A 144,179-nucleotide genomic window follows, 5' to 3' on the forward strand; every position below is an offset into this window, starting at 1 on the left:
GCCAGATGTAAGCATTCATAAAAAAAAAACTCAATTCCCCATGTCTTTTATGTATCATTCGCACTGCAAGACAAAGTTTCAAGCGCAGGATAAAAAATAGGATGCTCATCTTATGCATGTAGGCATTGTATTTACCTGAACATGAGACCATCAACCCCCTCTCGGGAAGGAGCTAAGAAAATGACTGCAAAACAGCTGGTTTTATCACATGCACAGTGGAAGAAATGGGTAGCAGGGCGTGATGATTTACTCAAGATGTGATTGCATCCTGCAGCATTTTCTTAAACGCTGGAAGAAAATAGTTTGTCATCAATAGTAGTAAAGACACAGGGAAGAACTGTTATAGAAAGTGCCAAGTTTTGAGTTGTGCTGTATTCTCATCTGCACCTGCTGTACATTAACGTGAGATGTCATATTACAGTTGGCCACCTCGGGATAATGCAAATGCACAAGCTGTGTTAGTGTGCACCTGCACAGAACAACACCCTAACCTCGTTGCATAGAACAGCACCCTTTGCACCCTGCACTATACTGTGGGCAGGGAACCCTGAGGTATGGCAGGGGAGGGGGGAGTTAGACGGCCCCATTGAGACTGACTGAATTCACCTGGAAGGGTGTCTCTGAGCGACCTAAATGGCTGGTAAAGTGAAGCCTGACTTAGTGCTAGGTTATCAGTCACCTGGCACTATGCTAAGAAAAGCCCCAGCCTGGCTGAAGGAATGGTCAGAGAAGCCAGAATCAGGAACTCATTGACCCCTGCTTTCTGCACCATTGTCTCATGTGCTACATTCAAGAATGATCTAATTATTTTTCCTTTCGAAATGCATTTTAATTGTGGATCACCTGAAAACCAATTTTGGTATTTCGTAGCTTGATACCACCAAAACTGGTGGTCACCTAAACCCTTTAAGTTGGTTGGCAGGTCCTTCATAATTTTTGACAGATGCACACTATCACATAAGGGGCACTATGCAGGGCGTCAGCCTATTTTTATCATCACTCATGCTGCTGCACTGCAGTAAATCCTGCCAACGAGTATACAAGTCTAGGGTTCACAGCAGCTACATACCCAGAGAAAGCACCATTATCTTATTCCATAAGTATACCTGAGAATCTCTGAAAACAATATGGCCATAGAGGGTACATGAGGTAAGCGAATAGAGTAAGTGGAAATATTACATGCAATTACAATTAACTTTTTTGACAGGCCACAACAACATGCCCCTCAGACTACAAACTTAAACAGTGTTGGTTGATACATAAGGAAAATGACTACTGTGTTACCGAATACAGTTGTAATTGACTTTTTTTACTCTCGGTGAAGCTATCATAGTGGTCATTAAGGAATCTATCTTTCAATGTAGATGGTATTACCTCTCTGGGCAAACACCAAGACTGGCACTCATACATTGATATATACTTGATATTTATGCAGGAAACCTAAGCATCCCAGCCAGTCCATCAAACGAAGAGGTATCTAGATTTTTAAACTCCAGCAAGACGCTGGACTGCCTCAGTTGAGTAGCATGTGGATGAAGAAAAAAACACTTCCCAAGTAGGAAATGAGATACAGACTTTCCCCTTCGTCTCTGATTGAATATTTAAACCACCTTGTAGTGCTTATCAGATAATACGAATGGCTTAAGAAAACATTTTGAATGTACAGAACAATGAGTTTGCTCAGGATCTTCCCACTGAACTGACTTGTGCGAATCTTCGTAAACCCCTATTGATTATATGATTATTTCCTCCAGCTATTGGTATAGGGCTGCTGATTGCTTTGGTTACTTTTATTGATCAATAGTGACCATGAGCTTTTAGGCTTTATACTTTCATTTCTATTTGGTGAAAAGCATACAGCACCGTGATCTCATAATGTGCATTCAATGGGTATTGTCTTATCAAATTATACAAAATACATAAAATTCTGGTAATTTTGGATTACAGTTCTTTTTGCCACAAGATTTATCACAGAAATCCTGTATTCTTTCAGAAATACTTTAACCAATTCATACTCTTTATTCAATCACTTAAATGTAGATCATAAAAGATACAAATACATTTATATGAAAATACCATGAAAGATCAAGGGTACAGAAACTACCATAATATTTAATAAGAAATTAAACATTAGCAATTCAGACAAACATTATCAATAAATAAAATGATAATCAAATAAGAAAATCATTACATTGTGAAAACATAGTGCAGACTTTAAAAATTCATCCGCAGCTCAACATACTTCAAGTCAATCATGATGCTGGAGATAGAGCAGTTCCACTCTACACTTGTGAAATTTATACTTCCGTAAAAAAGGCATTAAAAAGTGTTGTGCAAAAAGGAGATAAAATTTACAGTAAACGTTGAAGTGCATCAAAGACTGAGTAGAGACCTCGTTGCATTAACAAATACATGTATTAGAGGTCTCAAATTGATCACGAGAAAAACGTAATATCCATCTGATGGAGCCTAACTTAGACTGCTCCCAAGATCCTGGAAGTGGATTGAAGCAGAGCGCCATCCCACCTCTGTATTCTTGATCTTATTTTGACAGTGTTTTTATATATATGTATTTGTAGCTTTTATGATCTCCTTTTAAATGTTTGAATAAAAACCATAAACCTTATTCAAATAACCCTAATAGCCAATCAGTGCTGAACAATATAATACCATGAAAACAATTGTGAGACAATGTCAGTCAGTAAACAAGGAAGTTAGGAAGAATTCTTCACTATCTCACTTTGAAGAATATCACTGAAATGATAAATAAGGTAGACAAGACAAGCAAATGCTTCTTAAAATGTTGGTGTTAAATCCAATGGGTAGTATGGTGCATAATGTAGACAGATCGAGGTATGTGAATAATAAAGAAAAAACACCAATTTGTTGGCAAGAAAGTGAATTATTAATTGCCGCGGATGGTAGTCTAACACAAGGTGGGTGCAAAGTTTCAGTTATTTAACCACAGCTCATCCCTTGGTAGCCATGGCATAGAGCAGACAGGCGTAACTGAAAATGTGAAAAGCATTTAGAAATACAAAAACAGTTAGAAACAAAACACAATGAAAATCCAACTCCAATTTATAAAAACAGAGCAAAATTGAATATACAAAATGACACCAAAATGGAAAAAGTCAAGTAAGGGGAACCTGAAATATCAGTTTTTAAATATTTAAAATGAAATGAGCCAAGAAAAAGTGAAGCACCAAAAATAGGCACTGTTCACAGGTGACCAGGACCTAGGTGTGATTTCAGGCTGCCGGCAATGGAGCGCAGGTTGGATACTCCAAGCAGGTTCATCCAGGTGATAGAGTTTACCCTATGACTTAGGGCCTGATTTAGAACTTGGCGGACGGGTTACTCCATCACAACAGTGACGGATATCCCATCTGCAGAAATACAAATCTCATAGACTATAATGGGATTTAGATTTCAGCAGACAGAAGATCTGTCACCATAGTGATGGAGTAACCCAGCCACCAAGTTCTTAATCAGGCCCTTAGCCTCCAAAATAGAAGCTGAGATCCTCAAGTGGGGCAAGGTTGCAGTTTGTATATGAAAAAATCCCCCTCGCAACTGGATAGCCATTAGACAAGGTACCACTTAGGTTGTTGGTTTTGGCATGAATAGCTCCAATTGGGTTACCAGAGAAGTTCTGTCACCCGTGGAATACTTTTTGCGCCTTTGTCTCAGTCGAGATTTCTAGGATAGAACTTACTCTCTTTATCAGAGATCAAAATCCTCCAACAGCACAAGGCTGCAGGCTTTATCTGACAATGATTTGCATGAGGCCAGACTCCTTCTTGTTTCAGGCTGACTGACAGAATTTTTCAAAGTCCCCCAGCTTTTAAGAGATTGTAGGCAAAGGCAACTTTGAAATGGCCAAGGGTAGCAGGATCTCAGGAACAGCACTTAGTGGTCAGGACTCACTCCAACAGAGGGTTGAATCCAGGTATAGGTGTACCTGGTCAGGTGGTCACAGCAGGGAAAAGGCCTCTGGCAGTTTGTTGTATCAAGGTGTCCACAAAGGAGGTCAGCCAATTGACCACTGCTGCTCACCTCTTTGTCTGGGGCACACGTGGGAGCAGGCTCTGCTCTTTAGCTCATCTCATAGGTCTCAAAAAGTAGGGGAGACCTACTTTATTCTTCCACAGTTCCAGGAAGTGTTCTGAGGAGGGTTCCTATGGGTGCCAAATCTATGGCTGAAAATACTCCTGGCTACCCTAATCAATGGGGCAATGTTCCCAGGGGCAACCATACCCACATTTCCAACATCTCTGGATTGCCCTACTGCAAACAATGTCACAGACACCTTATTCCTAAAACCTAATGTAAGGAAGTCCTTTTTCCCTTGTGTAGAGGCTGTGTGTCTGCCCGGAGATGTGTTTAAGAAACTGAATTTCCCCTTCTTTTGTGGTCTGTTCAGTTTACTTATTTTTTATTTGGCACAGTATGTGGCCATAAAAGGTACATCTAATACAAAATACATTAAAAAACATGCAATCCTCATAGAACTTAGTAACACATTTGTGTACATGGGTACTAAAGTGCTTATGCTAGAATGATATACTGGTTAGCCCAATGGATATGGCCTTGGTGCATTTTGCAAAGATAGTAAAGTGCATTCAGTAGAACAGAGAACCAGAATATTCCAGTAAGTATACCCATAACTCAATACAATAAAAACAACACGAGACAACACATGCATGAAGTAAAACTAAATACATCCCACATAACATCATGGTGAAAGCTAAAATAATAAACCACAGATGACATTGTACACAGAATAATATTCAAACCAATGTGATTCGTGCTTCAAGGCTGCACAAGTGCAAACATGTGAGATGCTCATAACAAGCTTCTACACGCCCCCTTCTTTTGTGATCACTCAAAACTAGTTTTGAGGGGTAGCTTCACCCCCCCCCCCCCCCTTCACCCCCCACCACTGGGTTAGGAGCATGCCATGTTGGAGGAACAAAGTTTTGCCTTCCCCTGGTTTTAACTTACATTTACTTGTCAAAGGGCTGGCTCTTTATAAGTTAATGAAGCCACTTAGTACACCCTAAAGGATCACCCTTCATTGGGGAGAAAAATACCACCCCACACTCAGGCCATTGTTTCTTCTGTGAGTGGTTTTCACACCTCATTTAGGTCAAGCACTGACAGACAGGGCAGCTGCTAGCAGACCAATGGAACATAGCTTCCAGGAGCTTCAGGCAAGGAAATGTTAACTCTCTAAAAGTTATTTTTCCAACATGCTAAGTGCACCATTTAATTGAGTTTTATTAAACATTAAAAACAGTGGTTAAACTGTCTTTCTAGCTTGTCCCAAACTCAATATAGAGAAATTTGCATTTTAATATGTACTCTAATTTTCCCCATAGGACAGCCAGGGCCCTGCACTGTGAAAATAGCTTTTGAGAACTTGTCACTGCAGGGAAATGTTAACATTGCATTTCAGCATTTCAACATGTCTTATTTTTAAATACAATGCACCCTACCTTGTAGGCTACAAGGTTTACATTGTGTGACATTGATATTTAAAAGACAGGTTTTTCTCCTGTCAAAAGATTTCTTCACAGGTTGGGCTGCAGGTTTAAGCTGCAGATATCAATCTACAACGACAGACCTGAAGCCATATTTTCCTTGTCACACTAAGAGATGGCACAGTAAGTGTTGCAGTCCACAGGTGTGCTGAAGCAGATGTCTTAATTAGAAATTATTAATGAGTGTCTTTGTGTTTCAAATAATGAATTATGTAGGAAATGAATAATGTAGAGAAAAATAATGCATGCGTTTAAAAATGTGACCTCGATGAATGGCCACCAGTGTTCACAAAATGTACTAATTAATGATTAATACTTATGAAATATTGAAAATGTATTAGATTAATGTAGTAATATGTCATATTACGGGTTATGAACTATGCTCTAGTTTATTAATTGTAGGCCTTAACTTAGCGAGTGTCTTGGCCTAGTTTTGCCAGGCCTCATGCAGGAAGCTGTATTTCGTAGCGTTTAATAAAAATACTGACAGTGCACTAGCTGTGAAATGTTCATTGTTTTAGTACAATGCTTAGCAGAAGCTTTCCATGAGAACCAACTAACAGGAGACAGTGTCCTAAAAAGTGTAACAATTGTGTGTTATGTGTGCGAGAAGTACTTTCCCAGGACGCGAACAATAAAGACACTGACTGGAGAAGAAGATGCAACAATTCGATACCTGACGAGCCGGATGATGAGAACGTCGTAAAACAGACCAATCAACGTAGTGTGAAAGAAGAAATATTAGAATTCATTGATTTGGTATAGATTTGTATTGGGTAGAGTAATAACGTACAATTAACTGACCAATAGGGAATTAGGGAATTAGGGAATAGTTTGGGTGACTTTGATATAACAACGTGACTGAAGAGAAAGATTCAGACTAGACTTATGCAGATTTGGAGAGAAGAAGAGACTAGAGAAGAGGTTTGAGATTCTGTCATTGGGCTCATTGGGCTCATACGCTCTGACTGAGAGCCTGATGTGTTGCTGATTGTTTGATGACCTGAGGACGAAGATTGATTCTGTTTGCAGACCCATACCTTTGATAGGTAGATATGACAATATGACTGAAATGCATTTTTATGCCTTTTCTTTCTAGGTACCAATTGCACTGTTTTAATAGTTTTCCTTAGCTGGATGTTTTTTTCCTAAATTTGTGTTCTAAATTGTTTTGCATGAGGTCCCACATGCTGATGCTAATCTGGGTTAGTTGAGGCTATGACGACTGACAAATTTACAGGGACAAATGTTCGACGAGCTACCTTGCTGAATTGTATCGCCATTGCAGCTAACTTTGCTATTGATCTGTACCGTTGCTTTAGAATGTACTGTAATACAAGCTTTGGTTAGATTGCATTTCTTTTGTCGATTGGGTCAACCAGTATTGTTCTTATATGTGTTTCATTTGATTTTGAGATTAATCTACATGACTTTAGCATTATTAATATAAGGGAAATAAACATATCAAACTTTTACTATAGGTGTGGTTATTCATGGCTGAAAGGTCATTGTGTGTGATAATGACTGACTCCATTGATTATTAATTTGACTAATGATTGCGGATCATTATGCATTGATTATTGTTTCTATTCTGGAGCTATGATAAGAACATCTTAAACGAGTCAAAAGGTTCATCGACCTAAACGCGTCCCTTTGTGAGTTTACTTATCAAGGTACGACGCGCTGACAGGTGACAATTAACTTTTCATGCCATGGGTGTAGTTTCAATACTGTTAGACCTGACAGCCTTAGGGTGGTCTTCCCCCTAACTTTTTGCCTACCTCCTCCACTTTTCTGACCATGTTTTTGCTGCTATTAGGACTCTGTGCACGTTATCACTGCAACAAGTGCTAATGTGCTTGTGTTCTCTCCCCTAAACATGCTGGCTTATTTTCAATTGGCATATTTAAATTACTTATAAGTCCTTAGCAAAGTGGTACTATTTGTACTGAGTGCCTGTAAACTAAATGCCACTAGGGGGCCCGCAGCACTGATTGTGCCACACACTTTTAACCATGTCTCAGGCCTCCTATCTGAGAACCTGTGTGTGTAGTTTTACACTGCCATGTCGACCTAGCAAAATAATCCTTTTGCCAGGCTGAAACCTTCCCTATTTCTAAATATAAGACACCCCTAAGGTAGACCTGGACAACCCAGAGGACAGGATGCAATGTATTTAAAAGGCAGGGCATGTACTTTTTAGTTTTACACGTTCTGGTAGTGAAAACCTCCCAAGTCATTTTTCACTGCTTCAAGGACTATCTCTCCCATATGATAACATTGGGATTACCTTATTACATTTTATAAGTGTAATCCAAATTGTGAAGTTTGGGTGTTGTTGGAATCACAATTTAAAATCCAAACTTATGGTCAAGTCAGATTTAAAATTGCAATTCTGAAATGGCATCCTTAGAAAGTTGGCATTTTCTAACTTTAGACATTTGGTGCCTGCTTCCTGTCACTGATCACATGTCTGGGGTGGGTGACAGCTGGGCTTTGTGTATTTCGCCTAGAAAGCCACACACAATGTGACATTAGGTGAGAGTTGATGGGCGATCCGGGCAGGATGGGAGGGAGGCGCTGGACTCAGCCACACAGAAAGGGCTCCTTAGCTCCATGTAGTTAGTCTGGAGTCAGGGCGCAAAGGACAGGGCCTCTGTGCACTTCAAAGGCCTGCCTTTGAAGTCTCCCATACTTCAAAGGCAACACTAGGTATAAGAACTGAACCTCAGACACGATCACTTCAGTACACTTCTAGACCTGTGAATACTCTGCCAGGAAGAATTACTGCTGTGTTGCTGAAGAACTGCCACTCTGTTAGACTGCTGCTTTGCTGGACTCCTGCCTTGCTGTCTTGGCCTGCTGGCTGCTGCTCCCTTGCCTTGATGGGAGGGAGTGGACATGCATCACTTGAACCCAGAGTGGCTCCAAGGGCTAGCTGGCTGCTCTCCTGATCTCAAATCTCAGGGAAATAAAATATTTCCAACCATCGCACCTTTGCTCCTGAACTCTGCCATCTGTAAGTCTGCAAAGCCAAGTGGTGCCACCCCAGTCCTGGACCCTTAGAAGTGTGCATAAGGTGTTTTCTCAGTGGAACCGATGCATTCTCTGCTGAGCGACACACCCCTGAGCAGAACCGACCCATGTCCTTGGCTGAGTGGCGCATCCTGGAGCAGAAGTGATAATTCACTGCTATTTCATGGATTGGACCCATCGCAAATGACTCGCATTGCTGCCGCATACCGCATCTTGGGTTCAACATATCACCTTCAGAACCACCACTGCGTGATGTTTTTTTCAGTGCAAGCTCCTCGCTTCTCCTGTCGACAGTAGCCATGCCGGAAATCCGCATTGCAGCTTCACCGCTCATCAAAACCAACACGTCGCCCCGATTGTGCAATTCATCCTCGACACCGGCCTTCAAACTGCCCCCTTGACAGGATCATATAAATCAACGCAACATGACCTTGCATCTCAGCCTGGCCACCTCTTGGAACTGATGCATCACCTAGGGTGCATAACTCATCTTCAATCTTCGACACATATCCATGCAATGCTTAGCAACCAGGATTTACAGTACTTTGGTTCAGTGGGTCTAACTGGGTCCCTGTAGCTGGCCCATGTTCCATAGAGGTCAGCCTGAACACTTGACTTTGTCTGAGTTCGGCGTGACCAGATATACCCACTAGTGATTTTTCCATCTTGGTGCTATTTTTGCTTCAAACTTTGAAATTCTGAATCTCCAGTTCTACTTATTAGGTGTTTGGCCTTTTGGTTTTGTTTTATTTATTAAATTCAGATCTATTTTCCTAACCTGGTGTGGAATTTTTGTGTGTGGTGTTTACACATTGCCTATCACTTAAACCTGACTGTTCTGTGCCAAGCTACAAACGGGTGAACATAGGTTAATTTACAGTTTGCTTGTGTTTTACTCTGCATAGGACTGTGGTTGATGCTTGACCAGGGCTTACACCCCAGTCAATTAACAACCCAATTTCTAACAAACACCAAATATTATTGCCTTACAGTCGAGTTAAATTTCCCATCTTATGAATTCGCCAATTTTTTGATGTTTTCGGGACCAGAACTCATACATGACCCAGTGTGTAGTCTAAAACTTACCAATTAAATTCAGCCAAAAAAAGACCACTCAAAAAGGGGCTTTTTCTCACATTGTCCAAAACTTGGGACTGGATTGTACACTAAAGCAAGGCGACACTGCTAGGTTTTGGGCCTGCACACTTGTACTTCAAAAGCAGGTACCTATAGCTCAGGTTATCTCTGAGGGGGTCCTTGTAAAATGGTTTATGGCATTCCTAAATGTCATGCTTTTTGTCTACCATGTGACAAATGATTTTCCAGTCCTATGTACTGTTCTTACATTTACCACTGATGAGATATCTCAGTCAAATAAGGTAAGTTCCACTTCTCTGTTTTATAGCAGAGATTATTCCTATCTTTACAAAGAGCAACATTTTGCATCTTTTAAATGACCACAATATAACCTTGCTTGATGCAGGAGGCAAACTTTTCGGGAATCGTATTTTTACTGGGATTGAAACCTTGAAACCTATGTATTCAATATTCTGTTCCGCAAAGAAGGTGGGCTGTGTTCAGATTTTGGAACAACAGAAAGATCTTTCAGCACCAGTTTCTTATTAAATACTATGCGACCTGCAAGACTTTCTGGCATTCATTGATTTAAAACGTTGCCTTTAAAGTGGGTCTCTAGCTTTATTGGTTTCCACCTTAACATCCACTGCCCTTGATCAGGACCTTGCTGAAGCAATTGTGCTGATGCACATTGAGAACCCACAGTGGTGAACATGACACTGACAGTCCCATTTACTAAAGAGGTAGGTCGTGAGTATTTTTAGCACCAGTGTTATGGATGACACATTTCTAATTGCATACAGTGAGAAAGGTATTACAAGCGTTCTTTCAGTACTTTTGCTTAATCAAGGAATAAGTTATTCATGATGCAGTGTACAAGATAAGAACCTATGAGCCATGGAAAATGTGTTTCCACTACTTAATCTTAACCACACTACAATGGATACTGTTTTTGTATTTGAGGTCTTATAAGTGAGTTAAACAAAATTGACTCGGTTGGATTGTGCAGACCTAAGGAACAAACTATCTGAACAAAATAAGAACATGGTCAAGAGAATAAAGGCTTCCTATTCGGCAAAACTAGATAACATGACGATAACCACAGCTAATTCAGTATTTCTAACTACTGATTATTTTTCCTATCAATTAATTTGAGTTGGAGGATGCCACCTAGAATAAAATGTACCTGAGCTTTCTAAAGATATTATAGATTACATTTAGGTTAGGTATTCTTTTTTGGTTTTCTGAATTATCCTATGCTAGGTTGCCACTCTACTCATGTTACCATACTTCTGTCAGAATTCATAGTAACATCCATCCTGGTCCTTTTCAGAACTCACACATAAAACAGGGCTAATTGAAGCCAAGTTGGGATGATATTTACTACTTGATCCCAAGAAGTATTTAATACTACAGCTGGTATTTCATGACTTATTATTCTTCTATATTGATAAAGCTTTGAATGATATCACTAATGTTGTTTGAGCATGTAAGATAAGAGAGTTGTGTATTCTTTTTTTATCAAGGAAGCCTGGCTATGAATGATAGGTATAATTTGTGCTTCTTTTTACTTTGCAAAAACCACTTGAAGTGTGGGGTGATCATGTGAGGGTAAAACTGGATTAGTGGACCCTCAATTAATCGCGCTGGCTCAGCGCTGAATACATGTAAGAGGCTGTGTGTGAAGAGTGTCTATGATAGTGGCTGTGTCTTCAAGAGGGAGTTCCTTTTACGGACTAGGTGGTCTCACACACATAATAGTGTCTTGCTTCATAATTTGACCACCTAGCCCCACCCAGGTAAGATAGTACTACATGGGCGGACTCAACCTCGTTGTTAAAGGAACAACGGAGGGAGTGCTGAAATAAATTTGACTGGATATTTCGCAGGGATCCAGATGACGGGTTAATAAAATTACCATACACGTCACCTATTACGATTAGTTAGATATTTTAATAAAGGTGCATGTAAGTAAGGTTAAAAATATGGTTAGGACTCAGTTGAGTTTTATTGGCTCGCAGAGTCTAAAAGCGGGGACCAACATGTTTCTGCCCTCTCTACGTGCTGGAAGGTCAGGGGCATTCGTCAGGGTCAAGGATCCCTAGGGGGTGGATGCTGAGTAGCATGCTGAGTAGGTGAAAAAAGAGTAATAGCCCTACCTGAACTGATTATTCGTATGAGGGTAGGTCTGTTGAGGAAATATAATTATGAAAAAAGGGAAAGTGAATGAGTGTCAAAAACACAGCACACAACACAACACAGGGTGGTGAGAAATAAAACACACATGCAAACATGCAATAGGGGATTTACCCCGAGGAAAAGGGCGGGTTGCCTCTGGTCTGAGAGTTGCCGGAGGGAGGGTACCCCTTGTAGTCACACTTTGTTTAGGAGATTCATAAAATAAAAATAAAAAGAAGGAGGAGAACTAGCGGTATCTAGAAAATACAGAGGTAGAGGGAGCCCCTGATGATAGATAGATGTCTAAGTAAATGCGAGGAAATTAGTGCCTCATAGGATAAACTAGCCTCCGTTGGTTAAAAACAGATAATTAGAACGAAGGCCAGAACATGCCAGAATTGTTAAGCCACTTACCACTCCAAAGGGATTACCATATAGAGTACCTAGTGTCCGGAGCCCAGCCACTTGAGAACCGAGTTGGGTGAGCGCCTGGTGCTTAAGAAGAAATAGTATGCAGATCGCAATGCTCGTTCCCAAGGGTGCGCCAGAAATGCGGCGTTTGTTCATCGTAAGAGGTGTACCCATGTCTCGTATATGAGACGCGCACGCCAGGAAGACATGCCACCGTGACTCGGAACAGAGTTCACGGAAGGGGCATATTGATGACGCGTCGCGGGAACCGCGGCACGTCAGGAGGCTCCCAGGGGAGACGGGAAATGTAGTCTCCCTGGGAGGAAAGCGTGCTGGGGCATAGCGCGTTGCCTCGTACCAAGCGAGTGCGCTTGCGAGACAAGGTTCCTGGACGTAGGGAGCCCAAGGCTGGGCTCAGTATAAGGAACAGGGAAAGGGGCTTGGGGATGGGGGTGGAGAAAGGGGGGGAGAAATTGGAGGGAACGAAAGGAGGAAAAGAAAGGGAAGGGAAAGGAAGAGGTTGGAGAAGGCCAACCATGGGGAGAGGGCAATGAATGGGGGAAGAGAGCAGGGGAAGAGAAGGGGATTAGGAAGGGCTACCCAATGGGAGGGCAAAGAGGGGGGAAGGGGGATGTTAGCAGGGAAGAGAAAAGAGGAAGGAGGGATTTTTTTTAAAAAAGGGGGGAGAAAGGGGCTAAAGCAGCATAGGATGCACAAGTTGTGTTATCAACTCATCAGGTATACTAAGGGTCAAGATGTAGGTACCCTCTGAGCTGATGCAAAAACTGCCTTCCCTTGCTCCACCTGCCACTTCTCCTGCAACTTCCCGCACCATAATTCCACCTCTGCACACAACATACACCTCACACTCACCCACACTTACCTCACCCTTGTCTGTCCCTGCCCCGTGCTGGTCCTTGATCTGTTGGACACCAGGTGGGGTACCACGATAAAGTGCTCTTCCTGAAGATCATGATTTCAGGCTTGTGATGTTCAGTTTCGGGCAGTTGGTACTCCTCAAGTGGATGATTATGGTCATGCAAGCATTGAACTTGATCCAAGTACTGGGCATCTTGTCTATCCGGGAGAGTATGAGTTACATGGTATAGGAGAGGACATTGATGTTCTGAGAGTGAATGATGCTGGCCAGAGGGATCATGTATGCATTGAAGAAGTCCGGGCTCAGGGAGGATCTTTGTGGAACTCTGCAGATATGGTTGCAAGCATCCTAGGTGTATTGTGCAAGGCTGACTGACTGAGTCCTTTGAGTCTGGAAGGAGTAGATCCATTAGATTGTGTGTCCTTGGAGTCTAATGTTGTGACATCATTTAATAAAGACTGGATGAAAATCCATGTCAAAAGCTGTGGGACTGCCCAAAAGGATGAAGAAAGTGGTAGCTTCTCCATATAGAGTCATGTGTTGCTATCCATGGAAGAGATGAAGGCAGCTTCTGTGCTGTGGTTGGGTCTGGCACCAGAATGAGTAGTGTCCAAAAGTTTATGGTCATTAAGGTATTCTGTGAGGAAAACTGTCTCACAGAATATCCCAGTTACCACCATCTCCCCAGCACCTATTGATGATTTTACCCAGGACGTTGGTTGGGAATGGTAGCAGGAAGACCAGTTTGTACTTGGTGATCGTTGAAAGGTCTGCAGATATTTTCTTCAGCAATGGGAGGACATTTGAATATTTCCAAGCATCTGGGAAGGTCACAGAATAGGCGGAGGCATTCAGAATGGGTGTGAACATGGCACTGATTGGTTGCGGTCCTTTCGAGTAGGCATGGTGGGGACAGGGGACTGATGGAGCCCCTGAGTGGACGGGCTTCTTTGTGGGGGTGGTTTCTTTTTGGGTGATGGAGGACAATGAGGTGAGCACTAGTTCTTTGGATAAGATTGGGCAGGGTGTGGTGACGTCCATCGGGTCCTGCTGTGGGTTGAAGTTGCTGTAAATGGTGGTGATTTTGTTGCTGAAGAATTAAGAGAGATTTTTGCAGCGGCCCTCCAAAGGGGTGATCGAGTAGGAGGCAGCTAGTGGTGAGGTGAAATCCTTCACTATGGTGATGATTTTGTTGCTTCTGTTGGTGCAGGTATCAATGTAGTTCACCAGAACTGTGTGTTTGGTGGTCCTGACCATTTAGTGGTAGCATCTCAGGGCACCTGATTTGAACCTGCTCCTGTCTGCATTGTCCCGGCTCATTCTCCATTAATGCTTCAGTTGTTTGCATTAGTGTTTCATCAGAGTTCCTCCATGTACCACCTAGCTTGGGTGTCTAGATGTTGTTGTATTGCTGTGCTTGAGGGGGTCATGGACGTCAGCTCAGGAGTCAATCCAACTGTTGAAATCCTTGATGGATTTGGGGAGGCTGTTACTGTTCCAGTTCCGGCAACTGCTCTAGCAGTGTTGCCTGTGCATTGGACTGGGAAGGGGCTGCTAAACTTGCCGATGATGTGGTCTCTTCGAAAGATTGGTGTGGCTTGTTCGATCAGATGTTGTTGAAGGTGGTGAAAATAGGGCCCTCGAGGTGTTCAGTGACATGGGTAGGTCCTTTTATTCATTGGGTGAGGCCCTGCATTCCAAGGTCTTTGATGTGTGCATTTGAGTTGGGGTCGGCCTGGTTTTCCAGGTGGAAGTTCAGGTGTCCGAGTAGGATGTGACTGCTAACATCATTGGTGAGTGGCACGACAAAATCTGTGATGGTGTTGGTAAAGTTGGTGCATGCTCCTGGTGGTCTGCAGATAAGAGTGCCTCCTAGGGGAAACTTGGCTGTGATGTGGAACTTGAAGGAAAGCAGCCTGGGTGGAGTTTGTGGAGTTCTGCTAAGTGGAACTCCACGAAGTGCCAAAAAACCTCCTTGTGCTAGACAGAGTTCCGCGAGTGGTGGAATTTAGGTAAGTTGCGCTGTGTGCGCTGGTTTTCAGCGCCAGGAGTTTCTCCTGCACTGCCAAATCAGTCCAAACTGCATCACATGGACCGCCAGAGGGCACTAACTTCTTTCCTCAGCTCGAAAAGATTCTCTACTCAAGCTGCAGCTTCCTCAACGCAAGCAGCAGCTTTCTTAATGCTGCGGCACAACCTGCTATGACTGCTCACATTCAGAAATCTGCTTGCTCTAGCCAACATAGCAATTTCTCTCATTGCTTGAGAGAAAAAAACTCTGCTCCACTTCACTTTGTGGAGATTTTCAGACCTGAAGCGTGGAGTGGGTAAAACTCTGTGAACTCCGCCAGCGGAGTGGAATTCTTTGCCCACCCCTACACAGATGTTCCATTTGGAAGATGTCGTCCTTGGAGGTGGTGCAGCTGATGGCATTCATGTGGATGCTGCCAATTCTACCTCCAGGCTTGTCAAGTCTGTTTTGCCTAGCGACCATGAAGCTGGGGTAGGATGGCTGTGGTAATGTCAGGTGCTGAAGCTGGGATTGAAATAACAGCCAAGCAATGGTCAATCTCCCTACTACGCTTCCAAGCAAAAGTCATGGCAAAGATCATGAACAATTATCTAGCTGCCCACCACAACAACAACAACCTCCTCAACGCAACACAATCTGGCTACAGACCCAAATCACACAGCACTGAAACTGCCCTAATAACTTCTGTGGATGGCATCCAACTGATCACAGGCAGATGAGACACCACTGCCCTCAACCAACTGGATCTATCCACTGCCTTCAATAGTGTCTCCAACACATTCCTCAGTCGATGTCTCCACAATTCTGGCGTTCGATGACCAGTATTCCATTGGATCTGCTCTTTTCTCAAAGATCGCACCCAGTCAACCAGCCTGACTCCTTTCACCTCAGCCACCACCAAACACATTTGAGAAACTCCACAGGGATCCCTGCTCAGTCCAATGCTGTTCTACACCTCCATGACACCACTTGCCAGCATCATTCACATCCATGGAATCAACTTAATATCCTATGCAGATGACACTTGCCCAGTCCATCCTCTCCAAAAAACATCGAAAACACAAAACCAACTTCTCCGCCTACATGTCCCAAGTCACCAGATGGCTAAAACCCAACTGCCTCAAGCACAACACGGACAAGATGGAAGTAGTAATTTTTTGGTAAAGACACGTCCCAGTGGTACTCCACGTGGTGGCCTGTTGATCTCAGACCCACACCCAACTCAACTACCCATGTGAAGAACCTCAGAATAATAGGTGACAACCAGCTCACTGTGTAGGAAGTCGGCTCTGTATGTACTATTTAAAAGTAAGAAATAGCATGTACAGAGTCCATGGCTTCCCCTTAGAGGTAAGATAGTGGCAAAAAGAGATAATTCTAATGCTCTATTTTGTGGTAGTGTGGTCGAGCAGTAGGCATATCAGAGGGTAGTGTTAAGCATTTGTTGTACACACACAGGCAATAAATGAGGAACACACACTCAAAGACAATTCCAGGCCAATAGGTTTTTACGTAGAAAAATATATTTTCTTAGTTTATTTTAAGAACCACAGGTTCAAGATTTACAATCAATACTTTAAATGAAAGGCACGTCACTCAGGTATCATAGGAACTTTGATTCAGCAAAATAGCATGTACAGTTTTGGCAAAAATGGCAATAAGCTATTTTAAAACTAGACACTGCAAATTTCAACAGTTCCTGGGGGAGGTAAGTATTTGTTAGTTTTGCAGGTAAGTAAACCACCTACAGGGTTCAAAGTTGGGTCCAAGGTAGCCCACCGTTGGGGGTTCAGGGCAACCCCAAAGTTACCACACCAGCAGCTCAGGGCCGGTGAGGTGCAGAGGTCAAAGTGGTGCCCAAAACCTCATAGGCTTCAATGAAGAAGGGATTGCCCCGGTTCCAGTCTGCCTCAGGTAAGTACCCGTGGCTTCAGAGGGCAGACCAGGGGGGTTTTGTAGGGCACCGGGGGGGACACAAGCCAGCATAAAAAGTACACCCTCAGCGGCACGGGGGCGGCCGGGTACAGAGTGCAAACAGGCGTCGGGTTTGCAATAGGTTTCAATGGGAGACCCAGGGGTCTCTACAGCGAAGCAGGCAGGCAAGGGGGGGGCTCCTCGGGGTAGCCACTACCTGGGCAAGTGAGAGGGCCACCTGGGGGTCACTTCTGCACTGGAGGTCGGATCCTTCAGGTCCTGGGGGCTGCGGGTGCTGTGTCTTTACCAGGCGTCGGGTTCTTTGAAGCAGGCAGTCGCGGTCAGGGGGAGCCTCTGGATTCCCTCTGCAGGCGTCGCTGTGGGGACTCAGGGGGGTCTACTCTGGCTACTCACGGGCTCGCCACCGCAGGGGAGTCCTCCCTGTAGTGTTGTTTCTCCGCAGGTCGAGCCGGGGGCGTCAGGTGCAGAGTGGAAAGTCTCACGCTTCCGGCAGGAAACGTAGAGTCCTTTTAAAGTTGTTTCTTTGTTGCACGTTTTAGTTTGTTTGGAACAGGGGCGCTGTCCTCGGGAGTTCTTGGTCCTTTTAGATGCAGGGTAATCCTCTGAGGCTTCAGAGGTCGCTGGACCCTGGGGAGCGCGTCGCTGTTGCAGTTTCTCTCGAAGTGAGGACACAGGCCGGTAGGGCTGGGGCCAAAGCAGTTGGTGTCTCCGTCTTCTCTGCAGGGCTTCAGGTCAGCAGTCCTTCTTCTTCCTAGGTTGCAGGAATCTATCTTGCTAGGTTCTGGGAGCCCCTAAATACTCAATTTAGGGGTGTGTTTAGGTCTGGGGGTTAGTAGCCAATGATTACTAGCCCTGAGGGTGGCTACACCCTCTTTGTGCCTCCTCCCTGAGGGGAGGGGGACACATCCCTAATCCTATTGGGGGAATCCTCCATCTGCAAGATAGAGGATTTCTAAAAGTCAGAGTCACCTCAGCTAAGGACACCTTAGGGGAAGTCCTGACTGGCCAGTGACTCCTCCTTGTTTTTCTCATTATCTCCTCCGGCCTTGCCGCCAAACGTGGGGCCGTGGCCGGAGGGGGCGGGCATCTCCACTAGCTGGAGTGCCCTGGGGCGCTGTAACAAAGGGGGTGAGCCTTTGAGGCTCACCGCCAGGTGTTACAGTTCCTCAGGGGGAGGTGAGAAGCACCTCCACCCAGTACTGGCTTTGTTACTAGCCACAGAGTGACAAAGGCACTCTCCCCATGTGGCCAGCAACATGTCTGGTGTGTGGCAGGCTGGCAAAACTAGTCAGCCCACACTGGAAGTCGGGTATGTTTTCAGGGGGCATCTCTAAGATGCCCTCTGGGGTGTATTTCACAATAAAATGTACACTGGTATCAGTGTGCATTTATTGTGCTGAGACGTTTGATACCAAACTTCCCAGTTTTTAGTGTAGCCATTATAGTCCTGTGGAGTTCGTGTATGACAGACTCCCAGACCATATACTCTTATGGCTACCCTGCACTTACAATGTCTAAGTTTTTGCTTAGACACTGTAGGGTCATAGTGCTCATGCACCTATGCCCTCACCTATGGTATAGTGCACCCTGCCTTAGGGCTGTAAGGCCTGCTAGAGGGGTGACTTATCTATGCCATAGGCAGTGTGAGGTTGGCATGGCACCCTGAGGGGAGTGCCATGTCGACTTAATCATTTTCTCCCCACCAGCACACACAAGCTGGCAAGCATTGTGTCTGTGCTGAGTGAGGGGTCCCCAGGGTGGCACAAGACATGCTGCAGCCCTTAGGGACCTTCCCTGGCATCAGGGCCCTTGTTACCAGGGGTACCAGTTACAAGGGACTACCTGGATGCCAGGGTGTGCCAATTGTGGAAACAAAGGTACAGGTTAGGGAAAGAACACTGGTGCTGGGGCCAGGTTAGCAGGCCTCAGCACACTTTCAAATCATAAATTGGCATCAGCAAAGGCAAAAAGTCAGGGGGTAACCATGCCAAGGAGGCATTTCCTTACACACTGTTACTGGCCAAATGAATACAATCTCCACCTCCACACATTGAAAATGCTCAAGAAGTATTTCAAGTGGCTTCCAGTCAACATCAGCTGAACTATCACCCTGGCCCTCATACCCAGGCACGCATCACCTAAAAGTGAAAACTAGTGAAACACACTCTGTGTAGGAATGAATGTGCAACTAGCCGGAAGAGTCTGGACCAGTGGTTCCCAACCTTTTGAGTTCTGTGGTCCCCTACTTTTTCATTACTAGAACCCGGGGATCCCCACTGAGTCATTACTGAAAGCTGGGGACCTAATATGTTCATATTGTTTAATTTTCCAAGCAGTCACAGACCCCCAGGGGTCCCGGGACCACAGGTTGGGAACCACTGGTTTAGACCATACAGGACTTTGCTGCCAGATCCAAACTTACATTTTCCCAAGCATTCAAATAACCCCATACCTCAAAGATCTTCACTGTCACCCAATCCACAAATGGGCACTCTTCAAAGTCCTCACGCACACCCATAAAGCCCTCTGCAATATCAGCCCTACCTATCACAACAGTTGCATTAACTTCCATAAACCTACCCAACATCTCCACACAGCTGGACTCCTACTCACACACATCACTTAATACACAAAACCGGATATGGAGACCAGGCCTTTTCGTACCTCATACCTTGCACATTAGAGCCGTTTCCTCAGTTCTTGGATTTTGCATCGTGTGCTCTACAAATACCCATAAAATAACATAATATACTTCAGGAAAGTTTAATTAATTGCAAAAAACTTACATTTGAACTAATGGAAGCAGGGCTTTGGCCACTGGTTAGCAACTTTTTTGAGAATAGGCCCAATGCGTTAGCATGATAAATGCCAATTAGATTGTAGGAGTCTGTTTTGGCAAGCTATTTTAAAACAGCACATGAATGGGCTGCTATTTAAGAATTAGATAAAAAGTTATGCAAAATAGATTAATTCAGTGTTCTGAAAAGGAGGGGGGATCTCGTGATCTGTGGCAAAGCGAACATCTGGTGACACTTTAAGGCATCTGATTTTAAATGTAAGAATGACAAAAAGGTGACTTCTAATGATTGTAGAATGTCTTTTGGAGCGTGCTAGTCCTTTTCATCTAAGAAATGTGTGGACTGGGGTTTCTAGACATGTGTTCGTTTCGTATGTACATCCATCTTAATATTGGTAATACTTGAAAGCCAAACAAAAGAACAACAACATGCGTCGAAAGTATTTCTTGGGAAATCTCCGATTCATTTTACTAAAGCTAGGAATGTTCTACAATTGAAAGTCACAAAATGTCGTTCCATTAACAGCGCATAAAAAAAAAAAATACATTTTAAAATATTTCTCATTTGTTGCATTATAAAATTAGTAGTATTCGGCGGTTAATTGGTTTTTGCTGAAAGTCCTAAATTGAGAGACAGTCAAATGTTTCCGAAAAAGGATAGTTGGGTTAAAAATAGATACATTTTGCATATCCTAAAAGAAAAATATTGTTATTGATTGCCTGATCTCCAAGAGGATAAATTGCATTCATCCACATGTGTTAAGTCGACAGGCGTGTACAATAAACCAAGTGGTAATTCAAGCGGATGAGCAGATGAGTGGCTGTATATCCGCATAGTCAGCACATGACTGCATGATGATGTATGTCTGCAATCAGATAAACGAGAGCAGAGAGATCCCCAAGGAGCCCACGCTCTCTTTAAAAAGGCACTGATGGTATAACAATATGGCAAATCAGTGCTACAAAGAAAGTGTACATTCCTTGATTAGGGCAGATGTACCAGGGTTATCACAGCCATGAGAGGGTCAAATCCACATTAACATCTTTTCATGACTTGCATGGGGGAAACATTAAGAATAGGTTTGGAGGACAATTAAGCTAATTTGTGCATGCTGTCCTGATTATCATTCACAGTAGTTTCACAGGGAGAAACCAAAGCATAACTAAGATTTGAACCAATGATATTAAAATATAGGAAACTAGTGCCTAAGAGTTGTCGAGGCAGTCTGTATGACTCTGGCATGAAAATGTTGACGAGGCGATGGAGTTTTACTTAATGGAGCCTTACCACAGAGCAATATTGGTTCAGTGATATTACATTTCAAATTGAATCAAGTTTTACCATCTCTGCTACAGTTAATCAAAACTCGTCTGACCACATCCATTCATCTTTAGGCAAGATTTCTCACCAGAATTGCCCTCTCGTTCCAGGGCCTTTGTAGCTTTTTAGCACACAAGCTTCCTGACCCCTGCTCCTCGAGCAGGCATCATCCTCAGTAGATTGCATCACCAGAAACCATGTGGACCAAGTAGGAAGGCTATCTCACCCAATTGTGGAAATGTTCTCAGGAAGCTCATAATCAATATGGAGGGAGGAAAACACATCGAATATCCTCGTTCAGGTAGCACAAGCTCTCCTTGGAGCAGACAAATGAATTCTTATTATGGATCAAATATGTTTCTGTAATGTCAGTTGGATCAACAAAATTTATTAAATGGAAACTAGCATGACATGAGGTAAACCAATTGCCGATTTGGTACCTAGACACTGCACTCTACACTATTATGTAGAAAAGCTTTGGAATCACCCCAAACTGGGCATCTAATCTTCTGTGAGCTAAGAAAGCCAAGAAAGCTGGGGATAACTTTGTAGGTAGGGATCGTTCATCCAATCTAATAAAAACATGGGGCACCAGGCACAAGAATTGGAAATGTGCAGACAGCTGAGGTAAATAAAATAACATGCTTTTAAATGCATATTGTGTATGTGGCTCAGAGTGTGATTATGTGTGTGAGATAGAGGGAGAGAGAGAGAGAGAAACCGTGTATGTCTGTGCGTGTCTGTTTTTATTAGCATATGGGTGTTAGTGAACGTCAGTGAGAGAGATGTGAGAGATATGTACAAGTAGTAATGCCACAAGTCATGGGCTCTACTCCCCAAGTCTAGTTAGGTTGGGGTCTTAACTCAGGGTTGCAAGGATTTAGTTCAGTGCACTGTCATTATCGAAGTCCAGTTTTTCTGCACCCCACATCACCTACTGAGCATTCCTGTGAGTGTTTGTGTTTTCTGGGTTTCTAACAGTCCCATGAAGGGCACAGAAACACAGTGATAATTCAAACCTAATTTAATTCTTAGAATAGCACACTGAAGCACAGCTATTAGATCTGACATCCCTGGTGTGGCATTCCCCAAATGTTTTGCCTTCACCCCTCCTGTTTTGCTGTATTTGTTTTTGTTGGCTATAGTACTCTGTACATTTTCCCACAGTGAACCAGTGCTTAAGTGCTTGTGCCCTCTCCTAAAACCTCATAGTGCAGGGTGCATTGTACTGAAAAAGTGGGATGTGTGCGCTTAAGTTTCACATGTCCCGACAGTGAAAAACCTCTACAGTAGTTTTTCACAATTGTAAGGCCTATTTCTCCCGTTGAGTAACACTGTGGTACCTTATTACATTTTATAAGTGATAACTTTGGATTGGGAGCAGATAGAAATATGCTGTTTAGACTCAAATGAATTGTAATTTATATTCCCATTTAATGGTGGAGTCAGATTTGAAGTCACTATTTTGAAAATGCCACTTTTGTTGTTCTAACCATTTGTACCATGTGCCAGTGTCATGGGTTACATAACTGTAAATGGCTTTTCTTTTGGGGATTTGTGTATTGCTTCCAGACTGTAATACACATGAGGCTTAGGTGTGGAGAGGATGAGCTGTTCTCTGTCCCACTTGCACTTCATATGGCTAGCCTCCATCACACATGAAGGAACTTCACACCATCCTTTTGTTACCCCAGACTCATTAGTGTCTTGACAAGGGAAGGAAATATTTTTATAAAACCAGATATGGTGGTAGGATATGGTGTCCCCAAAAACACAATGCCTGACACCAGAATACATATTGAACCCTCAGACCATCTCTTCAGCACTCTTAGACCTGTGGGCATTACAGAAGAAGGACTGCTCTGGTGCTTTAGGACTGTCTTCCTGTCTGAGAATGAAGACTGCACCTGCTTACCTTCATCCCAAAGTAATCTCAGCAACTCCAAGGGTAAGTTGGCAGACTTCCTATTTGAGCTACATGCAACCTCAGATGCCTCCCTGCAACAGCCAAGCTGCCCTGCTGCAACCGAACCTGCCTGGACCTGCCTGAGCCCCGCTGGCCCTCTGCAGGAATGATTTCCTGAATCCGAAGAGGTTCCCCCCAGGTCCTGGGCCCTTGACTGACATCAGTCTTAGCTCCTCCCAAGGAGAAAAGGTGAAAAGGTTTGGGCTCTTTGTGACTGCAAATGGGCCGCTTTGCACTGAGACACTGCCTTCTGTGACAACCGCCAACGCTAAGCTGCAGTAAGACCTGGTCTGCACACTACATTGACCGCCAAAGATATATCAACAACAATCCGCAGTGACTGCCAATGTGAAGCTCCAGCAATGACCGTCCGAGATGCCCAGCCTGCTCTTTGTGCTACAGTGATTATCACCCACAATGCTTTCCCTGCTCCTCCACCACAGACGGAACTCTTCGCACCGTACTTAGAGAAGGTAATTCTTTCAGAAGGACTAACCTAGTAACTGAATCCAACAAGTTCTCCATCACAGTCATCCTGACCTTATGGCTTTGCCCTAGTCTATCCACAACCAGATGACCACGAGTGGTGCTTTGTGCCTTTAGGTGTTATATTTACTTAAACCTTTATAACTTAATATGTCTAGTATCTCTAGATTGCATGTTTGTCATTGTTGTATAATCGTATTAAGTAAACTTTACTATTTTTCTAAATTGATTTGGGATTTTTCTTGTTTTGTGTTTCCACTTACTTACTGTTTGTGCGCTGCATAAATACTTTGCAAATTTCCTCTAAGTTAACCCTAACTGCTTTGTTCCAAGCTACCACAGGGTGAAGCACAGGTTAATGTAGTCATGTTTCTGGTTCATCAGGAAAAGGATTGTGGTTGTTGCCTGAGTGGGACCTCCACTCTCTCAACCAATAACCCAGTTTCTTACAACAACCTACAAATGGCACTGTATATGTTAAAATGTTTATGTCATCAGTTTTATTCTATTGTTTAGTAAATGAATAATAACCACACAGAGTATAATTAAAACAGCACCTGTCTATGTTGCATTCAGCAAAAATAGAACAAACAGTATAACATGTTTTAGAATGGTCCTAGCATCCTACAACCCTAATGCCAATTCTGTGTTCTACAATATGAGAGCATGAAATAGCTAACTTTCCTCTAGAGTTTCTTGGGGCTCTGTACACTACAAACCTGTTCACAGGGATCAGCTGTGTTATCAGACAGGGAGGAGAGTGTGCTTTCAGAATGAAAACACACTACCAGCTGGGCTTAGCTCCTCTCATCACTGCATTAACTCAGTATAAAAGTGGATGTACTAACAGTCTAGCGAGACGCCTCATGATAAATTTATGTAAAGGCCTCTTCTCATCATTGGTCAATTCCAGAGCTTTAATTTAGGATATTAGCAACTGAAGTTTATCCTGCATTGCAAAATCAAATGGGGTTTTGAGAAATCTGAGATGTGCCTGATCTATACCAGTGAGATAAAAATACATCATCTCAGACTACATGTTTACCTCACATGTCTACTGTTAAACCTTGAGATGCAGATAGTGAGGATTTTGTGTACGACCTGTGTCACCTGATGTAATAACAAATCCATGTTTAAATAAAAATTTAACTTTCACAAGTTCTGCAAAAGATAACGACATCCACACTGTGGACCAAAGGCAGATTATCTAAATTAGTATTTTAAAAATGCAGCGTGTCTTCAGGGTTCACAACAGTAGGAGTAAGTGAACTTGAGTCACAATGAGTATCAGTGTGTGAATGAAAGTGATTGAGAGAACGTGACTGGAAATGAGTGTAAGTGAGTGAAAATAAATGAGTAAAAATGAATTTGAGGGAGTGTAAGAATGTATGCGAGGAGAGTGAATGAGAGTGAGTGAATGTAGATGTGAGTGAGAAAGAGTGAGCCAGAATAAGTGAAAATAAGTGAGAATGAGTGGGTGAGAGTAGGTCAGCGCAATTAAGTGTGAAAAGGTATGAGTGAGCCAGAGTAACAGTAAGTGAGAGTAAGTGCAAATGAGTACAAGAGTAAGAGTAAGTGCAAGAGAGTGAATAATTTAGTGTGAGAGAGTATGAGTTTGAGCAACTGAATGTAAATGAACATGAGTGAGAATGTGTTGTTATCATTATTTGTCTGCTTTGGCCCTGGCATACTGAAAGTAATTCTCACTGTATAAAGGCACCCTTGGCAAACTGATGGAGTACAGGAGGCGATTCTTAACATGACAGGTAGCTGTGAGAAAATACTGGCAATGGCATACTAAAGGTAATATTTGACCCATGGTACAACTATGGAAAATTGGTGGCACAGGCATACTGCAGGTATAGGGTGGCCTTGGAAAAATGCCAAACACAAAATGGGTAGGACACATACTGCCTGGCGACCCAGCACACAATTAAACCAGATGCTTTGTGGTAAATGCAGTGCATGATAACACTCAGTTTAGTTGATAGCCTTTAGGTTCACCTATTACGCTCGACTGAAGAATGACAACAAACCTAAAACATGTGTCTAGAGATACACAGCACTGGCAGCACAAGACAGTGTGCTCCCTCATCCTTTTGTGATTGGAAAATACTGACATCATCATAATGGTGGGACTTCTTCGCATAGGGGGTGGCACCAGTGACAAACTGATGGCACAGGCACATTCAAGGTAATTTTTAGCATAAGGGAGGACAACCAGGAAAAATGGGAACAGGCAACCATGAGCAAATGCAGGTAGTTTTGACAAAACAATTACAATCTATATATACACACACTATCTGCAACATTCTAGCACAAGCAATGAGTTGAAATGCTACCCGAGCAATTTCCATTGGTTAGACAAATTATAAGCATTGCTCTCATCACATTTTGTGAGTTTGATTAAAATTCTGGCACTGACATATTGCATGTAATTTTTGATCTAAGGAGGCACCAACTACATATGGGAGATGAGATTCCTATGACAAATTCGGTCCCTGGCCCTATGGAGGTGATTTTTGATATTTGAAAGACATTTTGAAAAAACTGAGGTAAACTCCTGGGGAGAGTCAAATTTCATTTGCTTGGCACACAATCAAAAGACTTGAATATTTAAAGAAGGCCTCTGGATATTTAATACCTATATGTGGAACCTGTTTTTTTACATACACTTTGGCCATATTTTTTAAAGCTTTTATTAGGCAGAGCACTCACCTCTCAACCCCCAAACCCTCTTTAGAAGACGTCCACTCTCTTCATTCTCTACAATTAAGGCCAAGTATTACACTTACCACTTTCAACTATCACAGCTGCCCCTGCAAGAACAGAAAGTAAACAGTGCCTTAATGGGCACTGTTCAATTTCTGCAGCTTCCACTGAGATGGGGACATTATGCTATTTGTTTGTAAAATAAATGAATTAAGCAGTACAACGAGCACTCTTCTAATTAAATAAAAAATAAAAAATGAACTTAAAATCAAAGACATGTAAAAACTAGTTATTAGCAAGTTTCGTTATTGTGACTACATAAACAAATATATGTTTTAATAAAACCTCTGCTTCACATGAGGGACAGTGACTTGCAAACCATCATAAATTAAAATGTATTAACAATGATGAATAATTTAGTCTAGTGACATAGGGCCTGATTGCGACCTTGGTGGAGGGGATTACTCTGTCTCAAATGTGACGGATAACTCGTCCGCCGTATTACAAGTTCCATAGGATATAATAGAACTTGTAATATGGCGGGTGGGATATCCGTCACATTGGGACACAGTAATCCCCTCCACCAAGGTCGTAATCAGGCCCACAATTTGTATTTAGTGTACAGTCAATATCAATTAATACATGTGGACAAGGGTACTATTTTTGTAAATATTTTATTTCCTTGCCTTATGATTTATCAATAGACGTCTCTTGGCGGTATTTACTAGGGGAACAATTAAATCACAAGAGTTTGTAATATAATTAATTTAGGTTCTCTGTGTTGTTCTGTGTTTTTCAGATCTTTATATTTTCAGATGAAAACATAATTTTCCATGTAGCACCATAAAGTAACAAGTAATTTTCGCCAGCCTTATCATATCAACATCCTAGTATAGGCATGTGCCTGTGTTGTATTGTTATGTTAATTATTCAGTTATTATTGAAATTCTGCAATATCAATTATTGTGATGTGATGAGGGTTAGGGTGATGTGACAGCACTTCCTGGGAAGATTCAGAGCCAGAGGCCATATCATGTCACTTCTTTGATGTCATTAAGGTCACACAATGTGTGATACTACTACTGCTACACCTGGAAGTGGTGAATCGACATCCATGACACAATTCCTGTTAATCTTGCACAAGGAAATGATTGTGAAATACTAATGAATTGTCGTTATGGAAGTGACATGAATTTCTCTTTTTGTTTACAACGACTTGGAATCCAGTCATTCAAGGCAACGGATACAAAATTGTAATCATGTATATGTAGGAAAATTAATGAAGACTAGTTGACAACTAGTTTGATGCTATACAAATTTCCTTCTCTATATGAAACATGTGATAAACCAGTTAAATATTTTCTACCAATATGTATAAAGTGGCACAACAAATCATTTTGCTACGCCATTTTAAACACATTGGTAGATCCCTTGAGTCTATACAGCAGATGTAATGGGTTGTATAGTTTGCCAAGGCAAGAATCAGATTAGAAAACACATTTTTCCACACCAGCTGTTGCCAGGTTGTTGCATTCGCTCTCTTGATCCTTGGATTACAAAAATGGACCAGGAGGAAGTAATTGTACACATACCTGGTACCAGCTGGTAAGTACTTAGAGCCTGATTTAGAGCTTGCGGACAGGTTACTCCATCATAACGGTGACAGATATCCCATCCACTGAAATCTAAATCCCATTCTATCCTATGGGATTTAGATTTCGGCAGATGGGATATCCGTCACCGTTGTGATGGAGTAACCTGTCCACCGAGTTGTAAATCAGGCACTTAGTTTCATAGAAGCCATGCTTAATTAAACAAAAAGGATTAACTTGCCATTGGTTTAGGTCCACGTTGTGTCATTCCCTCCTCTTCTGCTATGGTCTACTAAGTATAAATAACAGGTGTTTAATTACACAGACTAAGAAAGGCAGAAGACTGAGTTAGCTATGCTGAACTTTTAATTCATGACCAGGTCACACTATCTTTCTATTATTTGGCATAGTCATGTCAATGGTACACATACTACAAGATGGAGGGATGAAGACGAGAAGAGTGTGCAAAATGTTCTGGAAATGAACTGAAACTAAAGTAGTTTTTTGAAACAATATTATCAGTGGGTGCTGGCCACAATGTGCTCTCTCTTCCTCCAACTTCTCCATCCTGCTAGTCTGTTTACTATGCTCAGGTAAATATGGTTAGGTAGACATAGTAAACAGTTTCGCACAAGGAGGAGGATAGTGCATGCAATGGGAAGACACTGGTTAGTGTTGCAAGTATGTTTTTAATACGTTAGTGTCCTGTAATGGGCCTGCCTTCCTCCGTAGCTTGTCTCATCATCTACCTCAAAAGAGGGAACAATAGTTCTGCAAGGGCCTTCTTTTCCCCTCAAGATTTTGATTTTTCAAAAAAGAAATAAATGTGCTGTATGATTTAAATAGGGAATGAAGGACCTGAAAAGTAGAAAAATGTTTCTTGAATCTCAATCTTGAGATTCTCGAGGTCTTTTGACTCTCCAACTCAAATCTTTATAATTTGGGAGCCGATTTAGAGTTTGGCAGTTGGAGTAGTGTCCGTCAGGTTGGGGGAGGAAATTGCCTCCACCATCCTGAGGGTACTCTGCCCATGCAATTTAGAGTTGTCTGCCAGTACTTCAGATAATTCTGTAGAATGAAAGGAACTGCCAGCATGGCAATTCCTTTCAATGTATTAAAAGTGTGGTTTAAGTCTGCTGTTGGCTTTGATGGATGTACACCAAACTTTAATAATCTTTTGTTTTACAAAACAAAATTACCAAAGAAGTAGTTTGTTTTTTAAAATAAAAATGATAATGACCCCCACATCTGGGAGTTTTTTTCCGAAAAATGTCCCAGGTTGTGGGTGTCATTATTGTTTTTTTTTCCTATCCCTCACCTCCAAGTTTTTTATCACAGTAATGAACAGAAAATGTGAGGCATTACACAGTCCACCTAACCAGGGTGAATGGTGCAATGTCCTTCCTCTGACAGTCCCTACTCTGTTGAGCCATCAGATGACATGTTCCTTTGACATAACGAACTGGGGTCCATCAACAAAATACATACTAAAGGTTTGTCTATCTCTAAATGATGTGGGCGGACCAAAGGGTTGGCAGGCAGGGGACTCCGACACATTTACGATGGAATAGCCTGTCTTCCAAGCTATACGTCAGGCCCTTGGTTACTCTTGAGACTGATGGTTTGAAGGAACCCAATTATTGGAGTAAAGGCATGATTACTGAAATGAAAGAAAAGGTAGGTGTGTCTTATGGCATAAGTCCTATATGGTGTTTGCCTGATAAATAAAGTGCACTTTTGAGTAAGTTTACACTTTTGAGTAACTTTACTAATTTTTAATAACCACTAACTTGTTTAACATTAAGTTATATGTATTTATATTTGTAACTATTTAAAACAATATTTAATTTAAAACTATTTCGTATGGGGTTTTACTTAAAGTCCCTACCTCTAGTATTTTCTGTCAGAGGGGTTGCAGTACCATTGGCTGGCCATGTATAAATCATGAATTAGTACAAAAGTGCAAGTTACTACAAAAGTGTAGGTTACTACAAAAGTGCAGTTTGTGAACACTGAAAGTTAGTAAACTTACACAAAATCTTACTCAAAATTTTCAGTTACCTTTGTGAATGAGGACTTGAATGTGTTAGGGAACCTATCTCACAAATTTTAGCGACCCTGACGATCATGTGCATAAAGTACAGCACGGTGCTGCAACTACTTCGATAAAATTATGTTGGACTTGTGGCAGTGCAGCATCATCTCCGAGGTGTAGTCAGATGTGCATCAATAAAACCATAACTGACTATGCAAACCTCTCATTGCTATTGTGTAGCGAACTAGTGAAGACTTCCTGGTGAAAGTTCTCCATTTTAAGGTTTACATTTGTATCATTAGAAAATGTGGATACAATTAAGGTTTTGTTTGTTCTTTTGAAGTATTAGGCCCGACACATAATAGGACCTACAAAATTTTAAGGCAGCCACGCTCCTGGGGCTGATGGTTCATTTCTATGTGAACATAATTGTTGGAAGAAAAGCTGGTAGTGGGTGATGTTGGAGGAACAACACAATTACAAGTTATTTAAAAACAAACGGACAACTTTACAATGAATTAGTCATTGCAAAGTCCTTCATCGATAGTTCAGAGGCAAATTATTTTGATAACAAGATTTGCTTGGCAGTGCTCCTTTAAGAGGCTACACCTCCCTCGCATCTGATGGGGCAGAGTTCTACAACGCTCTATGATTTACACGCATTTACATTATTGAACCGCCTTAAGAAGCCGATACAGGAGGCAGGTGCAATTTAAGACACAATGGAGCATATTGTGATGCTTCAGCTGGAGATAATGACTCCTGTTGTTTCTGGAGAGTTCTGCAATAACGACCTGGCTGTCATGCTACGTGTTCCCATGACCCTGCGCTTCTATGGTTCGTCGACAAGCTTGCTGACCTTTAAACAGAATTCCAAAACCTCAATTTGTGGTTTCAGTCATTAAAGCAAGGACCGCATTGACTGAAACATCAATAATGAAAATGTCTAACACTGCATGGCATGGATTTTTGAACAATATTTTTACCTTTTAACCCTGCGTTTGTGCCTCATAAATGTTCTGACCACCCCGAAAACATTCGTGGTCCATAGCCAAGGGAATTAATCCACATGTACAACAATCGCTGCTAATTTACTCCAAAAGTGCACTTTAATTCGCAAAGACAAAATAAAACATTTCTGTTTGCTGGATGAGTGGGCGATAATTACGGCATCTCAAAAATGCTGATGCCGCAAAGAGTGGTATTGATCGGATGCGCTAGTTACCAAACGTTGTGCATTTTTTTTCTGGTCATTTTCACCCGGACAATGTTGCTAGGTTTACCCTGTCGAAATGTGGGTGTTGAAATTGTAATGTGTAGTAACAACACTATTAACAGAGGATAAGTGACTGAATAATGGTGGCCCCCCGTAGGGAGCACAAGGTCCTAAACTCTGACGCCTTGGATACACACCTCAAAGCATAACCATCTTCAGGAAACTCCTTAAAACTTAATTTTTAATTAATCAGGACGTCCTTTGACTGAATACTCTTCCCTTGCCATGTGGTTAAAAAAGGTCAGAGAGGGGTTTCTAATGCATCCTTTCCAACTGTAAGGGCAATAATATCCTGCTTTCTGTGTGTTTTTCATTGCTTGCAATATAACACCCAGCACTTTAGAACACACTTAACTAAAACACAAATAACACCCAGTTTGTTGTCTCATCCCTTAATTTGTCCTTTCCTGCCACTTCTTTGCAGTTGTTTACCAGACCTCTCTTTTCTTGTTTGGTTTCTTTATTAGCAGTGCTGCCTTGTTCTCTGTTCAAGTCTGAAATTCTTCTCACTTCCTCTGTCTTACCCCTTTTGTATTTTAGATAATTTTCTTCCGTGCACACTCTTCTTAGATTTCTTCTCGTCTTCCTTTCAAACTCTGTGCTACTGATTTGTTCCCTCTATTTCCATAGCTTGCAATTGCAGTGTTATCTTTGATACTTCTCATTCCGTTTCGGAGCACATCTCTCCACGTACTCTTTTCAAAAGTACAATATGTGCAAAATACACTCTTTCCCTAGCTTCTCAGCGACCAGCATTACATTCATAATCTCATTTTCTCTCATCTTGACTACCGGTCTTGATTCTTGTTGGTCTACGTCCAGTGTAATTGTCTTTCTTCTTCTGCTATTTGATTCATCCTACATTTTCTTCCTTCTGTCCCTATCTTCTCTTTTTCTTCTTCATGGTGGCTACTGTTTTGTGCCTGCATTCTCCTTCACTGTGTAGCACTTTACGTGCATTCCTGGGCTTGCCTCACTATCTTTCTTCCTCTGTTACTGTCCATGTTCTATGTCATATTCTTCTCTTTGCCGCTCAATTAAATCTCTCATCTTCCAGTCCCTTCGGTTCCCCCTTGCTATCAATCATTTTCATTGCTGTCTCTAAACACTAAAATTCTCTCTCTTTCCTTTGTCACCTGACGCAGATTTAAAAATCCCTCTTGTCCGACTTGAGGTACCTGGCACAGCCTTCAGTGCCATCAATGACTCTAGAAGGAGCAACATTTAGCAGGGTAATCTAAAAATATGTAGCATCTGTAGTGCAATGAAGCCCTCTGACTATGACAGCTGATGATAGAGCGGTCCGTAGTAATAATTTACCTACGTTTGGACGCTCTTTAGGCCGATGAATCTTTTGACTTAGTGGGAACTCTCTGTACTCTTATATCGATCAGTCGCATCAAATCAATAATCAATAACGAACATAAGCAACACCTTGAACAACATAACACTTTACAATTAATCCAGAATACATTTCGGCGAACCCTGACCTTTCAGTCAGGAATAACCACACCAGTTTATTGCAAAGTTAGTGAATTTATTTCCCTATATTAACAAAGCTAGCACAATATAAATGTGTCTCAACACCAAATGATAAACATAAATGAACATTAATAGCTGTCCATAACGGCGAAACAAGTGTAATCTATGTAGCATTTGAATCACAAGGCATTCGATAATGGCAATGCAAATCACTAATACGATAATCTGTAATGAACTAATGGCATACATTTAGTCAGCATAACAAGATCTCAAATTGCATCGTGCGACATTTGGAATCCTCATCTAACCTCAAATTAGCATCAGCATGTGGGATTTCATGCAAAAAACAATTTAGCAACATTAATTTAGAAAAACTCCTAACTAGGGCTCTTACCAAAATCAGCAGTTGGTTACCTAAAAGAAACACAATGCAATTTTACAATTTCCTTTCATATTTACCAATTACGATCAGCATACAAGGAAGTCTTCGTCTCACAGGTACCGTTCTTCGGTCATCATGGGTACCGTTTCTCGATCAACATGGGACGGGACAAAGGGGCAGGGGTGAACGGGGAAAATGCCTCACGGCGGCAAGGTAAAACTATTACTTCATGCAAAGGGATCAAATCAAAGTTACAGTCTCTAGGGCAAGAATCATTTAAAGTCTCTTTCTCTCGATTAGAGAAAGAATCCAAGTCTCTCAAAATGGCGTCGCAGCAAAGTGGGCCATAATAGCTACGAAGTCTGCAAAATGGCGGGTATCGAGCTGGTAATGGCTACTTTCTCCTCGTGCACCTGGGTTTTATAGACAACAGTTCAAGTCCTGTAGGGTCTCCATAGGTTCATAGGTTAGCTTCAAATTGACCAATCAAAAACAACAGTTCTCAAGCTTTTACTTAAGCATACATTATCCTTGGAGATGGGTACGCAGGTTGCAACATTGTCTCCCAATTAGCTTACTCTCAGAGCCTCCATTGTCCGCACCTGCAAGTCGACCTTGAATTAAAGAGAAAATATGCCAGGCTGGCACTAACTTTAAGATAAGCATGTGAACAGTTTCTGTGGAAAAGTACAGCTTCAAGCAAGAATACACGTTTAATGGCACAGTGGAAAAATACGAGCATCTAAACCGTGAGACCAGGCAACTAGGCCAAAGCCTCTGCTAAAGTCAGGCTAAGCTAAAGCATTTCGAATAGGCAAACCGTAGCACACGTTTATGATTATGTCGGATTAGTGCAATTCTAATACACCACGTTATATAAAGCACGCATATAAATGATGGCAAACTACTCTGAGGGCACATTTTGTCCCCGTACAATCTTTATTAGTTCGGTTAATGTCACACATGATTATTTCAGCACTACGTTTAAGCGTTAATAAATCAAAACCTTCATTTTCTGCTTCATCAATCCCTCCTCTGATGACTACTTGTCATCACACCAAACCACGCCCACAAATTTTATTCCATTAAAATTCTGTCAGTTCCCTTTTCCTTTTAGTACCCCTAGTTTGCGCTTTGTATTCTTCTGCCATTCTTTTCATAATTTTCTCTTCTTTTCTTCTTTTAATTCTTTCCATAATCATTATTATTCCCCTTTTTATTCCCCAAATTCCAAATACACAAATTATTACTATTAATATTCCTTCTATTATTTTCAATAATATTCCGTTCCAAATTCCCCCAATCCAATGTCCCACTGAAGCAAGTCCCTTTCCAACCTTCTCCCACACTCCTGGTTCTTTCAATTCCTTCAAATCTGCACTTTCCTTTGTTAGATTAGCAAGCATATTTTTAATCTTCACACTATTATCAGGTATATAGGTACAGCAGTGACGTGCACCAATCATTTTACAAACGCCTCCATCCTTTGCTAAAAGAATGTCTAAAGCAAGCCTATTTTGAAGAGTCATAGCTCTTTCCGCTGCAAGCTCAGCATCTATCAGGATTATAGCACCTGAAAACTTTGTCAACATGTTATCCACTATAGTAGACAACTTTCGTATCTTGATGGAATTCAGCACAACTCCCAATGAAGGAATCATGGCTCCAAATATATCACCTACCACAGCAGCTGCGGTCTCTCTTTTCTGGATACAATGGGATCCAGATGTCTTTTGAATCATCAATACGTCATCCAGTTGATAAACCTTTGGGAACACTATACCCAAATAACATCTCCCCCACCATCCCTTTGGAAGACGATAATAAGCATTATGCCCACAAATGTAATATACACCTGGAATGACAGGGTCAAGTCCGTTCATCATGAATGTCCATTTGGCCTTAAAAATAAACGTATGTTTGCATTCACTCGCTCCTACAAAAATATTGTCATAATAAGATTCACCTCGATATATACAAAATTTCCCTACATGCCAAGCATCTAAAGCTAATTTCCCTTGTGTCTTTATAGCAGCAAAATCATAATTTTCTACTGAAGTCCTCTTACTTAGCTCCTTTTCTAATTTCGCATTCATTTGTGCCCTTCTATCATCTGTGCGATCTAAAAAGCTTATTTCTACAGCAGAGACTGAGCAAGTAAGGTTCTCCCTATGAGCATGAGCCGTTTCAAAAGGTTGCATTGGCTCGAAAAATTCCCTCATTATTTTAGCATCCCAATCTTTAGCAGTCTGGCTAAGCTGTGCTATTATAGGAACATAAGCAAAGGTAACATCATTATTCGAGTAAAAATACTGTATGTTAGTTTGACCATAAAACCTAGACATTACTATACTACATGTAATCCCATATGTAAGAGGCATGTGGTGATAAATTACCCCTTCCTTTACTGATGTCGGTATCTGTGTACACACATAACAATCCTTTGCATCCATAGTCTCAACATACTCTGTTAGCAAGCGATAGAAAACGTTATACGAAAGCTCTTTCTTATCGTGCAAGAGCCTCTCATCCATTGCTAGTCTTTTCAATGGGGTTAGTTCAGTGACAGTAACAGGAGCAATAGTAGAAGCTTCAATATTCTCATTCTCACCCTTCCCATGCATTCCAAACACAATTGCCATTATTATTAGTACACATGTAATTACCAAGCCTATACACACATATTTACATTATTTCTTTCTATTGTTTTGCGTAGCGTACCTAGTCATGATCTGTATAGAATCAGAGAGCTAGAAGCACTTATAAATGAAACTATTTAGCAATTCAGTTACAAAGCTGAACAAGCGCAATGTTCACACCGTCTTCTTCAAAAGGCCAGTCACTTATCGGTTAGCAGCATTTGTCTCAATTCGGCAATAACTCAGTCTTTATCAGTTTAGCAAATGTCTCATCCAGTTTAACAATGTCTCAGCTGGTTGTTTCTTTCACGTTATATTATAGCGAGCAATATCATTTACTACTCTTTCAATCGACAGAGTCTATGAAACTTTTCTTTTCTATTGGTATCTCTTCTTCTTCTTCGTTCTCGATGCTTAGAGATACAAATTCGTCAGTCCAATCGTCATTGACTGCATGTGCCCATTCAGGACCGGAATACCTCCTGTTTGGTATCCTTTTTCTTTTCAGTTTTGCTTCTCTTTTCGACTCTGCTTCGCTGGTACTTTCCTCTTTTGTCAAGTCTTTTTCCTCACTTGACGATTGTTCCACAACAGTCACTTCCTTTCTTTTCTCTTTCACTTTTGGCCTTCCTCCTTCGTTCAAACTTTCTTTACCCTTTTCTTTTATTGGTGAGATACTCAGTCTTCTCTTTGCACCATGTCCATTTGATGGACCTGCTGTCTTTTCTGTGGAAGCTTGAACCTTTTCGTTCTGTTCTGCCTTATCCCCTTCTTCCGGGGAATCGATCACGTTCTCCTTTTCTTTTTCTGTATCGTCTGCTTCTGGGAAAGCCCTCCTCTGATCAGGCTCTCCTGCCTCTTCACCTTTTCCGAGCCCTTCGTCACCGTTACTTTCTTCAGGCTCTTTATCACTTTCAGCTGCTTCAGGCTCCTTGTCACCTTCAGCTGCTTCAGGCTTTTTGCTACCCTCAGCTGCTTCAGGCTCTTTGTCACCTGCAGCTTCTTCGTCGCTGTCTGAACTTTCTCCTTGGCCTTCCCCAAGTGAGTTGGTGTCTTCGTCGTCAGAGAATATCTCTTTCTCTCCTGCTTCTGCCTGTTCGCTTTCAGTTCGCTTTTGTTCTGTCTCGGCACTCAGCACTGTTTTATCAGGCACTGGTAGTTTCAGCGCTTCAACTTCCTCATCTGTGGGACACAACACCTTCTTTGTGTGACTGGCGTGAATCCAGTTGGGAACCCCCGCAAACTTCACAGCGGTAGTTGTCGTCAGGATCACTTGGAAAGGGCCTTTCCAACGGGGTTCCAGACACGACTTTCTCACGTGCTTCTTTACCACGACCCAGTCACCTGCTTTCAGTGCGTGTCCTGGACCTTGTATCGGTGGCAAGGTGGTCGCTTCCACCTGGTGAGAGAAAGAGCGAACCACGTCAGCCAGTCCTTTGCAGTAGTCTAACACCATATCATCTGTAATATTCAAAAGCATGTTTGCTGGAACTGCAGGAAGTCTCATAGCCCTGCCCATGAGAATTTCGTGCGGAGACAATCCAGTTTTTCTATCAGGAGTGTTTCTCATTGACATTAGCACTAAGGGCAATGCGTCAGGCCATTTCAAATTTGTCGATGCACATATTTTTGCCATTCTCGATTTCAGCGTACCATTCATCTGCTCCACCAGTCCTGAGGCTTCAGGGCGATAGCTACAGTGCAGCTTTTGCTCAATGTTCAGCGCTTCGCAAAGTAACTTTATCACCTCGTTATTGAAGTGACTTCCCCTATCTGATTCTAAAGAGATCGGGAATCCGAAACGTGGTATCAACTCCCTCAACAATAGCTTGGCAACTGTAAGACTGTCGTTCTACGTGTGGGGTATGCCTCAATCCAGTGACTAAAAATGCACACAATCACCAACACATATTTCAGACCCCCATGCACAGGCATCTCAATGAAGTCCATCTGCATTCGACTAAAAGGACCGCTTGCCCTACCAATGTGACTCGCGCTCACAACTGTTCCCTTCCCTGGGTTCATCTGCTGGCAAGTGAGACATCGATGGCAAACTGCTTCTGCAGCTTGACGAAATCTGGGGTTAAACCAATCAGTTTTGAACAATCTTATCATGGCATCTCTCCCTAGGTGAGCTTGCCCATGATAGAACCGCGCAAGCTGTGATAAGAGACTATTTGGCAAAACATATTTTCCCTCATGTGAAACCCATAACTCGTCTTGTCTCTTTATACATTGTGATTTAATCCAGGAATCTCTTTCATCCTCCCTGACATTATTTTGCAATGCTTTTAGTTCCTCTATTGTATCTACAACCTTCAAGGCAAATGCTTCAGCTGGTTCGAGTTCTGGCTCACTTATTGAATTCCATTCATCTCTGAGTAATATACAGTTCAAGGCACAAAATCTTGCGACTTGATCCGCATATGCATTTCCTAGAGACACATAGTCCTGTCCTTTCGTGTGAGCACTACACTTTACCACTGCAACTTCAGCTGGCACTTGAATGGCGTGTAACAATTCCCTTATCCTCTCCCCGTTCTTCACTGGGGATCCTGAAGAAGTCAGGAAACCTCTCTGTGACCATAGCTGTCCAAAGTCATGCACAATCCCAAACCCGTATTGACTATCAGTGTAAATGGTGACTTTCATCAATGCAGACAGTTGACATGCTCTGGTAAGGGCTACAAGTTCTGCTACTTGTGCAGAATAGACTCCTTGAAGCCATCCCGCTTCCAAGACACCTGTTACAGTACATACAGCATATCCTGCTTTCAAAATCCCCATCCCATCTCTTAGACATGAACCATCAACAAAAAGAATTTGGTCATTTTCATCAAGCTTGGTATCCTTGATGTCCGGTCGAGGTTTTGTGCAAAATTCAGTCACCTGAAGGCAGTCATGCTCGACGTCTTCAGCGTTCTCAATTTCGGCATTTTCTCCAGGAAGCAAGGTTGCTGGATTCAACGTAGTGCACCTTTTCAGCTGCACATTCGGTGAGCCCAGAATTATCGTTTCATACCTTGTGAGTCTTGCTCCAGTCATGTGTTGCGTTCGGGAGCGGGTCAAAAGTATCTCAACTGAGTGAGGGACCATGACTGTTACTGGGTGTCCCATCACTATTCCTTCACTCTGAGTGAGGCTGATACCAACTGCTGCTACGGCGCGCAAACACCCTGGGAGTGCTGCTGCAACCGGATCCAAAGTAGCTGAAAAATACGCCACTGGTCTGTTCACGCCACCATGGGCTTGGGTCAAGACAGACAAAGAACATGCATCACGTTCATGACAAAACAATGTGAAAGGCTTCGTGTAATCAGGCATACCTAAAGCTGGAGCTCTGCACATACATTCCTTTAGTTCAACAAAAGCATCCATCTCATCTCCTTTCAGCTCAATTTCATCCAAGGCATCCTTCTGGGTCAATTTCAGTAAAGGCTTTGCTAGAGACGAGAAGTTGGGAATCCACTGGCGACAGTATCCCACCATTCCCAAAAACTTCCTCACCTCCTTCCTTGTCTTTGGTGGACTCATTTGGAGTATACTTGTAATTCTTTCCTTCATTATTCTCCGTGACCCTTTCTCTATTTGGTGACCCAAGTATTTCACTTTCTTCTGGCAGAACTGTAATTTGGAAGGAGACACCTTATGTCCATTCCTTCCCAAATGGTTCAACAGAGCAATGGTATCGGCTGTGAAGCCACTTTCTGTCTTTGATGCAACCAGTAGGTCATCAATGTACTGTACTAGAATTGACTCGAATGGCAATTCTAATGCTTCCAGGTCTTTCTTTAGAATCTGATTGAATATTGACGGTGACTCAGAAAACCCTTGAGGAATTCGACACCAACTGTACACTCTGTCTAGGAATTTGAAACAAAAGAGGAATTGGCTGTCCTCATGAAGAGGCACAGAAAAGAATGCTTGTGACAAATCAATAACCGAGAACCATTCAGCATCGCAAGGAACTTGAAACATTATCACAGCTGGATTCGGTACGACAGGGCAGCACTTGACTATGATGTCATTTATTTTCCTCAAATCCTGCACGAGTCGGACCTTTTCACTCGGCTTTATTAGTCCCATTATTGGTGAATTACATGGGCTGCTTAACACTTCTTTCAGTACCCCCTGTTTTACAAATTCGTCAATGAGTTGAGCAACTTTCATGAGGGTATCTTGTGGCATGTGGTATTGTGGGGTCTGGGGAAAGATTGCATTGGGCTTTACAGTCACTTTCACTGGTTCCACTCCTTTCATCAATCCCACCTCTTTCCCTGTCATGTCCCACACTTCCTTTCCGACTGTCTCCCGTAATTCAGCTGGAATATCTTCTTCAGTTATCATCGGGAAAAGACAAATCAGAGGATACTCTTCATCTACCGTTTCCATTTCATCCCCCTCTACACTGTCCTCTTCTTCCCCATCACTGCTCGTCTGTATTGTTATTCCTTCGTTCGAACACATTATCGAGCAACCCAATTTGCACAATAGGTCTCTCCCTAACAGTGCTATCGGGCTTGAGTCACATACCACAAACTGATGTACCCCTTGATAGTTACCGATGCTGACTGGCACCGGATCTGTTATTGGGTTCGTCAGATGTCTGTTTGCTACTCCCACCACTTGAACTGTCCTCCCTGAGAGTGGCAAATTTGGTACTTCACTGCTCTTAACAGTTGAACGTGTGGCTCCCGTGTCAACCAAGAATGAAACACGATGACCCATTACTCTTCCCTCTACGTATGGACCCTTTTGATCAACTTCCAAGGATGCCGCAAGCACACAATCTCCTTCTTCTCCTGAACTTTCACTCTCCCATACGTTGTTTATTCCACTCTCACTGTGTAATGGGAACTGTTGTACGGTTCCATTTGTACTCATTACCTGACCCGATACCTGTGGAGGAACCATCACTTGCTGCTGACTCATTGGTGCCAAGGGTATTTGCATTTGCTGATTAGGTACCATAGGTAACTGCTGTTGCATTGGCTGCATTTGCGTCATCTGCATACGAGGCATCTGCATCTGCTGCGGCTGCATAGGTTGTAATCCCTGCAATTGATTTACAGTCTGAAAATTTGGGCTTGGACCTCTCAATTTCGGTCCCCTCATTGTCTGAAATGCATTGACATCATTGTTTTGCTGGCCAACACCTACACCTGCACCTGCACCTACACTTGCACCTACACCTGCACCTTCCTGCACCACCATCGGGCACTCGCGTTTCCAATGACCGACGATTCCACACGTGTGACATGGCATCACCTTCTTCATTGCCTGCACACCCGTCACAACAGTGTTCAAATCCGGACCATTATTCACAAAACCTCCTCTGCCTCTGCCTCTGGCCTGTGGCTGAAACGCCATGTTTCCCTGCAACTGCAACTGCGGTTGTGGTACTTGCTGTTGGAACCCTTGCATTCCTTGCAAACCTTGCAGACCTTGCAAACCTTGGAAACCTGTTTGAGCTGCCTTAAGCTGCATCATCATCACCTTCTCTTTCAGCTTTTTCTGTTTTACCTCAATTTCGTCGCTACAGTATTTCGCATAAGTCAAGACTTCGTCAATCGGTTTCGACTGCCAACAAATCAAATGCGACTTTATCATTTGGCTTATTTCTGGCCTCAGCCCTTCCACAAATCTGAAGACAAAATGGAGCATGTCTTTCGCCTCTATTGTTTCCGTGCCACTGTAATTCTTGAACGCCTTCAACAACCTCTCATAGTAACTATGAATCGATTCTTTAGTCTCTTGGGCAGTTCGATCAATATTCTGCCAATCCACGTTCTTCGCTGGTACCTTAGTCTTCAAATGCTCAATCACCTTATAGTACAAACTCATCACCAAAGGTGATGGTGCACCCGTCTCCCTGTCCCTCTCTGGTTCACTTGTCAGCCAACCTACAGCTCTTTTACAATCCTCCCACAAATCTGCCGGAACCACAATCTCAAACAGAGTGTTCAGGTCCTCCCAGAGACACTTTGCAAGCTTCACAAACCTATCAGTCTGCTGATACCATTCAATCGGCTTCTCTCTTAGTTTGGGAAAATCGTCCGTAAAGGACTGATTGTCGCTTCTGTGCCATGGTACATGTACTAATTTTCCCCCTGCTGTCTCCCTCATTGGTAGCATTGTTACTGTATCACTACTCTGCGGTCTTTTCTCATTGTGCTCTGTAGCACTGTCCCTCCTCTTTTCCTTCCTCTTTACCCACCTGCTTTCCCATTTGTCTAAGCACCTCCACACTTGTGCACTCTGCAGCAATTCTCTAAGGTGTGTCTTCATGCCTGCTGACCTCATGTGTTCAAAATCTGTGGTCCCAAAATCTAACCTGTAGCTCCTGCTCAAGTGTTTCGTCTTGTCTATGTCAACCCCGTTTCTGTCAGCTGCTTCCTGCAAGCTCTTATGTATCTTGTTCACTTCCTTCGTAATCCTGGGACATAGATACCTCAGCTCTTCTTCCGTGTAGGACCCTAACCTGTTCACACCCATAGTCCCTTCCACCAATTCTTGTGCTTCCATGTTCAACCTGACCCTATTCATATAGTCTTCTCCTTTCCCACTAGCTGAATTTTGGGTGGAATTCAGACTGTTGAACCACTGTGTCAGCTGTTGCGCATTCACCCCCATCAGGGTAGCGTTCACATCGACTGCCATCGATGGCTGCGGCAGCTTTTCAGTGTTCGATGTGAGAGGTATTATCAGTGGGGGGCTCGACCTCACCAGTGTTGACTGAGCACATATGGGACTAAACTCCATCAAGGACCCAGACCCAGTTGGCTGAGCCGCTATCGGAGTTATCCCTGGAGTGTTTTCTATGCACCTTCTTTCTGTCCCATTCTGCAGCATTGATCCATGACTGTTCAGACCCGAATTATGCTGACTATACAGAGGTACCGCTGGACCTACAGTAATGGGTAAGGATATTGCGTCTGGGTTCTGTCCATTCCCCATGTTCTGTGGCATGTTCATTCCCACACCATGGGTCATCATTGCCGGCATGCCCATCTGGCTCCCCATCATTTGAGCATGGGCGTTTCCTCCCTGCATCTGCTTTTGAGGCATCATAAACTGAGTTGATTCAGCTTGTGCCATTGTTTGGTTGTAACCATTCTGTACTCCCCTTACGGTCGGATCTAGAATCATTCCTGCACCGTTATCACTACTGTAGTACCCTGGCATCTGCGGCTGATAATTTTCTGCTGGTTTCAACACGGGCACATCTGGATATATTCTCCTAACCTGCGGTATCTGCGGGGTGAATAGCAGACTCGGGTCCTTGGATCCCGATGACGCTCCTGGACTCTGGGTTTCACTGTTCTGTACCGGTGCTGGAGGGGCAGAACTGGTACTTGGACCTTGTCCATTCTCTGCATATGGCGGTGGACGGTCGTTCAGCAATTGCATTATCAACTCCTCATCCTCTAACTCCTCTTCTCTTCTCAACTTTTCCTCGTCCTCTCTATCCTTGGAACCCTTTCTGTCTGTCTTACAGGTAGCTTTCTTACCTGTCTCTTCTCCTTCCTTAGTAATTGCTGGAAACAATTTTATCCCCTGCAATACATCTGACCTCCACACTTTCTGTGCATTATCCCACCTAGCATCCGCTAGTGTCTTTTCTACCTTCCTCATTCTGGTCTCGAACTTCTTTTGCTGTTGCTGTCTGGCCATTAGTTCCCAAATTGCTAGAGCCTCAAACTGTGCTGGCCTTGGAGGCACCTTCATGTCATACATCGTGAATCTCAAATTTTCTAGAATCTTTATATTGAATGTCCCATATATCGGGAACGCTACGCTCCCATGTTTCTCTGTCAACTGGTGCCATTGCTTTAGCCAAAGACACGGAGCTACCCCCTTTTCTTCCATTACAATGTAAGCTGGCGTACCCTCGGGCGGCGTCTCTTCTCCTACGCTCGCTTTAATGTAAGACTCCCCCTTCATCGCACTCCTGAATGCTTTAAGGAATTTCATTTTCTCGTCTTTTATTCCACAAAGTTTATAATCAATAGGTCGCTTTTATTTCACAAGGTTTGTAATCAATGGGTGACTTTAATTCCCAGAATGCTCTTCACCTGCCTTTCCCCTTCCAATCGAGTCCCACGGACTGCGTCCAATCCGTGCGCGACCCTTCTCTTCAAACAACCTATCCCAGCGCGGCTCTTAGTGACGTCACACTCACACACACTGCGGCTGACAAAGCCTCGCGGCTAGTCCTCCTTCACTCACCTCTTTTCGTAACAACTTCTTGCATGTATTGCGAGCTACCAAAAAATAAAACAGATCTGTCGGTTTACTACAGGAAGGGTAACACAATCGCTTCAGGACCTTAGGGACCTTTCACTAGCCTCGGGACTTTTCACTAGCCTCTGGCCGCTATTCCGTCTTTCTCAGTCCCCACATTCGCAAGCAAATCTGACCCGCAGACCTACTCTCAACTTGTCAATGATCTGTTCTAGTGCACTTAGAATCTTGTCAAAGCCCGAAGTCGAAGTTTCTTTCACTCCCTAACGCACGTACCCACTCGTTGACCACGCCCGATCAACCTACTAAACCGCCCAGACCACAACATGGATCAACATACTCCGGAGTCTCTTGACCTCGCAGGGCCCGTCTCAACAACAACAACCACGTGGACCTTTTTATGCACAAAGCGCCACACGCACATGAAGTTCGACGACTTCCCTACTCTCACACTCGGAGCCGCACCTCCGCTAACTCTATGAAGTTCGACGACTTCTCTACTTCTACACTCGGAGTCGCACCTCCGCTATCCTTAAAAGAAAATCCTCGCAACCTTTTCACGCACCCTGCGGCAATAAGCTGTGCAAGCGCAAAACCCTAACTTCACTCATACCATCACTAGTACCGCCAGCGCTGATTCCACACCTCCGTTCTCTCCATCCGCAAGCTCCGAGATCCCGGGAAAGTCGCGGTGGAACTAGCCCATCATCATCTTGTCAATCCGTTCTACCCAAGAAAATCTAATTCAACTTTTCGAATGGGGTCTCAAAATGCGTAACCGTTAATTCAACACCATGTACTTTAAGAGTACAAGGTCCCAAAAGACGAAACCGTCCTCTGCTACCATCTACTGATAGAGCGGTCCGTAGTAATAATTTACCTACGTTTGGACGCTCTTTAGGCCGATGAATCTTTTGACTTAGTGGGAACTCTCTGTACTCTTATATCGATCAGTCGCATCAAATCAATAATCAATAACGAACATAAGCAACACCTTGAACAACATAACACTTTACAATTAATCCAGAATACATTTCGGCGAACCCTGACCTTTCAGTCAGGAATAACCACACCAGTTTATTGCAAAGTTAGTGAATTTATTTCCCTATATTAACAAAGCTAGCACAATATAAATGTGTCTCAACACCAAATGATAAACATATATGAACATTAATAGCTGTCCATAACGTCGAAACAAGTGCAATCTATGAAGCATTTGAATCACAAGGCATTCGATAATGGCAATGCAAATCACTAATACGATAATCTGTAATGAACTAATGGCATACATTTAGTCAGCATAACAAGATCTCAAATTGCATCGTGCGACATGTGGAATCCTCATCTAACCTCAAATTAGCATCAGCATGTGGGATTTCATGCAAAAAACAATTTAGCAACATTAATTTAGAAAAACTCCTAACTAGGGCTCTTACCAAAATCAGCAGTTGGTTACCTAAAAGAAACACAATGCAATTTTACAATTTCCTTTCATATTTACCAATTACGATCAGCATACAAGGAAGTCTTCGTCTCACAGGTACCGTTCTTCGGTCATCATGGGTACCGTTTCTCGATCAACATGGGACGGGACAAAGGGGCAGGGGTGAACGGGGCAAATGCCTCACGACGGCAAGGTAAAACTATTACTTCATGCAAAGGGATCAAATCAAAGTTACAGTCTCTAGGGCAAAAATCATTTAAAGTCTCTTTCTCTCGATTAGAGAAAGAATCCAAGTCTCTCAAAATGGCGTCGCAGCAAAGTGGGCCATAATAGCTGGTATCGAGCTGGTAATGGCTACTTTCTCCTCGTGCACCTGGGTTTTATAGACAACAGTTCAAGTCCTGTAGGGTCTCCATTGGAGGGTTCATAGGTTAGCTTCAAATTGACCAATCAAAAACGACAGTTCTCAAGCTTTTACTTAAGCATACATTATCCTTGGAGATGGGTACGCAGGTTGCAACATTGTCTCCCAATTAGCTTACTCTCAGAGCCTCCATTGTCCGCACCTGCAAGTCGACCTTGAATTAAAGAGAAAATATGCCAGGCTGGCACTAACTTTAAGATAAGCATGTGAACAGTTTCTGTGGAAAAGTACAGCTTCAAGCAAGAATACACGTTTAATGGCACAGTGGAAAAATACGAGCATCTAAACCGTGAGACCAGGCAACTAGGCCAAAGCCTCTGCTAAAGTCAGGCTAAGCTAAAGCATTTCGAATAGGCAAACCGTAGCACACGTTTATGATTATGTCGGATTAGTGCAATTCTAATACACCACGTTATATAAAGCACGCATATAAATGATGGCAAACTACTCTGAGGGCACATTTTGTCCCCGTACAATCTTTATTAGTTCGGTTAATGTCACACATGATTATTTCAGCACTACGTTTAAGCGTTAATAAATCAAAACCTTCATTTTCTGCTTCATCACTGACACCATATAAAACATAATTATTATTGTAACTCACCAGTTTCTTATTTGTAGTCCTTTCATAGCTTGGACAGTATGTTTCTAATACATGGCATACATTCAGTGTTAAATCAGTGTGCTGAGAATATTTTAACCTTCTTTTCTTTCCGTTTCAACCACAGAGTGATGGGAAGCTCTGTCTGCTCTATCTGTCAGAGAGAGTAATCAGTTTGGATGGTGAAGCCACTTGTAGAGCATCTCCCGCACAAAGTACATATACCAAACTCTCTCTGGCAGTACCAGTTTTCTTCTACATTCACAAAGAGTGCAATCATAGGATGGTCAGTAGCAGTGCAAGCAGGGTTGCCCTCACACAGAACAGTTACAACTCTGGCGGCACCTGGTTAAGCTTGTCTCATACACAGATGTGACCCAGCACTGATATTAGCAGTGTAAGTTCCTCACAAAGAGAAAAGGTATAGCTGAAAGAGCAGCAGTGCAAGCGTCCCATAAACATAGAATAGATGCAAGATGAGCAGAAACAGGTGATGCTTAACAGAGTGACAGTCAGACATAAAACTAGCAGTATTAGTGGAAGTTTCCCTCAGACACAGAAGATGTTTGCCTTAGACATCAACAGTGCAACCCCACTTGGTGTGGACAAGAGGGGATCCTAGCCCTGTGACTTCCCCGTACAGCCTGGCCACTACCTAGACCCTATTCACTCGAACCCCACTACTATGACCTAAAGAGAAAACATGTTTAACAGGGATGACCATTGTGGCATTCGTTCTTTCACAGACAGCAGAAGATATGTCTGGGCACTTTTTTACACTTCTTTGTTGTTCGAAGGTGGCCATGGCCAAATGGCCCATCAAAGCCAGTGGTTCTCAAAGCGTAGCCCATGAACAACATGCTGTTCACAGCACTCTGAAGTGTTGCTTGCCAGATGATCACTAACTACCGGGTTCTCATCCATGCTTCGTCTGCAAACATTTTTTATTGTGACAAGGAGAATAATGAGGCTTTTCTATTTGGGTTTCCTCTGTGCAACTGCTACCCTGGCATTTCTTTCATGAGGGATTGCCCGGCAGGAGCACAAGTGATACAATATCCAAGGTCTGAGCCATTTACTGTGAAGTCCTTATAAAAGTGAATTGTCTTCTCTCCAGGGCAGATGCAAGCTTACTGCTAAATTGCTTACCAAAGTGAAGCGCAGCAGGTGTCAAACATCTGCTGATGAGTAGGGCATCTGGACATTGACGAAGACGGAAGGCCTCTAGCCTTGTTACTTCTGTCACTAGACCTGCCCCATTTCAATGCCTTTACCTGCACGGGCAACCTTTGTCTTAATGAGACTCAGTTAGCACCACAAACAAGCTCATTTACATCATGGCCAATATTTATGTAAAATGTCGCACAACTGAGCTAGCGCACTTGTGCAGCAAAATTTAAAATGCAAGCAGCTGTATTTCCATAGCGCCATCCATGAGCCACATTTTAAAATTTATGCACGATTGTGCTAAGGAATGGTTAGCGTCATAGAAAATGACGCTAGCTAGTGATGGATGGCGTTACATATAATGGCGCTAGTGGGCTGAAAATAAATCTAGACTGATTAGTGGCAAAAAATCTGTTGCTAGTCAGCTTAGCGTCATTTTCCAGTTGCACAAGCAGCCATGTAATGATGCCTGTCTAATAATAGACAGGAGACAGTTCCACAACCACAATGTCCAACACAGGGGACCAGTGTCCCCAGGACAACCCCAACAGAACCAGTGCCAGCCAGGGGGGGGCCATGTAAGAGGTGGACTCCAAGGTGTTTGCACTGTGTTTCCCAATGGAACTGTGCCCAACATCACTTTAACACCTGATCTTACCAGGCGTTAAAATTTGACACTAATCGGCCTTAGCGTTATTTTTTGGGTCCGCTTCCTCAGTGTGCGTCGTTTTTGTATCAGGAAGTAAATATGGCACTGGAGAGCTAGCTTCACTTTTTGGAAAGGGACTCCTAACTTGCATATCATTGTCGCAATATGACGGAAGGTGGGTTGGCACTCCGAAAAAATTTCGCTAGGTGAGTCTAGCGTCAAAATATAAATATTGAGTTTAGTTGGGGCAGCTTTTGTGTAAAAAAAATGATGCAAAGGCAGCGCAAACGTTTTATAAATATTGGTCTAAGACCCCTAACTGAGTGGCCCATGGCCCAACTAGCAAGTAAAGTAAAAAGCATTGTCGGGAACTGGGTTGATAACTAAGGGTTTTGGAGGTGTGCGTCCCACACCAGAAAAGATTCACACTCCAGGTAAAAGGGTGTAGTTTAATTGGAAGTAGGTGCAAGGAACACACCGTCAAAAAGTTACAACAATGGTCCATCAATATCTGTTCACTTCAAAACATAATACTTCTGAACAAGTATGTTGGAGTTTAGAGAGAGAGAAATACTTTATTTCAGCCGTAGGCATTTAAACTAACACAATAAAAACAAGATAAACACAATACATTAACTCGCAAGAACAGTACAGTTATCTTACATACAAATGCTGCATAGAGTGCTCCACTATTGGACTGATTACACAAAACAGAATACACAAGCACAGACCATACACAAAAACCTAAAGTGGTCCACCATGTATAAAGGAAGAGTTCATGCATACCATAGTAATAATAATACTTATGTTTAGGTGTAATAAAAATATAGGAATATTTAAGACATTAAAGGAGAAGTACACCAGTAAAATTCATTAATGAACTCATTAGTATACAGGATAAAACTCATAAATCATAGATGGTACCTAAAATATAACTAGGTAACCTTCACATATGCCACCAAATAACAATGGTGGCTCTCATATCACAACTCAAATACACGTGCTTGCCCTATGTAATCCCACAGGTCGGCCAAGGTAAATAAAGTGCAAGTGCTCTAGTACTGCGAAGGGAGGCCAAGTTACTTTGGGATCGCTCCCATTACCAAATTGACAAAAGTACAAAGCTCCAGTGCAACAGGAAAGCTGAATTGCTTTTTAACCACACCCACTGCCAATAAAAATCTGCTCACATAGAAAACAGTTAATCTGCTCGTGTCTGAGCTCAAAATTCAAAGAACAGGTAAATGCTGTCTCAATCGGGCTTTAGCAATTTTGCTCTCTCTAAAGAATATAATGGACAGCAAAACAAAATATGTTCTATGGTTTCCACCCTATCCAAACATTTGGAACACACTCGCTTATCGCTCACATCAGGGCTCGATGTGTTCCACCTTTATGTATAATTGTTCAATGCTAAGGTGCCTACCCTGAATTTAATAAAAAGCATTTTAGCCCACTATGCAGTGACCTCATCAAGGTAAAATTCAACTGAGGAGAGGGTTTTATAGACAAAAACCTTCCAGTATGGCTGTCACTATCAGCTTTCCGCATAAATTCTCATTTATACACCCCCAGAATACGTTCTTTACTAGAACCTACTTTGAAGAATCAATGGCAGAAGGATTGGTCCACAAGGCTTCCAGACCCAGAGTAAAGAGACATTTTTTAATATGGAATAGCCAAGGAACAGTTGTGTCCTTGTCCAGTGAGATACGTTCACGAAGGCCTTGCCTATATGATTCAAGCTCAGGGCATGACCATATCCTAACCCAGTATACCAAAGGTCTCAGACCAGCTAGATCACCAATCTGCTTTAAAGCTAGGTCAAATACAAGGGGGTGAGTGGCGTAGATTGAGGGCGAGATAGTAAGAATCTTACTAAATGATTTTCTCTAGTTGTGAGGGTACCCAAGGGACTTGTACTCCAATCCTCGGCCCCATAGAGTGCAGCTGAAAGGAAAGTGACTTTATAGATCTCCAATGCTGGGGATACTACCCTTTGGGAGGAATCCGTGTGCATCTTTCCACTTGCAGCTAATTTATGTAGTAAAGTAGCCCTGGACTTTTCAATTTGAGCAGACCATGATATGGAACTACTGAACTTTATACCAAGGCAAACAAAGTGCTTGTCTTCCTCGAGTACCACAGTCCCCAATATCAAGTTTCTACATAAGGATTTATGCAGCGTTAGAGTCATGGATTTAGTTTTCTTGAAGTTGATCTGAAGCCCTTTCTGATTATAAAAATCATGGAATTTGTTTAACAGATTCTGAAACCCAACAGGGGTTTTTAAGATACGAAGCATGCCATCGGCAAACAGCAGGCCAGGGACGGAAACACCAACAAGTTGGGAGGCATCATTGATACAGTCATGGAGGTACTTAAGCATGTCATTATTTTACAGAGAGAACAGCGTTGGTGCGAGAACCCAACCCTGTTGCACCCCACCATGTAACGTTATCCTCTCCGTTAACATTCTGTCCTTACAGCATCACACTTGGGCATAGTTGTTCTCATGCAGCCTCATCAAGACCCCTACTAAGCTGGGAGGGTCAATCATTGATCTGAGGGAGTCCCAGTGACAAGCATTGGGGACCAGATCAAAAGCTGCTGTCAGATCAATGAAGGCAACATAAAGATGGTCCTTCAGGATCTTGATATACTTACAGAGTATCAACAGAAATCTGAAAATTTGATCCACTGTTCCCACCGTGGATCTAAATGCGGTCTGGAATGGGGAAAGATATGAAAATTGGTGGTACACACCTGGAGTTTAGCCAACACGTGGCAGCAAAACACTTTCTAGATGTTGGTGTACATTTCAGTCACTTAAAGGAACAAGACATAACACATCTTTCCCTCCCAAAAAATACAAAAAAATAATGCCACAACAATAAAACTGTTGCAATGGAAACACAATAAAAATATTAACAATATAAGAATCATAACAAATAGTAATGAAAATGCAGAATAGTAATGCAGAACTCCTTAGTACAATCAGCAATGCAGAAAACCCCAAATTGCCCCACTGCCTTCCGATTTCTACACCCTCTTCGTACCTCTGTCTCCACTGCAAGATTGTCATACTTGTTTTTTTCACACTCCACAATTTCCTATACGAATCAATCATGATATGAGGCAGGTTTCACCATTTTTTTTACTCACCTGACTTCATAGAGTAAGATCTGATGGCAAGCTACAGAAAGATCCATCACACTAAACATGTTGGCCCCAGATAGCAAAGACAACGTCCCAGCAATATTCAGCAGAGGTTGGCAATCAACCCATTTGTTTCAGTTAAGACTGCAGAGGTCAACACACATTCTGATCTTAGGTCTTTTATGCTTGACTGCCAACATGACAGGCAACAATGTCAAGGTCCAGTTCCTCAGGATCCGCATGTTGCTAATCAAGAGGCCCACCTCCAGGCAACACCAACTCAGATACCTTTATTGTGCTGAGGTTTGGAGGGGCCAGGCGGGGGAAGGGAAAAACAGGAAGGGAACAGCCAGGGAGGAGATCTGGAAAGGAAAATGTTTAATACAAACAACAGCAACTATTATCACATACAAATCATGTGCAAAAAGCTTTAATATGATATTAAATGCAGCAGAAGTCTGCCCTCAAATGAATGCAATCTAAACCAAAGCCGAAGTACAACAAAGTCTCTAATGCAATCTACCCTCAAATGAATGCAATCTAAAACAAAACTGATGTGTCTTAACAATATTACAGCCCTACACATGAGCGTATGCAAGGAGCTCAAAGAATGCCAATTCAAAACTTTCTGCAGAGTATTTTTGCAGATCTGAAACATATAACGTAATCAACATTAAAGATCGTCTTTAGACAAGTCACGATCTTCACAACTCTTTTGAAAATTAAATGTAACACTCAGAAGTAAGTCACCACACAGAAATCCCTAATAAATAATAAAACATTTACATTGCAGGTTTTGTTTGTCTACTCGCATCACACTTCACTCACAAAGAATGATTCATGAAGGGGATAGGCACTGGAGAAACCCAGCGACGAATGCAACAGTAACCAAAAACAGCCGCTCAACCTCCCGAGAGCAAAGGGAGGAGTGGATACAATGTTGCAGCTTTAGCGAGAGAATAAAATGCTGGCGGGGAAAAACCCCGTCAGAACGAACTTACTGTAAGCGAGTCCGTCCACTCGCTCAAACAAAGGAAAGCTTCTGGTGAGATAGTCCTGAAATGACGAGCAAGGCAAGAGGGGTCTGAACCAGGAGGATTCAAGAATAATAAGCGCTGGAACCTGGGTGTGGCGGGCATTTATAGACCAGCCACACCCTTAAAATGGCCACCTCCTGAGGTTGCTGGGAATTGAAGTCCCAGTCACAAGGTGCACCCGAATGAGGCATAATGGGGACATTTCAACCACCATCGAGGGCTCCCTCCAGGGAGATGAGTCTTGCCACAAGGATGAAGAGCAGAGCGCGGCCTGGTGCAGGAAAGGGCACAGGAGGTGTGCACTGTAGCAGGAAGACCATCATGGGAGGCATGTTTTAGACCGCGCTGTTCCCAACTCCTGACAACCACTCAGAATACCTGAATTTCTACAATGATACCCAACCTCAACAATTCGTCAAGCTCATCACGTAAAGGATTCAGCGTAATATTGGGTACCTATCTGACTATGTGCACCACTGGCCTGGCACTATCTTTCAAATGTATTTTTATAATACATGGGTTCTATAATACCTGTATAAATGGCAGCCTCTTATTTCTTTATAGTTGGCAACTTGTGAAGCAGCCAGTCGGCAATTATAAAGAAAAGACATTGGCACTGGGATATTATAAGTTATTACAGTTGAGTTCTGATGTGAAAATGCCTGCTGCCAGAGCCAGCAGCCAAGGTGAAAGGCAGCTCAGGTGATGAGGCATATTTGAAGGACCTGTTAAAGCAATGAAAACCCTTGCTTTTCTTTCTTCTGCTCTATTTTAGTAGCTTTCAATGACAAGTAGAGAGCATATTTTTGCACTCCTTAGATAGAGAAAAACTAGAATCTTTCTGCGCATTTCTGCACATTCTGAGCTACTGCAGCCTTTATAAACACAGGCTTGTATTGAACGGTTTCTAATATCTGTTTGCCACAAATAATTAACAGTTTTTTTATATGTTTAATTTTGCACTAAAGGTTTTATTTATATTCTTCATGTTTGCACACATGCTCACTCTTTCACATGAAAGAGTCATGTACCAAGGATTTAAGTGGTTTGTGGGAAAGTTGATAGTGTGAACATGTAATATATGGGATAAAGTGCCCCCTGCAGTAGATGATAAGGATATTGCAAGTCACCTCGGAGTTCCCTATCCCTATATAGGAACTTGACCTTCAGCCTCATTCCTCCATGTGGTTATGGAACTCCTCTGTGACTTGCAATATCTTTATAATGTACAGCAGGGGATATGTTATTCTGTATACATTTAAAATCCTTTAACAGTCCAAGACCGTCTCTGAACACCTCATCAAATTCATTCACCCAGGCTTTATCTTTACTCATCATCTACACCATTAGAACCTGTTCTTGAAAATTTGGATTTAGAGTGATCCCTAGATCCCTTTGGTGCCTCCAACCCAATAGATTATCACCTCTTTCAGCTGCATAAATGTTTCCAACTGTTACTCTGCCTTTGACTTACATTTTCATAACTGTAAACCCAATCAAATCGATGTTTATCCCACCATATTCTCCTAATTAAATATTGGGGAGAGACAACCCTATATTATCCATACCAAAAAAGCCTCCCAATACTTGTCATCAATAAGTGTGAACAGTGAACCTGTTATTTCTTTACATCCTATTTATACCACACACTCCAACATGTGAACTCTTCCATCATCTACCACACCTTTGAATTCATTTATTGCAACATGTTATAGTTGTAGGATATGGGACTGTGTGTCATGGACACTTCCTTCATCTCATCCATGGTGAGGACCCTACCACATTTCGCCTACACAACCTGGCAAAATGACCACGTTTCGCACATTTCCTTAGCATAGCAATTAGGAAAATTTGCAGTGTGACTAAAACTCTCACATTTAAAACATTTCAATTTTTGCCTTTTCGCAACATTAGAACTCTCTGTATTGGTTTTCACAATTTCATTTTCCCCCTCAATCGCCTTGCCTTTTTTATTTACTACTCCTTGCACCACACTAATCTCTTTCACGCAAAAGGAAGTGGATTTCATCACTTCCACAATGTTTAGGGCTTGATTGAGACTGTTTTTTTTTTGCCAACACCTCTTTTATCTTGTATTATTTGCACAACATACCTGGTGATCCATAATTAATGACTCTGTCAAATCACCAAATTCACAAATTTCTGCTAAACTTCTAAGACAAGCAATAAAATTCTCTATTCTTTCCTGTTTAGTTAGGGTACGAGTGAAACATTTATGTTGCTCCAATACTACATTGAAATGTAGTCCAAAATGTAGTTCAAGCATTTTAAGTGACATTCCTAAACAATGCTGCATTCCTTCTCATCACTTCCTATTGGTAAATCCTCAAGGATTTCGTAAATATTACAACCTTCCATGCTTACATGTTGTAACAATACCCATTTTTTCCTTAAAGGTGAAAATCCCTTACACTCTCTAGCTACTAGATAGGAGTCAAATAATGTTCCCCATATTTGCTACTGTAAAATAGAGACACCTGATATCGGGCTACTCACCTGAATTCCACGTATTCCGATGGGCCAATGCTTAATTTGAGCTGGTGTTTTCCAGTGGGGTCTTGTCTAATTTGGAGATGAGCACAATAACAGTTGCTGATTAAATCAGTATACATTAAAAATGACTATTATTGACCCCCACCCCCAAGCCATTCTCATAGCTTAGGACCCTGCAATAGTCTGAAAAGTCACACTTGTAGAAGTGTGATTGTTAGTAGTTGTGTTTAATATTATCTTTGACAGCACTTTCAGGAACAATGTGTGGTGCAAGCTACAGTAGCCTCTGATGAGAGCCCTGGCACCTTTTAAAAAAAACAAATTAAGAACTGACCTGGGTGATGCTGAACCTTCCATTCCACCCAGGAGTAATCCACAGTACAAGTCAGATCAAACTTGAATTGCTGGTTCCTCCCAAAGGGAAGGGGGAATGGGAAACAGATAAGAGAAAACCTGTGATTTCTTCAGGTAGCTTCGGGTGTTCAGGTCACATCTCAGCAGCTACAAACTGTCCCTCAGCACACCAATATGAAATGCGACTGGGTGAGCTCTCTAGATTCTTGCTTATCTGCAGGCATAAACGTTATATTCACTACCTCTTTCTCCTTTCATTACTGACTCATGTTTATAACAAATGTATATGTTGTTTTGCTTACTGACATGCACTGTAGCAACAATACAAAATTGACCACTCATATGATATGGCAGCAAGAAGGCCTTTAGTCACTGAGTATCCCAAAAATAAGAAGTTTGAGATTTGTCCCAGTAGTTGTTTTAGCCACAACTGTCCATAGTAACAAGGCTCAAGGTTAGTTCACATCACTGTTTTTTTTAAGTACGACACTCCCATTAAGTTCTGGGGCTCTTTTCATGTAGTGCTAAATTGTTAGCAGAGTATTTTAAAGTCTTGGCGAGAATAAAAAAGGTGTGATAAGTCAAATGCGATCTAGAGAACGGTGAATTCAAATCAGAGGTGGTGCCATTTATGTGCGAGCAGCTAGAGTCGATCTCAATTGTCTTTGTTTTGTCTCTCTCTTTACAGGGTTCAGGGGTGTGGAGGAGGGAGAAGATCAGAGGTGCTGGAAGATTCTGGAGAGCTGGAGATAAGGTGGGGGTCGAACAATTGGAAGTAAGTGGACTCAAATGCAGGGAAATGTCAAGCACCAGCATGCAGTCAAGGCACAGTATTTATTGCTGCACCCGGTCACGTTGGTCACCGTGATCTGTATAGGACAAGATATTGCAAGAAATAAGCAGGATCTCAAGTTTATTGCTTCCTTCATTATTGAGAGCATGTGGGACTACTTTAAAGCAATTGTGTGGCCAGTACAGATATGAGCGGCCTAAAATGTTTGAATGTGGGGGGACAACCAAGGTGGCAGGTGTCACAAAGGAGGGATATTTCACAAAATGCCCCAATAAAAATGAAGCATTTAAGAAAAGCACAACAAACAACGAATAGCAAGAGTGGGGGTGGTTAAAAGCCTACAGTGAGATTACAACAGGCCAGAGCGCTTGCATGCTCGACCCTAAAAAGGGTGACCACACTCAAGACACGAAATGGATGTGGGACACTATAACCAACATATGCAGAAAATCTAACACTGGAACATGGCAAACTAGTACATCAGCTTTAAGGGCAGAGATATCAAGTAATAAGGAGAATGCCTTCAACAGTAAAGAGCAGATTGCAAATGAGTCAGAAGCAAACTCACAAACAACATGCGGGAGAAGGAAACTAATGTTACCAAGGAAATTTAATGATTTTATGATGTGAAGTTAAAACAAAATTTGCAGATGAATGTAAAGTGTTCTGTACACAAGGGGAAAAGGGAAGTGGGGGTTGCTGTAGTAATAGGGTGGAAATAGTAGTACTATAGTTTTAGGGACAGAGGGACTTATTACATCACCTCCGCCCACCTGAGATACCTGCACTGGCTTCCCGTCAACAAAAGGATCACCTTCCGGCTCCTCACCCACGCACACAAAGCCCTCCACAACAAGGGACCCGAATACCTCAACCGTCGCCTCAGTTTCTACACACCCACTTCGCTCCGCCAACCTCGCACTCGCCGCCGTCCCTCGCATCCGCCGCACTACGGCAGGTGGGAAATCCTTCTTCTACCTGGCGGCCAAGACATGGAACTCCCTCCCCGCCAACCTCAGGACCACCCAGGACCACCTCGCATTCCGGAGGCAGCTCAAAACCTGGCTCTTCGAGCAGCAGTAACCCCCCTCCCCTAGCACCTTGAGACCCTCACGGGTGAGTAGCGCGCTTTATAAATGTTTTTTTATTTGATTTGATATGATTTATTATTATGATCCCACTATATTCTATGGAGATCGTAAGACAGCGGACGGGATATCCGTCACATTTGTGATGGAGGAAACCCCTCTGTCAAGGTTGTAATAAGGCTCTAAGTGTTATAAACTAATACTTCTAGCTATGAATTGTTTATCATTCTATAGTCACATTGTTAAGTCAAGTTTTTGTAATAGCTTCCAGTGCAAGAGTGTTGTCACATTATTAAATTGGAATGTTATTAAGAAAGGGGGATGTGGTGTCCTGGTTACTAGTTACTAGCACCACAGTAACTGGATACCGCAGATTCCAGAATGTGGAACGGAGGGTATTTATTACAGTTGGGGAGAACCTTGGTGTAGGAGCTGTTGCTGGTTTGCTCTTCATAATAAATGTGAAGTTGATCTTGCCTGCATTGGTGGTGATCTTTAAACCTTCAACCCCTCGTATGACCCTATGCTATTCGACATTTAAAGGAACTTAAGACTCATCTCCATGAAAGTCCTTTCTAGGACTAAATATGTGATCTCTCAAACACTCTAAAATGCCTGTTTTTCTCTTTTCCTGTGCTGTATCTCAAATATATTCTCACAAAAACTGTTGATAACTGTAGTCCTGTAAAGCACTCTTTTGCCCCTGGGGCATGTCTTCCTATTTATAATCCTACAGAAAATACAATAATAATAAAATTAGAGCTTTCCTTCTACCAAAAGAGGCAATGTGTCAATTACATCGTTTTACTGCAGGTAATCCTCAATTATAACATGTAACTCTAAAATCATGCACCATTAACTGCCCTGCCAAGTTCACAGGTGCATGCGTGATGTGCTTTTGTAGACCAGGTTTTTCAAGTTGAATTCTGGGGCTTACAGTTTTATTTATGTCATCACAAAACAGGACTACAAGTCCCGGGATTGAAAGAAAAAAAGCTGGACTGGAGCAGCACATTACGCATAGGCCTGGGAAATGTGACAACAATGTATTAAAAAAAGATATCATATTATCACAACAGTCTCTAAAAGATGACAAGTTGCAATTACGCAAAACACACTCTATCAGTCATCCTAAATCCCGTCATTCCCCGCGGCGGTCATAGAGTGTAATTCTGACGTTCTACGCGTGCGTCCCCTCAGCTTTACGCCGCTGTTTTCCTCTCTATGGTGCAGCGAGGAAGAAGAGCTTCTGTAGTATATCGGAGAGGACGCAGATATGTCTGATAAAAAGCAGACTGTGGACCTGGGATTGCTGGAAGAGGACGACGAATTTGAAGAGTTTCCCGCAGAAGGTATAGAAGACCTCCTTCGCCGTGTTCTGGGTGGCTCCTCTCTTCCGGGTCGCGGGACTTGTGTGGATAGGCTAAGCAGGCAACCATTCTGTCCTGGTCGGACACACTAAAATATTAAATGCCGCGGAAAAAGCTCTGGGAGACTCGTTACCAACGAGAGGGCTGCGGCGTGCTTTTAGAGCTGTTGCAGATCAGTTATAATTAACAGTTATTGTGTACAAAGTGTGTGTAAAGGAAGACAGAATTTAACAGCTAATAGCGTTAAACAGCTTAAATGGTGGATCGTTTGAGGCGTGTTTACTTCTATACACGAATGTTGTTCTACGCCGATATTTGTACTTAGAGGAACGGCATCCTGTCATAATATGGCGATCCACTGTATGCATGACTTTGCATTTTCTTCTTTGAGGCCTTGATCACTAAGGTGCGTTCTAGTTTTTTTTTTTTTTTGCATGCTGTTTTAACTGGCTGAGAAACTTTTTTTTTCACTCAATTCGTTTGTGTTTTATGAGTACGCTTCAAGAGGTTTGACATGTAGAGTTCATACGATTTCCCGGGTTACCGAGGTTACGTCATTTTTCTGGTGTTGGTCATGAGAGTAAGGGAATGCTGTCTACTCTTGCTCCTTTTTACCATTTGATGATTATAGCTGCTCAATGACATCCTTAGAAATATACCCTCCAAAGTATGACCAGTCGTCGTTTTATTATTTGTTCTTATGCGAACGCATGACCATAGACTTTGTAAAAGTGTGTGTTTTTCCATATCCATTTACCAGACAATAGCAAGGTGCTTCCTAAGAAGAGCGGTTAACGAGTATAGTGGCCAGGGCCATGTTAGGGATGTTGTTTCACATGGCTTCTTTAATGCATATTTGCTCCGTTATATAGAACAACTGTAATCCTGCCTTTAGAGATTGGAAATTCATACATTTTTTTTTTTTTTTTTTTTTTTTTTTTTTTTTTTTAAATCGTCCCCCAGCCTTTGACTCTGTGCAATATGCACACTTGGTAGTCCTTGTTCTACCTGTTTTTCTTAGCATAACAAAGGGGTCTCCAGCTTTTTGCGTAGTATGAACTACTTATGTTGAATGAAAATCATCTTGGATACCAATATTATTGGAGTTGTAGTGGGCTTTTACCTGCTCCCTTTGCTCCTAAAAACGCAATTTAATGCCTCATTGTGCACAGATCCTAATTGATTTTAAGGAACTGATTGTAAAAAAAAAAAAAAACTTTATCAGAGGGTGAATGTAAATGGGGAAGGTGGTTAGTACGAGTGATTTGGGGACCATGCTATTGTCTCCTGTTACAGTGGGACTTTTTTCGTCCTGCATTGTGGGTGACGGTCTAGTCGCCCTGAGGAGGACTACTTAATCCGGATGCTGGCGTGACTGCGCTGCTTTATCAGGTCTCTTTGCTGTTAAAAAGGCTTCTAGTTCATGCCTCATTTTGCACAGGTCACAATTGATTTTAAGATACTCTGCTTTTAAAAACAACCGTTTTACCCGGGGGGTGAACGTAATTGTAGAAGACAGTACGAGTGTTTTGATGATTGTGTTTTGGTGACTATTATCTGTGCAGCGGGCATGCCACCGGCACGCCAAAGGCAAGCCCATCTGTGCCTATCTGCGCACAGTACCGTCCATGGTACTGGCTCCCCTGCCGAACCCCAAGGGGGCCCTAGTGTAAGATTGCGCTACAACAGAGATCAACTACTGGAAATTGGTAAGCAGGCTGACAACCCTATTTTGATTCCTATTTGTACTGAAATTAAGTTTAGCTCCCCTTGTACCAAGAATGTTGCAAAGTCTGACACCTTAAGATGTGGCCTACTTAACGTTGGGTGTTTGGTTAGGCAGTCCTTGGACATTTACCTGATGAGACAGACTGATAACTGGGATGTATTATTTTTTTTTAACTGAAAAATGGACTACTTCTAATTTGACCGCTGAGCTGGACCTAGCTTGTCCCTCAGGATTTAAAATCCTTCACAAACCACATATTAATAGGAAGGGGAGAGGAGCAGGAATAATATTTCAAGAAACATGGAATTTTGTATCCCTCATTTTAGATGAACTAGCCAGTCCTGAATTGCTGGACGTAACTGTGAAAGCTGAAAAAGATCATATTCTTTTTGGCGTTCTTTGCTATCTCCCTCCAGGCTTTTCGGGCACATATTTGCAACCTTTCATTGAGGTCATCACTAATATGGCCCTCGCCCATTTAAGTATTTTTTTTTTTTTTTTTTTTTTTTTAATCAATCCTAGGAGACATTAATATGTGGGTTGAAGAGAACTTATCACTTCTTTTTAAGGAATTGCAAGGGTCCTGTGACATTTTGTGCATGCAACAGTTAGTACAGGACCCCACTTATCAGGGTGGTCATACCCTGGATCTCATTTTCACCACAGAGGGGCTAGTCACTAACTTTCATCTTCATGGAAGGGAACTTGGTACCTCCTAAGTTATCCATAACCAGACAGCGACGTGGCATGGCATGAACTCAACAAGTCAATACTAGGAAGGCTATTTAATCTGCCTACCATAGTTTATTTCGATAGTACAATGGAAGACAACTACAAAGCTCTGGAGGATATCATTTAAGAAAACCTAGATGTAGAAATACCTCACCAAAAATTGAAAATCCTCGTAGACCTTCCGCCCCTGGTATAGCCCTTCCCTGAAAATGCTAAAACAAGTATGTAAGAAATCTCAGAGAAGGTGGCACAGCTCCTGTAAAGAGGAGAACAAAAAGTTCCTAAAGAATTCTTTATATGAGTACAAGAGGGGGATTGGCACGGCAAAAGCAGATTACTATGCCAATTCTATTCTTGCTACTCCAAAAAAATGTCACAAAAGTATTTAACACTTAGCAAGAAGTTTCAAATCTGAAGTGCCTGAAGCAAGAAGTTTCAAATCTGAAGTGCCTGAATCAAGATATTTTACCATCACAGGCACTGTGTGATAACCTCGCAGAGTTTTTCAAGGAAAAGATTGGCAGGATTTTGGAGAACATCCGTGATTCTCATCCGATCCCACTTTAGTTGCCGATCACCCTGATAGTAGTGCAGATAGAGAGAGATGTTTATTCTCACCAAGGCTGAAACATCTACATGGGCAAATTCATCTGATAGTAACCAGAGTAAGTTTGAATACTTTGAATCCTTAAGGGAGGACTGCTCCCGCACTATTGCCATGTCCACCTTATCAGGCTCGCCACTTGTACCTCTGCCTCATAGGTGCTGGAAAGACCTGGAAGATGAATTATTCCACCGCTATTGCAACTATGCAATCAGTCGCTGGGATCTGGCAGTGTACCTCAGGCTTGAAAAAGGCCATAGTTACCCTATCCTGAAAAAATCCTCTCTGGATTCATTGGTGGGAGGAGCGATGGAGTATCGCGAGGAGCAGCAGCTGGTGGTGGTGTGACAGGGAAAAGGAGCAGCAGTGCAGTCGTAAGTGCTGAGTGCAGGGAGCTGTGTCCTGCAAGCCAACAGCCGTTGTGCTGTTGAGCTGCAGCAGCAGCTGTCTTTATCATCGCTAGAACTTGCTAAAACTCAACGCCGAGAACTGACTGAAGCATGGTCAGGAGGCTCCAACTCCCACCATTACGAGCTGGAGCCTGGTTATTTGGGTGAGTCAGGGGGCTGTAAGACTGTGAGACCATGAGTCTGCTGGGGGGGGGCAGCCTGAATGGTTTTGAGCCTCGAATCCTTCTGCACACTGTAGGAGGGAACTAGTGACTTCTATCTTCTGGTGAATCTCCCATGGCAGGATACAATGTCCAGTCCCCCAGACCCTCTGTCACCGCACAAGCCTCCCAGCCCTGAAGGACTTGATGGACTTTAAAGAGCCTACACAGGCCTAGGTTGATCTCAAGATCAGCTGACTATTTGGGAGGCACAAAGTGAGAGGTTTGTCGAGTCCGGTATAAACGCGGCAGCCATAGTTGGCTGACGCAGAAGTAGTCCGGTTAGTGCTGGGTGCAGCTTGCCTGTGCCCACAGTGTGCCCCTCTCGAACCACTGCCTTGTTGCCTGTTCTTCCTCTCCAAATTACTTCCAACCACTCATAGTGCCTTGATTGCCCCCAAAATGAGCTCCTGGAAAGAACAGGGTAGAGTACCTGTTGTAAATTAGAGGAAGTGGGAGTCGGCAATGGTAGAGAAAGCAGCAGAAAAGCTGACAGAGATAAAACCAATGAATTGCTCTCTGGACAATAGCACATCGTACCTGGAGCACAACCCTGGTGTGGATATAATGAACTTTCTTCAGAGTAGCAGAACCCCGAGTGCATCTGATTAGGGAAGTGGTGGGGCTAACAGAAGGAGCAAAGGATCAGTCTTACCAATATGATCAATCCAAAATATCCAGGATAACAAATTTCTTTCAGCCATTAAACAATCAAGAAGGTAGATCTGCACTAAGTGCATTAAGTCGAACTCAGGATGCAAAGATGACTGAGAAAAGGGAGAATGAAGCTGAATCCCCACCCTAATCCCCCTGTCGCCAATAATTATCATCTTGCATCAGCCATAAAATATCAGCGGGACAGACCAACATGGACCTCAAGACGTGGGACGAGTAAATGTAGCGCAAGCGGGTCTTGTGACAATTAAGGCCCAATGGAATGAAATAAATCTCAGTCCTCTGCAGGTGTTAAGGAACTCTCAGTTTGAACTTCTTTTCATTTCCGGAGTTTAACAGTGAAGCAAAGGAGCAGCCCTCCATAGACCAGTGAAGTGATGTCCATGATGATCTGCGGGCAACTTTTAAGGAGGGTGAAATAACTCAAATGGTGCAGGTGGGGCAGAAAAATAAAGGCAGTAGGAACCAGCAAACTATGAGAAATAACGCAAATATGTGTGCAGCAATCTTAAACGCCATGCAAGCGACAGTTATGGCCTTTTGGCACCACTCAAATAAAATGGATATTCAGGTGGACCTACTTACTACCATGGCAGTTTTCATGTCTGAGATCAATTACGAAGCTTGGGAAATTAAACTCCCTAATTACGAGGGTACAGTCAAATCACCTATCTGACTACACTACCTGCTCGTGTAAGGAGGTGGTGGATAGACCAGGACAGCTGCCGGCAACCATGAAAGAAATTCTAGGGGAGGTTAAAAAGGCCTCAGTGCGGGGGGCCCATAATTGACTACTACACCCATTGCCCCCATACTGGGCAAGCAACCAGACAGTAGTCTGCCAACTGGACAGAAGAATGACGATGAAGAATTCACAAGAATATTCCGTGTGGATATAGAGGAGGAAGAGGGTAAAAATGAAAGGGCCATTGGACAAAAAAATTGAGTGCCACAAATATAAGGACTTGACATATACGTCGGGTGCAAACCCGAAAGAAGTACATGGACCAGCCCGGGCTGACAAAAAGAGAGGTGAAGCGCGCAAGAAAGGGGAGGAATATGTTCTGCACCTGCCACTTACGTGTCACAGTGCCCTTTCCTCGGAATCTGCACGCTGCTGACCAAAAGGCACACCTCCCGGCGTAACCAACTCAGAAAGCTTTCAGAGCGCAGAGTATTGATGAAGCCAGGCGGGGGAAGGGAATTAGGGTAGGGAACTGCAGGGAGAGAGATCTGAAAAGCAAATGGTAAGGACAAATATGCATATACTCTTTCATAACGGTATAAACTCACCAATAGACTCTGGAACAAAGGCGTCTCCGTGATATCGAATTGAGACCCTTTGTGAACTGGGTGTAGCCCCTTCTTTGAATCATGGAACAAGAAAAAACTGCAATCTCTGTACCTAAAGCTGGCAAGAGCTTTGGACTATGATCATACTTTGAATATTAACCAATGAACTATTATGCTTTCATAACATAAACGTTTGATCTCAGCCTAGAAATGCACAAAGATTTTAATATGTATCTCATATATTGTACTTCCCAAAAAACAATGAAACTACAGCTTGCTTTTCTCAAGCGCTTTCACATTTGCAACTGAGGTCTGAAAAGCTTTACTAATTGAACTTGAAACGCTTTGATCGCGTTGCATGAAGCGCTTCACTCATCATGCCAGGGGCGCTTCTACTTGTTTTGCCTGAAGCGCTTTACTCATTGTGTCAAGGGGCGCTTTACTTGTTTTGTCTGAAGCGCTTTACTCATCGTGCCAAGGGCGCTTTACTCGTGTGGCCCGAAGCGATTTGATTGTCGTGCCAAGGGCGCTTTCCTCGTGTTGTCAGAAGCGCTTTGCTTGTTGTGCTAAGGGGTGCTTTACTCGTGTGGCATGAAGCGCTTTGATTGTCATTCCAAGGGCACTTTGCTTTTGTCTAAAGTTTTTTGCTTGTTTTGCTAAGGGTCGCTTTACTTTTTGGAGTAAACAACCCCCTTCAAGATTTGACTCCTCAAGATCTTACCGATAAGAGTACGACCTACTAGTTTTTTAATTCACCATGGAAACAAGGATACTCTGACATTCTGCCATGCAGGAAATCCGCTTTCTTCAGAGGAACTCCCCACGAGGTCCGACTGCACCTAAGTCTTCAAAATAGTGAGCAATGTGCTTGCGTGTGGCTGGGCTTTATAGGCCTGCCACACCCCAAGATGGCCGCTGCCTCTAAAATCTTGTGAGTTGTAGTCCATTCATAGAATGGCATTGATAAGTGCATCTTGTCCACCAATGTCCTGACCCTGCAGCTACATGAGCTTTTCCGCATGGCAGGCGACGCTGATGACCACTTCTGGAGCAAACGGGGATTCCAAGCGGCACGCATGACTGGCTGCAAAGACGCGAAGCAGAGGTCAGGGTGGGTCCTGGACAGGGCACAGCCTTATTCCTGACATTAGGATTCACAAGCGGCCACCTAGCATCTTGCCATGAGGTGGAAACCCTTTTGGAGGACACATAGCATCGCCTGAATCAATCTTATTAATGAAAAGCCCCAATTACCGGTCTGTAACATCATTAAGTCACCAGCAACCAAGCAAAGAGGACGCTCTTGAAGTAGTGCTAGCAAGAGGCAGTTCTATGCCAGCTCCATTGGCTGGTCATGATTCATCAGATAAGGATAACGTCTTGGTTGCCATCAGTGTGATCCCCGCAAAACCTAATGTGAATGCGGGTGGTATGATACCAGCAGCAGGGGGCTCGAGGCATGATATGGAGAAGCAAAATCTGAAGGAATAATCACCTCAAACCATGCCATTAGTGGAGCAGAGCTCTCAGGGAATAGGGTTGCAGCCATCCAAGAACGTGAATCTTAAATCTGATGAAGGAGCCTGCAGTGAGCAAATAGGAATAGTTCCCTGGAATTCGAAGTTGGAAAAGGATGGGCCTGGCTCTGACAATAGTAATAATGAGCGGGATCATCGGGTGTCCAAACGACTTTGGCCGTTGGCTATTATAGGTTCTAGAATTTAAATCAAGTGGTCCACATGATGTTCTTAAATCGCTCGATACTTTTAAAATAGATAATATTGTCACTTTCTCTTCCTCACAATTTGCAGACTCCATTTTAGAGAGGGAAAAGCTGATGAAATCATGGGGCATTGAACTAACAGCATACCGGGGGATAGATGCCCCCACTCGCTAGTAAATGAGCACCAGCCTGATTAAAAAGCTTGGCACCATTGCATAGGTATTACGAGGGGGAGTAGGGGGCCTTTCCGTTTCCGTACTCCCTAAAGATGCATTAAAACAGCAAATCATAAAAATTCAAGTTATATGTGGTGAAGGGTCCTTCCAACAGAGGAAAGTCATGATAAACCATGGTACTCAAAGCAATTGGTGCTGGTCGCCAGCAGTATTACCTCAAAGGAGATTTTGGAGACTGAGCAGCAGAACGTCCTGTTTCCTCTGCATGGGAAGTACTGACCATGTGTTCTGGAACATAGGTGTGCTATCAAGAAAGGCTAGAGAGCCTGATGTCTTGCATTTCTTGGGAACATTTGATATAACAATGCTCCAGGAGACTTGGTCACAAGACATTATACCAATAATTGGATTTCAGGAATTCAGGAAACCATCAGAGAAAAGCAGCGTCTTTGGAAGGATGAAGGGTACATTAACATTAATCTGCAGCTAGAGAGCACAGAATTAAACACACATTGTCCAGGCCTCCTCATTGTGTGACTGACTGGGTGGCCCCAGCATTTGTGCCAATCTCTTACTCCTGCAAGTGTGTGTGTATGTATATGTATATATATACTCAATCCTAGGAGGAAAGCTGCAACCATAGAATGTACCCATTGTATTGGTTAGATTTGGAAGATTTTAATCTCTGCCTCTTCCATAATCCAAGCGAGGAGCACACAGAAGTTGGGGGTTCCAGACTCAACCGAGTTTGCCCCTCGGCAACCAAAAGGATAAAGTAGGAGAGGAATTAATCAAAATGTGTGAGCAATATGTGCTAATTGCCTTGAACGTCCTCAAGCCAGATGTTACATTGGTCCCCAACCCATCCCCCCCCACCCCCAGCATGGGCCCGAACATCTGGTAAATCAGTCTCTTGATTATATGCTGGTGACGCTTCCCCTATATGGATTAGGGCAGGACTTCATAATATCGCACTGTGATGAGAGTGGCCATCATCCTCAGGTAGTCACAGTAGGTGCATCCACCCGTACACACAACATCCATCAGGCCCTTCAGGGTGAGACCGCAACTGAGAATTTGAAGCACTTGAAATGGACTGCATCCTCGGTTAAAGCTCTGGCCGAGAAAGCTGTGACTCACCTTGAGGTTATGGCCGGAGAGGACTCTAACCTAAAGTTTCAATATGGGAAGCATTTGCAAGCAAATTAACTAAAAAGTACCCACTTAATAGAGCCAACAGAGGGATCAAGGTGGTCAGGCTCGGGCAGTGTAAGACTGTAGTAATGGCACGATCCATTTGACAAAAAAGATCAACCATAAGCAGTCTCCTCGGGTAATCACCAAGATCCCCAGAGGACAAAAATGTATTTAAAATTCTACACAAGGATAGCGGCCTATTTAAAAAGGGAGATTAAAGCCTTTTAAATTTTTTTTTTTAAAAATCAAGCAGGAAGAGCTGTGGGCCAAACTGCTAGTGCCTCAAAATCAAGTGACTCAATCTTTTGGAAAATAATTTATATTATTGAAAAGGGCCCAAGAGTTGCTAACAGCACTTAAATAACTGAATCTGGCTGAGTTTCTGAAATCGCACTTAATGGAAGTACGAATTATGCCATAGGCCACGACCAGCTCATAAAGGAGGACGTTTAGTCTGATCCCTCAGTGCACCAGGTGTACACTTCCGATGAAGTAAGAAAGAATATTAAAAATTAATGTGCAGATTGTGTCCCAGGACCGAACAGGGTGCCACACGTGCTGGTTAAACATTCAACCCCCGAGATGGGCAGCTTTTTTCATGGATATGTTTGAGCAGGTTCTGGCAAGAGGAGTAATACCTGGAAACGCTCGATAATCCACCCTATTTATAAAGGAGGTGTGGCATGTTCACCAAACAGTTATCATTTGATTGCACTTTTAGACATCAACCTCAAAGGCTATTGTGTTTTTATAAATTATTATTTTTTTCTTCATTCCTCCGCACTGCTCCTATGTGATTTTGACAAATGGGCACTAGATTCTGGTAGGCTCACGTTTAAGCAAACTGGCTTTACAAGGAGGCAGGGCACTGTAGCCAATCTAATGGATAGGGATTGATCCTTAGGAGAGCAAAAGTCCTAAGCGTACCTCTTTTATATGTGCTTTGTCGACTTTAAGGCAGCATCCAAATATGTTCCCCTCAACAGGCTCTGGCCCCAACTTCAGCAGTGTGGAGTACCCCAACATCTAATGAGTGCAATCAGGCTGCTATACTTCGATATGTGGGTCAAGATAAGGATAGTGAGCATCTATCGAGGAAGGTGGACGCATCATCTGGCGTAAAACAAGGCTGTGTTTTAGCACTGTTATTATTCAACTTGTTTATTTCAGACCTCTCCCTGCTTAGGCATCCAGTGCCCAAGCCTAGGCCGTTGACCTTTCTCAAATATTTTGTACATCAATGACATGTTAATTCTCACTAATACCAGAATAAGTCGAGAGATTACTGAACTGCGTATGCAGTGGGTAACAAGCTGAAAATAAACTGTAAAAACACAAAAGTGGTCCAGTTGAATTGCTGGTTATCAAGCAAGCGCATGTGGAGCCTTAGTTGAAACACAATTGAATCAAACCTATAAATATTTGGGACTTATAATAAAAGTGCTACGTTTGCTCCTCTAAGAGGTGATCAAGAGGAAGGCCCATGCGCTTAATCGTGCCTTCCCAACACTCACCACATCCATCCATAGCCATACTTTGAAACCATTAGCAACAGTAATAAAGGTTAAACTGTTAACCACATTGTCGTATGGAGTAGAAGTAATGCTATGAGCAGACGCTGTTCTTTGTGATAAAAATTTTGGTAAGATCGTACAAACAAGCCTTTCAGCTGCCCTGGTGAGGCTGGAGTTTCATTAACTAAGCAGTCACTCACTAGGCCTTTGGAGTTAAAGAGGTGTTGTAAATTTGAAAACAGTCGCTGAGGGTATGCTGGCCAATTTTGTCTGGGTTGAAATCAACTCAAAATGAGGTGAACACAGTACAAAAACTATCTTGAAAGTAATGAGATGCTTGAGCTGCGCAACCTATGGAACAGCGGTATAAAGGGGTGTGGAATTTAATATAATATCTACTTGGAACAGGTTGCTTACTAAATCTACTTGTCCTATAAAAAAAATCTACTTGTCGCCTAGGCGCCATGTTGTGAGGCGACAAATAATGGCAGCAATATCATTATATAAAAGCTTTGATAATAGCCTCTCTGATTATGGCATAGCTCATACTATAGTAGGGTTTGAGTATTAGCAATTTCAGACCTACTATGGCCATTTCTTATTTTGCCACCTTTCAGCAGATCTAAATACTGTGGCTGGAGGATGTAATAAGTGATAGTCCCAGGGCCGGGATACCTTTGTGTTTGTGCAAGCCTACTAACTTACATGTTTTAAGGATTTTCGCCAGCTCTTCACTAATCTTTTCCCGCACAGAAAGAGGTTGGACATTTACCCCTGTCAAGGCCAGAAGTAGAAGTTCGTTCAAGGTTGGGGGAAAAAAGTAGTAGGAGGAAAAGTGAACTTGTAAACGCTCAATAGATTTCAGAATTACGAAATCTACACACACATTTGCTTGTGCTAAAATGCGGTTCACAAATGTTTTATGAGTAAGATTTTCGGTTCTGTGTCTGTAAATTGTTGTGAATTCATGAAGGCCACTAAGGCAAAGACATATCCAGCGGAAGCACTTTTGTGACTTTCTTAAAGAATTGAGCCCCTGATTACGTTTGGCGTTTACCAAGACATTTTGTTTTTATTAAAATTCTATTTCTCTATCTATTGGCTGGCTTTACTGTAAGTGATAGCATTCTGCTCTTCCACAAAGAGCATATTGGCACAACAAGGTCCTTAATGCGAGTACGGCCGACCACCGTTGCAGAGGTTGGGAGAAAGGCGCTAGCCAGTGGCCTCCTGACTGCCACATTACAACACTACCACTGGGTTGGTGGTTGTGTCTGTGGCGGTGTCACTGCGGCGGCATGCTTCGGCTCAAAGTGAGCCTGAAGCTCATGCTGCCACAGTGCAGTGCCAGATGCTCCTCTGGCGCACAGTTGCCATGTACAATGTTGTGCATGGCAGTTGTGTACATCGACATTTTAGGCATGGGGATGTGCCCCCAGCCACACTGAGCAATGGGCAAAAAAATCGCCTTGGGACCCTGTTTAGGGCCCCTTCACAGCCTTTCCGCTGAGCTTTTTAATGGTGAGTTGCCCACCATGTAAAGGTCAGTGGAAAGACAGATCTTGGTCAGCATGGCGGCGCCAGCATCAGCACCACCATGATTGACCACAGCTTTCACTACTGCCGCCGCCACGGGATCCAAGATCCTGGTGTTGTGGCGGTCCGACCTCCATCCTTGTATTCTGGTGGCCAGACATCTGAGGAGGCGGCTGTCGGACCTCCACCGTGGATACGGCGGTCTCAGGACCGCCGTACTTGTAATCAGGGACTAAGTTGTTTTGTTCAGTAGTTCCTGGCGCTGAAGCGGTGTGTGTTTCTTGAGATCAAAAAACTTTTTTTTGTTTTTTGCCAATGTTTGTTACAATGGTAAGGGCCTGGCAGCTCCCACAAAAAATAAGTGTTACGAAACCGATGTCAAAACAAGACACGCTTTGACTAAACTAAGATAGCCAACCAATGTCGGATCGGTTGGATTTGCCAGTGCTTATTTATTCAGGCTTACCATAATCTTTTTGCAAATGGTTACACTTTTAATACTAACATGCATCAACATGTTTTACTAAATGATGCTTCCAAGAAAGTGCCTAAAATTTCACAGTAATTTAACAATTTTTTTTTTCTTTTTGTCCTACTTTTTTTTTTTTTCTTAACATTTTATTTTGAAAGCAAAGAATCCTCAATCTTGTTTACAAGCTTCTTCAGACATTTCATTTTTGGAGCATTCTACACATATTGTTAAACTTTTCAAATGTGTGTATTCTTACTTTTACTGGAACAACTGTCAGCAGTGCGGTGTGACCTTACAACATCTATTTAGAGCACTCACCCTAATAATAAAGGCTTTGCATTAATGAACCATAAATACAAGTTCGAACAGCATTATCTTATGGACACTAATATTACCTCAACTGTAGACAGTTCCCTTCCCTGTAAACTGGTAGCCAAAGGGTTTATCCTACAGGGGTTGGGCCTACTTGGTGGAGATGTTGGATCTAAGGAACATAACGTTGAACGTTAGATTGACACAGTTCCTGAAAAATATTCAAGTCACTCACCAAGGCCGTCATATGCCGATAAGGGGGGTAAGACGAATGGCAACTGGGTGCACTGATAGGATATTTGCGCCTGATGGGGCCCTAGGGTCCCGGATGCTTCACAGGCTCCTATCCCATCAGGTTGAACAGTAGTTAGTGCCATGTTATCACTCTTCAAGCACCAACCGACAGATTGAAGGACTATAATGATAAATATGACCCCAAGACAGTTTATGGAATATTTTAAGTTGGGCTGCTAGGGCCTATGATATTACGTGGGTTCCTAACCTTACAGGCTGAGTTATATAGCACCTCATTATTATTCACTGGGCACTGTTTTTTACAGACTTAGGCCGCCCAATATGCACTGTTTGCGCCATTTGCACATGCCAAACATTTGATTTTTACTAGCTTGTATTATCATTTTACACAAAAATGTTTTTCTTGCACCGTAGTTGCTACTTGCATAAGATGAAATATTGGGATCAACTTGCTTATTTTTTAACAGTATCACTTTCTTATTTTAAGTCCCTTATTTGTTACAGAACTGTGTTGCTTTACATGCCTGACATTTTCATCCTCAAACTGATTATATTGTATATTTGTTTTCATTGATGTTTTTTGCTTGACTAAAAAATGGATATTTACTACTACTACTACTACTATAGGCCGAGATATCTCTTCTGCTCTACCCAGTTAAAATATTGGAAGGTATTTTTGGCAAAAGCATTTGAAGACCACATAATCTTAGACCAGGAGCAGTTCAGTTTTAGACCCAGTAGCTATCCTACTTGCCATGGTCGAACTTAGGATGCTGGTAGATGGCAGTCAGTCAGCATTCCTGAGCTTCCTAGATCTCTCTCCCATATTTCATAGGCCTAACCACAGTACACTCTTGACTCAACTTGCTTCGATCGGAGTATCTGGTACCATATTGGAATGGATGTGTTCTTCTATTTATCGGATCGTTGTCAGGTGGCTGCTCTTCCACCGTACCACTTTGACTTTGACTATCAAAAATGGAGTTCCGCAAGGCTCGGTACTTGGCCCAATTCTTTTCAACGTTTATATGAGGCCATTTAGTTACACCCATCAAATCTCGTAATATTAGATTTGTCAGCTATGCTGATTACACTCCACACATTTTTTCCAAACAGCTTATCAGGTTTGAAAATGCACACATTTGCACCGCTAATAAACACTCTTCAGTTTTGATATACTTACCAAAGTAGCCAAGCGAACGCTTCCTATTGAGTAGGCAGGACAGCCCACAGGAGTACTACTTAGAGGAAACTGAAAAGCTGCCATTAAATCGCAAGCTATTTGCTTGAGAGTGTCATGTTGTCTTTTTACCTTTACATCATATTTCACAGACTTTCCAAGTAGGTGCAGTGGACCACCATCTATGCATGTATGTATTTCTTTATTGGGTAAGTTCTTGTCCATAATTATGTGAGCAATTAGTTGAGCAAGTACCCCTAATACCACCAACACATTATGGGCCTCGTTTCAACCTTGCCGCCCGCCAAGGTGTAACCGGGGTGCGGCCGCCAATGCGGCCACACTCCTGCCGTGTCCATTTTGACATCCCAGCCGGCCAAGCGGGGATGTCGGCTGCAACATGGGAGCTGGCTCTTAATGGAGCCGGCGGTGTTGAGGCCATGCGACGGGTGCAGCTGCACCCGTCGGGCTTTTCTCTGTCTGCTGTGCAGACAGTGAAAAGCAGTGTGGGGCTGTGCCTGGGGGCCCATGCACTGCCCATGCCAAGTGCAGGGGCACCCAGGGGCCCCGCGACTCCCCTTCCCGCCAGCCTGTCCATGCGGTCTCTACCAGCCATGGACAGGCTGGCGGGAAGCGGACTCAAAATCCCCTGGGCTGCGCTGCCCTGGAGGATTAAAACTGCTGGGACAGCCATGACGGTAAACTGCTGGTCCCGGCAGTGCGACCAGCGCTGCGGTCGTAATAGGCAAGATTGCACCGCCAGCCTGTTGGCGGTGCAATCGCCAAAACAGCCCTGGCGGTCTTTGACTGCCAGGGTTGTAATGAGGACCTTTGTCTTTGAGGTGTGGCCAGTTCATTTTGACTCGCTCTTTATTTGGGATGTTGCGTTTCGGGGCAGACATAGAAATAGCAAATAGAAGAGTAAACATGGCTAGTAATAGATCAACATAAGTACAAAAGTCCTTGTATTTGTCTCAAATACATTTTCTGATTAGGCCAACTACCTCCGTCCCCAGGAACATGGATTTTATATTTTGAACTTGTCAGCCTTCCAAAATGTAGCACATATATCCATCCAGACTCTAAAAGCTGTTTGTTCCACCAGGGACCTTACTATGCCTCATGAGTAACAGCTGTTTTTTGTGATTTTTGCCCTTTCCTCCAACCCTTGGATACATTTATGTGTGGCATCTTTCCTCACATAAATGCTAACAGGATTTGATTTCTCATTCGTACCCAAATTTGATAAACAGAATACATTTCCATTTCCTGACCTGTTATATAGCCCTACAGTCCCCCTAATTCCACTTATTTCTAAATGACTAACCTATGCGCTTCTCTCATTGATAATGTGTTAGCAGATTAACTGAAAGGGCAGTGATACAACTGAGGGCCCATTCAGAACATACTTCATGGTGGCCTTTTTTTTCAGAATTGAGGACTGCGTTTACCACTTCAACTTTCCTCTCTAGCTTGTTGATAACTCAGATTTGTTTTTTATATGACGTCTGTCTGGAACCATTGATTGAAACTCTGCTTTTTGTGAAGATGTATCCTTTTGTTGCTGTTACAAATAGTAACTTTATTCTTGTAATCATCCTTAAAGATTCTGAATTCATGATGCAGCAGGTGAATTTGCTATAGGTTATGGCATCAGATCAGTGTATCTTAATACTTGGATCAAAATAAGGGAAAGCGTTCACATTTCCTCCAGGTTTTGGTAATGTTAGTGAAAGACCCGTTCCGGCTTAATTTATGTGGTCTGTCTGTACTGTCTCATTTGAACCTGGAGTCTAATCGCTGACCATATTTGCATGGGTTTCTGCTCTGGGATTAGATTAGCTGACCTTCTAGAGAGTAACTTCTAGTTAGTATTCTGTTGCATTTCATTTTGATGTGCCTGGATCAGTGTTTGTGTTTCTCTCTTTTTTTTTTTTCTTTTTTTTTGATTCAAGCATTTTTTGCTAGCCGCTCCAGGTAGCATGATTTGGGATTTCTCTTGTTCTGTAAGAAGTGTGCATTTCACCCTCTGGTCTAAGGCAATGTTCTTTGTCTGATCGGAAGTTTGTTGCCTTGAGTTGTATTTTAAGGCTTACAATTCAAACAATGTGTTTTATTGAGATAGCAGGATTTTTTTTTAATTCTGTTTTTCTGTTTTGCAGCTTGTTGGATGCTACCTTAGTTGTACATTATATTTTGTTGCCGTGTGGACCCTTAGAACTTGTTGAGCAAGTTTCTGTCTTTGGTTGTACTAGTGTACTGCTACTTGGTGTAAGCATTCATGGGTGCATGGAAGGTCCCAGACATTTCTAGTATAGAGACAAATTGTTGATTACCCCATCGGAAATTTGTATTCAGACATTTAGTAGGGTAGGTCAGATAATATTGTGTTCGGTGGCATGTGTATCTGCAGATACACATGCTGTGCATAGTCCACCGTCTGGTGTTGGGTCAGAGTGTTACAAGTTGTTTTTCTTCGAAGAAGTCTTTTCGAGTCACGCGACCGAGGGACTCCTCCCACTTCGGTTCCATTGCGCATGGGTGTCGACTCCATCTTAGATTGTTTTTTTTCCGCCATCGGGTTCGGACGTGTTCCTTTTCGCTCCGTGTTTCGGGTCGGAAAGTTAGTCCGAATCAACGGAAAATTCGTCGGTATTGTTTCGTTCGGTATCGGGATAGTTAGGGCAAATCGACACCGAGCCTTAAAGAGCTCCGGTAACCCTTCGGGGTATTTTCGATCCCCCGTCGGGGCCTGGTCGGCCCGACCGCATGCAACATCGAGACTGATGGAACGGACCCCGTTCCGATTCTGTCCTAAATGCCACAGTAAATATCCTTATACAGACCAACATTTGGTCTGTAACTTGTGCCTGTCCCCCGAGCACAAGGAAGAGTTGTGTGAGGCCTGTCGCGCGTTTCGGTCGAGAAAAACGCTCAGGGACCGAAGAGCCAGGAGGTTGCAGATGGCTTCCATGCCAACAGGACAACGAGGGTTCGAGGAGGAGGAAGAAGAAGAAGAAACTTTCTCCATCCGCGAATCGGATTCTGAAGAAGTCGACGTCGACGAGCAACCAACCGTGAGTAAGACGTCGAAAGAAAGATCACACGAGAAAACAGACAAAGCCCTGAGGACGCCACTGCCAACAGGCCATGGCATAACCCATAAAGTAGGTGACAGTCTATCGGCACCGAAAAAGGGCGAGCTGGTGCCGAAGTCGTCCGACTCAGGTCGAGACACAGGCACGCAACACTCTCGGGACCGAGAGAGTGGTGCAGAAAAGGCTCGACACAGAGACAGCGGCACCAAAGCTACTCGACACAGAGACAGCGGCACCAAAGCTACTCGACACAGAGACAGCGGCACCGAAGCTGCTCGGCACAGAGATAGCGGCACCGAAGATGGTCGGCACCGAGAGGCCAAGACACCGAAAAAGAGAAAGATCTCATCGGAGCCAAAAACAACTAAAGACACGGTTTCGGTGCCAAAACACCCGGCAACCGAACCAAAAACTAGTTCCTACTCAGAGGAACAATCACTTTCCTCCCAACTAAAAAGACATAGATTTGAGGAGGAATTACAAACTACAGAGGTAGAACACATGCAACAGCGGATCTTTATCCAAAGGGGTACAGGGAAAATCAGCACTCTTCCCCCAATCAGAAGGAAAAGGAAGCTTGACTTCCAGCAACAAGACAAGCCACCACAAGCAAAGGTGGTAAAGAGGGCAACTCCACCACCCTCTCCACCCCAGTCAACTCATGTATCACCGGCACAGACTCCACCACCATCACCAGCTCATACCACCATGAGCCAGGATGATCAGGCAGCATGGGACCTCTATGATGCTCCAGTATCGGACAATAGCCCAGAGTCGTACCCAACGAAACCCTCACCACCTGAGGACAGTACAGCATATGCACAGGTGGTAGCTAGGGCAGCCGAATTTCATAATGTATCTCTACATTCGGAGCCTATTGAGGATGACTTCCTCTTTAACACCCTGTCCTACACCCACAGCCATTATCAAAGCCTTCCCATGCTACCGGGAATGCTAAGGCACGCTAAACAGATTTTCAAGGAGCCTGTTAAAAGCAGAGCAATAACTCCAAGGGTGGAGAAAAAAATACAAGGCACCGCCCACAGACCCTGCTTTTATTACATCACAGCTGACACCAGATTCAGTAGTCGTAGGAGCCGCTCGTAAAAGAGCCAACTCGCAGACATCAGGCGACGCACCACCTCCGGACAAGGAGAGCCGCAAGTTTGCAGCTGGGAAAAGGGTTGCGGCACAAGCTGCAAATCAGTGGCGCATCGCCAACTCGCAAGCACTCCTAGCGCGATACGACAGGGCCCATTGGGACGAGATGCAACATCTCATCGAGCACCTCCCCAAAGAATTCCAGAAACGAGCGAAACAAGTGGTTGAAGAGGGGCAAAATATCTCCAACAACCAAATACGTTCTTCTATGGATGCAGCAGATACAGCTGCAAGAACAATAAATACTGCTGTGACAATAAGGAGGCACGCATGGCTGCGCACATCTGGCTTCAAACCTGAGATACAACAGGCAGTGCTCAATATGCCGTTCAATGAACAGCAATTGTTTGGCCCAGAAGTGGACACTGCAATTGAAAAATTGAAGAAGGACACTGACACAGCCAAAGCCATGGGCGCACTCTATTCCCCGCAGGGCAGAGGCACATTTCGCAAAACAACTTTCAGAGGAGGGTTTCGAGGTCAAGCCACAGAAGCCAGCACCTCACAAACAAGACCACCTACCTACCAGGGACAATATCAAAGGGGTGGCTTTCGAGGCCAATACAGAGGGGGCCAATTCCCAAGAAACCGGGGAAAGTTTCAGGGTCCCAAAACCCCTCAAAATAAACAGTGACTCACAAGTCACACAACCCCTTCACACAACACCAGTGGGGGGGAGACTAAGCCAGTTCCACAAATCATGGGAGGAAATAACAGACACTTGGGTCTTAGCAATTATCCAACATGGTTATTGCATAGAATTTCTCCAACTCCCTCCAAACGTCCCACCGAAAACACACAATATGTCAAAACAGCATATAGACCTTCTAGGACTAGAAGTTCAAGCATTACTGCAAAAAGACGCAATAGAATTAGTACCAAAAACACAAAAGAACACAGGAGTTTACTCACTGTACTTTCTAATACCGAAAAAGGACAAAAGTCTGAGACCAATATTAGATCTCAGAACACTAAACACCTACATCAAATCAGACCACTTTCACATGGTCACGTTACAAGACGTAATACCACTACTGAAACAGCAAGACTACATGACAACGTTAGATCTAAAAGACGCGTATTGCCATATACCGATACATCCCTCGCACAGGAAATACCTAAGGTTCGTATTCAAAGGAATACATTACCAATTCAAAGTGTTGCCATTCGGAATAACAACAGCACCAAGAGTCTTTACAAAATGTCTAGCAGTAGTAGCTGCACATATCAGGAGGCAGCAAATACACGTGTTCCCGTACCTAGACGATTGGTTAATCAAAACCAACTCGCTAACAAAGTGTTCACACCACACAGATTATGTTATACAAACCCTTTACAAACTGGGTTTCTCCATCAACTATGCAAAGTCACACCTTTTGCCGTGTCAAACACAGCAATACTTAGGAGCGACAATCAACACAACAAAAGGGATAGCCACTCCAAGTCCACAAAGGGTTAAAAATTTTCACAATGTGATACAAGCTATGTATCCAACACAAAAGATACACGCAAAGATGGTATTAAAACTCCTAGGCATGATGTCCTCATGCATAGCCATTGTCCCAAACGCAAGATTGCACATGCGGCCCTTACAACAGTGCCTAGCATCACAATGGTCACATGCACAGGGTCAACTTCTAGATCCGGTGTTGATAGACCGCCAAACATACATCTAGCTTCTATGGTGGAACAGTACAAATTTAAACAAAGGGCGGACTTTCCAAGACCCAGTGCCACAATACGTGATGACAACAGATGCTTCCATGACAGGGTGGGGAGCACACCTCAATCAACACAGCATCCAAGGACAATGGGATGTACATCAAAGAAAGTTTCATATAAATCACCTAGAATTGTTAGCAGTATTTCTAGCGTTGAAAGCATTCCAACCAATGATAACCCACAAATACATTCTTGTCAAAACAGACAACATGACGACAATGTATTATTTAAACAAACAGGGGGGAACACACTCGACACAGTTGTGTCTCCTAACACAAAAAATATGGCATTGGGCAATTCACAACCACATTCGCCTAATAGCACAGTTTATTCCAGGGATCCAGAACCAGCTAGCAGACAATCTCTCTCGGGATCACCAACAGGTCCACAAATGGGAAATTCACCCCCAAATCCTGAACACTTACTTCCAAATTTGGGGAACACCTCAAATCGATCTATTTGCAACAAAAGAAAACGCAAAATGCCAAAACTTCGCATCCAGGTACCCACACCGGCAATCTCAAGGCAATGCTCTATGGATGAATTGGTCAGGGATATTTGCGTACGCTTTTCCCCCTCTCCATCTCCTTCCATATCTAGTAAACAGATTGAGTCAAAACAAACTCAAACTCATACTAATAGCACCAACATGGGCAAGACAACCTTGGTATACTACACTACTAGACCTGTCAGTAGTACCTCATGTCAAACTACCCAACAGGCCAGATCTGTTAACACAACACAAACAACAGATCAGGCATCCAAACCCAGCATCGCTGAATCTAGCAATTTGGCTCCTGAAATCCTAGAATTTGGACACTTGAACCTCACACAAGAGTGTATGGAGGTCATAAAACAAGCTAGAAGACCATCCACTAGACACTGCTCTGCAAGTAAATGGAAAAGATTTGTTTGTTACTGCCATAATAATCAAGTCCAACCATTGCATGCATCTCCAAAAGATGTAGTAGGATATTTACTACATTTACAAAAATCAAATCTAGCTTTCTCTTCCATAAAAATACATCTTGCAGCAATATCTGCTTACCTGCAGATTACTCATTCAACTTCCCTATTTAGAATACCTGCCATTAAAGCGTTTATGGAGGGCCTAAAGAGAATTATACCACCAAGGACACCACCTGTTCCTTCATGGAACCTCAACATTGTCTTGACAAGGCTCATGGGTCCACCTATCGAACCCATGCATTCTTGTGAAATGCAATACTTAACGTGGAAAGTTGCATTTCTCATTGCCATCACTAAGAAGAGTAAGTGAAATACAGGCGTTTACCATACAAGAACCATTTATTCAAATACACAAAAATAAGGTTGTTCTAAGAACAAATCCAAAATTCTTACCAAAGGTTATCTCACCGTTCCACTTAAACCAAACAGTGGAATTAACAGTGTTCTTCCCACAGCCAGATTCAATAGCTGAAAGAGCACTACATACATTAGACATCAAGAGAGCTCTAATGTACTACATTGACAGGACAAAAGAAATTAGGAAGACAAAACAACTATTTATTGCCTTCCAAAAACCTCATACAGGAAATCCAATTTCAAAACAAGGTATCGCCAGATGGATAGTAAAGTGCACCCAAACCTGCTATCTTAAAGCAAAGAGAGAACTGCCTATTACACCAAAGGCACACTCAACCAGAAAGAAAGGTGCTACTATGGCCTTTCTAGGAAATAATCCAATGACCGAAATATGTAAGGCAGCAACATGGTCTACGCCTCATACATTTACTAAACACTACTGTGTAGATGTGTTATCTGCACAACAGGCCACAGTAGGTCAAGCCGTACTAAGAACTTTATTTCAAACTTCTTCCACTCCTACAGGCTGAACCACCGCTTTTGGGGAGATAACTGCTTACTAGTCTATGCACAGCATGTGTATCTGCAGCTACACATGCCACTGAACTGAAAATGTCACTTACCCAGTGTACATCTGTTCGTGGCATTAGTCGCTGCAGATTCACATGCGCCCACCCTCCTCCCCGGGAGCCTGTAGCCGTTTAGAAGTAGATCTTGAACATTTGTAAATATATTACATTAAACCTTAATTTTGTACATACGTATTTATTCCATGGCATGGGCACTATTATTAGCATACACAACTCCTACCTCACCCTCTGCGGGGAAAACAATCTAAGATGGAGTCGACGCCCATGCGCAATGGAACTGAAGTGGGAGGAGTCCCTCGGTCTCGTGACTCGAAAAGACTTCTTCGAAGAAAAACAACTTGTAACACTCCGACCCAACACCAGACGGCGGACTATGCACAGCATGTGAATCTGCAGCAACTAATGCCACGAACAGATGTACACTGGGTAAGTGACATTTTCATTGTCTTTATGGTAGAGAAGATCCAAGGGCATGTCTCTTCTCTGGAGACAACCTTACATATGTAATATCTGATCCACGATGTAAGATGCCCTCCCCTAAGGTACTAATGTTAATACTACAAACAAAACTCATGGTACGGTTCCATCTATTGTAATGTGGCTTTGAGATGTCCTGATTGTGTTAAGTCCATACTTTTGATTACATTAATAGCAACCTAAAATGATAAGAAGGCCAGAAGAACTACTTCATCTCATATCTTTTAAGAGAAAAACCTTTGTTAATGCTAGAAGGTTCATTGGCTTTTGGGACTGAGATAAATATCAAAATGACACAATTTTACAATTCATATCTTTTTTTGTTGCAGACGTTTGGCACTCCTTTAAATGCTTAAAAAAATCATTCGAGTCGGCGCATTTCCCCATTTGTTTCCCTGTTGCATCCCCTAGAAACTGATATGCGCAATGCTTAGGGCAAGGATTTTTTTTCTTTCTTTTTTTCCTAAGCGTAAACGGCACTCTTACGTGATGCAGCCACTCTCTGCATCATTGCCAGGTGCTATTAGTGAGTCATTAAAATTTGAAGTTTTTTTGGGCTATCTGATCAAGTTGGAGATTGTTAGTGGATGGAGGGCACAGAATCTGGAAACATGGTGTCAGTGGTTTACAATACTGAATCGCCTTGCAGATAAGCATTTGTGATACTTTCTACTGCAATTAGAAATAAAATTGTGGTCTGTTATTAAGACAAGATGGTTGTCATAGATTACTGTATTAAGAACCTGCTGCAGCTATGTTTATTACACTGGATCAGATGGACTCAGAGCGCTTCTGTCGTTTGGTGATCTATAAAATGGTCATTAGCAGTTCTGTAGTAAAATACTTAAAATTTATTATGTGTTTATATTAGTAGTGGGTTACCGAAGTTCAAAATAACCTAACAGACTGACCATAAGAAGTTTAAGTGTATTTGACAAAACTATCTCAAACCAAGCTACCTTAAACATTTATTAGTATGTATAAATTCACCAGACTAATGTGTGTTTGCCACCACAATTATAATTCAAATTGTTCAACCTTTTTTAAAGAGGCCTTCTGTCTCACATAATGAAATCATTGCATTGTCTCATTTTTTATTATCCTGGTGGACCTAATCTTCCTCCAGTAGAGGAGGAACCTATCCTCAGCTAGCAAGCATGCCTTCCGGGGAGTTGGCCTTTGGACAGCTACCCCGTGAGAATGTGGACATCACATTAGCTGCTTGGAAGTACTCCACTAATCTTCAATATTGAAGTAAATGTTGAAGACTTTGTCACTGGTTGAAAGGGTTCTTACAGAACAGAGAGTAAGTCAATGAAACGCCTTATTTTCATCTCCAGTCAGACATTGATTTTTAGGTTGACCACAGCAATAATTGATTGATTGCTATTGGGGCCTACATGAACAGGCCTGGGGTATCCTTCTGCATTACCATTGATGCTGTCATTGCTGCTGTATGTATGTATGTATGGCGTAATTTATAAAGCGCATTCCTACTCAAAAAGAGCGTCGAAGCGCTATGAGGGGAGAACGTGCGAAGAAGAGGGCACAATAAAGTGTACTAGCCAGAAAGAAGTTAAAAAAAAATAAACACACAGTGAACAGAAGGAAAAAGAAAAGCCGAAGCATTGGTCATAAACAACCTGGAATTTTTTTTTTTACGAGGAAAGACAAGTTTTTACCAATTTCCTGAATTTCAAATAGCATGATTCTTGCCTGATGTTCAATGGGAGCATGTTCCACCTTCTGGCAGCAGCCACAGTGAAGGCTTTATCCCCCCATTCAGCTTTATTGGTTTGAGGGACCTGTATCCGATAAGCTTGAGAGGACCTCAGATTTCTCTTAGGTACATACCAATGAAGTCTAGAAGTCAAATACCCTGGTCCAATTCCATGAGCTGCCTTAAATGTTAAACAGAGCGATTTAAACTGTATACGCTGAGCCACCGGCAACCAATGTAATTGCTTAAGGATCTCTCTAACAGATATCCACTGAGGGAGATTGAGAACCTCTCTGGTGGCGCAATTCTAAACTAATTGAAGCCTAATAATCAGCACCTTGTCCGAATTAAGAAATAAGGCATTACGATAGTCTACCTTAGACATCACCAGTGCCAACATGGCAGATACACTCCATTCATATGACAAATAGGGAAAAACAATTCTAAGCATTTTGATGGACCATAAACTGATGTTTACGTATGATTAACCTGCTTTTTAAATGATAACTGTTCATCAAACAGAATGCCCAAGCTCTCTGCTGACAGTAGAGAGCTCAGGACATTTGCCACATTCAAAGGGCCACCACCGTGAGTTACATAACTCCTTCCCAAGTCCAAAACATAAAATTTCAGTTTTGGTGGTGTTCATTTTGAGCCAATTAGTATTCATCCATTTACTCACTGCCAGTATACAATTTCTAAACCGATCCACCACCTCCTCCCATGGCTGATTAATAGGAATAATAAGCTGGGAATCATCTGCATAAGAAGATGGAATAAAACCAAAAGTTCGGATTAAACTGGCCAGTGGAGCTACATACACATTAAACAACGTGGGGCTAAGGGACTATCTCTGAGGAATCCCGCAGGGCAAAAGATAAGGTGTAGATTTAAAATCGCCACAGCTAACTGTGGTCCATCTATCTGTAAGAAAGGACTCCAAGAGCTTAAGCGCCCGGGTCCCTTATCCCTACTTGATGAAGATGAGACGTCTACATTGTAGGAGAAATAGTGTCAAAGGCCGCAGATAAATCTAAAAGAACCAGAATAGCCCCGTGACCTTCATCAACTATCCTCCGAATAGCATCAGAGGAGATCAAGGCTGTTTCAGTGCTATACTCTTTCCTGAAACCATGTTGGGAAACATCAAGGAATTCAAGGACTGCTGATGGTCTTGATATATATGTTACAGTTAGGTGCCACGGGGCCTTCTGGGACCACGAGCTGGTCCTGTCAGGCTGTTGCAAAGATATTTTGAATGCCTGGTGTCATGTGACCCAAAGCATCTATGATTGAAGTTGTCTGTCTTGGTAGCAGTGATATTAGCCTGGTAAATATGCAAACAGCAGTGCCTTTATACTGCATAATCTTTCACACTATTTCACTTGGAAAAGGTCGCCTTGATTACTCCCTCCCCTTCCCCCACCCTTTTCCCTGGGCTCATCATGAAGGTTGTAAAGGGGAAGGAGTACACTGCCTCTCATCCCAGCACAATTCACCCCATTGCATCCTGGTAAATGGAATCTGCTTACATTAAAGTTGCTTTCGTTTTTCGATAAAGTTGGTGCAAGTAGTGCTGTTATCTCTAAACATGTGTTTCTGGGTTTATCTGCTCATCAGTAGAGAGCAGAAAAAGTCATCTGTGTTTGCTAAAATGCTGTCACTGGTCAAGTTACCTTTCCACCGACTTCCAGGTGCGTCCCAAGTGAGCTTGTTGGCTCAACAGAGCCTTTTAAACACGAGGAGGGAGCACAGTGCCTCTCATCCCACCACAGTTCACCCCAATGCATCCTGGCCTGGTAAATGCAAATGCTTGTTGTCATTTATTTTCCCTAATAGTGTACACGGCCCTGCTTTGAATAATAACAGAACTCGTTCATTGATCTGGAGTAGGATTACCTTTTTATGGTACTGTTGTTCAGATTGTTTTCGTGTCTTGCGACGCATGTAACCAAATTCAAATTTAGAAATGATAAAGCAAATAAAAGCAACACTTTGTTGTGCCAAGTGAGGGGGACTAAACTCTTAAATAATATAAAAAAGCAACAACAAGGGTAGGAAAGGAATTTAATTTTAATTTTTTCAAATTTTGAAGGGTTTCTTAAAATGTATTGCTAGGGGAATTGGATCTTGTCATCACCTAATCGGAAAGTAGGTGCGCAATTCACTTTGCTACCTAGGGAAATCCTTTTCTAATGTACACATCTTTTGACATTGGCCATGAAAGATCTGCACTTTTCTTCTTTTCTAGAAGGGTCAGTTTAGGGCAATTAAACACTGCTTCTGTTCATATTATTTTACAAATGTAACTACTGCTTAATAGCATTTTGAGTTGTAACAATTGGTATTACAAGCTAGTAACAATTTATTGCATTCAGGAAAATGAAAATAGAGAATAGCATAACACAGCAGCTAATTGTCATGGAAAAGTGAGAAGGGAGAGAGGGCAGGAGGCTGAAGGTTCAGGAAATTATGTATAAAGGAGAGTCAGGAGTGAGAGTGTTAGAAGTGGGAACATCTGAGGTAGACTGACCTGGCAGAAAGGATCCAAATGTTACATAAGGAGTTGGAGTAGACGTACTGCAGAAGTACAAAGCTAGGGAAAGACTAAAGTATGAGAGATGAAACCATAGGAATTTCGGAATAGGATATGGAAGAGTGTAAAAGATAACCGAGGTAGATTGACTATTTAGGAGAAGGAAACAAAGATAGACTATCCAGTGAGGTAAAAAGGCGCTAAGGGTTTGTCATGTTACAAAAAACAGAAGTAGCGTAAGGTGTGAGAGATAAAATGCAGGGACGATACTTCTGTGGTGCAAGGGGTGATAAGGGGTTAGGGGGGAGCAGTGTTTACAGCGAATAGCAGGAGTTCAGTGACTGATTAACTCTGGAAGGATTTAAGCAAGTGTGTTTTTAGTCCTTTGCAGAATTATAGGAGGTCGTTACAGCATCTCAGATCAACTGGTAGTAAGTTCTAGATAGTGGGAGCTGCACCTGAAATATACTGTGTGCTAGTGTTGTAGGAGTTTGATTTTTATCAAAACTCATAAAATTCTTGATACCACCAGAGATTTTTAAGAGATGTTAGCAGTCCAGATGTTGATTGGTACAAGCCTTGTACGCTAAGCGTCCCAGCTGAAATATTATTCTGCCCGCAAAGCAATTTTTTTTTTTCAGGCAGTATGTAGTTAAATGTTGTAGTTCTGCATGCTATCGCAGCCACAGATGAACCGAACCTGCTGTAGACGTCAACTCAGAAATCACATGGGTAGGTAAAGTACGGGCTCAAGACATATCTTCCCCCTCCTGATCTCATGCATTTCATTTTGATATCGGCAGCATTACACTCTTTTGCAGTTAACACTTTAGAGATGTTATGCAGTTGTTAACATCAGTAGTCCAGCATCTTGTCACCCTTGTATCTTTATTTGGTTTGGTGAGACAATATTGTCCATGACAAAATGAATTGCACTTGAAAAAAACAGGAATGGCTTTAACAGAGTATTGTTCCAAAAAAAACAATTTTAAACTAGTACTGGCAAACACAATTGGCTTAGTTTTAATAGTTTAAACATCTTAGTCTTACATTTTCAATATTGTTTTATAAGTGGGGTTTTGTTGTCGTTGCAAGTGACCAGTTCTAGTTCTACTAAGCCTATGCAGAGGGTAGTTGCACGTGCTGCAGAAATCTTGCTTACTGTGGTGCAGATTACGCTAAAGGTATTTTTAAAAATTTGAATATTTGTTTTTTAAAGTTCTCGGTTACTGAAAATGTACAAAATACAGTACTAGTAAACTGCCACAAACAAACTGATCTTGCAATTTCATTTTAACCCCCTTTTTTGGTTGAGAATAAGAGTGCAGATTTTGCCAGGGGATAGGAACAGAAAGGACTGCCTCTTTGTAAGTGGCGCTCCCTGAGATATTCAGAACCTAGATGATCTATTACAGTGGGTTGACATCCACATTCATAAAAATCCCAGGTCGTGTCTTCAGGTACATTTATCTGACCACATAATATTTTTGAACGTTCACTAAGAAAGGTGCCCCCAATTTTTGTTTGTTCTATATTAATTGGCCGATTTGTATTGAAAAATGTGCTTGTTCGACAGAGGGGATGAGAGCGCTGTGGATAGTGGCACCTAAAAGTAGTATATTAATATATTTTTTTTTTTTACAGATTGGACTGGCTTAGATGAGGATGAAGATGCACATGTTTGGGAAGATAACTGGGATGATGATAACGTAGAAGATGATTTCTCCAATCAATTGAGGTATTTTATCTTTAAATTCTATCCTGTGTACCAACTTTGACATGGTTATTTTGATTCCCTGGTAATGAAAATATTATCCTTTTCTCTTGATGTGGCAAAATTGTAAAAAGTTTGTTTTAATTGTAGGGCTTTTTGTCTTGTCTGCTTCTAAGTAATTAGTGGGCTATCAAGGGGGGCATTAAGCTACAGAGCAGCACAGTCAACTAGGGATCATGCACTAAGCATGAACTTTAAATAGTCTGCTTGAAAATGGGTTTATTACTTAAATTCAAAGGTAACCAAGTCGTATTACTGTCAATCTATAGTCTGCTAGGGTCCCTTGCTGCAGATGTAAGTTGTCAAAATATTCCTCTTTTGTTAAATAGAAGTTGAAAGTAATCCTAGGAGTGATCCAAACCTAGTTTTCACTTTAAACATTTAATAATAGGTTTTCCTGTAGTGCGAATCTAGCTGGGGGGAGGATTTAGCTGATGTTACCAAGAGGATGTTTGAACTTAGCGCACTAACCAGCGGGTCAGTGGAACAATTCCCAAATATAGGATTAACGGGTTGTGATTTATAGCTATTGAAAACCTGGTCATCTGGTGTTCTATCTCTCTAAATGAGACAAAAACTAATAACATCATTTAAATACTTCTTATTTGCTCCTAAGGTGAGTTGGGTATATGGAATTGTCAGTGGTTTAGAAAGTGTTTTTTTTTATTATTTTTTTTATTTTTGCTGTTAATCAAGTTAATTGGTCAAGTGTCTATACTAAAGTTTGGAAAATGGATATTAATAGCAGATTTTAAATCAGACCGGTTTGCACATTTTCTATAGCCTTAATTCATGTAATCACTTGAACATAAGTCATCCAGTTAAATCTGCAAGGGTTTGTTGGACCATATTCAATGTACTGGCCCATCCCTCTTCACGTTTCTCTCATCTATAACCAACAACTGAAATAGTGAACCTACATATGTTGTCTAGACCTGCATGTGATCATAGATCCTGGTTAGTGTTTGAAAGGATCACGGATGACAGTATAATAATCTGAAATTCTGTAATGCGTATTTCTTCCTTGGTATACATTTAAAGACAAGCAAGAAATGAATGGACAACACATTTCCAGCAATCTCTTGCTGTTCTCTTAACTTCACAAGAAATGGGTAGTCGGGTAGCTGATTCTTGTGGAGGAATACCTATATCATCAAACCTTGCCATTCCGTAGGATACAGCCAATGATCATTGTTAGGATGTTTAGTTTTTATTGTCTTGCTCCAGGAAACATTGGTGGTGTTCCATTAGAGTTTGCATGATTTACCAGTTGTGATGTAATGAATCATTTTCAATTGTGGACTTCAGTTAGTGTTTTACATTTCGTCAAAATTGTTAGATTCTTCCCTGCCCAGCAGCAATAGGTCAGTGTGAGACCACAATAGTCACTTATGTCAACCCTTGGAATTTCTGCTGCTTCTCGAGAAGCATTCATATGCTTCATTAGTCACTCACATTTATCTTCAAATCAATCGACCCTAAGATTTTATTTTTTCCAATGTGATTAACATCCTAAATCGTGTTGAGGTTTGCATGTGAAAAAGTTGCCCAAAGCTTAGTGAGTACAAAACTAAGATCTTGCTTATGCTCTAGAAATATGCCGAAGTCCCCAAAACGCAACTACTGTCTGCTAAGTTGAGCTTATTTTATGTTGTTAAATCCAGTAGGACCCTCAAACATCAGCTTCCCACCAAACCTTGAATTTGAACAAATGCACTATCAAAGGGATAGCTACCTCAACTCAGTCACACTTTTGTGCATAGTCAAACTAGGACTAAGCTGGCACTACATATACCCTGAATACTAGGAAGGCTTTCTCCATACTGTCCTCAATACATTTAGTCTATAGAATTTGAATATGAAGCATATTTGGGTCCTTTTAGGATTCTTTCCCACCAAGAGTTCTAGTGTTTCTAAAGCTAACAGAGTCTGATTGTTTACCATCCATAGTGTGACACAACTTTCTTTAAGTTGTAGATACTCCCATTTAACAAGTATATATTTTGTAAAGGCATACAGAAATGTGTGTTTACCAGGCATTGGGGGGTTGTGCAGATGGGCACTTCTGCCCTGCTCCCCTGATCTAACTTAAATTCTTACTATCCCACATCCCCAAGCAGTCACCCATCCAGGCACTCAGTCATTTCTCCCACCAGTCCCAACCGATGTTCTGCTAGACAAGGTTTAAACGTCTTGCAGAATGATTTTTAACACTTATTATTCTGTGAGGATCGACCTAGTCTGATATGCTATTTTTTTTTCATCGTGTTATTTTTCATTGTGTTTTCTATCGTAACAATTCTCCTGGTGGATCTAGAAGTTTTTCTAATTAATTCGTTCAGAGGCTACACAAATATACTGTCCCCTGTAGAATCACCTGCATCCCCCACACTTGCAGTGCACTATAGTGCCCCAGTCCAAAGTGAATGTTGATAATTGTAAAGTCTGTAAGATACTGAAATTCAAACCTTTACAGGGGAGAGAGAGAAACTAGGCTTCTTGTAAGTTGAATGCACCCCCCTGGCAGTTTTGGGACTCTTAGCCACATCAGAGATTCACTTTCACTGTCTTCTGCTGCAGAGAATAGGAAAAAAACTAAAGGGTGGCCTCCTGCCAAGAGATAGGTACTCATTCCCCCTCTTTCTGCTGAGACCCCTCTGATACTTAGTTGGGAGATAAGGCAAGTCCCATTTCTCACCCATCAGTCTCCTTCTTTTCAGGTTTCAATCTGACCTAAAATTTTAGGTTTGAAACCCAGCATGGACTGATTTAAAATGTATGTTGAAATGGTTTAGTTTTAGGTCTCTCTATAGATAACCTTGCCTGTCAGGGAGACCTTGTGTTACCTATACTTTAAAAAGTACATATATTAAGTAGCATACAGAGAGCGAGTTCTGTGTCGGTTCCCTTCAGCACTTGCCTCTTAAATTATTTACCCTCTCTTTTTGTTCGTCGTTCTGTTCACTCTCCATCATTGCTTCTTTTCCCTGTTGTTCTTTCTACTCCATTCATATCCTGTATCCCTCATTTTCCCAATGGCTTCGCTGTTCATGCCCTCCTCACATCTTCACTCCTTTGGCTGACTTCCTGGCTTCCCATTTGATCCCCTCCCACCTTCTTGCATCCCTTTCAATCCCACTTCTCAAAAGCTTATTGCTCTCCCCTCTCCTCTGTTAATTCCTGCCCCCGTCATCAACTCCCCCATCTATACCTGACTGTTTACTTCTGCATTCTTTGCTCCATTTACATTGTTGGCTGCTGTTTTGCACTCTGTAAAGCACTGTTCATTCATCGCATATAGTATGTTTCTGAATACAAGTGACTGACACTAGGCATGAATATTATGATGACTGCTTCCCAAACAGCGGATGCACTTGGTGCCCCATTAATGAATTTCACTCTCGTAACCTAGCACTGGTGAATTTATTAGTTTGGATCCCGCCATATGCAAGTCATTCTTGACCCTGCTTCCCATGGAAACAGTCCAGCCCAAACTGCTTAACGTATGTAAATACTGATTTGCATATTGCTGGATCCAAACTAGAGTGACGTGGTGGGCAAAAACAATGTATTAAACCGAGATCTTTGTGACAAGTGGTGAATGTTTGCATTGTTCAGAATTCCGTCTATCATCTATTCTTTTTGCTTTTGTCACTCTAAGTGGGAAGAGTATATCCCCAGATGTGGGTCCTGTGCTCTCTGCGCCACTGGATTCAGGCTATCCTGGCTGATGAGGAGGTGACAACCGGTCCCAGGATTCTTGTTTCTGGTACGGGGAGGACCTGGCTTGGCAGTTTAGGCTGGACTGTGCCCATGGGGAGCAAGTTTAAGACTGATGTGCATCTGGCTGCGTCCAAACGGGGGTGGCAATGTGGGCAAAAAAACAATGGATTAAACCCATATCTTTTTGACGGGTGAATGTTTGCATTGTTCAGCATTCCGTCAATCATCTGTTTTTTGCTTGTGCCTAAATCAAAAGCACAGTTGAGAATTTTAAAACTCTTATGTCCGATCTAGCTTATATTGTCAGTAGTGATATTACCAATGTAATTGTAGGCATTAAATGTTTCCCAAACAGTTTATTTGCTTTTGTACTGTAGATAATTTCATAAATGCCCTTAGGAGGTACTGAAGCAATTTCAGTAGACAGCTAGCATGATACTTTGTAGATGGTGCTTGGTTGGAAATATGGCCTTTGTAGAGGTATTTTGATGTCAAGTCTGATAGTTGGAGGGATGTTCTTATTGCTTTACTGAGATTATGTAGCTACTCTTAAGGGTGAAATGAAGCAAAGAGGTTTGAGAGCTGCCTTCACCTATGCTGGACCCTCCTATCCTCTGTGGGTCATTTTTTATACTTCTTGGGTTAATATCATCTGTTAAAGAAACGCCAGTCTTTACTGCCTTCCTGAATACCATGTGGCTTTTGATGATTATTTCCTTTACTAGGATGGGATTTTGGAGTTTAGCCACTTGAATGGAAAAGGTTTCACTGATGGTGTGACTGCTTTGAGGACATAATAGTTGATGTAATTGGCAGTTGAGTGCAGGGCTCTTTTCTCTGATTACTTTTGAAGTTTAAGTTCAGTGAATGGTGTTCCGGGATTCTTCCATACAGGTAGAGTCCATGGCGTATGCAAACTCATCACTGCTAAGTTAATGCAATCAAGATCTTCTCTGGTAAATGTAGTTGCCAGAAAATGCATTGAACTGTGTTCATTTTGAAGATTGTACTTGAGTGATGGGCTGATGTCCAAAAGTATAAAACCAGCCACCCTTGTTTGAAAATATTTATCTGTAAAGATTACAGGTCCTTTTTGGTTTGGTGTTAGCCATGACGTTTTTGATTTTTACCTAAAATTAGAAGTATCATATATCTAAAGGGGCTTTCATCCAGAGTTCTTCTCATCCATTGGTCTGTTGTTGTGCCTAGGGGTGTGAATTTCCTACAGCCCGACACCCAGGGCATTTTGCTTTGGGAGTCAAGGACAACAAGTTCTCATGTTTATTCTGTCTTTGAGACATGTAGGCTTAACCTCATCCAGCACAAACCCTCTGGCTGCCAGTTTACAGTACCACATTACAAAGCAGGGAAGGGAATTGTAGGCAGCTAAGATAAAATGTGTTAATTTCTGTAAAGCTTGTATTTATGGTTCATTAATGTAAAGCTTTTATTATTAGGTTGAGCTCTCTAAATACAACTTGTAAGCTCGGATTGCACTACTGACAGTGGTTCCAGAAATAAAGAAAAATAAATGAGCATATTGGCAAAGCCAAGAAGTCTTGGCAATGGGCGACCTATTGGGGGTGATAAATGGGAGTGCAGTTGGGAGTGGGAGTATCTAATGCAGTGCTGGGGTACGATCGGACATGGGGCAAAGTGGCAACAAGACTGCCCCTGTATTTCGGCCCCAAAGATAATTGCACTGCGGGAGTAACTGGTCTTGGGCCGCCCGGGTCACTGAGAAGCCACAGAAAGGGTTGTAAAATCCAGACGTGAAGAAGGGCAGGTGTGGGTGGGGATGAGATGAAACTAGGACAAGGGTGGGTGGGGGTGAAGAAAAAAGGGTGAGTGGGCAACAGGGAAATGAAGCAACAAGGAACAATGAAATGGCACACAGCATAATAATAAACTGTCAGGCACCAACAGAGGGCAAGAAACTAGCAGAAAGACACAAATGCTAAAAAAATTAGCAGAAAGAAAGAAACCAGCAGAAACGGGTAAGAAAGGTAGAAACCGAGGGCAAGAAATTAGCATAAAACAAGCCAAAATTCAGAAACTGGGCAAGAAGCAAGCATAAAGGCACAAACAGGGAAAGCAACGAGCAAAAAGGCAGAAACCGAGGGCAAGAAACTAGCAGAAAGGCAGAAACAGAGGGCTAGAAACAAGCAGAAATGGGAGTGCTGCAAAATGGAAAGCTGATGGTGCCAGCAAAAGGGAAGTCTGTGGGCAGAATGAAGCCTACGATTTAAACACAGCAGTCTCGGTTCCAAGACCCCACATTCGCACTTTCTAGAGCTGAGACCTACAGAACAACTATTAACAAGCAAGCAGCTACTGTTGAACCTGTCAAAGACCAAGATCTGCGTCCAAGCCAATCACAGGCCTAAACCGGTCATCAGAACAGTCTGCTTAAAACTGCCATTTACCCAAGCAATGGCTAGAGTCAACACTGTGCAATGTAATCTGTGAGGAGCTACATTTCTAACCATGGGGAAGAGACAGGGCATGAGGGTGCACAGCTGCCCTCACAGATAGCCCCATCCCTGCGAGAGAGAGAAGGGACAATGACCCCAACACCCAAATAATGCAAACGCCTCCTCCCCCCTCCCCAGTGGTGGTCTGGAGATCTTCTTGCAGCGACTGAGGTTGTCCATTTCTGTGATTCAAGACATTGTAGATGTTGTGCAAGCCCTTGTGACCTTGTACTCTCTTACAGACTCTGTAGGCATGCAACTTTACAGATGGTGGCGACAATACATTTTAGATGTGTCGGCTGGTCGCAACAAAGAACACCCTATATGACAGCATTGGGGATTGACGAATTACTTTTGTAACCACTTTCAGGATAACTTCTGTCTCGAGGATGGATCACCCTAAACAGCCGAAGAGCGAGTGTAGATTTTTACAAAAACTTACAATGTATTTTCAATAGTGAATTGTATTGTAGTCCTGAAAGTGACTGCAAGGTTGAAAAAGCCTTAACTGAAATTTTACCGAATTCTGTTTGACTGCACTCCTATTATCAGCTTTATTTCCTACTGGTCGGTGACTGCCATGTGGAGAAAGCAGCAGTTTCTGGGCTGAATTGCATACTCATAATGCCATGGGATCCAATGACCTGTTTGGTTTGCTGTCTTTTTTTTTTTTTTTTTTTTTCACGTGTCTGTTTGCTGCAGCAGAGATGTGCTTGTAAGTTTGGAGAGGAGAGCACAGTGTCTGGGCAGTGGGACTTTGTTCTTGAGGTCATTATGATTTTCCCATCATTTCAGATTCAGGGATGTATATGCCGCTGTGCCCTGGCCTTCAGTTGTTTACTTTCTACTTAATGCGAATTGTAGCTTTTTAGCTGCTGGAACCCAGCAGTTTTAGGAAGCAGCTCTTTCCAGGTTTTCTAGCTGTACAAAGGAAAGTGGCTGAAATTTGCACAGATGCTGGTAGCTGCTGGAACCCCTCCGTTGGTGGAGACAGCTCAGTCTTGCGTTAAGTCAGCTATCTGAAATATACAGGCGGTGGCGACCGTAAAGTTCACGTGTCTGCTGGTTGGCCACAAAGAACACTCAGTGATGCAGCATTGGTTATTGACAAGTTACCTATTAAGCAGTTTACCATAACTTTTATCTCCGGGTTGGATCAACATTGTAGCCAGAGGAGCACTTCCATCTTTATTTAAAAAAAAAAAAAAAAAAAAATAAGCAATATAATTTCAACAATTAATTCTACTGTGGGCCTGCCCTGAAAATGTCAGTGCCAAGAGTCTTTTTAACTGTCTTTGAGTAAAAGTGAGATTGGGCGCATTTGCATACCCATAATACCATGAGCTGCAATTGCTGCTTTGCTCCTTTTTTTTTTTTTTTTTATAATTGTTGTTTTGCTGCAGAAGTGATATGTTTGTAAATCGGGGTGGAAAGCGCAGAGTACATGGACAGTGGCCTTTGTTGTGAAAGTCACTCTGTTTCACATCTTTACAGATGAGGCTTTTATATAGCTTTTAGTGTTGTACTGTTCTAGTTCACCTTCTGCTTGCAGCACATTGTAGCCGCTGGAGTTGCCACTGGCTAATTTTAAGGGACAACATTGTGCTGACTGAAAGCATCCACAGCATCTGGCATCTGGCATCTAAAAAAAAACCACAGCAAATGGCACCGGGTAAAGTCAAATTCAGCCGCTTCTGGAGAAAGCTCAGTCTCTGGGTACAATACAATTCTGCAGCAGCTAGAGAAAGATCAGTCTCACAGTACACTGAAAATGGACAGAGGCACAAAAAAAGAAAGCAGGCATACGAAAACCCCAATAACTGGAACAATTGCGCTCCTAATGTGCGGCGGGACCGGCCAGCCATTAAAAACAAAACAAGAAAGTAGTCCCAAACAATGGCTAAAAACCCCAGACGCTGTGCACCTTAACTGTAGTTGGCTGGGAAGAGCTAAGCACCAGAAAAAGCATGATGTATACCTGCCCTTGATGAACGGAGGTGCTACAAAATGGAAAGACGATAGTGGCACCAAATAGGAAGCCTGTGGGCGGACTGAAGCCCATAATGTAGACCCAGCAGTCTCAGTACCGAGACATGCCTGTGCACGTCTAGATCTGAGACCTAAAAATGTGTACACGCGTTTGTAAAGTTTCACAATATGAGGCTACATGTAATGCTCCCAGAATGCTCTCTAATTAGATGCACATTTTTGCTGAATCTTTAAAGCAAGTGTGATGATTCTTTACTTTCAAAATAAAATGTTCACTAAAAAATGCAACTAGGAAAAAAAAGTTTTGCTGAATTACTGTACATTTTTAGGTACCATTTCTTTGAAGCATTATTCAGTAAAATGTTTTGATGCATGCTAGTATTTTCAAAAAAAGAGCTAATGATGGAAAATCATTGAAACCAGTTTCAACTAGAGTATAGCAAACATGAAAATAAGCAAGCAAAGCCAGTAGTTCTAACACTGGTGATCAGTATTTTGGTTTTGTCAATGTGTGTCTTTTTTTTTTTTTTTATCGGTTTTGGAAAACTATTGTTGTGGGAACTGCTGGGCCCTCACTACTGTAACAAACATTGGCAAAATGCAAAAATATTTTTTGGTCTCAAAATGCACACATTGTCAGAGCTTCTGGCACTGAACAAAACTACTTTGTGTGCCTATATGCGCCTTATGAAAGAGCAGATTTCTATCACTCAGTGAACCCATCCAATAGATAGGGAGAATTTTAATAAAAACAAAGGGTCTTCATTAACAGCTAACTTAATTCGGGATCCAATTGTTAAAGAAAGTCACAAAAGTGCCTCCTCCGGCCCCAATATGTAGATCTGTGGAAAAGTGGCCAAATAAGGAAATTGCTAGTATTCAAGCCTTACTATAGTATTAGCCCTGCCATAACCAGAGCGGCTATTATCAGAGCTCTTATATACGAGATTACTGCCATAATATGTTGGCACTCTACATTTTTTTTTTTTTTAACATGGCGAGTAGATTTATGAGGAACGTGACCGATGGACACATAGATATTTTATTAAATTCCACACCCCTGTGTGCCATTCACATTTTTCCTCCGACCACTACAGCATGGAGTTTGGGGTCCCCATACTTTAACCATTGTTAACGTGACTTTGAGTGACTGCATTTTGCTTTTTCACAAGGAGCACTTTTGCACACAAGTGTGGCATCAACAAGCAGTGTACACATACCATTCTTTTGTGACAACCAACTCAAAAGCAAACCCCTGTTGTGCTCTCCAGCCTGCAGTTGGAACAGCTCCCTGGCCATTCTGTTGAACTGAGTTGCAGCCATACATAGAACCATGCCACCCTTCCAGTGTCCACCTGGTTTCCTTCTGTACATTGTTCAGTGCGTTTATGTAGGCGCAATTGTGGAGAGCACGGCGGGATTAGTCTCACGATGTAGAAAGCACAGTATTTTTTAGTTCATGTAAAACCATATACATTGACATGATTGCCTGAGATATGCAGGTGGCTTGGCAAGTGTAAGCAAGCAACCTGCGCAAAGTAGTCTCTAAGCCAATATTGTTGTTCCATAGAAAATGTCGTCCTAATTCCTCCTCTGGGTAGTCCACCAGTTACTTTGAAGTTGCCTGCGATCAGTCCTTCTCTGCTGTTCCTGGAACTTGAACATGGTCCTTTCTTCCAATCTACTGAATCGCAGGCAGAACTGAACAGGTCTCAGATACACACAGATTGCCTTCACTCCGGAATTATAGGTTATTTCTCACCTGCCTATCTCTAACCTGACTAATCAAACAGTAAGGTTTATAAAGGGAAGATTGTAGTCCTAAGCGAGCCCATTTGATTTATTCACCAAACTCTCATCCCTCCCAGCAATTATCCAGCCCCTCCAGTCCAGCTTCAGAGCACCGCTGCCTCAAGCACAGCAGAATACAAGCTTCATTTTATTTTATTACACGATTTGGAACTCTAAAGAGATCAACATGTACTATACGCTTGCAGACATGCACGCCTACAATTCGTCACACAGACACAAGCACGCATGTTCATCTGCACAGTGTACAGGTAAACAGACCAGTGAACTCCGATGCTGACGGCTGCCCCCTCTCTATTCTAGTGAGCACTTAGCACAACGTTTCCCTACCCCCACTGCCTTATAACTCAACTGCAGCCCCGACACCATTACCTGATTGCCTTTCAGTCCTTGTGGCACCATCTGCCTCAGCCCAGTCTGCACCCTTCTGCACATATATGTGAAAACACAACGATTCTTCACACAAATGTAGCACATATCAGTTTCATTATTATTCTGATTATTTTATCCTAGGTTCATTCTGCATCTTAAAAAAAAAAAAAAAAAAAATTAAACTGCACAGGCTATTTTTTTCTTAACTTGAGGGAACACGGGGCATGGATGATCAAAGAATACAATAATCCTGAACTTTTCGGGAAGAGTCAGTGTAATAAACACCAGTGCAGGCTGGCCCAATCTCACACTCCATGTGCTTCCATTTCCCCCGTACGCCATACCACGCTAACACACAATTTGATTATGTACCCACACAAACTATGATAAAAAAGCTTGCACGGTGTCTGCGCATATGGTAAGTGTGTGGCAGATGGAGGGCACTGCCACTAATCATGCTGTAACAATTCTGTTTATTTTTCTTTTTTCTTTTTTTCTTTAAGGTAAACTGTCACACGCGTTAGTAAAAACGTATTTGACATTGTTACTATCGTAAGTTGAAAACAGTGGGTTTGTCAACACAGATGTTTTGTCACATGAGCAGTTAAAGAACAGGCAATATGCTAATTTCGACAGCCGGAATCATTTCTTCTAGATAAAACTTGTAAAAAGAGGTTTATCATATCTTTGATTTTGGGGAACCACGGGGGATGCAGTGTTGGAATGAAAGTATTGGTGCTAACACACTTTCAGACTTACTGAATGAATGAGACTACAGGCAACCTTGAGAAACCGTTAATTCTAAAGCAAATGACGGCTTGTAAACTATGCGTCCCTGATTTACATGACTGCCAGTCTGGGTCTTTACATTTCTGTCTGAAACATCATGATCAGAGACACTTTTCATGACTACACGGTAAGGGGTAGCATAAGGTCAATACGCAATAGTCTTCGAAGGGTGAAAGGCTGAGTCATCTCCACTGAAATTCAAGTATGACCTGTAGTTTGCGTATAGACCACACAAGAACCTGTTAACACGCTGAGATCAGCGTATTTGGGACAATTAAGCATGTCTTTGGCATTAACTTTAAAATAGTTTTATAAAAAAGCACGGCCTCATAAAACACATCTAATTAATTTAGTGGCAACATTTTTCATCCTCCATTTTCTCTACCGGCTGAGTATTTGCTGTGTGAAAACCACATCCATAAATATTCAACACCGATAGGTCTTAAAAAAAAAATTCTTGAAAATTTGTTTGCTACACTACTTTTCCAAAGCAGCCATTCAACAGTGTTGACAAACAACTATTCTCTTTTGAGCTTAGCAATAGTATTATGCACACATTGTACTTTAACCTGGGTGTGTTCTAAAGTTTTGCCTGTAATTGGCAACTTTTTGAATCCAGAACAAGCTTACATAATGAATGGAAAGGTTTCCGTACAAAATCTGTATGCATGTGTTGTAAAACATTGATGTTTATGATAGCCTGTGCGCACGAGGTGCCGTGCCTGTTGTCATGTAGACAACGTGGCTGTATTAACAACCTGCATGATTCCTAATGTGCCTAGTATTCATTATGCCTGCATGCATGACATGACCACCCCCACCTTCTGTACAAGGCCAGTGTGCATATCTTGCTCATGGTTTCTCAATATGAGTAATGTACAAATATGTGCTTTCCCAGCAAATGTGGAGCCTTTATACCAGAGAAAAAATCCACTTAAAATAGCCTACACTTACTGACTTTGCTGCTTACCTTTCTTGATATGCATACACTGAACACATCATTATTTAATTTTGGCAAAAGCCATTGGAAATTGGTCTCCCATGCTTCTGCATACATGGGCGGCCAATTCTCAATGGTTTTGATTGTAGTTTACTAAAAATGGTGCAAGCCATGCTTGCATACCTCCGTACGCACACACAGGTGGGTATGCAGGAGTAGTTGTATTATACTTTACTGAAAAACATTCAAAGGAAATGAGCTTTGGCAAAACTAACAGCTTGATATGCAGTGCCAACCTGATTGGCTTTGCCAGTGGTTGTTTCGTCTGTAGGCCATTTGACACAGAAATAGCTTTCAGGTGTTGATGTAGTAATTGACCTCCTTTTTGTCCTGAATCACTCTATGGTGAGACTATGAATTATTATATCCTATTATGACTGACCACTAAACGTTTTGACTTAAATGTCCTTTAGGAACATGAAGTATTTATTTTGTTTCTTCATATTGCAGAACAAAAGCATAAAGGAAACTAGAACCTAGAATTTGCAGTTTGATGGGATTCATTAAAAAAAAGAAAGAAAAAAAAGAACCATTAACTTTATTTGGGTTTTGTTAGACCAAGGCACATCCTAAGTCACAAGGACACCTAATTATTATCAGTGGCTAGCTTTCTCCAAGAAGCATTGGCTTCAAATGGATAAATTATCTAGCTTCACCATTTACAAGTGAGACCTTTTGAAGGGCGATCGCAAAGCACTCTGTCCCCTGTTGTAATCTCCCTTTGGGCTTCTAACCGCAACCATGTCACGTAGGTCACTTTAATTGGTTTGTGGGCTTGCCTTTCAAAATCTTGCTTTCATTATACATCATGCCCTTTCTGGTGTTTAGGCGTCCTGAAGCACACCAACCAACTACTGAAAACATACGAGGGTCGATGTTTTCCATCTGGGTTCTGGACTTCTTTTTCTCTTTATTTCGCAATGCATTCTCGCTGGGCAGTAATCTAGCGCTTTGCATGACATCGATCCTATTACATAGGTAATTGCACTTTTGCCGGTTACATGGATAATTGCCCTTTTGCCGGTTACATGGATAATTGCACTTTTGCCAATAGGTTTCACTGCAAGCAAACTTATTTCCCTTTGTGTGTCTGCTTTTGCACTGATGGCGGCTGTCGGATCAGTTTTCAGTTTATATGGCAAGAAAAGTCCAATTAGGAGTTACAATGCTAATAGCTGCAATTTAAGTAAAAGCGAGACCCATTGCATTGCAAATGCTTGTTTATTGAATGGGGATCGGGAAATCACTTTGGCTTGACTTAAGAATAGTACCATAAATTCTTAATTTGAAAGATAGTATCCAATCCCAAGTTATCAATGCGGTTTTGTTACATTAATCAATATTTTATATTATGTACTCATTTTGAAATTGTAATTTTAGATGTATTTGTAGTGATTATACGTCCTTTTTAAGGTCTCACCGACAAGCAGCTTTTAGCTTGCTGTTTATGAAAGTCCTGTTATGGACATACCAAAAACCTGCGGTTGGGCTTAGAGCCCTCCCATTGCTTGCTATTGGGCAGCTTTCTTGTCACTCATTTCCTTGCTCCACTCCTATTTGTTCCTCCCCTGGAACATATCCTCTTGATCATCCATTGGACTGGATGACTTGTATCCTTTCACTAGTCACATTTAGGGAACTATTTTCCTTTCAGCACGCAATGAATGCATGTATTTTCTTGCTCTCTCCCTCCTGTACTGCTCTTCCCCAAATACCCACCTTGTTCTCCTGCTGGCCCCTTCCACCTTGGCTTTAAAAAAATATATACAGGGAGTGCAGAATTATTAGGCAAATGAGTATTTTGACCACATCATCCTCTTTATGCATGTTGTCTTACTCCAAGCTGTATAGGCTCGAAAGCCTACTACCAATTAAGCATATTAGGTGATGTGCATCTCTGTAATGAGAAGGGGTGTGGTCTAATGACATCAACACCCTATATCAGGTGTGCATAATTATTAGGCAACTTCCTTTCCTTTGGCAAAATGGGTCAAAAGAAGGACTTGACAGGCTCCGAAAAGTCAAAAATAGTGAGATATCTTGCAGAGGGATGCAGCACTCTTAAAATTGCAAAGCTTCTGAAGCGTGATCATCGAACAATCAAGCGTTTCATTCAAAATAGTCAACAGGGTCGCAAGAAGCGTGTGGAAAAACCAAGGCGCAAAATAACTGCCCATGAACTGAGAAAAGTCAAGCGTGCAGCTGCCACGATGCCACTTGCCACCAGTTTGGCCATATTTCAGAGCTGCAACATCACTGGAGTGCCCAAAAGCACAAGGTGTGCAATACTCAGAGACATGGCCAAGGTAAGAAAGGCTGAAAGACGACCACCACTGAACAAGACACACAAGCTGAAACGTCAAGACTGGGCCAATAAATATCTCAAGACTGATTTTTCTAAGGTTTTATGGACTGATGAAATGAGAGTGAGTCTTGATGGGCCAGATGGATGGGCCCGTGGCTGGATTGGTAAAGGGCAGAGAGCTCCAGTCCGACTCAGACGCCAGCAAGGTGGAGGTGGAGTACTGGTTTGGGCTGGTATCATCAAAGATGAGCTTGTGGGGCCTTTTCTGGTTGAGGATGGAGTCAAGCTCAACTCCCAGTCCTACTGCCAGTTCCTGGAAGACACCTTCTTCAAGCAGTGGTACAGGAAGAAGTCTGCATCCTTCAAGAAAAACATGATATTCATGCAGGACAATGCTCTATCACGCGCGTCCAAGTACTCCACAGCGTGGCTGGCAAGAAAGGGTATAAAAGAAGGAAATCTAATGACATGGCCTCCTTGTTCACCTGATCTGAACCCCATTGAGAACCTGTGGTCCATCATCAAATGTGAGATTTACAAGGAGGGAAAACAGTACACCTCTCTGAACAGTGTCTGGGAGGCTGTGGTTGCTGCTGCACGCAATGTTGATGGTGAACAGATCAAAACACTGACAGAATCCATGGATGGCAGGCTTTTGAGTGTCCTTGCAAAGAAAGGTGGCTATATTGGTGACTGATTTGTTTTTGTTTTGTTTTTGAATGTCTGAAATGCATATTTGTGAATGTTGAGATGTTCTATTGGTTTCACTGGTAATAATAAATAATTTAAATGGGTATATATATATTTTTTTTTAAGTTGCCTAATAATTATGCACAGTAATAGTCACCTGCACACACAGATATCCCCCTAACATAGCTAAAACTAAAAACTACTTCCAAAAATATTCAGCTTTGATATTAATGAGTTTTTTGTGTTCATTGAGAACATGGTTGTTGTTCAATAATAAAATTAATCGTCAAAAATACAACTTGCCTAATAATTCTGCACTCCCTGTATAGATAGATAGATAGATATTCACTCCACACTCACGTCCTCTTGCTTACCCACTGTCCCCAACTGCTCCTCCATTGCTTCCTTATTGTTTGAAGTCCATAACAATAAAATATTTAAACGTAAAGTTTTTTTGAGCATCTGGCATTTGCAGTTTGCTACGAGTCCACTCTGCTTCCAAATGATGTCTACTGTGATCTTCGATTGGTAAATAAAAAAAGATGGTGGCCGAGTTGTTCTGCAGGTACGTGCCCACACCTACAGGATGACTGCCACCAGCAGCATGACGGCACCACAAGGGCTTCTTGTGAAAAGAAAAATATAGTTACATTTAGGGTAAAACATAATTCAGTGTATTACCCACACTAAAAGACCACAGTGGAAACTAGCCAGGCAGTCTTTGGTGTATATAGCAAGAAATTCATATTTATTTTTTTCTGTTTAGTTGTCAGAATTTTCTATTTCTGGTCAGTGTAGAAGAGTAACATTTTTATATGATTGTTTTACTTTTCAAAAGAAGTATTATAACAATTCTAAATAGGCTGCTAAGGGTTATCCAATTATTTACGGCGGGTAGAAAGCATCCTAAATTGTATTTATGTGCAGATTGACTTGTTTTTTACTTTCTTTCAATGTTATCCTATAATGTTTTGAAAGTTGTGCCATTCGTTATTCGAGACTGAAATATCTGTATATAAGTGACACATCACTGTATCCAGTAAATCGTCTATCCAAACATCTATCTAGAAGTGTTGAACTGGAAAAAAATATTTTTGTACATAGGAACATAACTTAGCCTTGCATCTTGAGAATGCGAGTTCTTTTAGAATGTTTCTGCAAATTCTAAGAGCTTCTTACAAATTTCTTTATGGAAAACTCTTCAAGAAAAGTAAGTCATTCTTAGGACCAAAATGGATTATCACTCATGAACAAATACAAGAAGGCTGGCAAGTTTGCTTTTTCATAGCAGGCAGAAATGTATTTGGAACCGTTGTCTCAGACTCTTCATCATAGATAAGGGATTTTATTTTATTTATATCTATCGATATAGATATATATATCTTCTTATTTAAGAAGCATTATTGCAACCTACAAAATCCTATACAAGCTAGAGTATCATTGTAAGTAGAAAAAAGAATATGTACTAGATGTAAAATGTTAATGCAACTCAATTTTTTTCATGCAGAGCTGAGTTGGAGAAACACGGATATAAAATGGAGACCTCGTGACTGATGCCATGGACATGAAAAGTGAACCACTTAATTGTTAATCTCACATCTTTATCTGAATTCAGATGTGATTAACATGGATGCGAAACTGAGACCTTAAGTGACACGGAACAGTTTGCCATCAATTCTCGAGGATGAAATTAGGAAGATGCAGACGTTTTCCTTTTGTCAACATGTTTTCGTTTCAGTACTGTATTATAAAATTAGATATTGATAGTAATGCAAGATCTGCAGTGTTAAGTCACACATGAAACATCTCTGCTTTTTGTTTAAATTCCATTTACATTATTGAGTGCAGCTTTATTTTAGCTGGTGCTGCCACCTCAGAAGATTGAAGCAATATTTCAGTTTGAATTGATAGTTTTTCCCTAAATGCTTATTTTTATAAAGTAAATTAAACTGGTTTGTTAATGAAAACCAACTAAGCAAATGTGTGTATTACTTTTTGTTTTTAAAAGTTAATGTGTACGGTGCGAATAAAAGAGCATCATCACAAATGTTCTTTGTCTCAGAAATGCTCAGCTCTTCGAAACAGGAGTTTGTGAGTGAATACACCTTTTCATGAAAACACGTCTGCGCCCAAACTTAAAATAAAATTCATAAGTATATTTTTTGAGAGCGAAGTTTTATTCAACTGACATGGAATTTCGAGGATCTTCAGAAGAATGTCTGGCAAAACAATTTTAAACACAGTTAGTTACATCCTTGTCTAGCAGTGAAAATGTACTCGGTGGTTCAGTTCCCAGACAAGACAAACTGAAGTGCATTCATTGTATGTGTAGCCACGCCTTCCTGGTACATTGCTAATATCTGTTAAACAGTGTTTTCTTCTGTTGCATCCTTGAGAGATGGTTGCAAATGGCAGGATGTGAATATCATATAGCTATCCCTAAACTTCGCATTCCATTTGGAGTGTAGTTCTGCAAAAAAAAACCTCTATTTACTAGTCGCTGAAGCTCAAACGTGTATGTCATGTAACACAAGCGTAGATTTAGTTACATTTTTTCATTTGTGACCTAGGTGCCCACATTTTCCACTTTTTGGCACTATGTTCCAGTGTTATTACTACTCAGTATCATTCATATGCCTAGCCTTCTTGTGGAATTCATGGATAGTCCATGGTCACAGTATAAAATAGGACCTAGGCGCAATCTGACACTGACTGTGATTGAGCGCGGGTTGGATACACTCACCAGGTTCCCCCTTGTCAAAAGGTCCTTTAACACCCAACCCACTACAGTAGTACACTTCTAAGGCTCATCGGGGGCACAGGGTGGCAGGCAGAGGCCAACAGGAAGGTGCATTCCAGGTTCAGTTGCCTCTGGCCAGTTGAGCGTTTACAAGAAAAAGGCCTCTTGTAACCTGTTGTGGCCTTGTAGCTTTAACAGGTCATCAGCCGTATGACCCTTGAAGTCTACATCTTTGTCTTGGGTTCAAGAGCGAGAACTTTTCCAGTTCTCTGAGGCTCTTCTTAAGTTGGAGACATCCGATTTTATTCAGGTTCAGGAGTTTTCTAAAGTAGGTGTCTTGTGATGCCACATTTATAACCGGCACAAGCTACGTTGAAGTGCACCCATAGTGTCATAATAAAAACTGCAGCAGGTATGTCAAGTAGGTCTTCACACCATCAGGATGTTAACATGATGCCCACAGTGATGGAGGCTATTCTGGCTAGAGGAGCAAAAGAATGGTGCAGGCCTCGGTGTAAGCCATATTTTCTTGTGACAAGTGGGCCTCTTTGAAGTTAATCAAATCTTTGGGCTCAGCCCATAGGCCATCCTGAGAAGAGCCCGCTGCACCTCCCCACAGTGGGGATGTCCCTGTCATGGAAGCAAGTGCACACCTCATTTGCGCCCATTAAATTTAATTACTGACTGCCAACTTGAAGAGATCTAAATGCAGATTTAGCCTCCTTGAACTTAAAACAAGGAAAGGTGACTTTAAAAAAAAGAAAAAGTCACATTTGCAAAATATTTATTACAAATCGGGCTTCAGTGAATTGAGCTTGTAATAAAATATATTTTTAGAAATCTGAAATTCATTTGGTAGCTGTTTACTAGGCAGAGATTACATTTATTAAAGTTAATTTTGTATCGCAATACTCGCCTATGGAGCAGCCAAACCTACGGAAAATAGCTTTGAAGTACTAGACACTGTAAAGAACATGTTTAACATTAACCTTTGTGTTCTGTTTTTAAATACCATGCACCCTGCCTTAATGGGCAGTAAGGTTTTTTAGGGGTGGTTGATAAATATTTAAAAATGAGTGTTTTAGGCATGATTATTTTTGGGGAATTGTAGTTTCAAGCATTTATTTTTTTCAAAAAATGAGGGGATTAGGTAAGCCCTTTACTGTATTCAGTTGAATACAAAATAAATAAGCACTCGCATTCTTAACCCCTTCGCTGCCAGGCCTTTTCCCCCTCCTGTGCCAGGCCTTTTTTTGCCTATTTGGGGCAGTTCGCGCTTAGGCCCGCATAACTTTTTGTCCACATAAGCTAACCAGGCCAAATTTGCGTCCTTTTTTTCCAACATCCTAGGGATTCTGGAGGTACCCAGACTTTGTGGGTTCCCCTGAAAGAGGCAAAGAAATTGGCCAAAATACAGGGAAAATTTTGTTTTTTTCAAAAAAATTGGAAAAAGTGGCTGCAGAAGAAGGCTTGTGGTTTTTCCCCTGAAAATGGCATCAACAAAGGGTTTGCGGTGCTAAACTCAGCAGCTTCCCAGCTTTCAGGAACAGGCAGTCTTGAATCAGAAAACCCAATTTTTCAACACAATTTTGGCATTTTTCTGGGACATACCCCATTTTAGCAATTTTTTGTGCTTTCAGGCTCCTTCCAGTCAATGACAGAAATGGGCATGAAACCAATGCTGGATCCCAGAAACCTAAACATTTCTGAAACGTAGACAAAATTCTGAATTCAGCAAGGGGTCATTTGTGTAGATCCTACACGGGTTTCCTACAGAAAATAACAACTGAAAAAGAAAAATATTGAAATTTAGGTGAAAAAAACATAAATGTTTCTCTACGTTTTACTCTGTAACTTTTCCCTGCAATGTCAGATTATCGAAAGCAATATACTGTTACGTCTGCTAGACTCCTCTGGTTGCGGGGATATATAGGGCTTGTAGGTTCATCAAGAACCTGAGGAACCCAGAGCCAATAAATGAGCTGCACCCTGACGTGCGTTTTCATTCTATACCGGGTATACAGCAATTCATTTGCTGAAATATAAAGAGTAAAAAATTGCTATCAAGAAAACCTTTGTATTTCCAAAAAGGGCACAAGATAAGGTGTTGAGGAGCAGTGGTTATTTGCACATCTCTGAATTCCGGGGTGACCATACTAGCATATGAATTACAGGGCTTTTCTCAAATAGATGTCTTTTTTACACACTCTCCTATATTTGGAAGGAAAAAATGTAGAGAAAGACAAGGGGCAATAACACTTGTTTTGCTAATCTATGTTCCCCCAAGTCTCCCAATAAAAATGATACCTCACTTGTGTGGGTAGGCCTAGCGCCCGCGACAGGAAACGCCCCAAAGCGCAACGTGGACACATCCAAATTTTTGGAAGACAACAGAGGTGTTTTTTGCGAAGTGCCTACCTGTAGATTTTGGCCTCTAGCTCAGCCGGCACCTAGGGAAACCTACCAAACCTGTGCATTTCTGAAAACTAGAGACCTAGGGGAATCCAAGGAGGGGTGACTTGCGGGGCTCGGACCAGGTTCTGTTACCCAGAATCCTTTGCAAACCTCAAAATTTGGCTAAAAAAACACATGTTCCTCACATTTCTGTGGCAGAAAGATCTGGAATCTGAGAGGAGCCAAAAATTTCCTTTTACCCAGCGTTCCCCCAAGTCTCCCGATAAAAATGATACCTCACTTGTGTGGGTAGGCCTAGCGCCCGCGACAGGAAACGCCCCGAAGCGCAACGTGGACACATCCAAATTTTTGGAAGACAACAGAGGTGATTTTTGCGAAGTGCCTACCTGTAGATTTTGGCCTCTAGCTCAGCCGGCACCTAGGGAATCCTACCAAACCTGTGCATTTCTGAAAACTAGAGACCTAGGGGAATCCAAGGAGGGGTGACTTGCGGGGCTCGGACCAGGTTCTGTTACCCAGAATCCTTTGCAAACCTCAAAATTTGGCTAAAAAAACACATGTTCCTCACATTTCTGTGGCAGAAAGTTCTGGAATCTGAGAGGAGCTACAAATTTCCTTCCACCCAGCGTTCCCCCAAGTCTCTCGATAAAAATGATACCTCACTTGCGTGGGTAGGCCTAGCGCCGGCGACAGGAAACACCCCAAAGCGCAACGTGGACACATCCTAAATTTTGGAAAAAACAGAGGTGTTTTTTGCGAAGTGCCTAACTGTAGATTTTGGCCTCTAGCTCAGCCGGCACCTAGGGAAACCTACCAAACCTGTGCATTTCTGAAAACTAGAGACCTAGGGGAATCCAAGGAGGGGTGACTTGCGGGGCTCGGACCAGGTTCTGTTACCCAGAATCCTTTGGAAACCTCAAAATTTGGCTAAAAAAACACATGTTCCTCACATTTCTGTGGCAGAAAGTTCTGGAATCTGAGAGGAGCTACATATTTCCTTCCACCCAGCGTTCCCCCAAGTCTCCCGATAAAAATGATACCTCACTTGCGTGGGTAGGCCTAGCGCCCGCGACAGGAAACGCCCCAAAGCGCAACGTGAACACATCCAAATTTTTGGAAGACAACAGAGGTGATTTTTGCGAAGTGCCTAACTGTAGATTTTGGCCTCTAGCTCAGCCGGCACCTAGGGAAACCTACCAAACCTGTGCATTTCTGAAAACTAGAGACCTAGGGGAATCCAAGGAGGGGTGACTTGCGGGGCTCGGACCAGGTTCTGTTACCCAGAATCCTTTGCAAACCTCAAAATTTGGCTAAAAAAACACATGTTCCTCACATTTCTGTGCCCGAAAGTTCTGGAATCTGAGAGGAGCCACAAATTTCCTTCCACCCAGCGTTCCCCCAAGTCTCCCGATAAAAATGATACCTCACTTGTGTGGGTAGGCCTAGTGCCGGCGACAGGAAACACCCCAAAGCGCAATGTAGACACATCCTAAATTTTGGAAAAAAACAGAGATGTTTTTTGCGAAGTGCCTACCTGTAGATTTTGGCCTCTAGCTCAGCCGGCACCTAGGGAAACCTACCAAACCTGTGCATTTCTGAAAACTAGAAACCCAGGGGAATCCAAGATGGGGTGAATTGCGGGGCTCGGACCAGGTTCTGTTACCCAGAATCCTTTGCAAACCTCAAATTTTGGCTAAAAAAACATGTTTTCCTCACATTTCAGTGACAGAAAGTTCTGGAATCTGAGAGGAGCCACAAATTTCCTTCCACCTAGCGTTCCCCCAAGTCTCCCGATAAAAATGATACCTCACTTGTGTGGGTAGGCCTAGCGCCCGCGACAGGAAATGGCCCAAAACACAACCTGGACACATCACATTTTTTCATAGAAAACAGGGCCTACCTGTGGATTTTGGCCTCTAGCTCAGCCGGCACCTTGGGAAACCTAGCAAACCAGCGCATTTTTTAAAACTAGAAACCCAGGGGAATCCAAGATGGGGTGAATTGTGGGGCTCGGACCAGGTTCTGTTACCCAGAATCCTTTGCAAACCTCAAATTTTGGCTAAAAAAACATGTTTTCCTCACATTTCAGTGACAGAAAGTTCTGGAATCTGAGAGGAGCCACAAATTTCCTTCCACCTAGCGTTCCCCCAAGTCTCCCGATAAAAATGATACCTCACTGGTGTGGGTAGGCCTAGCGCCCGCGACAGGAAATGGCCCAAAACACAACCTGGACACATCACATTTTTTCATAGAAAACAGGGCCTACCTGTGGATTTTGGCCTCTAGCTCAGCCGGCACCTGGGGAAACCTAGCAAACCAGCGCATTTTTTAAAACTAGAAACCCAGGGGAATCCAAGATGGGGTGAATTGTGGGGCTCTGACCAGGTTCTGTTACCCAGAATCCTTTGCAAACCTCAAATTTTGGCTAAAAAAACATGTTTTCCTCACATTTCAGTGACAGAAAGTTCTGGAATCTGAGAGGAGCCACAAATTTCCTTCCACCTAGCGTTCCCCCAAGTCTCCCGATAAAAATGATACCTCACTGGTGTGGGTAGGCCTAGCGCCCGCGACAGGAAATGGCCCAAAACACAACCTGGACACATCACATTTTTTCATAGAAAACAGGGCCTACCTGTGGATTTTGGCCTCTAGCTCAGCCGGCACCTGGGGAAACCTAGCAAACCAGCGCATTTTTGAAAACTAGAAACCCAGGGGAATCCAAGATGGGGTGAATTGTGGGGCTCTGACCAGGTTCTGTTACCCAGAATCCTTTGCAAACCTCAAATTTTGGCTAAAAAAACATGTTTTCCTCACATTTCAGTGACAGAAAGTTCTGGAATCTGAGAGGAGCCACAAATTTCCTTCCACCTAGCGTTCCCCCAAGTCTCCCGATAAAAATGATACCTCACTGGTGTGGGTAGGCCTAGCGCCCGCGACAGGAAATGGCCCAAAACACAACGTGGACACATCACATTTTTTCATAGAAAACAGTGCCTACCTGTGGATTTTGGCCTCTAGCTCAGCCGGGCCCAGGGGGGGCAGAAATGGCCTAAAATAAATTTGCCCCCCAGGGGAGCGACCCTTGCCTAATGCGTTGCTCCCCATCTCTAAAAAAACAAACAAAAAAAAAACCCACACAAAAAAAAATTCGCCCTGGCGCCTAAAGGTTTCTGCCCCCCCCCCCCCGGGGGCAGATCGGCCTAATACAAATAGGCCGATCTGCCCCCAGGGGGGCAGAAATGGCCTAAAATAAATTTGCCCCCCCACCCCCCCCGGGGAGCGACCCTTGCCTGCAAGGTCGCTCCCCTTGCGTGACGGCGCAAAAAAAAGATCCCTGGTGCCTAGTGGTTTCTGCCCCCCTTGGGGGCAGATTGACCTACAATCGGCCAATCTGCCCCCAAGGGGGGCAGAAATGGTCTAAATACAATTTGCCCCCCAGGGGAGCGACCCCTGCCTAATGCGTCACTCCCCATCTCTAAAAAAACAAACAAACAAAAAAAAAAACACAAAAAACTATTTGCCCAGGCGCCTAGAGGTTTCTGCCCCCCCTGTGGGCAGATCGGCCTAATACTAATAGGCCGATCTGCCCCCAGGGGGGGCAGAAATGGCCTAAAATAAATTTGCCCCCCTCACCCCCCACCCCCGGGAGCGACCCTTGCCTACAAGGTCGCTCCCCTTGCGTGACGGCGCAAAAAAAAGATCCCTGGTGCCTAGTGGTTTCTGCCCCCCTTGGGGCCAGATTGACCTAAAATCGGCCGATCGGCCCCCAAAGCGGGCAGAAATGGCCTAAATACAATTTGCCCCTCCAGGGGAGCGACCCTTGCCTAAGGGGACGCTCCCCATCTGTAAAACACAACAACAACAAAAATCCCTGGTGCCTAGTGGTTTCTGCCCCCCGTGGGGGCAGATCGGCCTAATAAAAATAGGCTGATCTGCCCCCATGGGGGGCAGAAATGGCCTAAAATAAATTTGCCCCCCAAGGGAACGACCCTTGCCTAAGGGGTCGCTCCCCTTACGTGAAAAACAAACAAACAAAAAAAACTCCTTGGTGTCTAGTGGTTTCTGCCCCCCTTGGGGGCAGATTGGCCTCATAAAAATAAGCCAATTTGCCCCCAAAGGGGGCAGAAATGGCCTAAATATAATTTCCCCCTATGGGAGCGACCCTTGCCTAAGGGGTCGCATCCCACACCTAAAAAAACAAAAGAAAACAAATAAAAAAAAAGAAAATAAAAAAAAGTATCCCTGGTGTCTAGAGGTTTCTGCCCCCCAGGGGGGGCAGAAAAGGCCTTAAAAAAAAATGACCCCCTGGGAGCGACCCTTGCCCAAGGGGTCGCTCCCTTCTGTCAATTTCATGTAAAAAAAAAAAAAATCCCTGGTGTCTAGTGGGGTTTCAAAAGCCGGATTGCAAGCAATCCGGCTTTTGAAACCCTCAGAGAGACTTCAAAGGGAAGGAAATACATTTCCTTCCCTTTGAAGCCCCTCCGGGCCTCCCCCACGTGATCGAAAGAGAAATGCAGAGCTTCCAGCGCGATGGGGGAGGTTGTGTGATTGTCAGCGCGCGCTCGCACGCTGACGTCACAGGGGGGGTGAGGGGGGGGGTTGGGGGTTGAAGGGGAAGGGATTCCCCTGTCAGCCCTGACCTAGGGGGGTGGGGGGCGGCCCTCGGGAGGAGCGCTAGCGCTTCTCCCGAGGGCAGCATTCAGGACGTAATGGTTACGTCCATGGCGCCACACGGGCGCTGCCATGGACGTAACCATTACGTCCGTGGAGAGGAAGGGGTTAATAAAGCAGCCTTTTCAAGATGGCCGCCATTTAGAGAAACAATTCTTTAAATATGGCCGCCACGGGAGTAGCTGGTTTTCAGGCACTTCAGTGTGGTTCTGATCGCTTTTGTGCCCCGAAGATTCAGAGCTTTCAGTCAGCTGTCAAGAGATATGAATAGATTCAAGCAATCTCTGCAGCGTTTTCTGCCATTTCAGAATAAGTAAGCATTTGTAATTTATTAAGGTGTTCAAGCAGACTGGCCTCATGGGACATTTATTTATTGATTTCCAATGTTCTTGTATAATTTACTTAAATAATTAAATATAAGTACACTGTTCCAATCAGAGTAATCACACCAGGAGACCTGTGATCTCAGGAGCTGGAACCCTCAAGCATCACTTTGGATGAATAGCATCATCATCGGGAATTGCTCCTCACCAGGCCGGCTCTGCAATGCCTAGTGGGCACCCCGATGTGGGGGGCTCTCGGCCGAACTCTTGTGATAGTGACTGGTAGTTCAACTATCCAAATTGTAATGCTTAAAAGTCACCACCAATAAACAAAAATAACAGCGAGGTTAAAATTGGTTATTCATCCACTAGACACCATCATTTAATCAATCTGATATAACAAGGATGAAGACCAAGGTTAAAATCAGGAAACTTGAAAGAAAAATTGAGGATTATGCTCAAAGCCTTTCAAAAGTAATGAATATAGTAGAGAGTCCTAAATATTAGAAGAACCTCTATACTCTGGTCAACATGTTTAGCATCTATTGGTCCAGCCGGATCCATTGACGCTTCATCAGGACCTACACAACTAAATAATCAGACCTCTTCAAAGTGAGTATCACAGATTAGGATACATAGATACCGGTCACTTACTTAAAGTTAACTGGTTAACACAGGTACCCGACCCCTGGTCGAGATCAGGTTCCTTGGGTGGTACGTTTCAAGGACTCAAGGTGACAATAGTCATCACCGGTCCAGCTTGTTGGACCTAGCCTCAGAAATGGACGACCCGGAAAACCTGTCGATAATAATCCTCAATTTTTCTTCCAAGTTTCCTGATTTTAACCTTGGTCTTCATCCGTGTTATATCAGATTGATTAAATGATGGTGTCTAGTGGATGAATAACCAATTTTAACCTCTCTGTTATTTTTGTTTATTGGTGGTGACTTTTAAGCATTACAATTTGGATAGTTGAACTTACCAGTCACTATCACAAGAGTTTGGCTGAGAGCCCCCCCACATTGGGGTGCCCACTAGGCATTGCAGAGCCGGCCTGGTGAGGAGCAATTCCCGATGATGATGCTAGTCATCCAAAGTGATGCTTGAGGGTTCCAGCTCCTGAGATCACAGGTCTCCTGGTGTGATTACTCTGATTGGAACAGTGTACTTATATTTAATTATCATTGATGGGAGATTGTACACTGGACCATTAACACTCCCGGTCCCTCCCCTCCTCGTTTTGTGTTTCTTGTATAATTTACAGCTTATTAGTGTAAAGCAGTGTAGGAGGCTGGACTGGCTTGTAGTGAGTACCAAGGGGTACTTACACCTTGAACCAGGCCCAGTTATCCCTTATTAGTGTATAGGGTGTCTAGCAGCATAGGCTGATAGATAATGGTAGCTTAGCAGAGCAGCTTAGGCTGAACTAGGAGACGAGTGAAGCTCCTACAGTACCACTAGTGTCATATGCACAATATCATAAGAAAACACAATACACAGATATACTAAAAATAAAGGTACTTTATTTTTATGACAATATGCCAAAAGTATCTCAGTGAGTACCCTCAGTATGAGGATAGCAAATATACACAAGATATATGTACACAATACCAAAATATGCAGTAATTGTATTAGAAAACAGTGCAAACAATGTATAGTTACAATAGGATGCAATGGAGACACATAGGGATAGGGGCAACACAAACCATATACTCCAAAAGTGGAATGCGAACCACGAATGGACCCCAAACCTATGTGACCTTGTAGAGGGTCGCTGGGACTATAGAAATAGTAAGGGTTAGAAAAATAGCCCACCCCAAGACCCTGAAAAGTGAGTGCAAAGTGCACTAAAGTTCCCCAAAGGACATAGAAGTCGTCATAGGGGAATTCTGCAGGAAAGACACAAATCAGCAATGCAACAACGATGGATTTCCAGTCGAGGGTACCTGTGGAACAAGGGGACCAAGTCCAAAAGTCACAAGCAAGTCGGAGATGGGCAGATGCCCAGGAAATGCCAGCTGTGGGTGCAAAGAAGCTGCTACTGGACAGTAGAAGCTGGAGATTCTGCAGGAACGACAAGGGCTAGGAACTTCCCCTTTGGAAGACGGATCCCCCACGCCGTGGAGAGTCGTGCAGAAGTGTTTTCCTGAAGAAAGACCGCCAACAAGCCTTGCTAGCTGCAAATCGAGTGGTTAGGGTTTTTGGATGCTGCTGTGGCCCAGGAGGGACCAGGATGTCGCCAATTGTGTCTGGGGACAGAAGGGGCGTCGAGCAAGACAAGGAGCCCTCTCAGAAGCAGGCAGCACCCGCAGAAGTGCCGGAACAGGCACTACGAGGTGGAGTGAAACGGTGCTCACCCGAAGTCGCACAAAGGAGTCCCACGTCGCCGGAGGACAATTTAGGAGGTTGTGCAATGCAGGTTAGAGTGCCGTGGACCCAGGCTGGACTGTGCACAAAGGATTTCTGCCAGAAGTGCACGGAGGCCGGAGTAGCTGCAAAAGTCGCGGTTCCCAGCAATGCAGTCTGGTGTGGGGAGGCAAGGACTTACCTCCACCAAACTTGGACTGAAGAGTCACTGGACTGTGGGAGTCACTTGGACAGAGTTGCTGGATTCAAGGGACCTCGTTCGTCGTGCTGAGAGGAGACCCAGGGTACTGGTGATGCAGTTCTTTGGTGCCTGCGGTAGCAAGGGGACGATTCCGTCGACCCACGGGAGATTTCTTCGGAGCTTCTAGTGCAGAGAGGAGGCAGACTACCCCCACAGCATGCACCACCAGGAAAGCAGTCGAGAAGGCGGCTGGATCAGCGTTACAGAGTTGCAGCAGTAGTCTTTGCTACTTTGTTGCAGTTTTGCAGGCTTCCGGCGCGGGCAGCAGTCGATTCCTTGGCAAAAGGTGAAGAGAGAGATGCAGAGGAACTCGGATGAGCTCTTGCATTCGTTATCTAAGGAAATCCCCAAAGCAGAGACCCTAAGTAGCCAGAAAAGAGGGTTTGGCTACTTAGGAGAGAAGATAGGCTAGCAACACCTGAAGGAGCCTATCAGAAGGAGTCTCTGACGTCACCTGATGGCACTGGCCACTCAGAGCAGTCCAGTGTGCCAGCAGCACCTCTGTTTCCAAGATGGCAGAGGTCTGGAGCACACTGGAGGAGCTCTGGGCACCTCCCAGGGGAGGTACAGATCAGGGGAGTGGTCACTCCCCTTTCCTTTGTCCAGTTTCGCGCCAGAGCAGGGCTAAGGGGTCCCTGAACCGGTGTAGACTGGCTTATGCAGAAATGGGCACCATGTGTGCCCATGAAAGCATTTCCAGAGGCTGGTTGAGGCTACTCCTCCCCTGCCTTCACACCATTTTCCAAAGGGAGAGGGTGTAACACCCTCTCTCAGAGGAAGTCCTTTGTTCTGCCATCCTGGGCCAGGCCTGGCTGGACCCCAGGAGGGAAGAAGCCTGTCTGAGGGGTTGGCAGCAGCTGCAGTGAAACCCCGGGAAAGGCAGTTTGGCAGTACCAGGGTCTGTGCTACAGACCACTGGGATCAGGGATTGTGCCAACTATGCCAGGATGGCATAGAGGGGGCAATTCCATGATCATAGACATGTTACATGGCCATATTCGGAGTTACCATTGTGAAGCTACATATAGGTAGTGACCTATATGTAGTGCACGCGTGTAATGGTGTCCCCGCACTCACAAACTCCGGGGGATTGGCCCTGAACAATGTGGGGGCACCTTGGCTAGTGCCAGGGTGCCTACACACTAAGTAACTTAGCACCCAACCTTTACCAGGTACAGGTTAGACATATAGGTGACTTATAAGTTACTTAAGTGCAGTGTAAAATGGCTGTGAAATAACGTGGACGTTATTTCACTCAGGCTGCAGTGGCAGGCCTGTGTAAGAATTGTCAGAGCTCCCTATGGGTGGCAAAAGAAATGCTGCAGCCCATAGGGATCTCCTGGAACCCCAATACCCTGGGTACCTCAGTACCATATACTAGGGAATTATAAGGGTGTTCCAGTAAGCCAATGTAAATTGGTAAAATTGGTCACTAGCCTGTTAGTGACAATTTGAAAGAAATGAAAGAGCATAACCACTGAGGTTCTGATTAGCAGAGCCTCAGTTAGTCATAACACAGGTAACACATTCAGGCACACTTATGAGCACTGGGGCCCTGGCTGGCAGGGTCCCAGTGACACATACAACTAAAACAACATATTTACAGTGAAAAAATGGGGGTAACATGCTAGGCAAGATGGTACTTTCCTACACAACCCCCCCCCCCCAACGAAGGACAATAAGACTAGCCATGACCTGATGAGTCTTCATTGTCTAAGTGGAAATATCTGGAGAGTCCATCTGCATTGGAGTGGCTACTCCCAGGTCTATGTTCCACTGTATAGTCCATTCCCTGTAGGGATATGGACCACCTCAACAATTTAGGATTTTCACCTTTCATTTGTTTTAGCCAAAGTAGAGGTTTGTGGTCTGTCTGAACAATGAAGTGAGTGCCAAACAGGTATGGCCTCAACTTCTTCAGTGCCCAGACCACAGCAAAGGCCTCCCTCTCAATGGCAGACCAACGCTTTTCTCTAGGGGTCAACCTCCTACTAATAAAAGCAACAGGTTGATCCTGGCCCTCAGAATTAAGTTGTGATAGGACTGCCCCTACTCCTAATTCAGATGCATCAGTAACAAGGGCTTTTCAGGACAGGTGTAGAGCACATGCCCTGCTTCAGCTCCTCAAAAGCTTTCTGACAGTTTGCTGTCCATAATACCTTTTTAGGCATTTTCTTGGATGTGAGGTCATTAAGAGGGGCTGCAATGGAGCCATAGTTCTTAATGAACCTCCTGTAATACCCAGTGAGGCCTAGGAAGGCTCTCACCTGAGTCTGAGTAGTAGGGGGACCCCAATCTATAATAGTTTGGATTTTCCCCTGAAGTGGTGCAATCTGTTCCCCACCAACAAGGTGTCCCAGATAAACCACCTTCCCCTGCCCTTTCTGGCACTTTGAAGCCTTGATAGTGAGGCCTGCCTTTTGCAGGGCCTCTAAAACTTTCCATAGGTGGACCAGGTGATCATCCCAACTGGAGCTAAAGACAGCTATATCGTCCAGATATGCTGCACTAAAAGCTTCCAGCCCTTGCAGGACTGTGTTCACCAACCTCTGAAAAGTGGCAGGTGCATTTTTCAATCCAAAAGGCATTACTGTGAATTGGTAATGGCCTCCAATGGTTGAAAATGCAGTTTTAGGTTTAGCATCTTCTGATAATTTGATCTGCCAATACCCTGCAGTCAAATCAAAAGTGCTTAGATACTTGGCAGATGCCAGTGTATCTATGAGCTCATCTGCCCTGGGTATAGGGTGAGCATCAGTTTTGGTTACCTGGTTGAGACCTCTGTAGTCTACACAAAACCGCATTTCCTTCTTTCCATCCTTGGAATGAGGTTTTGGTACAAGTACCACAGGAGAAGCCCATGGACTTTAAGAGTGCTCAACCACTCCCAGTTCTAACATTTTCTGCACCTCTTGCTTTATGCAGTCTCTGACATGGTCAGGCTGCCTATAGATCTTACTTTTGACAGGCAAGCTGTCTCCAGTATCTATAATGTGCTCACACCAAGAAGTGGTACCTGGCACAGTAGAGAAGAGTTCAGAAAACTGACCCAAGAGATTTATGCAATGGTCTTTCTGCTCAGCAGTAAGACAGTCAGCCAAAACTACACCTTCCACTAGAGCATCTTGTTCTGTGGAAGAGAAGAGATCAGGTAGAGGATCACTGTCTTCTTCCTGTCCCTCATCAGTTGCCATGAGCAGGGTGAGATCAGCCCTGTCATAGTAGGGTTTAAGGCGATTGACATGGAGCACCCTAAGGGGACTCCTGGCAGTGCCTAAGTCAACTAAGTAGGTGAGTTCACCCTTTTTCTCAACAATTGTGTGGGGTCCACTCCATTTATCTTGGAGTGCTCTTGGGGTCACAGGCTCCAAGACCCACACTTTCTGCCCTGGTTTGTACTGAACCAAAACAGCCTTCTGGTCATGCCATTGCTTTTGGAGCTCTTGGCTGGCCTGAAGGTTTTTACGGGCCTTTTTCATGTACTCAGCCATCCTTGATCTGAGGCCAAGTACATAATTCACAATATCTTGCTTTGGAGCTTTTAAAGGTTGTTCCCAACCCTCCTTGACAAGTGTTAGTGGACCCCTAACAGGGTGTCCAAAGAGGAGTTCAAAGGGGCTAAAGCCCACTCCTTTCTGGGGTACCTCCCTGTATGCAAAAAGGAGGCATGGTAAAAGGATATCCCATCTCCTGTGGAGTTTTTCAGGGAGTCCCATAATTATGCCTTTGAGAGTTTTGTTAAATCTCTCCACCAGTCCATTTGTTTGTGGATGATAGGGTGTAGTGAACTTGTAAGTCACACCACACTCCTTCCACATGGCTTTTAAGTAAGCAGACATGAAATTGCTTCCCCTGTCTGATACCACCTCCTTTGGGAAGCCCACCCTGGAAAATATTCCCAGGAGGGCCTTTGCCACTGCAGGTGCTGTAGTGGTCCTTAGAGGAATTGCTTCAGGATATCCTGTGGCATGGTCCACTACCACCAAGATAAACCTATTGACTGAAGCAGTAGGAGGGTCAAGGGAGCCAACTATGTCAACCCCTACCCTTTCAAAGGGAACCCCAACCACAGGCAGTGGAATAAGGGGTGCCTTTGGAGTGCCACCTGTCTTGCCACTGGCTTGACAGGTTTCACAGGACTTACAAAATTCTTTTGTGTCCTCTGACATTCTAGGCCAATGAAACAAGGGAACAAGTCTGTCCCACGTTTTCATTTGTCCTAAATGTCCAGCTAGGGGAATGTCGTGGGCTAGAGTTAGGAGGAACTTTCTGTACTCCTGAGGAATCACTAACCTCCTGGCAGTTCCAGGTTTAGGATCCCTTGCTTCAGTGTACAAGAGGTTGTCCTCCCAGTAAACTCTGTGAGAGTCACTGACATCCCCATTAGCTTGTTTGACAGCTTGCTGTCTTAGACACTCTAGTGTGGGACAGGTTTGCTGTGCCACACTCAGCTCCTCCCTGGCAGGCCCCCCTTCACCCAAAAGCTCAGCAGTGTCTCCTTCCAGCTCCTCTGGTGTAGGTTCTGCACAGGGTGGAAATTCTTCTTCCTCAGAAGTAGAATCCACTGTAGAGAGAGGGATAGTAGGAAGTGCTTTACTTCTACTAGCCCTAGCTTTAGGGAGCACTTGGTCCATTGTTCCAGGATCCAAGTCACCCTGTCCTTTTTGTTTTTTGGCCTGAGCCCTGGTTAAAGCAAACATATGCCCTGGGATGCCCAGCATTGCTGCATGGGCCTCCAACTCCACATCTGACCAAGCTGATGTCTCCAAATCATTTCCTAGTAGACAGTCTACAGGTAAATCTGAGGCTACCACAACTTTCTTTGGACCAGTAACCCCCCCCCCAGTTGAGATTTACAACAGCCATGGGGTGGCTAAGTGTGTTGTTGTGAGCATCGGTTACTTGGTACTGGTGACCAAGTAGGTGTTGTTCAGTGTGGACCAGTTTCTCTATCACCATTGTGACACTGGCACCTGTGTCCCTGTAGGCCTGAACCTCAACACCATTTATTAGGGGTAGCTGCTTGTACTTATCCATGTTAAGGGGACAAGCAACCAAGGTGGCTAAATCAATAGCCCCCTCAGAGACTAACACAGCCTCTGTGGTCTCCCTAATCAGACCAACCCCAACTAAGTTACCAATAGTGAGCCCAGCTACTCCCTTGGATTGGCTATTAGTAGGTTTGCTCCCACCACCACTGCTATTAGTAGGGACACTAGGTGTAGCAGTAGGGGTTGTCGTGGTAGGAGGCTTGGTGCTTTTCTTTGGACAACTGGGATCTGTTGTCCAATGGCCTTTTATTTTACATAAATAGCACCATGGTTTCTTTTCTTTGTTTTGATTTGAAGAGGATTTGGGCCCACCACCCCCACCAGAGTGTTTTTGTGGGCCTGATGAAGACTCATTTTTAGATTTGTCCCCACCCTTGTCAGAAGACTTACCATCCTTCTTGTTGCCATCTTTGTCACCCCCTGTATGAACTTTTCTGTTCACCCTTGTTATGACCCATTTGTCTGCCTTCTTTCCCAATTCTTGGGGAGAGGTCAGATCAGAGTCCACCAGGTACTGGTGCAACAAATCAGACACACAATTATTAAGAATATGCTCTCTCAGGATCAAGTTATACAGGCTGTCATAATCAGTAACTTTACTGCCATGTAACCACCCCTCCAAGGCCTTCACTGAATGGTCAATGAAATCAACCCAGTCTTGTGAAGACTCCTTTTTGGTCTCTCTGAACTTTATCCTGTATTGTTCAGTGGTTAAGCCATAACCATCCAGGAGTGCATTCTTAAGAACTGTAAAATTATTGGCATCACTTTCTTTCACAGTAAGGAGCCTATCCCTACCCTTTCCACTAAATGATAGCCATAGGATAGCAGCCCACTGCCTTTGAGGGACATCCTGTACAACACAGGCCCTCTCAAGTGCAGCAAACCACTTGTTAATGTCATCCCCCTCCTTATAAGGGGGAACTATCTTGTGCAGATTCCTGGAATCATGCTCTTTTGCAGGATGACTATGGGGAATACTGCTGCTGCCACCATGGGTTTCAAAACCCAACTTCTGTCTTTCCTTCTCTAGTTCTAAGGACTGTCTATCCAAATCCAGCTGTTGCTTCTTAAGCTTCAGTCTGGTTTGTTCCACTCTCAACTTATTGAGTTCCCTTTCTAACATTCTGTCATCAGGGTTGGTGGGAGGGACATGTCTTGAAACAGAGGTCTGATGAGAATTGACAGAAGGAGACCTATCCCTTACAGAGGGCACCCTAACAGCTTGGTTAACAGAAACATCACTTCTACTGTGGTGAGAAACAATACTCTTGCTATGATGTGAGATAACACTATCTGTATGGTGTACCTCTACATCAATACCAACTATGCTAGACTGTCTAGTAATGGGCAGGCTAGGAAGTTTCTTTCCTGAATCTTTTCCTAGGGGAGTCCCTGGATCAGATTGGGAACCATTAGCTACTTTTTCAACAGATGGGGCCCTTCTGGCCTTATCTTGTTCTCTAAGCATGTTAAGCAATAATTCCAAAGAAGGATTCTTCCGTACACTCAAACCTCTCTCTATGCAGAGACTCCTTGCTCCTTTCCAGCTAAGGTGGTCATATGCAAGTTTGGACAGATCAACATTTTGGCCTGTGCCAGACATTTTTAGAAAGGGAGTTTAAGTGATAGAAAAAGAGAAAAAAGTTTTCAGAACTTTTAGAAAGACAGAGAAAAAAAAAAAACTTTATAAGCTTTTAAGAACTTTTTAGAAAGTTTAGAGGTACTTTTCAGCACTTTAGAAAAGAGGTGAGAAAAGAAATGCAAAACTTTTTGGTTAGGTGTACATACACTGAACTTGTTTTGTATATTCTTCTCTTATGAAAAGTACACTGACAAAAGTGGTAAGTAGTCTCAAAGCACTTATCCCACCGCTGCACAACCAATGTAGGAGGCTGGACTGGCTTGTAGTGAGTACCAAGGGGTACTTACATCTTGCACCAGGCCCAGTTATCCCTTATTAGTGTATAGGGTGTCTAGCAGCATAGGCTGATAGATAATGGTAGCTTAGCAGAGCAGCTTAGGCTGAACTAGGAGACGAGTGAAGCTCCTACAGTACCACTAGTGTCATATGCACAATATCATAAGAAAACACAATACACAGATATACTAAAAATAAAGGTACTTTATTTTTATGGCAATATGCCAAAAGTATCTCAGTGAGTACCCTCAGTATGAGGATAGCAAATATACACAAGATATATGTACACAATACCAAAATATGCAGTAATAGTATTAGAAAACAGTGCAAACAATGTATAGTTACAATAGGATGCAATGGAGACACATAGGGATAGGGGCAACACAAACCATATACTCCAAAAGTGGAATGCGAACCACGAATGGACCCCAAACCTATGTGACCTTGTAGAGGGTCGCTGGGACTATTAGAAAATAGTAAGGGTTAGAAAAATAGCCCACCCCAAGACCCTGAAAAGTGAGTGCAAAGTGCACTAAAGTTCCCCAAAGGACATAGAAGTCGTGATAGGGGAATTCTGCAGGAAAGACACAAATCAGCAATGCAACAACAATGGATTTCCAGTTGAGGGTACCTGTGGAACAAGGGGACCAAGTCCAAAAGTCACAAGCAAGTCGGAGATGGGCAGATGCCCAGGAAATGCCAGCTGTGGGTGCAAAGAAGCTGCTACTGGACAGTAGAAGCTGGAGATTCTGCAGGAACGACAAGGGCTAGGAACTTCCTCTTTGGAGGACGGATCCCCCACGCCGTGGAGAGTCGTGCAGAAGTGTTTTCCTGAAGAAAGACTGCCAACAAGCCTTGCTAGCTGCAAATCGTGCGGTTAGGATTTTTGGATGCTGCTGTGGCCCAGGAGGGACCAGGATGTCGCCAATTGCGTTTGGGGACAGAGGAGGCGTCGAGCAAGACAAGGAGCCCTCTCAGAAGCAGGCAGCACCCGCAGAAGTGCCGGAACAGGCACTACGAAGTGGAGTGAAACGGTGCTCACCCGAAGTCGCACAAAGGAGTCCCACGTCACCGGAGGACAACTTAGGAGGTCGTGCAATGCAGGTTAGAGTGCTGTGGACCCAGGCTGGACTGTGCACAAAGGATTTCCGCCGGAAGTGCACGGAGGCCGGAGTAGCTGCAAAAGTCACAGTTCCCAGCAATGCAGTCTGGCGTGGGGAGGCAAGGACTTACCTCCACCAAACTTGGACTGAAGAGTCAGTGGACTCTGGGAGACACTTGGACAGAGTTGCTGGATTCAAGGGACCTCGCTCGTCGTGCTGAGAGGAGACCCAGGGTACTGGTGATGCAGTTCTTTGGTGCCTGCGTATTGCAGGGGGACGATTCCGTCGACCCACAGGAGATTTCTTCGGAGCTTCTAGTGCAGAGAGAAGGCAGACTACCCCCACAGCATGCACCACCAGGAAAGCAGTCGAGAAGGCGGCTGGATCAGCGTTACAGAGTTGCAGTAGTCGTCTTTGCTACTTTGTTGCAGTTTTGCAGGCTTCCAGCGCGGTCAGCAGTCGATTCCTTGGCAGAAGGTGAAGAGAGAGATGCAGAGGAACTCGGATGAGCTCTTGCATTCATTATCTAAGGAAATCCCCAAAGCAGAGACCCTAAATAGCCAGAAAAGAGGGTTTGGCTACTTAGGAGAGAAGATAGGCTAGCAACACCTGAAGGAGCCTATCAGAAGGAGTCTCTGACGTCACCTGATGGCACTGGCCACTCAGAGCAGTCCAGTGTGCCAGCAGCACCTCTGTTTCCAAGATGGCAGAGGTCTGGAGCACACTGGAGGAGCTCTGGGCACCTCCCAGGGGAGGTACAGGTCAGGGGAGTGGTCACTCCCCTTTCCTTTGTCCAGTTTCGCGCCAGAGCAGGGCTATGGGGTCCCTGAACCGGTGTAGACTGGCTTATGCAGAAATGGGCACCATGTGTGCCCATGAAAGCATTTCCAGAGGCTGGGGGAGGCTACTCCTCCCCTGCCTTCACACCATTTTCCAAAGGGAGAGGGTGTAACACCCTCTCTCAGAGGGAGTCCTTTGTTCTGCCATCCTGGGCCAGGCCTGGCTGGACCCAAGGAGGGCAGAAGCCTGTCTGAGGAGCTGGCAGCAGCAGCAGCTGCAGTGAAACCCCGGGAAAGGCAGTTTGGCAGTACCAGGGTCTGTGCTACAGACCACTGGGATCATGGGATTGTGCCAACTATGCCAGGATGGCATAGAGGGGGCAATTCCATGATCATAGACATGTTACATGGCCATATTCGGAGTTACCATTGTGAAGCTACATATAGGTAGTGACCTATATGTAGTGCACGCGTGTAATGGTGTCCCCGCACTCACAAAGTCCGGGGAATTGGCCCTGAACAATGTGGGGGCACCTTGGCTAGTGCCAGGGTGCCTACACACTAAGTAACTTAGCACCCAACCTTTACCAGGTAAAGGTTAGACATATAGGTGACTTATAAGTTACTTAAGTGCAGTGTAAAATTTCTGTGAAATAACGTGGACGTTATTTCACTCAGGCTGCAGTGGCAGGCCTGTGTAAGAATTGTCAGAGCTCCCTATGGGTGGCAAAAGAAATGCTGCAGCCCATAGGGATCTCCTGGAACCCCAATACCCATGATCATAGACATGTTACATGGCCATATTCGGAGTTACCATTGTGAAGCTACATATAGGTAGTGACCTATATGTAGTGCACGCGTGTAATGGTGTCCCCGCACTCACAAAGTCCGGGGAATTGGCCCTGAACAATGTGGGGGCACCTTGGCTAGTGCCAGGGTGCCTACACACTAAGTAACTTAGCACCCAACCTTTACCAGGTAAAGGTTAGACATATAGGTGACTTATAAGTTACTTAAGTGCAGTGTAAAATTTCTGTGAAATAACGTGGACGTTATTTCACTCAGGCTGCAGTGGCAGGCCTGTGTAAGAATTGTCAGAGCTCCCTATGGGTGGCAAAAGAAATGCTGCAGCCCATAGGGATCTCCTGGAACCCCAATACCCTGGGTACCTCAGTACCATATACTAGGGAATTATAAGGGTGTTCCAGTAAGCCAATGTAAATTGGTAAAATTGGTCACTAGCCTGTTAGTGACAATTTGAAAGAAATGAGAGAGCATAACCACTGAGGTTCTGATTAGCAGAGCCTCAGTGAGACAGTTAGTCATAACACAGGTAACACATTCAGGCACACTTATGAGCACTGGGGCCCTGGCTGGCAGGGTCCCAGTGACACATACAACTAAAACAACATATATACAGTGAAAAAATGGGGGTAACATGCTAGGCAAGATGGTACTTTCCTACAAGCAGGAATAACAATAATTCATATTTATTTGGATTATAGAGAGGATACTTTTGAAAGGTGAGTTCAGTGTTCTGGTCTTGGATTCTTTTTTTTTTAACTGAAAAAATGGAATGAGACACATTGGTGCAATATAAAGATTTCTGAAGCACTTTTTTTTAGCATGCAAAGCATTTTTCAGTACTCAAGTGGGGTAATGGTTAGTTTTGAACTTTCATTCTGACGTTTTACTTTAATTTTGCACAGCTGGTGATTTTCAAGGAGGCAGTGAGTTTACGTTTTTAGATCAAGAGTCATGGTGTTTACGTTTTTGTCTGTATTCATTAGGTTTGGCTCGCTCCATTAGTCCTGAGGAGGCCCTTATTCGAAGGGGCCGAAACGCGTCGACCATCTATAATTGAGAGGTTGCAAGCAAGAATTAATTTATCCTTTAAGGACTTTACACCACCTCCCACTTTCCTCTTTTGGACAGGGATGAAAAGGATGTTTTAGGACTGTGAGATGAGGCAACCATCTCTTACATGTGGATTCTCTATATAGTTGTCAGTGAGTACCACATGGTTTCCGGAATAAGGAGAGGAACGTTGGACCAATTATTGCCGTTTTATGTTTATTATTAAGTGTTTTATGTATGTGTTGTCCAAACAAAATCGTTTGGTTGTGCACTCTTTTCCTTGTGTGTATATAATAGATTGTTGTAATTTGATTGTTTTTTTTTTTTTTTGGGAATTACAAAGATGATTAGACTAAAGAGCAATTAAATTGCGTGCTCAATGACAGATATATTGCTTCATTGAATGTGACTTATGATTGTATTTTTTTTCCTACTATTTGACCAAATATTTCAGAGATTACTGTTTATTACCCAGGCCTAGCAGGGTTAAGTGGGTAGACCCCTCCGGTTTTTAGTATCAAGGATTATTTTTGGCAGGTTAAATTTGCAGTTTAAACCTGCACAGCCAGGGTACTTGTTGCAGGCCTGCCCTAATGTTTGCATTGTGAGTGCAGTGGGTGGATAAATGAGTACTGCAGTCCACAGCAGAGATTTGACTTGCAGGCCTTTGGTAAACTTTGGCCACCATATACTAGGGACTTGGAGGGAAGTTAAATGTGTCAATTAAGGGTATTCAAATTTCATCCTGTTAAAAGGAGGAGCACAGTACCATTGGTTAGGGGTAAAGTATGCAGAATTCTTTAGCCAGCAAAAATAGGGTTCAGTGAAAAGTCACAAAAAAAATATCTATGGCAATCCTGCAGAAGGGGTGAAATTCCAACACTGTCTTGATTCTCATTGCAACCCTTTTGTTCCATTGGTGTTTCTCCTGTCCTGCATCTTTCTAACTGCTCCTCACCTTTTCCATTGTTTTGGCAGAAACATTGGGGAGCTGTCAATGCTGCAAATAAAGCAGTGCATCTGGCAGGGGCATTTAATGCTTAAATCGTGGCCACTGAGCTTGCAAATTTGTTTCCTCTACCTTTATGACTCCTCCTGTTGTCCAGGGGCTGTTTGAGATGCCATTTGCAGAGCTCACAGCAGATCAAGTACCTGGCTGCCATTGTACATTTTAGTACCATGTAAGGCCATAATCCCCGCTCTGTGACCAAAGCTGCCCATAGTCGCGCACCATTCCAGCACCAACGATGTGCTTTATAAATAATACCTAACACACTAGATCCATACTTAATGATAAGCTCTTGTGAGAGCAATCAATTCCTCAACATGCATTGTCCATACGTTTGCCGAAGAGGCTTCAATTACTGTTTCAGTGGTGCCCACAGCATATTCAGCTCTTAAATTTCCTGCATCATCTTTTAAACACGCCCATCTGCGAACACGGCTTTTAAACCAATGTTTTTTGGGTTCATCTTTGATGTCTGGACGAAGCTTTGTGCACAGTTATGTTACCTGTGCTCAGTTGTGATCTTCATCGTCCTGCTCGGAATGTATATTCAGTAATGTGGCAACATTCTTAAAGATGGGTATAGCAAGCAAGGCTACGTCATAATATGCATGTTTGGCATCATTTAAATGTTGTTTTGCATCAACAAATTTTCAGCTGACTGCGGTACATACAAAGTCACAGGATGCTCCAACACAGTATTATCACAGCCACTGAGGCAATGGCTCTGAAACACCCGAGCTGCTGCTACAAGGAATCTAAAAAAAATAATATATATATATATATATAAATATATATATTCTCCCTCTCCCCCCTACACCCCTGCCCCCCCCCCTCACCTGAGGGGGGTGTGTGGTCAAGGAAGTGTAGCAGTGAGATACTCCCTGGCACACATTAACGCCCCTGATTACTGTGTCCCTTAAATGCTACCAGAAGGGAACATCGAGGACTGGTTCCAGGACCTGATGTCCAGAATGAGCTTTGGGGAGAGAAGCAGTGGTTTTAAGGCCCAGGCAGCCAAGACCTGTGATAGCCTTGTGTGGTTATGCGGCAGCTGGGGTGAAGGTGGGTCATGGGCATGAGGATGGCCTCCAAATGTCCTGCGGGTGAGCACAACATCCACAGAGAGATGGCAGTTGCTGCCGGAGAGCTAGTGCAGCTGGGAGCATGAGAGGAGCCTGGCCCTGCTCTGGCTGCAGCTTAGGGCTGGAAGCACCCCCCCCCCCCGGGCTCACTGTAGGGGGCCATAGTGAAACATTACTGGAGGAGCTGCCTTGCTGGTGAGAGAGATGCCACAGAAAAAACTGACACAGGTGCTCCAGACAGGCCCCCCAGAGACTGCAGCATATGGATACTTGAGCCCTGAATAGATTGCAAAGGAAGACTCGTATAAAAAGGAGATGTGCTAAAACATAATTGAGAAGCCACTGCCAGAGGGTCTGCCAAGCATCTATAAGCCCCTACCATGATACCTCATACCACACTGCCCTAGGAAGGTGGGATGTATCACTAAATCAACTTGTGCACACAAGTCCACAAGAGATGTGGTCACTGTGGAAGGGGGAACATTTCCATGCTCCCTAAGAAGTAGACCTCCAGCTGAGGCACATTCTTGACATAGCTGGATAAATCCAGGACCAGCGCCACAGACCAGGACAGCAACATATCTGGTACCGCCATGGCACTCACAAAAGCAGGCTTTCTGGACACTCTGTGCTTTCAAAACAGTTCACCAGGTTGAGCTGCGACAAGGCTTCAATGGCCTCACAGAACTACACTCTGACCTGGGGGGCAAAATCACTGATTTGCAAACTGATGTGGACTCCTGGGCAATGTATCTTGGAGACCGAGATCCGACTTGAGATGATTGTGACTGCCTAAAGTGCAACTGTGGAGGAACTGCTCAAGAGTACCACTCACAAAATAGAAGATCTAGAGATCCATTCACAGGGAGAATACCAATGGCTCAGGAGCAGTAGCGAAGAGGTCCAGGGTGCCAGCCACACAAACTTCATGGTTGGCATGCTGCGCACCCTATTGGGCAATGACTATCTGGAGGTGAAAGTAGACAGGGTTCATCGAGTGGTCCCCAAGAGACAAACCCAACCACAGAAACCCGGAGTGCTCATTACATTTCACTACTTTACTGTAAAAGAAAAAAAATGCTACACGAAGCCATAAAAGTTGAAGTGCGCTTCACTCCTGCATGGTTTTCCAGGATGTTGCCCACCTCACACTATTACAAAGGGCCGCTTTCTGACCAATAAGCAGGAAGTTCTGAGAAGATGGCATAAGGTATAGATGGACATATCCCTTTGGGCTATACTTTGAGCGAGGAGACAAAAGACACGGTCTCCGTGGCGCACTAAGCAGCGTCACAAAAGGGCTCAAGGTTTGGCTGACATGGAAGTCTTAGGGGAGCAGGAACAGCTCTAGCCTGGCTTGAATCTTTCTTGGTCCTCACATCAGGGCGGATGTTTCGAGCTCTGTGCTCTATCAAGAGCATGGGTGATGGTGCCCCATGGATGGAACTTACAGGCAGCAAGTGGGCCAGGAGCAGCTTTTGTTCCAAGACTTGGATTTTGACCTACCTTTTAAAAATTAGGTCTGTAGTTGGCAGAGGTTTACACTCTGTCCAAGTAGGGACCACAATCCTAGTCAGGGCAAGTAAGATACACACTAAGTTTCCTGTGCTCACCCTCTGGTAGCTTGCCACAGAGCAGTAAGGCTAAACTAAAGAGGCAATGTGTAAAGTATTTGTGCACAGTCACAGTAACATTGAAAACACAAAAGGACTCCACACTAGTTTAGAAAAATAGCTATTTATCTGAGTCAAGCAAGACCAAAATGAATCCAACATACGCAAGCCAATTGTGAATTTTAAAAGATTAAATCAAAATGCAGTGCTTAGAAGACAGTAGCTCTAGCAGGAACTATCTAGTCGCACTGAACTGGGTCAAATTCAAAAGTTCAGTCCGACTGGTGGGGCACGGGCCAGGTACAGGATTCATGCAGAACCACTGACAGTACCTTTGTTTTGTCAATGCTCTGTGACGATGCATTGATCCAGAGAAGGGGTCGTGTTGCGCTTGCAAGTGATGCGTTGTTTCCTGATCAGACAATGTGGATGCGTTGATATTCAGAAGCGATGAGTACTGGTTCCGATGAGCCGATGCTGCGTTGGCCAGGCCAGGTCTGCTTCAGAAGTCGAGGTCATTGTGTGGCGCAGTCGGTGAGTGGTGTCCATGGCTTTGGTGCAGGCAGCGCCAAAATCAGCATTTCTGCAGCTGGGTGCGTCTGTTCCAAGTGACGGGCCTGTGGTTTTGTCCGTTCTTATGTTCTATGCCACCAGATTCAAGCTAGCCGGGCTGATTAAGGGTGATACCCTGAAACCAGTCCCAGGATGCTTGTTTCTAGTCCAGGGACGACTTTGCCTGGCAGTTCGGGCTGGACAGTTCCTATGGGGAACAGGGTCATGACTGATTTGCAAATGGCTGGGTTCCAACTGGAATGGCAAGGCAAGCAAAAAAAACTAATGGATTTTTGTTTTTGCAGTTCTTGTGTTGCAGCACCACACTCAACTCCAAGGGCTGGGTTCTGGATTTGGCACCACTTGGCAGAGCAGGACTGACATCAGAGGAGCCTAGATGCTGGTCGCAAGATGCAGGTGAAGTCTTTGATATCCCTGAGACTTCTGAAACAGGAGGCAAGCTCAGGCCCTTGGAGAAACTTTAGATTGCAGGATGTAGAAGGTTAGATCCAGTTCTCTCACTCCCAGGCAAGAAGTAACAGGCCAACACAGCAGAGCAAAGTGGCAATCCCTCCTGACAGTGCTGCAGTCCTCCTTCGTGGTAGAATGTCCTCAGTCTAGAAGTGTTCCGAGTACATGGTACCAGAGGCCCAGTACTTATATCTAAATGCCTGTGAAGTGGGGGAGACTTCAAAGAGTGGTTTTGAAGTGCCCCTGTTCCCTTTCAGCCCAGTCCTGTCTGCCAGGAGGTCGGTGGAGGGCGGGTGGGGGTTATCAGTCTCATGTGTGTGGTCAGGCGGATAGAATACGGGGGCAGTTCAGTGTCCTGTATTTATGGCTGTCTGGATAGACTTCACAAAGATAGCGGTCACCTAATCTTACACAGATTAGACGTAGATTGGAGGCAGCCTCAGGCACAGGATGGTTAAGGTAAGAAAATGACATCTTTCTAAAAGTGGCATTTTCAGACTGCAACTTAAAAATAACCTTTGCCAAAAGATTTATTTTTTTAAATTGAGTCCAGAGACACCGAACCCTATTTTTCTATCTTTTCCCAATTGAAAATTACACTTGAAATATGTTTTAAGGTAATCCCCCCCCTATTAGCCTATGAGAGAGGGATAGTCCTTGCAATAGTGAAAAACGCATTTAAGCGTTTTTCACTACCTGGACATGTTAAACTTAAAAGTACATGTCCAGCTTTTCAAATACACTCCACTTTGTCCTTAGGGTTAACCATGGTATACCTTAGGAGTGTTTTACATGCAATAAAAAGGACGGTTTGGGTTTGGCAAAGGGATACAATTGGCAGGTCAAAATGGCAGATTAAAGTGCACACACAGGCTGTGCAGTGGCATGTCTGAAAGGCTACCATTGTGGGTGGCACAACCAGTGCTGCAGGCCCACTAGTAGCATTTGACTTACAGGCCCTGTGCACCCTTATGCACTTTACTAGAGACTTACTAGTAAATCAAATATGCCAGTCATGGAGAAGCCAGAGTTACTATGTTTTAGACAGAGCACATGTACTTTAGCACTGGATAGCAGTGGTAGGTGTGCAGTCATAAAGCCAGCAAAAACGGTGTTCAGCATACAGTCAAAACAGGTCAGAAAGCAAAAAATCAGGGGAAACCACGCCAAAGGATGCCTGGTCTAACACTACCAAACAGACGGCTACAAGATTTATAGCTTTGACATGGACAGCCCAAAGAACCTTTACTATAAGCAGAAAGCAGAATGGGATCCCAAAGGCCTAATGAGGCTCCGGGAGAGTGGCTGTGTGGCCCCCTCCCCTTTTTTATGCAGTTCAGCTCTTGCGGATGGAGTCCCCAGGGCCTAAAAAGGCTCATGGTGGGGGACCGCAAGTCCCTTCTCCCTTAGAATTTGGCCCCAGGTATGGGGTTTCCAGAGCCTAGTAAAGCTCAGGTCGGGGGATCCCATCAGCCCCTCCTCCCCTTTTTTAATTGAATTTGACACCCAGGGCCTGATGGTGCTCAGGGAGGAGAGTCTTGCAGCTCCTCTCTCCTTTTGAATTGAATTTTGTCCTGGGTATGGGGTCCTCCCTTGGGCCTAATGAGGTGTGGGGAAGGCACCATGCTTCCTCACCTTATGTGTTGCTTGGTGGGTCGCCTGGGTGGGCACCGGGACGTCTGCCTATAATTTATTGCCGCTCTTGGGGATGAGGTCCCTAGGGCCACAGTAGGCTCAGAAAGCGGGGATGAGGGGATATGGACACCCAACTCTATTTTAATGGAATTCAGCCCTGGGGGACTCCACAATCCTCTGAGAGGCCCCAGGGTGCCTCATGACCCCGGGGCAATATTTTAATGAAGGGAAAGAGGGCCAGCAGCCCCCACTGGCTGAGCCATGCTTGAGACAGGGTTAAGAAAACAAGGGTGGATGCTGTCCTATCCACAGAGCCTTAAAAAGGCCCTTGTGACCCCATCCCTGGGGGCCAGCTCAGTTACTATGCCCCGGGGAGCCCACACCCTCAGACACAGGAGAACCCACCTATAATTTAGAGAGGCCACCTCCCCTTTTTAATGGAATTTGGCCCCAATGGATGGAGTCCCTGGGGCCAATTAAGGCTCGGGAGGATGGCTGCCTTTGGGTGGCTTGGCCACAGGGTCTAGCCGCATGCTAGGCCCTTTGGCCAACCCGCACTGTGCAGGGCTGGCTGCCTGCAGAAGGAGGGAGTTTACCACAGGCCAGGCCCTGCTGCCAACCTTGTAACACACATGGCTAGAGTCTGTGCACAGCATGGGGTTGGCTGCATTTCAGTGGGTTGGCCTGCAGCCTAGCTCTCGACACACAAGGCTAAAGGCTTTGTGCAGCGTGGGGTTGGCTGACTGCTGGAGGTTGGAAGAAGGGACCTCTGCGGGCAAACACTCCATCCCCCGTGCACTACCAGAGGTGCGCACAGCAGCAGGATTGTTTTTATGTATGGTAGCAAATAATATGTAAAAAAAAAAAAGAAAAAAGAAATTCTAAACATGTAAAACCCACGAACATTCACCAGTGAAGATTAGTTCTGGTAACTACAACTCATACCCTAAATTATCTATAACTCACGACCTTGCCATGCCCCACATATGCCCCACATATTACATCATTCATGACCTCTTCTGTGACGTCATTAAATTAATCACTGCAGCATTTGCAATTAAATTATTAATGAGGAAACTACATGGTGAGGGCGTGTGTTTTTTTTTTGTTCGTTCAAAACATTAATGTTGTCACTGACCTATTCACCTAACTACACCTTTACTTTAACATTTGTTTTTTTTCAGTGAATGTCTGTCTTTTTTTTTTATTAAAAAAAAAACGGATCTTTTTATCACCCCCTAACTAATGTTACTTTAACCTTTGTTTTTTTTTCCAGTGAATTTCTAGGGTTATTTTTTAAACGTAAAGTAATGCTTAATAACCATGCATAAATACAATCCCAGCAGTGCACAACCTTTGGCCATGCGCGATGGGGGGTGGCTATAGCCAACCATCTCCTATACAGCCACCCCCTTCTGCGCCAGGCTGATTAGCCATAGGGCCTTGCCCCTGGAACCCCATCTCCACAGCCTTTTTAAAATGTTTTTAAAAGGGAGCAGACCACCCCTCCGTGAGCCTCTTTAGGCCCTGGTGACCCCATCCCCCAGGGCTATACATATATGTTAAAAGGTGAGGGGGCTGTGCGCCCCTCCATAAACCTTGTAAGGCCCTGGAGAACCTATTCCCCCCAAGGCTCTTTGTTTTTCTCATATGGTGAAGGGTGCCCCGCAGCCCCCCTCGTTGCGCAATTATTAGCCCCAGAGACCCCTTCCACCAGGGCGACTTATTTAAGTGAAGGGGAGGGGGCCTCTTTAGGGCCTGGGCTCCCCACCCCCCAGGACTGTACATATATCTTAAAGAGTGGGGGTGCTGCCCCATCCCCCAGGGCTGGGTATTTTTTTAAATGGGAGTCAGGGTGCCGGCCCATCCCCTACTCCCTGAGCAGTTATTGGCACTGGGGGCCTCCCCAAGTCTTGTTAGGCCCTGGGATCCCATCCCTAGAGCCACTGTTAAATAAAGGTGAGTGGTGTGCACTTGGGCCCTGTCCATTCTCAGGCTGATTTTGGCCAGGGATCCCTATTCCCGGAGCTTGATGTGATTTTGCAGCAGCTCCTCCTGCTTCCCCCCCCCCCCTATGGGCAGGAGCAATATTTTGATGTTTTCCTGCCCACATCATTGTAGCCAGGAAACTGATTAAAAGTCGGGTGGGAGCATTTTTAAAGCCCACCTGGAGCAGACTTGGACCTGATTTAGATCTTGGTGGGACTTCCGTTGTCGTTACAAATACTCCGCCAAGCTGACGTAGTTCCCACCTTCGTATTTAGATCTATGGCGGCTGAACCTCCATCCGTATTGACAGAGTGGAGCCTGCTGTGTAAGCGGTCTACTACTGTCAATGCAGCGGACTCCAATGCTGGCTAGCAGTACTCCACTGAATCAGGGCAGTGGGATTGCGCAGAGCATATGTAGGTTTCACAGCTGTGCTGGCATTGTTCTGATGGTGGGAGTCTATCACAGAATCAGCTCAACATTGTACATTGGCTGTGGCTATTGAATGAATGCTAGCAGCACACACCTGACGTATATTGGTTAATTGTGAACACCTCCAAACCACACTAAAATACACATTCCTTTTCAGACCATGAGCCTTTGCCATTCCACTGCAGAACACCGTTTCGATCCTGATTATGTCACTTGGGAGTCGGGTTGTTATTTTTTTTCCTCCCTCTGTTCATTTTTCATTTGTTTCATTTTCAAAGTTTATCAACTTGTGGGCCGCTATTCCATTTATTTCTAGTTTCTCACAATGGCAGGGAGGATGAATCGACGTTTTACAGGGGGAGAATTGTCAGTCATGGTGAATGAAATCATCAGAGTAGAGCCACAATTGTTTGGATTCCAAATACAAAATACAACCGTATCTCAGAGAAGGCAGATGTTGGCCAGAATAGTTGATAGAGTGAACGTTGTAGCAAACAACCTGCACACACAGGAGGAAATTAGGAAGAGGTGGAGCGACTTGCGGGAGAGAGTGCATTCTCTGGCCTCCAAGTGTCCCCTGGAGACCCAAAGGCTCTCCCAACCCCCGTTATAACTTTTTCCCTGAGAGAAGGTCTTGCAGATCCTACATCCTGAAGGCTTGACAGGAATCCCTGGTGGAGTGGAGACTGGTAAGTTACACTTTTGAATGTCTCATTAATCAGAAATTTAGTTTTTGCCCTTAGTTTAGCTATTGGTAATGTTTTTAGACCCCTATTAAAAATATGTAAATAAAATGTTAAAGTATTAAAATGTATTCTTGGCAACAAATTAGTAGCATTATGGTTGTATTTCTCTTCTTAACAATGATCAAAAGTTGTTGTCATAATGTGTGTTGTTTTCCATGGATCTTCCATTGCTTTTGCCTAGTTTGCTGGTTTGTTTCAATGTATGGTGATGCACTCAAGAAAACAGGTCCCAAACGCCATCTATTTCCACATGAAGAAATAGTACACATATGTGTCATTTTCACCTTTTTACATAATTCACATATGCGTCTACATATTGTAAATGTGTTCATTTTCACAGCAGATATTTTACTATTGATGTTTAACTTACATTTTTACAAGTGGTGTTCATGGCGTATAGAAATGACTTCAACTACCATGATGGCCTTTTCTTGTCTCTGGAAAATAATATTGCATTGTGAAGTTAGTCATTCTCTCTTTTCTTCATTATATGCACATATCAGTGTCATGCATTTGGTAATCGTCATTTTATGCTATCAATGACCATGCCATTTTTTAAGTATATTTAGTATATTGCAACCTTATTGTCATTTGATTGAATTGATGTAATTGGTTATGCAAATCATAGTATGTTGACTTATAAATTGCCAATCCTGTCCTGTTGTATGCAGAATATAAGTAGTATTGATAAACAATTTACTTTGCAAAGCTCATATGATGACTAATGCCATTAATTATCCAAAGTTGTATAGTAGTGTGTTTTGTAGCTTGCTAGGCCTTGAAATGGTTTAGTTCGCAACTCCCCTCTCTACTCTGTTGGGTTGGATGTTTGGTACATGTATTGTACACTTTCTAAATAACCTTTTCAGGACATCTGTTCACCAGTGTTTCTGAAGTTTGCATGTGTGTAAATTAACCTGTATGTGTAATTAACAAAAGAAAATCTTGGAAAGGTCCAATCATTTCATTAATCATTTATAACTGTTAGGTTGCTTCTTTGTAGCTGAAGCCACATTTGAGGTACAATTCAGACTTTTAATACTGATTGTTTGTAATCCATATCGGTCCCTCACCCAGGGCCAGTGGTCCATCATCTGCCACTGAGGACACCTCCACTCCAGACCAGGATCAAGCCTTCAGTGAGGACACCACTCCTGCAACTCCGGATGATGATGAGCAAGCTGGTCCATATGGTCTGTCTGGTCAGATCGCTACAGTGAGTCACACCTACACATCCTTCCACAGCTGCAACAACACCTCCGCCTCAGGATGCCTCCACTTCCTGTGGTTAAAGGAATATAACACCCATCTTGTGCCCCCCGTAATGGCTGCTATTGAGCCAACACCACCACCTCCAGTTCAGCATAGACCCAGTGGGATGGGGCACAATGCCTCATGGGCACAGGGTAGTGGGGGAAGGGTTCATGGGAGAGAATCTGTGGAGCAGCAAAGTGAGGCCACTGGGTACCCTTTTGTGCATATCACAATTGACCAAGTCTGAGGAGACCTACATCATTCCCAAAACATGATGGGCTAGGTCCTAACAGAACTCCTGGATGTTAAGCAGGTGCAGAGGGCACACGATGTAGAAATCCAGAATCTCAACTCATATAAAGACTGGTGTTGTATTACTTGTGATATTTCCTCTCTTTATTTCTTTCTTCCATCACTAAGTAAAAAAAAGCTAACAAATAAAATTCATTCAAAAAAAGTTGCAATTATGTAAAGTGTATCCCATTTCCAAAATTGGAAACAAAGATCTCAATTTATTGATTACATACATCTGTAGGATCTAATTATTTAAAAACCAATCTGAAAAGATTCACAACCAATGCATAACTCAAAAAGTCTGTGTCAGCTGTATTTTTACTGTTCCAAACCCCGACGCCATGGAAGAGCAAGATATAACCATATAAAACATATTGAATAGGCAAACTATTATTGATTAATGACATCAGCTGGAGCCAGACCTCCTGCCTCACAATAGACATCCCACAGCAATAATATCAATAGTAAAAATCATGGCAGTACACAATTTTGTGACCACAGGATCATTCCAATACACTGTGGCAATAGCTGGTGGAATGGCACAACCAACTTTAAGTGGTATGCTACAAAAAGGTCTTTTTACTGTGATGAGACACATCAACAGCTTCATACACGTAACCCAAAATGAGTATTTTGTCATTGTGAACGGAAATTAGTACTCTTTGGGTTGACTAATACATGTAGATAGAACAAGTTAATCAGCTCATATTGCCTTGGTGGCACATTTAACCGAAAGCTGTTTTAATTGTTTTGAGCACACATAAGTAAAGCCAGACCCCCATAAAAAATCATTAAGTTCCCACCTTACCTTGTAATGTAAACAATCCAAACCGACCAAGTCTATGTATATACCAAGTGTAGCTAACCTATCTCGCAAGCTAGAAACACACAACTATACCAGTCAATTTACATATCTAGACTCTTGAGTTAAACTATCTCCTGCTTGCACCTAAGTCATTCAAAGGTGCAATCTTAAACCAATTCTACTATATATGATGATAACTACTATTTAAAGCAGGCATATACACGATGGTCAAGCTGTACATATCGCGTAAGCAAAACATTGTAATATGTCCACCAGTACATATCACTACCCATTCAAAACCGCACATAAACAGCACGTTCAGATCTGAGCCTACTATCTGTGGTATTGAAGTCATTTTCACTAATGGTAGGTAAGGAACAAAAGCAAGGACACAAAAAAAACATGTGTTGTACATAACATTTAAATCATAACTTGTGCAAGTGCCCTGTAAATAAGTGTTATGCTTCAGATCACACAAAATATCATTTTTATCCTACAGAATAACAAGTTTCAATTCCCGTTTACTCTAAGTACAAATTGAAGAAAATGTATGGGATTAAAATGCCATACTCAGCATGGCAAACCTGAGGGTATACATAAAGTCTCTTACTACCCATACAGGGCTAAACCGATTTTAAAAAGACGTAATTTCAGCTCTTATCCACATATCTCATGAAAGAAGGGAAGAGTACTCCCTGTTGTACCAGGTGTCTGACCGTTCTAAAAGCTTTGAACTCAGGTGTCATCTTAAAAGGCATTAAGTGAGGAACTCTGTAATCAGAGTGTGATGAATCTAGTAAACTAAAACGTGAGGGACTGTACTCCCTCAGCATGAAAAATGGGTGCCATATTGAAATCCCTTTGATATAAAAACACATTATCTCAGAGTATGGCAGTTTGTCTGAAAACATACTTGCCATATTAAAAGGGATTATAATACATTTTCTTGCTGATAAATATGGCACAATAACACCCCACATTAATAATGGGATGGAAAAAAACAATATCTGATGAATTAATTCACAGAATTGAACTAAATACCCCTTTGAGTGAAATATGATTATCACATAATATCACACGTGATCAGTCAGGTGACTGCATTCAAACGGCGGTTGATCCCAAATTCTATCTAACATCACTACATAATAAAAGGCTATAGTAAACATAGCTATACCTCCCTCATGGCCAAAATAGTGACCAAAATATGTCCAAGCCATCCAACTAGTATATACATTGTCCCGTTGGGTTCAATATGGGACAGTATTCATCAGAATAAAGTCAACGTTTTTAATTCATCAACCTCTATTTCTATCATCAAATCACCATCCTACCAATAAAACTGACTACTGCTACATGATGCAACTCAGATGATTTCCAAGGTATTTGACATCATCAGTGCTCATAGTAACATGAAAAATCCAGAGGTAGAATTTATGTAAGAGAAAGACAGTCAAAAAGTAAAGAGTATATAGAGCCAATTCCCAAGCATAGTGACAGCTAATAAATACAGTAAATAGTAACCTGGACATCACTTCGTACAATCTTAGACCTTTTATGTTGAATAAATTCATAGTAATTTGTTTTTCACAGATCGCAAATCAAATATACATAGAACATGATCTATATCTATGGATCCTAAGAAAACTACAGCAAGTGGATACATTGCAAATGTTTTCCTGCCTATTCAGCCAATAATGTTATTCGTGATCCGTATTAAGACCCTCCTCCACTCCCTTCAGTTTCAAAATCCATAATGCTTCTCTTTGTCGAATCCTTAATTCCTGATTACTGCCCCTCTGATCAGGTTTTACGGTCTTTAGTCCATGAAATAAGAAATCTTTGTGTGGACCTTGTTTGGTGCATAGCAATGTGTGTAATGAAAATGGGTATCTCTCATCACCTCATTTGACTGAAATGTTCAGCAATCCTCTCTTTAACTGGTCTAATGGTGCTTCCTACATAACTTTGATTACATCTACATACCAAAACGTAAATCACATAGCATTATGTACAATTTATGTTAGTCCTCACCGAGTAAATGGGGCTGTTGTAAGTAAATGAAGTAGTATCCTTATCTATCCTACACATGGAACAGTCACCACATTTAAAGAGCCTTTGCCACTCATATGCAACCAATCTTCAGACTTTGTGCTCTTGGGGTAACATGGGCTGATTATATTTCTTATTGTTATACCCTTGCAAAAGGTAATACTTGGATGTGTTGTGATAAATGGCTTAATCCAATCATCATCCAGTAAGAGGTACTAGTGTCTATTTAGTACCTTGCTAATGGCCCCAATGTTCCTACCACGTGGATACAAGTCTAATCTTCTCTGAAGATTTATTTGACATTCCTCTATGTTTACTAAGCATCTGTTCTCTGTTCAACTTACATGCCATATCAGATGCTCCTCTAATCAGTTGTGTATTATATCCTCTCCTGATAAATCTAGCCTCAATGTCTTTGAAATTATGTTCAAATTCTTCATCTGAACTACAGTTTTTGCATGCTCTAACCATTTCGCTATAAGGAATGGCTTTTATTTGGTGTTTGAAGTGGGCACTAGCAGTGTGTAGTTTTGCATTGTGTGATGTTTCTTTAAGATACATGTGGCTCCCTACTCTGGTACCGTCAACAAATAATTCAACATCCAAGAATTGGATCTTCTCAAGATCAAATTGAACTGCAAAGGACATATTACATGTGTTATTATTCAGATAAGCCTCAAACATCAATAACTCTTCCTTAGTCCCTGTCCATACCATAAGCACGTGATCTATATATCTTCCCCAGTAATAAATATGTTGTATCCCTTCAGCACCCTTATGGCCCCAGACCCAATCCCCCTCAAACCACCCCATAAAAAGGTTAGCATAAGAGGGAGCGAATCTGGAATCCATTGTGGTTCCACAGGTCTGGTGGTACCATTTGCCTTCAAACAAAAAAACATTATTATCTAGGACAAGGAGTATCATCTCCAAAAGCATCTTAGTACATATTAAAAAGTCTGTAGGTCTTTTGTTGAGAAAATGAGTTACGGCTATCATGCCATATTCATGCAAAATATTAGTGTATAAATAAACACCCAAAGTAATAAGTAACATCCCATCTGACCACACAATATCATTAAGGAAATCCAATACAAGCTCTGTGTCCTAAATATGTTAAGTTAATCGCAAACTGTTATAAAAACCCATCAAAACTTGTGACAACCTCTCTGTAGGCTCCCCCAATACCCATCAAAATACCTCTTCCTGGGGGAAAAGGAGCATCCTTATGAACTTTAGGTAACATATAAAGAGACACGTATCTGGGCTTCTGGATCTTTAGAAAGAAATATTAATCAAGAGTAAGCAGACCTTTACCACACCAATGTTGAATCTTTGTATTAATCTTAGTAGTAAATTCTGGAATAGGGCTTCTATCAAGAGAGCTGTAACAATTTGAATTGCATAGCTGACTTAGTATCTCTTTTATAGGTGAAAAATTGAAATTAGAAAATGTCTTTTTAGATAACCATGTGACCATCTTGATTTTCACAGATATCATACAAATGTTGTATGTGTCTTTTCAGCATGTGCAGCAGCAGCTGAAAGAGACAGCCGTGAAGGGGGAGAAGCAGCTGCCCAATCTGTGTCTAGGGAGAAACATCAGACACCGACGGGCACAGTGAAATGGAGGGTGAGGGGACTGGTTCGGAGGCCATCAGCTCTACATCTTCTTCAAAGTCCTCCACAGAAGACCAATTCATAGTGGTGGTGGACCTAACAGGACCTGTCCCATCTGCATCCTTGTCCGCCACCCATATTACCATCTCCACCCTCCTTGTTGCTGTCCCCTAGTTGGCCAAACCTGCCCCCCTAAAAGGGGATGGAGTCTCCTTTGCCGCAGGCACCTCCACCCACCTGGCTGCGCTCAGTGAAGAGTCTATTTACCTCTTAGGAGCTATGTAAGTTAGACAGCGAATGTGAATGGTATCCAGGGGCCTAGTTCCCAAATGCAACAGATGGGTGCATTCTTGGATGCTCATTTATAGTTCAGTGTCTGGCATGCAGAGATATCTTGCAAAAATAGCCTCTGCACTGACCAGAGCCCGCCTACTTGACCCCCCCCCACTGGCCCAACCTTGTGCCTATTCTCCTGTCCCTTCCTCATCCCAAATCCCACCCCAAACCCAAGCACATTCACTTCCTTGCATGCACCCACTCCAACAAACAAAAGTACACAAACACACCAAGAAACACAAACATACACCCATCCAACAGACACACTGCTGACACTCCACCCAGAGGCACAACCACCACCACCACACCCACAGCCACAACACCCAACACAGATACAACCACCTCAAACACAACACCCACTGTCACAGACACATGCACCCCCACCACAACCACAACCCCAACCACCACCACAACCCCCACAACCACAACATCCGCTTCTACAACACACTCATCCAAACACAGTCTCACACACACATATCTACACGCAAAACATCCACCAGGCACACACAGTCACAATCGCCTGAATACACCTACAAAACATACACATCCAAATGTACACACCCACAGAAAAGCACACGCACCCCAAAATCCTCCAAACACAAATGCACACACTCACCTAAACACTGCACACCATCCAAGACATACACATGCAAACGTGCACCACATACTCCAGACCCACATGCACCTACTCAACAGACAGACACACACACACAACATCCACTCCAGGCTCCCTCTACCTCCCAAACCCCATCCTCTCCCACCCCTTCCTCTTCCTCCTCCATCTGCGTTTACTGATTACCTGGCCCTGACCCCAAAGAAATCTAAACCCACCCACTCCCAAGAAACATCATTGAGGTGGCTGCTCTGCCCACTAGAAGCTCCTTAAAGAGAAGGTTGTACTTAACAGTGCAATTAGGAGGCAAGTCCTGGGCCTGAAGCCCATATTTTCAATCCAGGACTCTCTGGACAATTATCATTATTTTTTTTTAAACATTTTGTAATGAGAGACATATATCTCTCTTTTACTACATTTTCATTTATTTTCACTATGTTTGTCCTGGCATTATTTTAAATTATTAGTGATTGATTAATGACACTGATATTAATGCAAGTGTGTGTAACATGAACTTATTTTCATTTCTCACAGTGACAAATACATGTTTTATTTCTGACATTTGTGAATATTTTAGTGTTAGACTTTTGTGATGGACATGTCCTTCTTGGTATAAGCATTCATCATGATACTGGACACTTACACCAAAACTAAACATGTTTATATTTTTGTAACTTGAGAATGTAGTTGTGTTTATTTAAAAATAAGTGTTAATAATAAACACTATGCATTGCACGTGGAAAATAACGCCATTGAATTAAATGAAATCTAATGAGTAACAGAAATTGCACAATACAAGGGGAAATTTGACATTAATACATCTATGACACGTTTAAAGTTTAGAGGACATTGGATGCACATTTTGTGTAATCCCACTTGTTGCATTGGTAGTGCAATTACTACATTTATGTTGGATTTAGTAGTTACACCAATGTGTACTTTTTATGTAACTGATATGGTAGTTTATGGAAAATGATTAAAGCATAGCTTTATGGACACATTTCGAATTACAGATTAATGTGACTTTTGTGTAGGTGTCCGTTCATGAAGGCAGTTGGTACCAAACTGATGAGTGTAAATAATGTATAGCTGTGTTGCTTTAAGTTTTTTAAGCTACCACATTGCACACATATGCATTGCACATCATTGTACTATTGCTTGTTTTTTAAAACAATGCACAAGTACAGAGCTAATGTACACATACAAATCCGATGGTAACGGGTACAACAGTCCCTTACCTTCGGTTCTGGTGATGACTGGGTTGGTTTGCATCGTGGTCCAGTATCAAAAGCAAAGGCAGGACTTGTGAGATCAGGTCCATGGTGGCAAGAGAAGTGAAAAGAGTGTGGAGGTTTAGCTGCCACAGTTATGTCAGCAGGAAGGCAACTGGCTGTGGTCCCAACACCAGACGCTTTTGCCTATGGCGCCATTGATTCAGGTATATAATTTTGGAGGTGACTGCGGTTCACCAACGGACTTTCATCTATTGGCTCACCAGCATCTAAATAGAGGAGGTAGACCACCTACTTGGTGGATGGATTATCCGATGGTAAACTAACAATGGGACCTATTCTGCCAAGATCTAAATCAGTCCCTTGGGGTTTACTCCAGCTCAGCGAGCAGTTAAAAAATACTCCCTCCAAGTGAGAGCAAACACAGGATTCCCTGCACACACTGCTATGTCCCAGTTGTGTGCCCCCCAGGATATAGCTAGTGAGCCCGGCCCTAGGGGATGGGGTCCCTGGGGTCATTAATTGCTCAGGGAGAGGTTTCACGTGGCCCTTCGATCTTCTAAAGTTTCTGCCACAGGTGTGGGCTCCCTGGGGTCACCCTCCCCATATAAACAAATTTCAGCCCTGGAGTGGGCGTACTGGGGCCTCTGGAGGCTTGGGGAGGAGGGCCATGTGTGAATACAGCCCCAGTGGTGGGTTTGTTGAGGCAAAAAAAGAATGCTGCCCAGTCACCATTTTTAGGGCATAGGGCCTTCCCGGTTTGCATCTCCGCCAGGGCTGATGAGAGT

At 43.1% G+C, this 144,179-nt stretch overlaps 1 protein-coding gene across 1 annotated transcript; it reads left to right on the forward strand.

Annotated features, from left to right (window-relative positions):
• Positions 1-58,445: 58,445 nt before the first annotated feature.
• SEM1 (SEM1 26S proteasome subunit) lies at positions 58,446-104,348 on the forward strand. Its single transcript, XM_069211737.1, has 3 exons — positions 58,446-58,609; positions 86,910-87,003; positions 103,698-104,348. The coding sequence occupies exons 1-3, from the start codon at positions 58,534-58,536 to the stop codon at positions 103,738-103,740; spliced, it is 213 nt and encodes a 70-aa protein (XP_069067838.1). The 5' UTR covers positions 58,446-58,533; the 3' UTR covers positions 103,741-104,348.
• Positions 104,349-144,179: the final 39,831 nt, after the last annotated feature.

The sequence above is a fragment of the Pleurodeles waltl genome, chromosome 10, assembly GCF_031143425.1.
Source record: "Pleurodeles waltl isolate 20211129_DDA chromosome 10, aPleWal1.hap1.20221129, whole genome shotgun sequence".
Lineage (NCBI taxonomy): Eukaryota > Metazoa > Chordata > Amphibia > Caudata > Salamandridae > Pleurodeles > Pleurodeles waltl.

Excerpts from the sequence above, each read along its gene's own strand:
- SEM1 (XM_069211737.1), top strand. The coding sequence starts at position 58,534 with ATGTCTGATAAAAAGCAGACTGTGGACCTGGGATTGCTGGAAGAGGAC. Across the intron at positions 58,610-86,909 it reads TGAAGAGTTTCCCGCAGAAG|ATTGGACTGGCTTAGATGAG; the intron begins GTATAGAAGACC and ends TTTTTTTTACAG. Across the intron at positions 87,004-103,697 it reads GATTTCTCCAATCAATTGAG|AGCTGAGTTGGAGAAACACG; the intron begins GTATTTTATCTT and ends TTTTTCATGCAG.